Raw genomic sequence first — 125,261 nt, forward strand, 5'->3', positions numbered from 1 at the left:
AGGATTAACCATTAAGGCCAAAAAGTGTCAAATAGGCCTAAACAGGGTAACGTACCTTGGACACCAGGTGGGTCAAGGTACTATCAACCCCCTACAGACTAGGGTAAATGCTATCCAAAATTGACCTGTCCTTAAAGAAGCAGGCCCAGTCCTTCTTGGGCTTGGTCGGGTATTACAAACGATTTGTACTAAACTACAGCCAAATTGCCACCCCACTGACATACATGACCAGGGAAAAACAACCAAATGCAGTTCAGTGGACTGAGAAGTATCAGAAAGCCTTTAACCAGCTTAAGGTGGCCCTTACGTCTGATCCTGTACTGCAGGCCCTGGACTTCAACCAACCATTCGTCATCACCACAGATGCATCCGAGCGTGGTGCACGAGCAGTTTTAATACAGGAAGGACCAAATCAACAATTCCATCCTGTTGTGTTTCTCGGAGGGAAAGCCACTGGTCAGTCTCAGAAAAAGAATGTTACGCTATTGTGTATGCTCTGGAGAAGCTACGCCCATGTATTTGGGGACGGCAGTTCCACCTGCAGACTGACCATGCTGCACTGAAGTGGCTGCACATAGTCAAACAGACTAACAAAAAACATTTTCAGTGAAGTTTAGCTCTCCAAGACTTGATTTTAAAATACAACACATTTCAGAAGCCTCTAACAAAGTGGCTGATGCACTCTGCCAGAAAAGTTTCCCACAATCAGCTGGGTAAAAATGTCCCTGCATTCTAAGTCATTGTAGTCCTTAAAATATGGAAAATACTGTTCAGTTCTTCATGTAATTATTAGTAAAATTAGAGGTGCATGTATCTTATTAACTCTGTTTCTTAACCCTCCAGGAAAAAATCCCAGCCGCTGTGGACCAGACCTGAACCAGGCTGGCCAGCACCATCTGTGATTTGGGGGATGTGTGATACATGAAGGTCGGGGGAGTAGCTCCCTTTGATGGACACCAGCCAGCCAGTTAGCTGTAAAATCCCTCTTGGTCTGTTCTCTGCTTGCTTTACCTGTAAAGGGTTAACAAGCTCACAGGTCAAAGAAAAGGAGTGGGCACCTGACCAAAAGAGCCAATGAAAAGGTAGAACTTTTTAAAATTGGGAAAGAAACTTTTCCTTTGTCTGTTGTTCTCTGGGCTGCAGGGACAGAGCAGCAATGTTGTGTAAGGCTTGAACCAGGAATGAAAATTCATCTTCCATACCTAGAAGAAATTATTTGGATAGGGAATATTTAGTTAGACACAATCAGGTTTATTTTTTATTTTGGCTTGTGGATCGCCTCTGTACTAACCCCAGATGCTTTTGTTTGCTTGTAACCTTTAAGCTGAACCCCCAAGAAAGCTATTTTGGGGGAAGGGGGTGACTTTTAGCATGGTGGGTCTCACACTCACCTAGCAGGGGGCAGTTTCAAGTTCAAGTCCCTGTGCGAGTGACTAATTATTTATAAAAAGTGAAACAGCTTTACCAGGGGAGATTGAGATAAACCCAGTGCAATCTCCACCATGACCGAGACACCCACTGGCAATGAGGGAGAGCTGTGTTCAAAACTCTTCCCCTTGTCACACCAAGGGGAGAACTGAACTTGGGTCTCCTGCATCCCAGCTGAGGTCCCTCAATGACTCAAAGACAGATTAACACCGACACAAACATGGCACATACCTAGGGCCCACATTCACAGGGAGGCCCCAAAGGTGTTGTCAAGGTTCCTTTCCCACTCTGAACTCTAGGGTACAGATGTGGGGACCTGCATGAAAACCTCCTAAGCTTACTTTTACCAGCTTAGGTTAAAACTTCCCCAAGGTACAAACTAATTTTACCCTTTGCCCTTGGACTTCCACTGCCACCACCAGACTTTATCTGGGTTCCTGAAAAAACATAGTTTGGACATGTCTTTCCCCCCAAAATTCTCCCAACCCTTGCACCCCACTTCCTGGGGAAGGTTTGGTAAAAATCCTCACCAATTTGCATAGGTGACCACAGACCCAAACCCTTGGATCTTAGAACAATGAAAAAGCATTCAGTTTCCTAACAAGAAAGCTTTTAATAGAAGTAAAAAAGAATCATCTCTGTAAAATCAGGATGGTAAATGCCTTACAGGGTAATTAGATTCAAAACATAGAGAATCCCTCTAGGCAAAACCTTAAGTTACAAAAAAAGACACACAGACAGGAATATTCATTCTATTCAGCACAGCTATTTTCTCAGCCATTTAAAGAAATCATAATCTAACACATACCTAGCTAGATTACTTACTAAAAGTTCTAAGACTCCATTCCTGTTCTGTCCCCGGCAAAAGTATCACACAGACAGACACAGACCCTTTGTTTTTCTCCCTCCTCCCAGCTTTTGAAAGTATCTTGTCTCCTCATTGGTCATTTTGGTCAGGTGCCGGCGAGGTTACCTTTAGCTTCTTAACCCTTTACAGGTGAGAGGATTTTTCCTCTGGCCAGGAGGGATTTTAAAGGGGTTTACCCTTCCCTTTATATTTAGGACAGGTGGCCTAGGTTTTTTGGGGTTTTTTAACACATACAGGTCTGCATGCAACATGAAAGACCCTCACTCACTGACATTTCAGTCACAGGCTGTGCTCCCAGGCGGGCCACCCAGGCTATGCTCCAGCCACTTTTAAGCACCAGGTCACAGAACTGCTCAGGTTTGGCCCAGTTGCCCCTCCATCATGACGGGGTGGCAACCGGGCCAAACGTGAGTGAGTGGCATGGTGACCTGTTGTGCGGGGTTGCAGTACCGCTCAGGTTTGTTGTTATTCACAGGAGAAGGCAGGGGCCCAGCAGTGAATGCTTGCCTGGGGTCCCGAGATGGGGTAATTCGGCTCTGCCCTAACCACCGGGCTAACAGTTATAAGGGAGGCTGGCGCTTCCAGCTTGAGATTTAGGCTGCCATTGCTTTTGTCAAAATGCCAGAAATCTAAATCTAAATTTTTTCAGCTTCTCAATTTGCTGAAAATTAAAAAAGAACACACAGCATTTTCAGTTCAACCTGGCACCAGAAGTAATTTCTTCAATTTTTGGAATTGCCAGTGAACTGAAAATTCCATTATTTGTCCAGTTCTAGAGTACAGAGGCTACAGGATTGACCCAAGCTTTATCCATGGATGCTTTACTGCAAAACTACACCTCATGTTTGTGAAGGATTCTCTCCCAGTCTTGCAGTGATCCTGGTGCATCTGTAAGTGGCTTGGGACAAAATTTTCAAAGCCACCTCCATGATTTAGGAGCCTGAGTTCCATTGACTTTCAATAGCACTTAGGTGCCTAAGTCACTCATCTGATTTACTCATCATCATCTAAACAACCCCAAGAGAACAGAATTAGATGTGAGCTGTGCTGATTCATACCAGCTGAGGGCCTGGCCCATAAAGAACAGAACCAGTGGATCCAGGCAGTGCCAGAGTGAAGGGTCTGCAGATCCTTTACTTTGAATTAATTTGTCAAGAACCAATTCAATAAACCTTATCAAGGGTCAGTCTTTGAAACAAAGTGCTGAGAACTGCACCAAGAATATCAGTAGCTTAATGCTGTCCTGCTCCAAAGCCAAGGTGGCAGTTTAAGAGTTAATACTGCTGGTCTTGCATCATCACATCAGGCTAGGTATAGGAGGGGAGTTTTAACAGGGAGGGTAACTGACCATTGGAACAACTCACCTAGAGATGTGGTGGATCCTCCATTACTTGAAGTCTTTATGTCAAGACTGGGTGTCTCTAAGTGACATACTTGATCTCAAATGGTGTGTCATGGGCAGGCTGTAGGGATCCCTGAATGAGATTCCTTGGCTTGTGTGATGCAGGAGTTAAACTAAATCAATGGTCCTCAAACTATGGGGTGGGCCTCCCACAGGAGGTGCAGGAATGTGTCAAGAGAGGCATGAGCTGTGTGGTATTTTTAAGAGCTCTGGCTGTCAGCTCCCGGTGGCTGGGGCTCCTGCAGAAGGGCCATGCACACCCAGGAGGCGGGGGAAAAAGAGATGGCTGGAGCTCCGCCATTTGGGCTCGGGCTCTCCTCCCCCCATGAATCCCTCACCAGGAGGCAGCCTGGGATTGGGCTTTCCTCTCCCTGAACCAAATCCCTCACCTGGTGGCAGAGGGGCTCTGGCTGTCAACCCCTGAGGCAGCAGCAGCAATGCAGAAGTAAGGGTGGCAGTGGAGCATTAAGGGTATGTCTACACTATGAAATTAGGTCGAATTTATAGAAGTCGGTTTTTTATAAATCGTTTTTATATAGTCGATTGTGTGTGTCCCCACACAAAATGCTCTAAGTGCATTAACTGGGCGGAGTGCTTCCACTGTACCGAGGCTAGCATTGACTTCCGGAGCGTTGCACTGTGGGTAGCTATCCGACAATTCCCGCAGTCTCCGCCGCCCATTGGAATTGCAGGTTGAGATCCCAATGCCTGATGGGGCAAAAACATTGTCGCGGGTGGTTCTGGGTACATGTCGTCAGGCCCCCGTTCCCTCCCTCCCTCCATGAAAGCAAGGGCAGACAATCGTTTCATGCCTTTTTTCCTGATTTACCTGTGCAGATGCCATACCACGGCATGCATGGAGCCCGCTCAGCTCACTGTCACCGTATGTCTCCTGGGTGCTGGCAGATGCAGTACTGCATTGCTACACAGCAGCAGCTTATTGCCTTGTGGCAGCAGACAGTGCAATAGGCCTGATAATCATCGTCATCATGTCTGAGGTGCTCCTGGCTGCCTTGGTAAAGTCAGTCAGGAGCGCCTGGGCAGACATGGGCGCAGGGACTAAAATAGGAGTGACTCAACCAGGTCATGCTCTTTAGTCCTGCCAGCAGTCCTATTGTACCATCTTATGGTGAGCAGGCAGGCGATGAGGATGGCCAGCAGTCCTGCTGCACCGTCTGCTGCTAGCCAAAGATGTAAAAGATAGATGGAGTGGATCAAAACAAGAAATAGACCAGATTTGTTTTGTGTTCATTTGCTCCTCCCGCCCTGAAATCAACGGCCGACAATCATTTTGGTGAGGTCTGTTAGGGGCACCTTGAAAAATTTAATGGAGATTCAGTCCTGCCTGAAATAGCCAGGGGAGGGATAGCTTAGTGGGTTGAGCATTGGCCTGCTAAACCCAGGGTTTTGAGTTCAATCCTTGAGGGGGCCATTCTGTATGACAGTTGTTTTTGTTTCTTCTTGATGTAAAGCCACCCCCTTTGTTGATTTTAATTCCCTGTAAGCCAACCCTGTAAGCCATGTCGTCAGTCGCCCCTCCCTCCATCTGAGCAACGGCAGACAATCGTTCCACGCCTTTTTTCTGTGCAGACGCCATACCACGGCAAGCATGGAGCCCACTCAGATCACTTTGGCAATTAGGAATACATTAAACGTCATGCGCATTAACCAGTAGTATATGCAGCACCAGAAGCTGGCAAAGTGAAACCGGGGGAGTAGGCGACATCAGCACGGTGACGAGAGTGATGAGGACATGGACACAGACTTCTCTCAAAGCACGGGCCCTGGCAATGTGGGCATCATGGTGCTAATGGAGCAGGTTCATACAGTGGAACGCCGATTCTGGGCCCGGGAAACAAGCACAGACTGGTGGTACCGCATAGTGTTGCAGGTCTGGGACGATTCCCAGTGGCTGCGAAACTTTAGCATGTGTAAGGGCACTTTCATGGAACTTTGTGACTTGCTTTCCCCTGCCCTGAGGCACAAGAATACCAAGATGAGAGCAGCCCTCACAGTTGAGAAGCGAGTGGCAATAGCCCTGTGGAAGCTTGCAACGCCAGACAGCTACCAGTCAGTCAGGAATCAATTTGGAATGGGCAAATCTACTGTGGGATGCAAGTAGCCAACACAATCAAAGATCTGCTGATATCAAGGGTAGTGACCTGGGAAATGTGCAGGTCACAGTGGATGGCTTTGCTGCAATGGGATTCCCTAACTGTGGTGCGGCCATAGACAGAACCCATATCCCTATCTTGGCACCAGAGCATGAAGCCAGCGAGTACATAAACCACAAGTTTTCAATAGTGCTGCAAGCACTGGTGGATCACAAGGGACGTTTCACCAACATCAACGTGGGATGGCCGGGAAAGGTACATGATGCTCGCATCTTCAGGTCTGTTTCAAAAGCTGCAGGAAGGGACTTTATTCCCAGACCAGAAAATAACTGTTGGGGATGTTGAAATGCCTATAGTTATCCTTGGGGACCCAGCCTACCCCTTAATGCCCTGGCTCATGAAGCCAGACACAGGCAGCCTGCACAGTAGTCAGGAGCTGTTCAACTACAGGCTGAGCAAGTGCAGAATGGTGGTAGAATGTGCATTTGGACGTTTAAAAGCGCGCTGGTGCAATTTACTGACTCGGTTAGACCTCAGCGAAACCAATATTCCCACTGTTATTACTGCTTGCTGTGCGCTCCACAATATCTGTGAGAGTAAGGGGGAGACATTTAAGGTGCGGTGGGAGGTTGAGGCAAATCGCCTGGCCACTGGTTATGTGCATCCAGACACCAGGATGGTTAGAAGAGCACAGGAGGGTGCGGTGCACATCAGAATCATAGAATCATAGAATATCAGGGTTGGAAGGGACCCCAAAAGGTCATCTAGTCCAACCCCCTGCTCGAAGCAGGACCAATTCCCAGTTAAATCATCCCAGCCAGGGCTTTGTCAAGCCTGACCTTAAAACCCTCTAAGGAAGGAGATTCTACCACCTCCCTAGGTAACGCATTTCAGTGTTTCACCACCCTCTTAGTGAAAAAGTTTTTCCTAATATCCAATCTAAACCTCCCCCACTGCAACAGAGAAGCTTTAAAAACCAGTTTCATGACTGGCCAGGCTACGGTGTGAAAGTTCTGTTTGTTTTTCCTTGATGAAACCACCCCCTCCCCCTTTGTTCACTCTACTTCCCTGTAAGCTAACCACCCTCCCCTCCTCCCTTCGATCACTGCTTGCAGAGGCAATAAAGTCATTGTTGCTTCATATTCATGCATTCTTTATTAATTCATCACACAAATAGGGGGATAACTGCCAAGGTAGCCTGGGAAGGACAAGGCCACACAGCACTTTAAAACTTTAAAACTTTAAAACTTATTGAATGCCAGGCTTCTGTTGCTTGGGCAATCCTCTGGAGTGGAGTGGCTGGGTGGCCAGAGGCCCCCACTCCACGTTCTTGGGCATCTGGGTGAGGAGGCTATGGAACTTGGGGAGGAGGGCAGTTGGTTACACAGGGGCTGTAGTGGCGGTCTGTGCTCCTTCTGCCTTTCCTGCAGCTCAACCATACACTGGAGCATATTAGTTTGATCCTCCAGCAGCCTCAGCATTGAATCCTGCCTCCTCTCATCAAGCTGCTGCCACCTTTCAGCTTCAGACCTCTCTTCAGCCTGCCACTTACTCTTTTCATCCCGTCACCTCTCCTCCCGGTCATTTTGAGCTTGCCTGCGCTCTGACATTGTCTGCCTCCACGCATTCATCAGTGCTCTGTCAGTGTGGGAGGATAGCATGAGCTCAGAGAACATTTCATCGCGAGTGCATATTTTTTACCTTCTAATCTTTGCTAGCCTCTGAGAAGGAGAAGATCCTGTGATCCTTGAAACACATGGAGCTGGTGGAGGAAAAAAAAGGGACAGCGGTATTTAAAAAGACACATTTTATAGAACAATGGGTACACTCTTTCACGGTAAACCTTGCTGTTAACATTACATACATAGCACTCTGCTTTCGTTACAAGGTCACATTCTGCCTCCCCTCACCATGTGGCTAACCCCTCCCCCCTCCCCGTGGCTAACAGCGGGGAACATTTCTGTTCAGCCACAGGCAAAGAGCCCAGCAGGAATGGCCGCCTCTGAATGCCCCCTTAAGAAAAGCACCCTATTTCAACCAGGTGACCATGAATGATATCACTTTCCTGAGGATAACACAGAGAGATAAAGAATGTATGTTGTTTGAACGCCAGCAAACATACACTGCAATGCTTTGTTCTGCAATGATTCCTGACTATGTGCTACTGGCCTGGCGTGGTAAAGTGTCCTACCATGGTGGACGGAATAAGGCTGCCCTCCCCAGAAACCTTTTGCAAGTACATCCAGGAGAGCTTTATGAAGATGTCCCTGGAGGATTTCCGCTCCATCCCCAGACACGTTAACAGACTTTTCCAGGAGCTGTACTGGCTGCGAATGCCAGGGCAAATTAATCATTAAACACGCTTGCTTTTAAACTATGTATACTATTTAAAAAGGTACACTCACCAGAGGTCCCTTCTCCGCCTGGCAGGTCCAGGAGGCAGCCTTGGGTGGGTACGGGGGGGTACTGGCTCCAGGTCCAGCATGAGAAACAGTTCCTGGCTGTCGGGAAAACTGGTTTCTCCGCTTCCTTGCTGTGAGCTATCTACAACCTCATCATCATCATCTTCCTCATCCCCAAAACCTGCTTCCGTGTTGCCTCCATCTCCATTGAAGGAGTCAAACAACACGGTTGGGGTAGTGGTGGCTGAACCCCCTAAAATGGCATGCAGCTCATCATAGAAGCGGCATGTTTTGGGCTCTGACCTGGAGCAGCCGTTTGCCTCTCTGGTTTTCTGGTAGGCTTGCCTCAGCTCCTTAAGTTTCATGCGGCACTGCTTCGGGTCCCTGTTATGGCCTCTGTCCTTCATGCCCTGGGAAATTTTGACAAATGTTTTGGCATTTCAAAAACTGGAACGGAGTTCTGGTAGCATGGATTCCTCTCCCCATACAGTGATCAGATCCCATACCTCCCATTTGGTCCATGCTGGAGCTTTTTTGCAATTCTGGGACTCCATCATGGTCACCTCTGCTGATGAGCTCCGCACTCACCTGCAGCTCGCCACAGGAAATTGAAATTCAAAAGTTCGCGGGCCTTTTCCTGTCTACCTGGCCAATGCATCTGAGTTGAGAGTGCTGTCCAGAGCGGTCACAATGGAGCACTCTGGGATAGCTCCCGGAGGCCAATACCGTCTAATTGCATCTACAGTACCCCAGATTTGACCGGGCAAGGCTGATTTCAGTGCTAATCCCCTTGTTGGGGGTGGAGTAAGGAAATTGATTTTAAGAGCCCTTTAAGTTGAAAAAAAGGGCTTCGTCGTGTGGAGGGGTGCAGGGTTAAATCAATTTAACGCTGCTAAATTTGACCTCAACTCCTAGTGAAGACCAGGGCTAAGTCTGCTTTGATTCCCTGGCTGTGAAAAATGATATTGAGAAATGTCAGTTTTCACCTTGCCACCCTTACTTCTGTGCTGCTGCTGGTGCAGCGCTGCCTTCAGAGCTGGGCACCCAGCCAGCAGCCGCTGCTCTCCATTCTGCCTTCAGAGCTGGGGGCGGTGTATGTACTTGGGAGGGGCGCAAAAACAACTACAGACACAAAGAAGGGGGGCACAATCAAATAAGTTTGAGAATCACTGGACTAAATAAATATGATGGCCCTTTCTGACTTTCAAATCTATGAACCCCAAGGCAGCAGTCATTATCTGTGGTGCTGGGTTACTGCTAATAAAGCTCTGTTCTATGTCGGTGCTAGAGTGGGTCAAAACATGGGAACAATTGTTCAGGAATATTTTTGCCAAAAAAGCTGCCATTTTTTTACCATCAAAATCTGAACTTTCAATAAAAATTGTTATCCACATTTCAGAATTCAGGGACAGGGCAGAATTCAGGGACCTGATTTAACATATCAGAGGCAGCACTGGGGAAGGAGTAAACAACTCTGTTCCCCTTTCAAAATATGCCTTGAAACCTGGCCTCTCTCTGCTTCACCGGACAAGGGGGCTGCAGGCTGTAGGTGGATGGAGTGGTCTCAGATTGTCTTCTCGCTCCAGGGGAAGCTACAGGATGGTAAACACCCTCTTGCTAAGCAGAAGGTCATTTTACAGTTGCCTGCCATGGTCAAAGCGGAGCAGTGGGTGTTTCCTCATTCCCAGTTTACACTTGTGCTTTAGTCTTCAAGACATGAATCCATAAGGCCACCTTTGAAATTCCCTGGCTTTTGCAGGATCCCTGGGATCTGGTCTCCTAGCCCCCAGAGCAGGTGGCTGTATATACTGGTGTCCTTGGAGCAGAGCACTCTGAAGCAGCATTAGTATTATCACTTATAAAATAATGACAGGTTACAGAGTAGCAGCCATGTTAGTGTGTATTCGCAAAAAGAAAAGAGGACTTGTGGCACCTTAGAGACCAACCGATTTATTTGAGCGTAAGCTTTCGTGAGCTACAGCTCACTTCATCGGATGCATCCGATGATGTGAGGTGTAGCTCACGAAAACTTATGCTCAAATAAATTGGTTAGTCTCTAAGGTGCCACAAGTACTCCTTTTCTTTTTAATAAAATAATGGAAAAGATGGTGGGGCAGGGGGCTGCAAACACCAAGAGGTTAATGGAAGTAGCACTGAGGGCTTGTAAAGAAGATGTCACATCAGGAGAACTTGCTCAGCTTTTTTAATTGAATAATATACAACAGATGGCTGAAGGGAAGGCAGTCAAAATAAATTATTTGGGGCCCAGTGATAGTGGCAGATATGCACGAAGTAATAGTGTGAAGGGGCTGGAAGGAGGTTCTATGTGGGCCCATTGACTGATCTTTTCTCATTGGTCATCAGAGCCTGAACCTGTTGACCTTCGATTCACATGTTACAGATCCCAGCCTCCCAGAGGGAGTGCGGAAGTGGTTAGTTGGGTGGGTCTGGACCGTACAGCCGTGAAGAGATTTGGAAGTGTTTGATAAGGGGGGATATTGCTGCTAATTGTTTTCATTTATTTCTAACCATGTGTGCAGAAAGCACAGGATGGGCAGGGTGTCATAAAACAAACACCATAGATCTTTAGCTTGATGATATCAAACAAGATCTTACCGACCACGTGCATTCATTGACCAGCTGGGACTTCTGCTCTCATGCCAAAGCCTGTTCATTTCATTGTTAACTCATCATCATGATTACATTGTTAACTCACCATTCAAGAGGGAAATTGATAAATTGGAAGGGGTTCAGAGAAGAGCCACGAGAATGATTAAAGGATTAGAAAGCCTGCCTTATAGTAACAGACTCAAGGGGGACATCTACACAGCAATTAAACACCCACAGCTGGCCTGGGTGCGCTGACTTGGACTCACAGGGCTCAGGCTATGGGGCTGTTTAATTGTGGTGTAGATGTTTGGGCTTGGACCAGAGCCTGAACTTTGAGACCCAGCAAGGGAGGAGGGACCCAGTGCCAGGGCTACAGCCCGAGCCTGCATTCTTACACTGCAATTTTTAGCCCCACAACCCGAGCCAACTGACTCGGGCCAGCCGCAGACCATGCCACAGGTCTTTTATTTACCCAAGAGAACTCAATCTATTTAGCTTAACAAAGAGCAGGCTACCGGATGACTTGATTACAGTTTGTAAATATCTACATGGGGAACAAATATTTAATAAGGGACTCTTCAATGTAGCAGAGGAAGGTCTAACACAATCCAATGGCTGGAAGTTGAAGCTAGAAAGATTCAGACTGGAAATAAGGTGTAAATGTTTAAGAGGGAGGGTAATTAACCATTGGAACAATTTCCCAAAGGTTGTGGTGGATTTGCCATCACTGCCAATTTTAAAGTCAAGACTAGATGTTTTTCTGAAAGACCTGCTCTGGGAATTATTCTGGCAAAGTTCTGAGGCCTGTGTCAGACAAGGAGGTCAGATAAGATGATCACAGTGCTCCTTTCCGGCCTTGGGATCTATGAATCTGTGTGTTTCCACCCATGTGCCTGCAAGATCCAGCCTGAAGCAGGGTCTGTCTTTGTTAAGTGTCTGTGGTGCGCCCGGTATCATGGGGTGCTGATCCTTGATTGGGGTCCAGTTCCCTAATATAAACAACAACAAATTGGATCTGAATTGTGCCTCAAGGACTGAAAGCTAAGTCCAAGGGTCATGGCAGCTGGCAGTGTATCGAGTGAGGGGAGGGGACGAGGCAGGGACAGATGTTGGGTGTGGTTTATTTAACATATCGATCTCAGTTTTAAGGATTTATTTATAAATGTCCCAGCTGATGCCAGGGAGCAGATCACCTCCTAGAGCACTGTGAGGAAATGCACGTGTGATGGTTGCCGGCTAGGCCGACAGACCAGGGATCAAACTGGGGGTCTCCAGAACTAAAAGCGTGAGGTGCTACAGGTGGATCAAAAAAGCCACGCTCACTAATCGGAGCGGTGGCAGACTCAGAGCGGGACACAGAACATACACTAGCCACTGACGCGGACACAAGAGTGCACGGTACATCCTGTTACTGACCATAGCTCTATGATAGTGCCGAACTAGCAGCTGTATTCTGCTGTCAGTTACGCCGTCTTGTGGGATTCGAATTAGGGTCACTCGCTCACCTCGAGGAAACAAGAACGTCACATTGTGGATCACATCCCAGATGGAGGAAACTCAGCTGCATGTGAAATTGATGTGGCATGAAACAGACCTGTTCCTTTCTGTCGTTTCAGGTTTTCCCCTTCCCAACAGCCCAGGCAGAGGGTTTCTGAAAGCAGGATGAGAAGATGGCAATCCCGCCACATGTACCCGGTCCTGATAATCTCCGCCCGTTCACGCGCGAGTCCCTCGCGGCCATAGAGCAGCGGATTGCTGAAGCGGAACAGCTCAAGATCAAACGGCAGCATGTGGAAGTGCTTGAGGAGGAAGAGCTGAAGGCCAGCAGCGATTTGGAAGCTGGGAAACCCCTCCCGCGCATTTATGGGGATCTGCCTCCTGAACTTATCGGGGTGCCCTTGGAAGACCTAGACCCCTTCTACAACGATAAAAAGGTAGGGAAGTAGGAGCCAGGCCCTGCTGAGAAAGGGCTGAGGGACAGCCACCACCTTCTCAGAGAGATGGGTCCTACCCAGACTGCTCAGGCCAGGGGCTGCCAAACCCCAGTAACTGTTTATCTGTAAAAAATGGAACAGCTTTAACAGGAGAGAGACCCAGATTCAAATCCTGTCTTGGCATTGGGACAATTGAACCGGGGTTTTGCCCATCCCAGCTAAGTGCTCTGCCCATGGAGCTGCCACCCCTCCACCTCCCATTTCGGGGATTTTGCCTGCCTTTTGGTCAAATACTCAAAATCAAAGCATAAAATGTCAAGCTGGGTTTAAATGAAACATTTAGTTTTAACCCCACTTGCACCTTGGTCTGACTTTTCAATCAGCCCAAAATTTTTAAAAATTTGTTTTTGGTTTGGCCTGAAATGAAACTTCTTAAAAAATTACTTTTCTGAATTGCCAAAAACCCAAAAAATTCATTATTTGCCCAGCTCTCTCCCAAACCCAGAATGGAGCCAAATCCTGCCAATGGGTCTTTGCTGTGGATTAACCCAAAATCCCAGCTCCCAAAACCGCTGAGCTTTGGGACATCCAGAATCCAAACCCGGGTCCAAATCCAAAGTTTGCACCGTGGCCCCATCTCTAAATGGCAGAATCTGATTTGTGCCTTTTCTGCCACATTTCCACCTTCTGGAGCAGGCAAAGTTGATAGGGATTTGCTCTGGGTCACTCCACATAATCTTCAGGGGCTCTCACTAAATCAGTGCCTGGTTTTGGAAATCCAGCTCCTGGGAGCTCCCCACCACATGTTCTGAGCCTGCTACAAGCATCTCACCACTGAGCTCATCCACATTGGTTTTGAAGCTGCCCATTGGGTTGGGGATGCCTCAAAAACGTGAGCGGGGGCACGAGCTGATGCCATGTAGGGGGTAAGAGTCTGAGTAATGACAAGGCTTTGGAAAGAGCTGGTCACAAACCAGAATTTCCTTCTGTGGGAAATCAAGACATTTACCAAAAATGTTGTTCTGGATCAGAACAAAAAGCCAAAACTTCAAAGTTTTCCATGAACCAAAAATTGCAAAAACAATTTCATTTGGGACCACCAAAACATTCCATTTCAATGGTGCTGAAACTTTTCATTTCATTTTGATTTATTTAAATATAGACAAAACATTAGATATATATAAATATAATATTACAATTATTATTTTACTATTGTATAAATCATCCAAATGAAATAAATAAATAGGACATCTTTGAAACAAAATATTGACTTTTTCACATCAAATTTTTTTGTTAAAACCAGCACATTTCCGCAACACATTAGAATTTTGACAAAACTGCATTTTTCAGTGGAAAACTGTTACATCAACATTTTTTCAACTTGCTCTAGGTTTGGATGAGCCCTTGTAGGTCTGGCTGCCTCTCCAAGGCTTCACCTCTCCCTCACGCAACCATTCATCCGTGTAACGCCATTAACAGTGATGGGGTCACTGAACGAGATAATTTAACTATAAATATCCATCTGTGCCAGCACATAATGCTTTTCATTGACTCTAGATTATCATATGGCACCTCTAGAATGGAACTTCTGCCCCCCCCCCAATGTCCCATCCCACCATGGAGAAGGTGCAGGCTGCGTAGCTCCTCGTTTCTCCAGTATTATTAGGTGAAGACTTTCAATGATCATGAGTCAGGACCATTCTGCTTTTCCTGCTGCCCCTGCTCTGCCCATGCTTTCTTGAAAAGAACCACCACCCTAACAGTACTTTCAACTCCTTCCCCATGTCCCGGCACTCACAGAAACATGGCACCCCCCTGACTGACACAGCCTTGTCAGCTGTGCATGATCAGGGTGTTTTTTCATTATTACACATCTCACACCTCCAATCATTCCACTGGACTCCTCCTCTCCCATTTCTGCTGGTTCCAGACCCTTTATGCTGACCTCCGGCTCCTTTCCTTTGCAATACAAGTGTAACCCTTCTGCCCATCAGAGTTGGCAGCAACAAGGGCCGGGGATCTATCAATATCTAGGGGATCCATTCCAATAACACAATGCAAACTGGCTCAAGACCCCACCCAGTGACCTGGGACAAATATATACCACCCCCGCTGGGCGCCTCCCAGAGGCAATACTTTCCCTCTCGCAAGCACCTACTCTGAGTGTAGCAAAAAGCCTTTTAATAACAGAGAGAAACAATGTGGCATTATGTTGGGGAAACACCACCAAAAGGATTCATAACACAACCCATGAGCAAAAAACTCACCCCAGGCAAATTGGGGCATGCCCTTTCCCTTTTGTTCTTGAGTCCAGCAACCCCAAATCACCCAAAGTCCCAAAAGTCCAATGACCCAAAAGTCTCTGTCCCTGGTCAGGGCAGCCCCAGAGTTCAAAAGTTTATCTACAGAGCTTTACCTCCCAACCTGGGTGGAGATGGGGGCGGAGGTAAGAAGCACCTGACATGATCTGAAGCTGACCGCCCCACAGCTCCATAGGCCTTCGCTCCGCTCCGCCAGCCGCCCCATGAACTCCTTCACTCAGCTCCGCGGCCCACCAGCAGCTCCCGCCGTCCCACAACTGCTCCACCAGCCTGTCCACAAGGCACTCCAGCCGTCCCGCAAACGGCTCCACAATATATCTTCAGGCTCCCCCACTGCTTAACACAACGCTCAGTGATTTCAGCTTTTAGTGAGTTTGCTGAATTCAGCTTGTAGCAGGGGAGCCTCAGTGCTGGTCCACCATTAGCCCAAAGTGAGCTCAGCAGCCTGTAACTAGACTCCTAATGAAATCAAAATTAGCTCTGATATTCCACAGTGGAGAGAGGAGGAAGTGCAATTAGCATGTAAGGCCCTCACCAAGGGGCCCATACCACCAAGTATTAATACTTGTCCCCAACCTCTCTCCATTCACACAGTTTTGGAATCCATGTCCCTTGCCTAGCGAGTGCTACTTAGTTGATGGTGAGTCCCTCCATCATGACAAAAGGCCAAGTACAGTTCCAAGCACAGTTCCCGTAATCAGGGTAATAACAATTTATTCTTCCTGCCCCAATAACAGAGACACTGGGGATCCCACAGCAGCCAAAGTGACCATTTGGGCAGCTATGGTCTCATTCTAGGCGGGGTGGGTGTGCCTATGCAAATGAGATCGGCCCCTGAAGTTCTTTTCCACAACTTGCCACACCTCACCACCAGCTGTCAGGGTGGAGCTCATCCTGACACTGCTTACACAAGCATTCTCCAGATTGCCTATTCTCAAAGAGTCTCTGCTCTGCTGTCAGCTTGAACTCTTCAACGACTGCCCCATCTCTGTAATTCTCTTCAACTCTCAACTCAATAAACATGCCAACTAACTTGAGCGTCTCTCCCCGAAAATGGTTCCCACACACTTCATGCTACCGAAACACTCTAGCTAATGCTTCTCATGACCTTGTCTTGGCCATATCTTAACATTGTCCTCCTTCCCTTGATTGTGTCTGTTTGTCTTTAGATGGCGAACTCTGGGGCAGGGATCTACCTTCTTTTCAAATTAGAAAGCACTTAGCACATTGTGGGCACAGCTAGAAATAAACAGTGTTATCAATTTTCTCCTTTGTTTGGCTGCAGAGTATTCTGGGATACAGGGCAGAGCTGTTGCTATTTATATTATCAAGACTCTTTTGCAGAACACTGCAGAATGCAACAAAACCCAAAAACAGTTCCCCTGACTCCCTCCCAAGTCCCACTCCTGGCATGGGGTGTGTGCTGTGTGCTGCACTCCCAATTTTTCTCAGGCATTTTAGCCAGAACTTGAGATAGAGATGTTCTGAGGCTCTAACTTATGCCAAAGTCCAAGCAGGCCCCTAGACAGCCTGAAAATATTTGAAGTCCTAAGTTGCTAGACTTTCAAAAAATGTGAGTCAGGGCTGAAAAAATCACGAGATTTTAAAAAATATAATAAATCTGGGGTCTTTTTCTTTGCCTTCTGTTTTTTGCGGATTTTGGGGTGCACTTGTGTCACATTTTCAAGCTTTTCTCTGCAGCCATGAGGGCTAGATTCTCCCATGACTGTCTGCAGGAGCTGGGGCTTGAAGTAAAACATAAAATATTGTGAGAGTCACGATAAAGTCATGGTGAATATCATCAGATTTTTCCCACCTAAAGAAAACTGCCCATTTGTCCATCACTTGCTCAATACTACATCTTGCATAAAGGCCTGTTCCACATGCAATCGAATTCATAGGGCAGGTGTAGTTTCTGAGTTTCTCATAGAGCTGTAGGATAGTTCTGCTGTTTGCTCGTGGGTGTTCTTAGTGACGCTTAGTGAACTGGATTTTCTGGACATGGTCCCTTGCATTCAGAATATCTTCTGAAGAGTCCAAAGAGTTTTTAATTATTTCTAGAGAGAGGAGAATTCCCTTAGTTTGGCATGGCATGGTACATTCTATATGTTCTGTGGCATGTTCTCCAGTACCTCCAGGCCATGTTCTCTGAGCCATTTCTTAAGCCATGGCATCTTGTTATAGTATGTTCCCTCAGCTGATTTGTGTGGCATGTGGTGTGGCTTGTTTCTTTGCATTTCTTGGTTTTACGACCAGAAGGGAAGAAACAGCAGGAGTGAGGCTGATTTGTTATGTGTCTGACCCAGGATAAAATCAGGAAACCCTGGAAAGGTTTATGGGAGACCTCCTGAAATGTCCCACTGGATCTCCACAGCAAAGGAATTTAGATCTGCTTTGAAGAAGCAGCCACAATTTTAGCTGCATCTCCAAATGGATCCTCTAAACTGTCACAGGAAATAGCAGCTAACAGTGAATTGTGCAATATTTACACTATCTCCTGAAAATAAGGCAAAATTGTTCTTATATGTAATTTTTGTCAGCAACTGACTCCATCTTTCTGAGCAACTGCAGTGTATCATGGGAGTCCAATGGGTGCAGTGCATCATGGGAGATGAAGTCCGACTAGGGAGCCTGGCTTATAGGGCAGAATGGGGGTCTGAAGCAGCTGACTACAACTCCCATGAAGCATTGTGGTGACATTTCGGACATTAACTTTTAGGTTTCTGTATGTTTGGTTTTTTAGAAAAAAGTCAAAATTTTCCACTGAAGTGGACACTTTTTATGAAAAAAAATCATTTTGTTGAAGATCCAATTTTTCATCGAGAAGTGGTTTGGATGGAAAATGTCTGACCAGCCCTAGTTTTAATTTAGTGCTCTCCATGTGCTAGGCACTTTACAGAATCTATAGTATTGCAGGGCCCCTGTTCCCAGGGAGCTCACAAGTATAACAATATCGCACCACACAGACAAAAGATATGGGTGGTAAGACAACTGACCACACGGTATTTTTGCCCTTTCCATTTTTTATGATTTTCTCCCAACCTTCTTAATGGCCCACTCAGCCCCTCCATGCTATGACCCTGTCATGCTGTTGGGAGTGGCTCACGACTGTGAGTGCCAACCTGTCAAGAAGCAGGGCAGACACCCCAAACCAGTTGTGTGTTCTACAATTAGATTTCACCAACCCAGTAACAAGTGTGACCTCCTAAAGTACTATTACAGTCTTACCTGCCCCCTTGGGCGATCCAGTCTATCTTGCCACTAAGGCAAGTTGGACTTAGTGATAGTTGGGTGCATAAGTGCCAACTTTTCCTGGTGCCTCCGGCCTCGCCCCTGCCTCGCCCCCACCCTGACTCCATCCCTGCCCCGCCCCCCATTCCAACCCCTTCTCCAAAGGCCCTGCCCCAACTCTGCCCCCTCCCTTCCCCATTGGACTCCTTCCACAAATCCCCGCCCCGGCACCCCCTCTTCCTGGAACGCGCTGCGTTCCCCCTCCTCCCCCCTCCCTCCCAGCATTTGCTGCAGTGCGGCAAGCACTGGGAGCTCGGGGGAGAAGCAGGGACGTGGCACACTCAGGGGAGGAGGCCGAGGCAGAGCGGTGGTGAGCTGGGGCAGGGGGGCGGGGTGGGGAGCTGCCAGCGGGTGCAGAGTACCCACCAATTTTTCCCTGTGGGTGCTCCAGCCCCGGAGCACCCAAGGAGTTGGCACCTATGGTTGTCTGGTATACATCAAAGCTCACAAAATATTCAGTCACTTACCCCAGGTCAATTTATACCTCCCATCTCATACCAATGACAATGCTTTTAGCCAATCCTATCGTAATCTGTCTAAGGACTTACTAACGAAGAAAAGAAAGGAGAGAGTTATAACATGGTTAAAGCAAGCAAACGTATGTACGCTGATAAGTTACAGTCTGTGGTCCCAAAAGGTGAGGCCTCATCTGGAGTACTGTGTCCAGTTTTGGGCCCCACACTACAAGAAGGATGTGGAAAAATTGGAAAGAGTCCAGCGGAGGGCAACAAAAATTATTAGGGGACTGGAACACATGAATTATGAGGAGAGGCTGAGGGAACTGGGGATGTTTAGTCTTCAGAAGAGAAGAATGAGGGGGGATTTGATAGCTGCTTTCAACTACCCGAAAGGGGGTTTCAAAGAGGATGGCTCTAGACTGTTCTCAGTGGTAGCAGATGACAGAACAAGGAGTAATGGTCTCAAGTTGCAGTGGGGGAGATTTAGATTGGATATTAGGAAAAACTTTTTCACTAGGAGGATGGTGAAACACTGGAATGCGTTACCTAGGGAGGTGCTGGAATCTCCTTCCCTAGAAGTTTTTAAGGTCAGGCTTGACAAAGCCCTGGCTGGGATGATTTAATTGGCGATCGGTCCTGCTTTGAGCAGGAAGTTGGACTAGATGACCTCCTGAGGTCCCTTCCAACCCTGATATTCTATGATTCTATGACAGAGCTGCAGTAATCTGTCAGCACTGAATGTCTTTTAGGGCTAACCCAGTTTGAGCCTGGAGATCTCTGCTTCTGGTTTGTAGCTCCAGCCCTGTGAGACTCCAAGAAGCAAAAGAGATTAAAAATTTTCTTGGTCAGCTATTTTTATTTCCCTTCTTCCAGAATTCAAGCTGATGGGTTGAGCCCTTTTTTACATAGCCTCTTCTTGGATGTAAGGGGGCAATTAAGAAAGTCTTTGTATTGTGATGTCCCATAATGGCCCATTTAGTTTTGATCAGCCTTCTTGATGGGCAGAAGGTGATCCCTCGTGCAGGGTTCACAGTTTCAGAGCAAACATTTTTTACAGTGGCAAAGCAAAAACTTAAATATTACTGTATCGCATGTGATAAAGAAAGTATAGGAGACTACCACATGCAGCAGCTTACAAGCATTTCAGAAAGTCTAAACACTAAACACATGGCTATAAATCCAACAGTACCCATTTCCACCACACTAAGGGCTAGTCTACACTGGCAATGTTAAAGCACTACCGCGGCTTGTGTAGTCGCAGCAGAGTGACCACCTCCATGGGGGGGCGTAGCTACCAGTGCTGGGAGTGCGGCTCTCAGCGCTGGGGAACTGTCTACACTGGTACTTTACAGCGCTGAAACTTGCTGCGCTCAGGGGGTGTCTTTCCACACCCCTGAGTGAGAAACTTGCAGCGCTGTAAAGTGCCCGTGCAGACAAGCCCTGACCCACAGGGGAAACAGACTGGTCTCCAGCAATGACTTTGTCAGTGCTCAGCTGAGGCCTAAAGCTTTGGCAAGAGCTGGCACCTGGCCTGCCAGCATCACAGGCCCTCCCATCCAGTGGTGGATTATCCAATGGGTCCATGGGGCCCGTGCCCAGGGGCCCCGTGAAAATGGGCGCACCATTGGAAATCTGCCATGGGGCGGTGGAAGCCCGGAGCCCTGGTAGAAGCCACGAGGTGGGCAGGGGAATCCCCAGCACCCAGACCCTGGCTGCGGCCCCAGGCCCTGGCGGGGGGACAGAGCTTCTCCAGTCTTGGGACCGCAGTGCAGGGGGCAGAAAGTTGTCAATGGAGGGCGGGGCTGCGAGGGGAGCAGAATGAGGAGCAACTCTGGGCGAAATGGGGGTGGGGCCACGAGGGAAGGGAGTAGAGTGGGGGCAGGGCTACGGGGGAAGGGGCAGAATGGGATGGGGCCATGGGTGGAACAGGGCCAGGGCCATGGGGGAAGGGGCAGAAAGGAGTGGGGCTGTGGGTGGGGTCACCGGTGGAAGGGGAGGAATGGGGGTGGGACCACAGGCGGAAGCGGTGGGGCAGGGCGACGGTTCCGGTGCCAGGGCGTGCCCACTTGCTCTGGCCCAGGGCCCCAGGAGACCTTAATCCACCTCTGCTCCTAAAGCCCAGCAGGATCTTAACAGCTCTCCCAGTAACCGGCTCCTGCCCTTCACCTCCACACAATGCCCTGCTCCACCAAAAATTAATAGTGAAGATCTGAGACCTGGAGCAGGCTCCTGAGGCTATGACTGTACCCCTTAGTCAGCTGCCGCCGCTCCAGATTCTACCACGGCTAGTGTCATCTTCCATAAACTTCCCTGTTTACATGCCAGACTTCCATGAATAGCTCAGACAGAAGTTATTGGCTTGCTGAAATAATTACTGGGCGGGGTTCTCTGGCCTGTGTCCAGCAGGAGGTCAGACTAGAGGGTCATAATGGTCCCGTCTGGCCTTAAAAATCTATGACTAGTTTTCTTCCGATATTTGACCAGCTCTGTGAATGATTTGCATGGGCTTTCCTTGCCTGGCACACACTGAGTAGCCTCCAGCACAGTAAGGCGCTATGCATCTGCATCTGAGGTTGTAGGAAAACTGACGTGCTATTATATTGTCCTTCATGGGAAATAGATGCCCAGGAGGCTAACAAGGTGTACAGATGTCACTGACAATGGAATCTGATGCGCACAAGAAAGATGGAAAGAACCCCAGAGATCACTCAAGACAAAGTGCCACCCTAGGCAAAACTTCAGTGTGCCGCCCCCCCTCTTCATAGGCAATGGAGATAGGGGGTACCTAAGGCCACTGCCCCCCCCACCATTTTTGAGAACCTGAAGAAGGCGGGGGGGACAGGTGCTGCCCTTGGCCCCTAAACCTTCCCTGCTGCCATTACAGAGGGGCATCTGGGCCAAATCTGAGACAGTGTTGTGATCGGGAGCACGCTGCTCAAATGCCGCTCACAATGCCGCTCAAAAAATCATTTCTTCCAGAAATCTGCCACCCTGGGCAACTGCTTAGTTTGTCTAAAGCCAGAGTGGCCCATGAAGTTTCCCAGCTTGACTCTCAGATCCCAGGTTGAGTTTGCAAGGCTGGCAGCTAGAAAAAACAACAACTTTTAATGTGTTAAACAGCACATTTGAACTGGTGTCATTGAGACATAATAGATGTAGAAACCCCCTCAATACTTTTTATATAAAGACATTTTTCACGGTAGAAGCAGTTTGACATTTGAACTACTCAATATCAGCTAAATTATTCTAATATAGCCCTGATTAAGCAACAGTCATTACCATTGATTATCATTAGCACGAGCCAATATTCTCATTTGAAAAGAGACCAAGTATGGAAAATTTCATCTCCAGAGATCTCAAAAATTATGAACATCTGAAAACATGAAGCTATTGTGGAAACTTGATTTTTACATGACCTATATATGACACCATTAGCAGCCATGCTAATAATCAGTTGAAGCTAAAGTTATACACTGATCATTCAGATATCCACCAACATCTAGCACTCTAGCTTAAGGTTTTATCCTTCTGCCCATCACCTAGGATCTGAGCACCATCCAGTGAAATGTATTAGCAATAGCATAGTCCATAGTGAGATTCATGGAGCTGCTGACTTGATTTTGGACATAAAAGCTCTGCTTGGGGTAGCCTTATGTTTTTGTTTGTTTGGCTTGTGTGTGTGTTGTAAGGAGGGAATAATGAATCTTCCTTCTCTCTTTGTTTTTCAGACATTCATCGTCCTAAACAAAGGAAAAGCAATCTTCCGGTTCAGCGCAACCCCGGCCCTATACATGCTGGGACCCTTCAATCCCCTCAGGAGAGGTGCCATCAAAGTGCTTATACATTCATATCCTTTCATAAATTAAACAGTAGTAAGTCATCAGGCCCAGATGGGATTCACCCAAGAGTTCTGAAGGAACTCGGATATGAAATTGCAGAACTACTAACTGTGGTATGTAACCTATCGCTTAAATCAGCTCCGGTACCAGATGACTGTAGAGTAGCTAATGTTACACCATTTTTTTAAAAAGGTTCCATCCAGGATCGCCTCGATCCTGGCAATTACAGGCCAGTGAGCCTAGACTTCAGTACCAGGCAAACTGGTTGAACCTATAGTAAAGAACAAAATTGTCAGACACATAGATTAACATAATTTGTTGGGGAAAAGTCAACATGGTTTTTGTAAAGGGAAATCATGCCTCACCAATCTACTAGAATTCTTTGAGAGGGTCAACAATCATGTGGGAAAGGAGGATCCAGTTGATATAGTGTACTTAGATTTTCAGAAAGGTCCCTCACCAAAGGCTCTTAAGCAAAGTAAGCTGTCATGGGATAAGTGGGAAGGTCCTCTCTTGGATTGGTAACTGGTTAAAAGATAGGAAACAAATACATGGTCAGTTTTCAGAATGGAGAGTGGTAAATAGTGGTGTCCCGCAGGTTCTGTACTGGGACTAGTCCTATTCAGTGTATTCATAAATGATCTGAAAAAAGGGTAAACAGTGAGGTGGCAAAATTTGCTGATGATACAAAACTACTCAACTATAGAACAGCTTCCATATGAAAAGAGATTAAAAGGGCTGGGACTTTTCAGCTAGGAAAAGAGACGACTAAGGGGGGGGATATGATAGAGGTCTATAAAATCATGACTGGTAGGGAGAAAGTAAATAAGGAAGTGTTATTTACTCCTCATAACACAAGAACTAGGGGTCACCAAATGAAATTAATAGGCAGCAGGTTTAACACAAACAAAAGGAAGTATTTCTTCACACAACACACAGTCAGCCTGTGGAACTCCTTGCCAGAGGATGTTATGAAGGCCAAGACTATAACAGGGTTCCAAAAAGAACTAGATAAGTTCCTGGACAATAGGTCCATCAATGGCTATAAGCCAGGATGGGCAGGGATGGTGTCCTTAACCTGTTTGCCAGAAGCTGGGAATGGGCGACAGGGGACGGATCACTTGATGATTAAAGGGGGCTGGAGCACATGACTTATGAGGAGAGGCTGAGGGAACTGGGGTTATTTAGTTTGCAGAAGAGAAGAGTAAGGGGGGATTTGATAGCAGCCTTCAGCTACCTGAAGGGGGGGTTCCAAAAAGGATGGAATTAGGCTGTTCTCAGTGGTGGCAGATGACAGAACAAGTTGCAGTGGGGGAGGTCTAGGTTGGATATTAAGAAACACTATTTCACTCGGAGGGTGGTGAAGCACTGGAATGGGTTACCTAGGGAGGTGGTGGAATCTCCATCCTTAGAGGTTTTTAAGGCCCGGCTTGACAAAGGCCTGGGTGGGATGATTTAGTTGGTGCTGGTCCTGCTTTGAGCAGGGGGTTGGACTAGATGACCTCCTCAGGTCTCTTCCAACCCTAATCATCGCAGAGTGTGGGGGAGTCAGGGCCCTCCACCCCCCACTTCCTGCGATTCACTGTGACTCTCAGCCAGCCAGTAAAACAAGAAGGTTTATTAGATGACAGGAACACAGTCCAAAACAGAGCTTGTAGGTACGGAAAACAGGACCCTCAGTCACGTCCATCTTGGCGGGTAGGGAACCCAGACCCCAGTTCTGGGCCTTCCTCCGTTTCCCCAGCCAGCTCTAAACTGAAACCCTCTCCAGCCCCTCCTCTGGCCTTTGTCTCTTTCCCAGGCCAGGAGGCCACCTGATCTCTTTGTTCTCCAACACCTTCGGTTGGCACCTTTGCAGGGGAGGGGCCCAGGCCATCCATTGCCAGGAGACAGCGTGTCAGCCATTCTCTGTGCATACAGCATCACACTGGCCCTCTAGGGTTCTGCAACAAGCACACACCATTATCCCATCATCTAGATACTTAAGAAATGTATAGGGGAAACTGAGGTACCCACACAGTATTCAGAGAAAACATTAAGAACATCTCCACTTCGTCACATCTCTCCCCCCTTCGAGACTGAACTGAGTGGGGTCACTTTAGCCGGTGACCTGGGGAAGTTTGAACCCACCAACATTCCCATGGATGCCCCAGCATCTTTCCCATTCCTTGGTGGGAGTGAGACCAGGCCCTTCCAGTTTCACGCCCTCCCTTAGGTTAGGTGTGCTTGATGGCCCTCGCAGGCCACATGTGGAAAGGTTTATGTTGCCCGGGCCCTTTTGTCACCCCAAAACCCCTGGGGTTCAAACTGAGATCGGGTGTTCTCCCAGCGCTCCAGTCTGGAGGGCTGCGATTCGGGCTCTCTTGGTTAAGAGCCCCCTTCCTGACCTTGGCCATCCTCTGACCAGGTGTCTCTGTCACCAGCAGCTCGGCATCAGCCCCTTTCATTGGATGCAGCCACATCGGGGGAGAGGGGTCAGTGTACACAGCAAAGCGCCACACAATAGATACGGCTGCAGCTTTTCAAGGGCCTGCCCCATGGCCAGGCATTTCTTCTCGATGGCCACATAGTTCTGCTCCCAGGACTGCAGCTTCTTGCTCAGGTACCTGATGGGGTGTCTCCCCACTTACAAACAGCTTGCATCAGCACTGCGCTCAGCCCTGCATCTGAGGCATCGGTGAATGCTGCAAAGGACTTGGCAAAGTCTGGCTTTACCAAATTTACTGGGCCCTGGATTGGAGCCTCCTTCAGTGCCCAGAGAGGCCTCTCGCACTGCTCAGTCCAGACCACCTCATCTGATTTACCCTTCTTACATAGCTCAGTGCTGGGGGCAGCTAGCAAGCCAAAGTGGGGTACAAACCTCCGGTAGTACCCCGCCATCCCAACAAAGGCCTGGACCTGTTTCTTGGTCTGGGGAACAGGCCAACCTCTGATTGTCTCCACCTTGGCCAGCTCCAGGCTTGGGCAGCCACTCCAAACCTTGTGGCCCAGGTACGACACCTCTGCCCTCCCCACCTTGCACTTTCCAGCTTTTACCGTCAGTCCTGCCTCCTTGAGGCAGCCCAGCACCCTCTTCACCTGGGACACGTGTTCCTCCCAGGTCTGGCTAGAGACACAAATATCATCAGTGTATACTAGGGCCAAGTTCTCCATCCCCCTCAGTAACTGATCCACCCAGCGCTGGTAGGTGGCCAAAGCTCCCTTGAGGTCAAAAGACAGGACCAGGAACTCAAAGAGCCCCAAAGGGGTGGTGAAGGCAGATTTCAACCTGGATCTGGGTCCAAAGGCACCTGCCAGTCGCCTTTGGGGTGATCCATAGTAGAAAGGTAATGAGCCCCACCCCCACCCCCACAGCTTGTCTAGAATCTCACCAAGCCTAGGCATGGGGTAGGCATTGGACATGGTGATGGCATTAAGTTTCCGATAGTCCCCACAGAATCGGATCGACCCATCTTTCTTGGGGACCAGCCCCACGAGTGAGCCCATGGGCTGTTGAACGGCTGGATCCCCTCTAAAGCCAGCATGTCCTTGACCTCTCTCTCCAAGTTCTGGGCTGTTTTCCCAGTGACTCTGAACAGGGGACACCTGATGGGAGGATTGGCTCCTATCTCAGGGAAAAGGTCCACCAGGGGATCTTCCCACTTCTCCTCCCAATCATCCCTTACCAGGTCCAGGGGGTCCCCTCACTCTCCTCCCATACAACAGCTCGAAAGGGAGGAAGACTATGGATTCCTGGGGCACTTCCCTGTACCGCAGGTGGGACAGGTACTTGTCCCAGTCCTGCGCAGGTCAAGGAAGGAAAGAGTGACTGAGAGCATCAAAGGCCACAGAGATACTGAGGGATGGGGAACAGCCAGGAAGAGGAGGCCCAGCCAGGAAGAGGAGCAGAGATGTTGTGGGGGGGTTGGGGGAAGACAAAAGCCAGACTGAAGGGGATCTAGGAGCAAGGCCGGATTTCTCATTGGGCACATGCCTAGGGACGCCGGCATTCTAGGGGTGCCTAAAAATGCAATTTTTGCCGCTCCCAGGTCCTGGCAGGGGTTGGGGCCAGCTGAGGGGGAGACAGCCCCACACAGCCCTGCTGGAGCACTCCTAACTTAACCCAGTGGACACAGTCACCTCCCAGCGGGGCCAGTGAGTGTGGCCAGAGGGCAAGACACGGGAGAGTGGGTCTCTGAAGGGGCTTGTGGGGGGGATCTGGGCAGTGAGGGGGTGGGGGATGCTGGGTAGTGGGGAGTTTGTGCGGGACGCTGGGCAGTGGGGAGTAGAGGAGGTTTGTGTGTTTCGGGGTGCTGGGCAGTGGAGGGTCTGTAGACAGAGGGGCGCTGGGCAGTGGGGTGCCTAAAAGTTAAAAGTGGCGGTTAGGAGGTCCGAGCCGCTGCGAGCACTGGGGGCCACCCCACAGCTCCCGGCCGCCACAAGAGTCCACTCCACAGTTCCTGGTCACTGCGGTCGGCGGTGGGGGCCTGGAACTGTGAGCCGCAGGCGGCAGGGGACACTGGAGAGCTGAGCCCCTGCAAGCAGTGCCGGGCAGCTGGAAGCCGGGGCCCCCGCAGCTGCCCAGCCAACGGGAGTGGTGTGGGGACCCTGCCTAGGGGCACGCAAGGTATAAATCTGGCCCTGCCTAGGAGGGAGTTCTCCAGCTGCCAGCAGGTGCAGCGTGTACTAGGAGCTGAGGGGTCACAGGCAGGAGGAGATAGGGCAGAGGCGGTCAGGTCAGTGAGGGCAGCAAGGTGTGCAAGGAGAATATGAACAGAGAAGTGTTCACCTGCTCTGGTCAGGAGAGTCAGAGATTTTTAAGGCCAGAAGGGACCACTGTGATCACACAGCCTGACCTCACAGGCTTGCCTGAACTCATTCCTGCTTCGAGTCAAATAGCTCTAGCTGAACCTGAGCATCTCTTTAAGGGGCCCATTAGTGCCTGTGGTGAGGGCTCATCTCAGCTGCCTGAAGGGCCCAGTAGGTGGGGGCAGGTTGCTAGGGAGAGAGGCGGGGGGCCAAAAGGAAGATCCTGTTTGCAAAGTGGCTAGAGGTTGGGGGTTGGGAAGGGGAGAGGAGGGCCAAGGGATGCCAGGAAGGGCTGGGGCTTGGGGCAGGCTGTGGATGTGGCTGGAGGTGGAGAAGCGACCATAGTGAAGAGGGACACTGGTGAAATAGTTTAAGCTTTCTTCATCTCTGCGTTGTTCTGAAACGCCAGGCATCTCGTCTGGGAGCCGCACTCCAGGGCTGGGATGGAGGGGAACGCTGCATGTGCTCTTACCGCTGCACCCGGCCTTGGAGAGGACTCGGGGGAAGAGGGGAGCCTGTGACATGCCCAGAAAGATTTTCCTTGACCTGGTTATAAATTATTCAGCATGTTTATCATGATCACCATTTTGACCAACTGTGTGTTCATGGCAATGAGTGACCCGCCACCGTGGGCCAAGAACGTGGAGTAAGTTCCTTTCCTCCCATCGCAGCTTGGCCTCCTGATGGCACTGGAGAGGGCGGCCCCTTTCGCTGCATGGCTGCTCTCTACAGAAATCTGTCCCGCTTATCGGAGAGGGGCCTGAGGGAAAGGGGTGAAGGGGCCTTTGGAAATAGGCATGTGTAGTTTGGAGACCCCTGGACTGAGCTATCGCCATGTTTGTGATCTCAGAACCCAAGTTTGTGTCCAGCTCTAGACTTTGCAACCATGGGCACATTTCTGAACAGCCTCCCACCACTACTCACTGCAGCTCAGCTGCAGGACAGACAGGGCTCCGAGCAGGCAGCAGGTTTTTGAGGACTCAGCACCCAAAATTTGGGGCCAGATTACCAGGGCTCAGTGCCCACTATCAGTGCCAGATTTTCCAAAGAGCCTCCCATTTAGGCGCCTAAACAGGGGCTGAAGTTTTCAAAACATCCAGCAGCCCCGGTGGTGACACTAATGGCCCAGACCTTGCGTGCCTTCACCATGCTGAGCTCATTTGGAAATCCGGCCCCTGGTGCTGAAAGTAGTGCTGGTAGTGAGTGGCCCATCTGTATTAACGTTCCCAATTTTGCTAATGCTAGCAGAGCTCAGCTGCTGTCAGCAGCCATGGGAAATGACTGATAAGACATATTTTCCAACCCTTTTCCCATGAAGGTCCCAGGACCCATTTTTCCCACATACACATAACATTTTTGCAAGTGTCTTGGATAGTTTTCCCTTTGAGCTGCTTGTCTTGTCTACTTACCATAAGTCACTGTTTCTGCTTTCAGATACACCTTCACTGGGATATACACCTTCGAGTCCATGATAAAGATAGTAGCCAGAGGATTTTGCATTGACCAATTTACATTCCTACGCGACCCATGGAACTGGCTGGATTTCAGTGTTATCGTTATGGCGTAAGTATACTCAGTAAGGGACGTGGCACAGGCAGGAAGCCCAGCTAACCAAGTTGTAACATCTGTGGTATAGGATGAATTGGAAACAAATGTCTGGAAAGCCACAGATGTTAGCCACAGATGTTAGAGCTGGTATAGTCTACAGTGGGGGTATGCCCCAATTCCTGCACTGGATGGCCAATCACTAAAGTAGCCACACCCTAAATGTAGACAAGGAGAGCTGTGATTGCATTGGTGGAGCTAACCCCAGTGCCAAGCAGGGTTAAACGTCACTGGGGCATATTGTGACTTTCCTTGTCTACACTTGGGGTTTTGCTCTGGTTGGTGGCCCCCTATGGTCACCTAGCCTGTCCCTCTCAGTCAGGCCTGGCTTGTTACCTCACTTTGCCCAGGAAGAATCAAATTGTGCTACTTCCTACCCATATTTCTAGTCTCTCTGCAGTGAATCTCTTCCTATTATTTCTCTGTCCTCACTAGTGTTCACACCACGCCCCTTCAATATTCGCAGGGACTGGTTAATGTGCCGGCTGCTCCCTCTTCCAGGTGGGCAGTGAAGATGTTAAATCCGACCAGTCCTAACCCTGTTGATTGCCTCACGCCACTGCTTGGCTCCCCATGCTTTGACCTTTCAGGTTCAGCCTTGCTCCTCATTCACAGTCCCTCAGATGGTGTTTCCATCCAAGCAGAGTCAAATTAGTTTAGCTAATAAGGTTTAGCAAGTCACTGTAGCAAGTATTGTCCATCTCCTTCATGCAGCCTTCTCACTCCTGCAGCACTGCTCCCTCATCCGAGGGTCTGAAAATGCTTTGCAGGTTCGGCAGCCGCTGCGTGGAGTAGGGTCCATCAGGGTCCCAGCAGAGGCTGGGAGTAGCTGAGGAGTTCCCGGTCCATTCTGGGCCAGGGTCGATACCAAGGGATAGAATCCAAGTAACTTTTTAGGGTCTGAGTCAGGCGCAAAGTCCAGAACAAGCCGAGGTCAAGCCAAGAGTTTCAAGAGCACAGAACAGGAACCATCATGGACATCTGCTGGAATGCCCCTTGGGTTTGTATAGAGCCGGGAGCCAAACAGGAGCCATGAGGCTGCTGCCTATCAAACCCCTAAGTTGATCTCAGCCAGTCATGGGACATGGCACACGAGCTGGGAAGAGCTGCTGCTGGGGGACAGCCTGGAGGTGCTGGCTGCCTGGTAGCTCAGCAGCCCTGGATTCTATACCTGCAGGGTCCTCTGGCGAAGGCTCCTTCTCCCCATTTTACAGATGGGAAAAAAGAGAGACTCTCTTTTTAAAAAAGGGAAGAAGGAGGATCCTGAGAACTATAAGCCACTCAGCCTCACCTCAGTCCCTGGAAAAATCATGGAGCAGGTCCTCAAGGAATCAATTCTGAAGCACTTAGAGGAGAGAAAAGTGATCAGAAACAGTCAGTATGGATTCACCAAGGACAAGTCATGCCTGACTAATCTAATTGCCTTCTATAATGAAATAACTGGCTCTGTGGATGAGGGGAAAGCGGTGGACGTGTTGTTTCTTGACTTTAGCAAAGCTTTTGACACAGTCTCCCACAGTATTCTTGCCAGCAAGTTAAAGAAGTATGGGCTGGATGAATGGACTATAAGGTGGATAGAAAGTTGGCTAGATTGTCGGGCTCAACGGGTAGTGATCAATGGCTCCATGTCTAGTTGGCAGCCGGTATCAAGTGGAGTGCCCCAAGGGTCAGTCCTAGGGCCGGTTTTGTTCAATATCTTCATAAATGATCTGGAGGATGGTGTGGATTGCACCCCCAGCAAGTTTGCAGATGACACTAAACTGGGAGGAGAGGTAGGTACGCTGGAGGGTAGGCATAGGATACAGAGGGCCCTAGACAAATTAGAGGATTGGGCCAAAAGAAATCTGGTGAGGTTCAACAAGGACAAGTGCAGAATCCTGCACTTAAGACGGAAGAATCCCATGCACCGCTACAGACTAGGGACCGAATGGCTCAGCAGCAGTTCTGCAGAAAAGGACCTAGGGGTTATAGTGGACGAGAAGCTGGATATGAGTCAAGAGTGTGCCCTTGTTGCCAAGAAGGCAAATGGCATTTTGGGATGCATAAGTAGGGGCATTGCCAGCAGATCGAGGGACGTGATCATTCCCCTCTATTCGACATTGGTGAGGCCTCATCTGGAGTACTGTGTCCAGTTTTAGGCCCCACACTACAAGAAGGATGTGGAAAAATTGGAGAGAGTCCAGGGAAGGGCAACAAAAATGACTAGGGAAATGGAACACATGACTTGTGAGGAGAGGCTGAGGGAACTGGGGTTGTTTAGTCTGCGGAAGAGAAGAATGAGGGGGTATTTGATAGCTGCTTTCAATGACCTGAAAGGGGGTTCCAAAGAGATGGATCTAGACTGTTCTCAGTGGTAGCAGATGACAGAACAAGGAGTAATGGTCTCAAGTTGCAGTGGGGGAGGCCTAGGGTTGGATATTAGGAAAAACTTTTTCACTAGGAGGATGGTGAAGCACTGGAATGGGTTACCTAGGGAGGTGGTGGAATCTCCTTCCTTAGAGGTTTTTAAGGTCAGACTTGACAAAGGCCTAGGTGGGATGATTTAACTGGGAATTGGTCCTGCTTTGAGCAGGGGGTTGGACTAGATGACCTCCTGAGGTCCCTTCCAAATCTCATATTCTATGATTCTATGATTCTCTCCTGTAGGACAACCTGCAGGGAAGGGCAGGGGAAAGATGCTTGCGCTCCTCTGGCCTCCTCTTCACTTGGAAAGGGAATCACAATGAAAGACTATTTTGATCCACTGAGTTTGGTGACATGATGCTGGCCACCAACGACCGGCTCCGTGCAGACCAGGATGGGTGGTACCAGCTCCTGTGGGCTAAGCTCTGGTCCCAGGAGGCGTGATGCTGACTCCACTGTTAAACACCAGGCCTTGCTTGCCATGCAGGACCCAGCGGGTTCTCTGCTCCATGGGGATGGAATGGTGGCAGCCCAGAGGGGCTGCTGTAGAGTCCGACCTCCCCTGCTCCCACCAGTGGCTCTGGAACACTTTTAATAGTGGCGGTGCTGAAAGCCAGCCCTCTTACCGCGTCTATGTCTGTCCCTGCCCCCTGCAGAGCTGGGGCTGGGAGCAGGGCCATGTCTCCGAGAGCGGGGACCCAGACAGGGGTAAGGGGACCAAGGCTGGGGCTACAGCTGGGGTCGGGGGCAGCAGCCGGGACACCAGGCATGAGGCCAGCAACGGAGCCCCGGTTGAGGGGCAGCAGCCAGGACCCCACATAAAATCTGGGGTCCTTCAGAACCCCCCGCACCCCTAGTTACCATGCCTATGGCTCCCAGCCTTCCCAGATTAGTGTTGCCAACTCTCTAATCGCACAAAACCTAACACCTTAGCTTGCCCCTACCCCAAGGCCCTGCTCCCCGATCACTACATTCCCCCTCCCTTGGTGACTCACTCTACCCCACCCTCACTCACTTTCACTGGGCTGGGGCAGGGGGTTGGGTTGTCTAAGTGTCCATACACCACCTAGTGCAGTGGGGCCATGGTCCAAGACTGGAACTCAAGGGTGCTATCATCATCATCGTCAGGAATCAATCGGTATAGCTCACCTGGTGTAAAACTTCCCAGTATAGACAATACCACAGGCACCTTGCTCCTGGGAGCTTTCCCCAGCCCTCTCAAGGCAACACAGCTCCAGACCTTCCCCCATGAGTCTTTGCAAGTAGCTGTGAAGTGCTAACAAGTCCTCTTCAGGCACTCAGAGCAGCACACAGCTATAGGCTCTCTCGGAGGCAATGCTGCAGGTTGGCAGCTCTACTGCTTTTGTCTCTGAAAGTGACCATGCCCTAGAGTGCAGCAAAACACCCCTCACGTCCAGCTGCCACAGCAGAGCAAAGTCTGAATCCGTCTTTCCCCCTCTCCACAGTTACACCACAGAGTTTGTGGATTTGGGAAATGTCTCAGCTCTACGAACGTTCCGTGTCCTCCGCGCACTGAAAACAATCACCGTGATTCCAGGTGGGTCAAGGAGCATTTGCCTTCCAAACCATCTCTGTTCCTTTCCACAGTTTAAGCTTTAACTTGAAAAACCAGCCGGCTTGCAGATCTTTGCCCTGCACCTTGGATTGTCCCGTGCACCAGTGCAAAATGAGTGTGGAACACTCCTGTTCTTGTGTGACAGTGCTTTATACCCCCTTTGCACTCACTGTCACTGGTGTAACTGTAACTATACAGGCTGGAGGAGAGTGGAGACAATGGCCCCTTGCCTGTTGGGAGGCGAAGGCATTTTTCTTTGAGCTGGGGGCATTCTGGCTTTGGTAGTGCTAAAAGCTCCAGCAGCATTGCCAGCCCGGTTATAACACCCTGCTTCCGCTGGTGCATAACTTTGCCAAAAAAAATGTCTTTTTGAGCTGACATTCTCCATGGCCCAAAGTGATTTTTTTTGGAAAACTTTGAGGAAAATGCATTTAAGTGTTTCATATTATTTTCCGTCTTTTACAAAAAGGCATACGTTTCAGGCTTTGACTGTCTACACTTGGAGCTTGGCGTGTGTTCCCAGCTCGTGTAGACATATTTGCATTCACCCTCATTGGGCTAAGGTGTAGCTGCGGTAGCCCGGGCAGTGGCGAGCGGTGGCCTAGGCTAGCTGCCCAGCACTCAAACCTGCCTGGACCCCCTAGGCGTGTGTTGGCGGTGGCTAAGCTAGGCCACCGCTTGCCGCTGCCTGGGCTACCGCGGCTACACTACTGTTTTTAGCACACTAGCTTGATAAGAGCTAGCACAAGAGTGTCGGCATGAGCTGGGGTCACACCCCTAGCTCCAAGCGTAGATGTAGCCTTTAGGGTCAAATCCTGCTGGTTTTTACACATGTGAGTGGGTCCCATTCATTCAGTGGGGCTATTCATGAGGAGAGATTATTAAGACTGGGACTGTTCAGCTTGGAAAAAAGCCGACTAAGGGGGGAGATGATAGAGGTCTATAAAATCATGACTGGTGTGGAGACAGTGAATAGGGACATGTTATTTATCTTCTCACATAGCACAAGGACCAGGGGTCACCCAATGAAATTAACAGGCAGCAGGTTTTAAAAAAACAAAAGGAAGTACTACGTCACACAACACATTCTCCACTAAAAATGTTATGCTTATAAGAAGCACAACAGGATCTTTTTCAGGGGAAAAGGCAATGTGCCACATTTATTGAAGATACAACAATTAGCATATGCATTCAATCACACCACAAACACACACAGTGTCCCGCCAGTCGATGTTATAGTTACCAGTCCAGAGTTGGGATCAATCTGGTGGCCAACTAGGTTGATCACAGATAGGGAGGAGCCAGGTTCCATTGGTCATGACACAATGCTCCGGGAAAGTCTTGATAGCATGAACCCAAAATTTCATGGCCAGGCCCCCTGTTTATATAGTGATTTTCCTTCACTGGGACCAGTGAGTTTTGCACCATCATGCTGTAATCAATTGTTTGACGAGTGCTTGTTTTCATAGAATCATAGAATATCAGGGTTGGAAGGGACCTCAGGAGGTCATCTAGTCCAACCCCCTGCTCAAAAGCAGGACCCATACCCAATTAAATCATCCCAGCCAGGGCTTTGTCAAGACTGACCTTAAAAACTTCTAAGGAAGGAGATTCCACCACCTCCCTAGGCAACGCTTTCCAGTGTTTCACCGCCCTCCTAGTGAAAAAGATTTTCCTAATATCCAACCTAAACCTCCCCCACTGCAACTTGAGACCATTACTCCTTGTCCTGTCCTCTTCCACCACTGAGAATAGTCTAGAACCATCCTCTCTGGAACCACCTCTCAGGTAGTTGAAAGCAGCTATCAAATCCCCCCTCATTCTTCTCTTCTGCAGACTAAACAATCCCAGTTCCCTCAGCCTCTCCTCATAACTCATGTGTTCCACACCCCTAATCATTTTTGTTGCCCTTCGCTGGACTCTCTCCAATTTATCCACATCCTTCTTGTAGTGTGGGGCCCAAAACTGGACACAGTACTCCAGATGAGGCCTCACCAATGTCGAATAGAGGGGGACGATCATGTCCCTCGATCTGCTCGCTATGCCCCTACTTATACATCCCAAAATGCCATTGGCCTTCTTGGCAACAAGGGCACACTGCTGGCTCATATCCAGCTTCTCGTTCACTGTCACCCCTAGGTCCTTTTCCGCAGAACTGCTGCCTAGCCATTCGGTCCCTAGTCTGTAGCGGTGCATTGGGTTCTTCCGTCCTAAGTGCAGGACCCTGCACTTATCCTTATTGAACCTCATCAGATTTCTTTTGGCCCAATCATCCAATTTGTCTAGGTCCCTCTGTATCCTATCAATGCCCTCCAGCATATCTACCACTCCTCCCAGTTTAGTATCATCCGCAAATTTGCTGAGAGTGCAATCCACACCATCCTCCAGATCATTTATGAAGATATTGAACAAAACCGGCCCCAGGACTGACCCCTGGGGCACTCCACTTGACACCGGCTGCCAACTAGACATGGAGCCATTGATCACTACCTGTTGAGCCCAACAATCTAGCCAACTTTTTACCCACCTTATAGTGCATTCATCCAGCCCGTACTTCCTTAACTTGCTGACAAGAATACTGTGGGAGACCGTGTCAAAAGCTGTACTGCTCTCCCAGCAGATATCAGGAAAATTAAAGTCACCCATGAGAACCAGGGCATGCGATCTAGTAGCTTCCGCGAGCTGCCGGAAGAAAGCCTCATCCACCTCATCCCCCTGGTCCAGTGGTCTATAGTAGACTCCCACCGCTACATCACTCCTGTTGCTCACACTTCTAAACTTAATCCAGAGACACTCAGGTTTTTCTGCAGTATCGTACCGGAGCTCTGAGCAGTCATACTGCTCCCTTACATACAGTGCTACTCCCCCACCTTTTCTGCCCTGCCTGTCCTTCATGAACAGTTTATAACCATCCACGACAGTACTCCAGTCATGTGAGTTATCCCACCAAGTCTCTGTTATTCCAATCAAGTCATAATTCCTTGACATCACCAGGACCTCCAGTTCTCCCTGCTTGTTTCCAAGGCTTTGTTTATATTCGTATATAAGCACTTGAGATAACCTGCTGATCACCCCTCATTCTCAGTATGAGGCAGGAGCCCTCCCCTCACAGACAATTTCTTAAATTGTCATTCTCATCCTTTATCTTGTTCTTTTATTAAGTCTCTCAGGGAGTTACCCCAGGCTGGCTTTAATCACACCTATCCTGTCCCCATTGATAGGTGCCTGTCTCATCTTTAGAATCTTTGTACTCTGAAACCTATCTTTAGAGTCGTCAATCTGCCCTCCTCTGACATTTCAATAGGGGCATGTTGCAGCCTCCTGGCGCCCTTGCATCTGTCTCCGGTTTCTCCCTGGAACATCTGGTTTAGTGATGGCCTTCACACTTATCTCTTAATACACATTCCTCATTGACATACAAAACAGAATTAATTTACACAGAACATTTTGAACAGGAATATCAAATTGCAATTCAAAAGAAAAACAATCACAGCATTCTTTTACTTATTTTAAAATGCTAAACCTACAACAAAGCGGTGACCCTCAAAGGTCTATTGCTGCCTTGAAATCAGTCCAAACGTAAAGAAATTCTGGCTGATGCATCTCTACCAATGGCACATTAGACCATTCCTTTCTGCTACTCAAAAAGGGTGGCTGGCAGGATATGGTCAAATCATACATCAATACATTTGATACATGCTACATTATTATCTTATTCTTTATCCTTCATTCTAGATTATAGAAACTACAAACATAAAATCCTACTAATACAAAGCCAACCTGCGTAACTCATTGCCAGGAGATGTTGTGAAGGCCCAAAGCATAATTGAGTTTAAAAAATGTCAGTTCATGGAGGATATGTCCCTCAATGGCTATTAGCCAAAATGGTCAGGGACACAAGCCCATGCTCTGGTTGTCCCTAAACCTCTGACTGCCAGAAGCTGGGAGTGGGTGACAGGGGATGGATCACTTGATAAATTGCCCTGTTCTGTTCATTCCCTCTGAAGCATCTGGCATTGGCCTCTGTCAGAGACAGGATGGCCTAGCTGAGCCATTGGTCTGACCCAGTATGGCCATTCTTATGTGATGATGTTCTTCTGTTCTTATCCAACTAAGTATGATTGACTCATGTGAACAAGAGAAGCAGGATTTAGCATTTTTACTGCACTCAGATAAGTCCAAAATGACTAAACTATAAGGACTTAATTATGGAAAGGACCTCAACCTAATCTCCATGTTTGAGGGGAGGGGGGTGGGTTTGTGACATGCATAATCATGACCCTAATTGAACGCAGACTTGTGCTTAGCCGTCTTGGCCTTGATTTTAGCTAGGTCTCAACCTGGCCTCCAAAACTGGGTGCAGGCAGAAAGCTAGGAAACTTAAAGTGTGCAGCTGCGAGCACAAAGAGGTGAGCACGTAATTCTAGGCCCACCATTTGGCTGGCAGTGTTGGGTATGTCTACAGTGCAATTAGACGCCCACGGCTGGCCTGTGCCAGCTGATGGGCTCACAGGGCTCAGGGGCTGTTTAATTGCAGTGTAGACATTCGGGCTCAGGCTGCAGCCCAAGCTCTGGGACCCTGCTATCTCGCAGTGTCTTAGAGCCCAGGCTCCAGCCTGAGCCCAAACATCAGCATCACAATTAAACAGCCTCCTAGTCTGAGCCCTGCGAGCCTGCATCAGCCCGCCGTGGGTGTCTAACTGCAGTGTAGACATACCCTTAGAGGCCACATTTGCAAATATATCTGGTCTGGGACTCCTGATGGTCACCTTATCCCAGCCTCTAGATGGCACCAAGTTATATGTAAATTCAAACTACCTGGCTATTTGCCCCAATATGAGCCGGATGTTGGGCCCACACCCTGAGCACACATAACCCTATGTTTTGATAAGGTAGAAGCACGCCAAGAGCTCAGGTTCAATGGGGGAGGCTGCCTCGCTGGCACAGCGCAGAACCCTTTGGGCAAGGGCGGCTGCAACCTTGTCCAATGGATCCTAACATTCCCTGGGCAAAGACCCAGGAGAGTCTCCTGGCGTCATAGGAGTAACCAGATCGAAGATGCTATGAGGATATTTCATCAGGACAAGAAGACTCTTGTGCCCTGGCTTCTTTCACCACCTGCCAAGGCAGAGGGGACCTAATGCCAGCTAAAACCTATTTGTTTTACTCACATGAGTAGTCCTTCCTCAGCCAAAATACAACAACGGGAGGGAGCCCTCTGTGAACTCCCTACCAGACAAAGGGTTAAAAGCAAAACCAAACAGCAACTCCCCTAAGCCCCGGCACAGGAATAGGATTACTGGGGTTTGCATCTTCCCTCAGTTCCACAATGTGGGAGTCAAATGGGCATGTGCCCACTCCCCAAATGGCTAACAGCTTTGAATGGATGCCAAGGCCTATGACAGGGCCAGCAGGCTTGCTGGTGGGGGATCTGCGGAGGCAATGAAAGTCACTTTTATTCCAGGATAATCAATGCACTTCCCAAGCAGAGTAATTAATCTGGAATGTGATCTCTTTATCTGGTCTAGAGTCTCCACCACGCCAACCGTTATTCTGGAGTGGTTTATTCTCCTCTTGCTGTTCCAGTCAGTTTCACCATGTAGATAGGTCCTTAAAGGATCGGCGTTTTACCTCAACAGATGGAAACATTGGCATGGCGACTGGGACAAACTGATCCCCAATGTATATTTGGACATGAAATGGGTCCAAAGCAAATGCCAGATCTAAGCACTCCTGTACTTTGGGACAGTTTTGGGCTCCAGAGATGAATTCTGAGGCTTGATCCCATAACTAGTTTGGCTGTCACACGAGGGGAATAAATATTTTCACATCTCAAGGGCCTCTCCATTTTTTTGTTGAGGAACTGTCTGTTATTGAGTGTCCGGGGAGGTTGACGTGTTCTCCGACTGGTTTTTGAATGTTATAATTCTTGACAGCTGATTTGTGTCCATTTATTCTTTTGCATAGAGACTGTCTAGTTTGGACACTCAATAACAGGCTTAAAAGTGGCAATTCTTCAACAAAAAAACTTCAAAAACAGACTTCAATGAGAAACTGCAGAACTGGAATTAATTTGCAAACTGGACACCATCAAATTAGGCCTGAATAAAGACTGGGAGTGGCTGGGTCACTACAAAAACTAAAAACTAATTTCCCCATGCTAATTTCCCCCTACTGTTACTCACACCTTCTTGTCAACTGTTTGATATGGGCCACCCTGATTACCACTACAAAAGTGATTTTTCCTCCTGTTGATAATAGCCCACTTTAATTGAATTGTCTCGTTAGAACTGACCCCCCACTTAGTAAGGCAACTCCCATCTTTTCATGTACTGTGTATATCTATCTTCCTACTGTATTTTCCACTCCATGAATCTGATGAAGTGGGTTTCAGCCCATGAAAGCTTATGCCCAAATAAATTTGTGTCTCTAAGGTACCACAAGTACTCCTCGTTGTTTTTGCTGATACAGACCAACACGGCTACCACTCTGAAACCTGTTCTTTTGTGTGATCTAGCACATCAAAAGGACCATTTGTGGGCACAGAGTGATTCAAAACCTCAGGGCAACAGACCTCATTACATGGCGTGGGGCTATTGTGTCAGGGTGTGTGCTGGTGTCTGGCGGGGTCAGGAAAGAACTGACAGGCTTTGTGAATAAGGGATTTTCCAGTTCACTGGCAATTCTGAAAACTCAGGAAAAAAACGTTTTAGGACTAATCGAAAATGACATTTTTTGAAATTTTTGGTGAACTGAATAGTCAAAAAAAATCATTTCTGATTTTTTGTTTTAACAAAATCTAAATGGTTTGATTTTGACCATTTTAAAATGTTTTAAATTGTTATATAAACCTAAGGAAATTTGTAAACAAAAAGTTTTGAACTGAAAAATTGAAGCATTTCATTTTAAAAATGTTGAAACAAAATGTTTTCATTTTTTTTATTTTTTGTTTCATTTTTTATCTGAAACCATTTGCAAAACACTTTGGTGTTGCCAAATCTGCATTTTGTGCCAGAAAAAAAAGTGTTGACAGAAACATTTCACCCTGCTTTATTTCCAGCCCTTTGGATAATAGCATTGCACCGCGGATGGGTGAATTTTTATGGGAAGGGGTCTTGCCTTACACTGAAATCCAGGTTTTCTTATGGGACGCATGAACTCCATAGCAACATTAGAACATTATCGATGATTAACAAATTAATAACTACACCAATAATAATGTCTCCCTCCTCAGGGTTGAAGACAATTGTTGGAGCTTTGGTACAGTCCGTGAAGAAGCTCTCTGACGTCATGATTCTCACCGTCTTCTGTCTGAGTGTTTTTGCACTGGTTGGCCTTCAGTTGTTCATGGGGAACCTTCGGCAAAAATGCATCAGGTGGCCACCCCCTATAAACGACACTTTGCAAGAGGACATCTTCGGAATGGACAATGACATGTTCGCTAACTCAACTCTCTCCAGCAACACAACTGGGTTGAGTAATGGGACTTTTGACTGGGATTCGTACATCAGCGATGAAGGTAAATACTTATGTGCCTTCTCTCTGCTCTTAAAATGTACCCAAGTAAACAACCTGATTGACTCCTTGCTACCATTCAGAGCCCCTCTCTTTAGCCAATCAACATCCAGGACTGTCCACCATCCTTGGAAAATTTCATACCATGTGACTAAGCCAATGACAAATCAAAATTGGCCACAAACATCAAAAGCTGGAGGTGGAATCCAAAAACAATAAATGAATATTTTTGTCCAAAACAAGAAAATGAGAAAATCAAAATGTTTTGGCAAAAAAGAAAATGTTTAAAACAAAAGGGCAGAACCCTTTATTGAATAAGGAGCCACACACCAAGGGTGGAGAAAGAATTCTGAAACTGCTTCCGTATCCAGGGTCCTTCTACAGTGCAGGCACAGTTATACAAGAGGCAGAACCAGCTGCTAGTTAGCCTGTTGCTGCCAAGTAATGCTGCAGCGGGATGGGTATTGTCTGGAGTGTTTCACATCTTGTTTAGAGCCCTCAGCAGAACTCAGTGGCAAGTCATGTTACATGCTGACTGAGGTGCTTTATTCCAACGGCATAAGTGGCTGTGAGGTTAACCACAGGAAGGCTCCTTAGCAGGGGAGTTAACGTCAATATCCTCGAATGACTGAGATCTATACAAACAGCAGTGACACATTCTGGCCATGCATTCAGGTTAACAGCTGCTCACACCAGAACAACACATCCTGGCCTGAAATGCCATATAGGGGGTGGCTTTTCAACACTCCACTGGTTAGTTAAATAAAAGCATGGGGTCTGGGAAGGAATAACCGATTGAGATGCACAGAACAGGCTCCAGATAGGTCCCTCCAGGCCATTCAGAGGGCAAAGTCCGAATCAGGTAACACCCAAGGTGGGGTACTCATTGCTTCTCTATGCAGGTGTCTCAGGCTGCTGATCCTCACCCGCCAGAAGGGCCTGACCCCAGGGCAGGTTCCCCATGTCAGTAAATGAAATGAAATTCCCTCTTTGCTGCGTCTCAGCAGCTGCTGTGGTTCTCATGTGAGTGGGTCACTGGCAACATCAAAGAGGAATGAGTTTGATGCATTCCTGGTCTCGGCACCCTTTGGGGTTGGCTGTCTTAGGAAGGTGTGGGCTGACTGGGATGGGAGCATCTGGGAAAAGGAACTTGTAGTGGGCTCAGTTTGGTGCTGGCCTGAGAGTGCTTGTTATTTTCCACAGTTTCCCAGCAGGGCATGTGCAAAAATTCACTCAGCTGAAAACCCGCAGAGCCATGACACTGGCCTTTCTCCAGTCTTTTCAGTCCCTTTCTATGAACGTTCACACCAGTGAGCTTTGGTTTGCATGAAAGGGAATGTTAACACATGTTCACACAAGCATTCACGCTGGCCACTGTCACTGGCTGTCTCTAGAGCTGTCACTGGGTTGGGAGTCAGCCAGTCGGGCAAGTGAAACAAAACTGTGTGACTAAGGTCACCTGTGCAAATTAGCACATTATGAATAGCAAATATAGGAAGCAATAGCTGTGGTGAATGCTTTGTGCTGGGACACAATCCAATTAGCCATTTGTTGAAAAATTGCAAAGATAAACAAACGTGTGCAAAGCAATGTCTGCAATTCTCACTTCTTGCTTTTTTCCTGAATTGCAAAGGGAATTTCTACTTTCTGGAGGGCTCACTGGATGCTCTGCTCTGCGGGAACAGCAGCGATGCTGGGTGAGTGGGGTCTGTTCTGACTGGCACAAACAGACCTGGGCGGCCCCTGGGGAGGGAAAGAGGCCAGCCGTGGCTTAGTCTGAGGATAGCACTCAGCCGGACCAGCCAACGAGAAGTGACTGGTGTGAGTTTTGCGAAGAGGGTTGTGGGCACAAATGCCCATTGTACGTCTGGGCGCAAATCTTTTGGGAATTGTGAAGGGAACCCTCTGCTCCCATCTTCTTTGCTCTCACGCAGACCGTTCAGAGACCTTCCTTTTGTAGACACCACCATGTAGTTTACTGACAGTGCTTCACCTTGCCCAGCCATCCTATGTACAGAGTCATTCAGCTTGACTAGCCCTTCTCCAGAGGGATGGGGGATGAGAAAAAGTCTCTCCACACAGAGATCTCCCTGCATCAGGCCCCAGCTACCCTTGTATCTCTCCCTCTTCTGCTTTCCCACCCCCTTGCACTTCCTTCCTGGGCTCTTTTACCCAGGCTCCTTGTTAATGGGCTAATTAGCTCATTATCTACCCGGCCCCAATCTGATCTGGTCGTCAGGAGCTCCTCTTCTTAATGACAGGTTTCAGAGTAGCAGCCGTGTTAGTCTGTATCCGCAAAAAGAAAAGGAGTACTTGTGGCACCTTAGAGACTAACCAATTTATTTGAGCATAAGCTTTCCCGAGAGCTGTAGCTCAGGAAAGCTTATGCTCAAATAAATTGGTTAGTCTCTAAGGTGCCACAAGTCCTCCTCTCCTTAACGAGGCCCTCTCCGGGGCCTCATTGGCTAAACAGTGACCAGAGTGCTGGCTTGGTTGCTGACTCCTCACGGGGATGGAGCCAGCTGCGCCCCCACTGCCAGGGGGATGCCCTCTTTACTGGGAGGGAAAAGGAGTCTGACGTATTTGTACCTCTCCCTGAGAAATGACCCTGTGGGAGGTTCTGCTGGGAGTGCCTGGGGGCTAATTCCTGAGGGGTCCTCTGGGATGACTCTGCTTCTGTATCTGAAGAACTATAGGCCAAACTGCAGGTCTCTGCTCATCCTGTTCACCCTCCCTGCAGGTGCACCTGGTTGGTGAATGCAGATCCCCCAGGGCAGCGCAGGAAATGATACACAGACTGGGGGGTGGGAAATATGATGGGGAGAAAGGGGAACCCCAGATGCAAGCTAGATAGGCAGTTGCAGCCTCCTTCTGCCTCCTGCCATTGGTGCTGGAGAACACCTCCGCCCTGTCGCTCCCCAGAGGTTCTTCTAGACAGCTTAGCCTCAGGCCTGTTCCAAGCACAGGCTTTTCGCTTTATAATATACTGAGATTGACAAACTGTTTTTGTGGGGAGGGGCAATGGGTGTGAATTCTAGCCTTAGAAGAGCTGGATGTTTGCTCTACCCACGCAGCCCCGGCTGTGTCAAGTCTCCTATCTTTCCCCGACTGGCTGTTGTGAAATGACTCAAATGGACTAGTAGCCACCTCCTAAGAGCTGGAGCTGAGGTTTTCAGCCCTAGGTGCCTAAAGTGAGGGTCTGTGCCCAGAGCCCCACAAGGCCTGATTGTCAGGAAGTGTTGAGCACCTGCCCTGTGAAAACCAAGCCCCTTGGGGGCGCCTTACATTGAGCACCCCTAAGATGATGCACCCCAAATCACTAGTCACTTGCGAAAATCTTGGTCATAAATCTTGACTAGATACCTAAGTAAGTGGCCACATTTTCAAACGTCCTGTCTACCCAGCAGCTCCCAGGAAGTCAGTAGAAAGAGCTGAGTTCTCAACACTTGACAATCCGGCCACTCTGCGTATGACTACACTGCAATAAACCACCCACAGCTGGCCAGGCCAGCTGAGTCTGGCTCGGGATGCGGGGCTAGGACATTGCAGGGTAGATATTTGGGTCCGAGCTGAAGCCCGGGCTCTGGGAGGTACTGCCCCCAGCACGGAGCCGCTGGCAGTGCAGGATGACCTGGTCAGCTGGCATGGCGACTTGCTGGCCCCAGAGTCCAACATGGGAACTGAGGGGAGCCAGCAGCGTTGCCGAAGAAGGCCAACAGAGTGACTCTGCTGACAAAACCGGCCCCAGAGGAGGCTCTGCCGCAGGAGCAGCTGCAGCACATCCTGGGGCTGAGCAGAGAGGAGCTTTTTGAGGCTCCCCTCCACCCTGGAGAAATGGCCGCTGCAGAACTGGCCTCAGAAAGTGAAGAGGCAGAAGCCGCTGGTAAGTTTCTGGCTCCATTTTTGTGTTTATTAAAATAGGAATTAGAAATGGGAGGGATTTCCAGACCATGAACCAATGCAAGCCCTGGGTAACACCCTGTATCCGCTAATGGCCGATACCATGCCAGCACATTGGCATCCCCCACCTCCCTCCCACCATATGGAATTCAACATGGAACTCAGGTAATACAAACAGGAAAGCAAGCAATGAAAAGTGAAGTTTTACTAGAAAAGTGCATGTTTTCTGAGGACATTCTGGTTTGTTAAAAATAACAACCTTAAACTGCCTTCCATGTATGCACACTGCTTGACCCCACCCCACCGGCGTGACCAGCCACCCAAAGAGTGAACTGGGGCTCGGGGGCAGTTGAAATGTAATCCATTTTCAAATCTCACCCATTTCTGTTAAATGCAACCCATGCCATCCATGGATGACAAAATCATTTCTCCCAGATACGACTGGAGGTTTGAATTCAGTCCAGAAATGTGCCGGGGGGGTGATGTAAGGGGGATGGCAGTGCAGGTCTGGGTGTTTGCATGCAGTCATAACAGGCTATGTTGGAAGCCTTGGGGAAGCACTGAGCCATGTGTATGCTAACACAGCATCCTGTTCATTCCCTCGTTACTTTTGACCCAATCCTGGGTGCTGATAGCTGCTAACTTTTCCCATAGCAGGAACTCCAGATAGGCAGTCCCATTTCGGGAAAGGCATATATTCCAGGGCCTCCGTGGTAGCTGAGCTGCCCATTCCACTCACATGTGTGCTGTTCAGTCGCTATACGTTTGAATACTTTGGTAGCTTCCGTGGTGCTTTCCCACCGGCAGCTTGGAACAACACTCTTGGCCAGCTGGGCGCCACGGGTACTATTGTGTTCTCCAAAATGTGGCATGCTTGAAATGAAGCCAAGGCTTCTGTAGTATGATGTGGCCACTGACCTCCCCCAGAGCCCCAGGTGGATTGCAGTTTTTAGAAAAAAAACCAGCTGTGTTTTAACTCCCCATTCTCCGTGCACATCTCTTGCTGCGATTAACCCGGCTGTGTCCAGGGCAGCTCCAGCTACCCGAAGCATCCGTCTCCCCATGAGCTGAAGTTCAGTAACATTTTATGTCTTTGACATTCCAAGAGGATTTTTTCTGTGCTCCTGCACTGAGCTGTGGACCTCCAGAGCTCACCCTCACTACAGCAGAGGCCCAGTTCACCATACCTTCACAGGCCGCTCCATGGTGAACATATAGTTCAAGTTCTGGACAGGACCAACATGTAGGTCCAGGACTAAAGACAGAGGGACCTGCGGCTAGAGGAAGGCAGGCCATGAGGCAAAAGGAAAAGTTCAGGCTGGCTGCACAGCTTAAGGACAGGGTTGCAGCACGGTAGCACTTGCTCCGTGGTTCCTGGAAGAGGCCCGGTGGCTGAGGGAGAAGGACTGAGCTCAGCAGAAAGAGCTGTTTGAGCAGCAGCTATCATTAATGGACACAAGAGTCCCAGCTTCCACTGCATTGCCCAACCCACTATCTGCACCCCACCTCGGTACCCCATGCTGCAATCCAGAAACATCTGGGACAGCTCCATGGCTGGGTGGCCCATGCAATCGGACCCTATCAGCCACTGGACAGGGCAAGTGTGCCCCATGCAGCCCTCCAGGCTGAACTCCTCCCTGTGGATGCTGCCCTGGCACCAAGTGTGCAGCAAAAGAGGAAGGAAGGGAAAGGAGAGCGGGGACCCAGGGGACATGCAACAGTTGGGGCTTTCTGTCTGGAGGATGGTTTCACTGTTTGCACTTTGTTCCTGGTTTTTTCAAAGGTTTTGGTGCTACTCGTGTTTTGGGGTCCTCATGGCAGCTGCTCTTTTCTAATAAATGTTTAATAATAAAGGGTTTTATTTTGTTAAGAAATGTTCTGACCATCCTGCATCCCATCCCATAATGTGTATTTCAAATAATGAAGGTAACCACATGATCAGGGGACAGTTGGGCAGTTGTATGCAAACGCTATTTCCCAACACAGTTATCTACATCAATCTGTACATCGATCAGCTATGTACATCAATCCATACTGGGAATCCACACCCCCCACTTCCTCTGTCACAAGCGATCACGTCATTCATAAGTACAATGCATGGCAATGACCCCCTAAGGCAATCCACCCCAACTTCACCACGTTCATACAGGTGCTGTTCTCCCTCTTCCCTTGGTCCAGGCAAGCCCATCACGCAGGCGCACGCAGCATCCCTGACTTCTGGTGCCCAGGTACATCCAGCACCAGCACTTTCTGGTTGGTCTGTAAACACCTCCAATGGGAGTTCAATCTGCCAAAAGTGCATTCAACGCCGGATGAGCGAGTCATTCAACCTCCTCTTGCCAGGGCCTCCAAGGTCAGGGGACAGTCTGATTAGACAAGGCAAAAGGGCGCACATGGGGTCCTCAAGAAAACAGGGGAGACAGTAGCTCCACTTATGACAATGTCATTTGGTGGGAATAGTGTCCCAGCCTGTCCTTGAATGTAGCCCCCCCATAGGCGGAAAACCCTGGTATCACAACCTGCCTAGTGCAGCCCACGCTGGCAGCCATACATTGGAATCTGTGGTCCACTTGGGCCTGCATACCAATGGAGAAGTACCCTTTGCCGTTCAAGTCCTCGTGCTTCTTGAGGACAAACTGTGGGCCCATGAGTCTCGTCAACGGCCCTGGTGCAGTCTGGAAACCCCATTCTCTCAAAGTCAGCAATAACTTCACGTTGGGAGTAAGCCACACGCCTGACTGCCTCAGAAACCTCTCCCACCACGTTACCCCCAGTCGACGTGCCAACACCAAGCAGGTTAGTAATGGCCCTATAGCAGTCTGGTGAAGCCAGCTTCCAGACAGGTATAATAACCCGCTTCTGGGCTGGCGTGGCCTGCCTCATGCATGTCTTTATGCTGGAGGGTCGGGGCAGGCTGCTTACAAACTGCATGGTGATGTGATCCCATCAGTCCGTGTTTGTGGCCCTGTTCCAGCAGCAGCTACGCCAAGAGTTGTGAGCAGCATCAGCCACGTCTGTGTCCTCCTCCTGCTCCATCGTTAGCTCTTTGGTGGGCCAGAAAATGCTGCCGGGACATCCACTGGAGTCTCATGGAAGTTCTGACCTTTTCCTGATACAGGAGTGACAGTGCAAGCAAGACAAGTTCTGCAAATGCATCTCCTCTGTGTTGCTGGCTTCAGTTGCTGGGACCTTGCAGATTGAAATGTCAAGTCAGCAGGATCTGTTGGTGGCTGTTCAAACTTCCTGTAATGGCCGGGGTGGACAGTCAAGTTTTTCCACACAGAGTTAGAGCCGCCACATTTTGGGAGGGAACTAGGGAGTCTGAGGCAGTGGTGGATTAGCCACTGGGCCAACAGGGCCTGTGCTCAGGGGCCCCGGCCATTGGGCTGGCCCAGAAAAATGGGCTCCCCCGCGTCTGATCCACCTGCCCAACACCCCTGCTGATCCACACCGTGCCCCAAACCCAGGCATGTCAGGTGGGGGGGTGGGGCAAGCCCCTGCCCCCTGACTCCATTTCCCCGGCACCCAGTTTTGAAAGTCTTGGCTTAATTGTCTGCAAATGTGTATTGCTCTGTGTGTGTGTGTGAGAGAGAGAGAGAGACAGACAGACAGACAGACAGACAGACAGAACCAAGTACTTTTAAGATACAGAACTCTTGCCTCTTACTTTTAAACTCCAGCAAACCAGCTGCCTCCAGTATACCACCAGCATCAGGCCTGTACATCGTACATGGTGGGGTAAACACAGGGGGTCTCCTTAGCATTCACACGCATTAGCTCTTCTGTATCACGTGATAGTCCAGGGTTGCCTATTCAATAAGGATCTGACTCTGAACTGAATGCTTCTCCATCTGGCCTTGAGTCACCCCTGTGCCAGCCCACTTGCTTCATTGGGGTTGCGCAGGTAAAACTGGGCCGTTCGCACCTTGCACCCTCCTCAAGTTTCTGAACATAAAACTCAATTCACTTTTGCCCTGGCTTACCTTCCCTGTGCCAGGCTGGGGCTGAATTTAGCACTAACACACCCTCTTCTCTCTGCTCCCACTGGCAGGAAGTGCCCTGAAGGATACATGTGTATGAAAGCAGGAAGGAATCCGAACTATGGCTACACCAGCTATGATACATTTAGCTGGGCTTTCCTTTCTCTCTTCCGCCTCATGACTCAGGACTATTGGGAGAATCTCTTCCAGCTGGTGAGCCCTTTCTTCCCTTTTATCTGGGTTTTCCCACTGGCAAAGGCAATAGCTTGCATTCGATTGCACGTCCCCCTACACGTGGCAGGGGTCCTTTGAATTAAAGGTCATTGTGGTTTTTTTTTGATTTCCTCTTGTTTTTTGTGTGGTGATGGAGGGTCCAGCCCATCTGTGGGCTGGGAAATCTAAAACGTGCCTCTGGTCACTTGGTCACTCAGTGTAAAGCACGTGGGAGCTTGTTGCTTATTGATATTCATCCGAAAGCATCTGGGCTGGAAGGGAGCACCCGGCTGAGTGCAATGGGGCATATTTTCCATGGAGCTGGGCCTGATGTAACCAGTCCACACGATACAGTTGACAACAGACATAATCACAATCCCCTAAATAAGTCCCTCCCAGGCACATTGGGAGCTAGAACTGCAACCTTTGCCCTTAGTTGCAAGGACAGGGGCTGGCGCTGAAGGAGGACTCACAGCTGGTGGGAATAGCAGGTCCTCTATCTTCTCTGTTGGGGCATCACTAGAGGGCAAGATCACACAGGTATACTCACGTTCTAAGGCCTGCCAGTTTGTATCCGTACTGAGAGTCTGAGACCTCTCAGGGCCAGGGGCATTTGGATGAGCCTGTTGTGATGATCAGAGTCTGCTGTCCAGATCCAGGTTCGGCTTCTCAGCCCCTCAGGAGCGTGAGGATCTGTGGTTTTCATTCCCGGCAATCCCTCAGGCTCCTCTGCTGGGTGGAAGCACCATGCATGCCATCCCAGTGCGCACGCCGGAGGAGAGCCCTGTTGTGCTGACGCCTCTGGGGACTGTAGTATAACTCACAACCCACTGACACTCACCACAGCACGAGCAATGAGGGGAAGGCTAGATGGGAGTAAGGCCCTCTCAGTTATGTGAGGAGAAGGTGACTCAAAGCCACACCCATCACTGGGAAGAGGCACTAAGGTAGCCTAGCAATTAGAGAGTAAATAGACTAGTGGTCTGACCATCTGTGATGGAATGTGCCTCTTCTTTCCACAGACCCTTCGCGCCGCTGGGAAAACATACATGATCTTCTTTGTGGTGGTTATATTCCTTGGTTCCTTCTACCTCATCAACCTGATCCTGGCTGTTGTAGCAATGGCCTACGCCGAGCAAAACGATGCTACCATGCTGGAGGAGCAGCAGAGAGAGGCAGAGTTTCAGCAGCTCCTGGAACAGCTGAAGAAGCATCAGGAGGAACAAGAGAAACTGGTCAGTCCTATGGCAGCCTGGCTGCCATGGGGATTGGGAGCACTAAGAATGTAGGGCCGGAGTCTAGGTCTGTACTGAAGCTGGGTGCGAGCCGCTCGGACCAGGTCGACAGGGCAGGGCTGAAACTAGTGCCAGAGTGGACACTGCATCTCGGGTTGCCAAGTGTAGGGGGTTGGGTGGGAAGGATCAAAGTAAGGGGGCACCGAGGGGAGAAGCCCACTGGGCAGAAGAGCGAGGTCAGCCAGTGGCAGTGGTAGGGAGGGGTGGGATTACAGGGAACTAACAGCCAATGTCAGCCCAGAAAGTGAGACAAGAGATCCAGGCTGCGGGGTCCTCCACTGAAGCTAAGGAGCCCCCCGCATGACAGAGGACGCGGTGCAAATGTGGATCAGAAGAAGCCTGGCAGTTCTGTGTGGCCATTCCCTGCCGGAGCTGGGAGGAGCTTGCAGGGCTGGGCTGAAGTCCCCAAGCCCTCATGCCTCCTTTCTCAAAGCAGCCAGTGCCAGCCAGACCTGAAGGAGGTAAATTAGAGATGTCCAGTCCCACCTCCTCCCACCTCCCCATTGGACCCACCCCTGGGCACCAGGCCCAGCAGCCTCAGGTTCCTGCCCACATCGTGAGTAGCAGCTGGGAAGGGCCTTCACAGCCTTCTGGCACCATCCTTCACTCCGCTCTGTAATGCAGCCTCTCGGGCTCCAATCCTGGGCTGGGGGTTGCCAATTTTGGTTGGATATGTTCCTGGAGGTTTCATCACATGACATAATCTTTCATTAAAGATTCATCTTTAATTTCTGGAGACTCCAGGACAATCCCAGAGGGTTGGCAACCTTACTGGCTGCACTGTGGCTGCTCTGCCCTGAGCAGCTTCTAAGCCCCCGCTCCCTGCAGCTGGCCATGGATGTGTGGCCAGAGCAATAGGGGTGTGGCCGAGGCATCCCCACATCCTGGTGCTGTCGGGCATTGCAGCAGGTGCAAGTTAAGTGACCCTCAGGCAGGTCTATCTTACACTGAAGAAATGGTCCAGGACCTGGGGGCGGGGAGGTGGCTTAAGGCCACGTTTGCAACCCCTGTCCTCTGTTGTGTCAAGGGCTCCTTAGCTGCAGCTGAGGATCCTGCAGCCTGGATCTCTTGTCTCATTTGCTATGTTGCTGTTGGCTGTTACTTCCCACCTCCCCCTACCACTGCCACTTGCTCAGTTCACTCTTCTGCCCGGTGGGCCTCTCTCCCTCCCACCTTCCTCATCTTCCCTTCCCCTCGGTGACCCCATCCCTTCATCCACTCCCTCTCTTACTCCTCCAGGCATTAACTATTAGCTGTGTTGCAGAAGCGCCAAGGGCACCAATGTGCTGCCCCGTGCAACAGTCTGGGAGCTGACCTTGTTCGTGAAGACAGAGGCAAAAAAAGCATTGAGTACATTAGCTTTTCCCACATCCTCTGTCACTAGGTTGACTCCCTCATTCAGTAAGGGGCCCGCACTTTTCTTGACTTTCTTCTTGTTGCTAACATACCTGAAGAAACCCTTCTTGTTACTCTTAACATCTCTTGCTAGCTGCAACTCCAGGTGTGATTTGGCCTTTCTGATTTCACTCCTGCATGCCCGAGCAATATTTTTATACTCCTCCCTGGTCATTTGACCAATCTTCCACTTCTTGTAAGCTTCTTTTTTGTGTTTAAGATCAGCAAGGATTTCACTGTTAAGCCAAGCTGGTCACCTGCCATATTTACTATTCTTTCTACACATTGGGATGGTTTGTTCCTGTAACCTCAATAAGGATTCTTTAAAATACAGCCAGCTCTCCTGGACTCCTTTCCCCCTCATTTTATTGTCCCAGGGGATCCTGCCCACCAGTTTCCGGAGGGAGTCAAAGTCTGCTTTTGTGAAGTCCAGAGTCCGTATTCTGCTGCTCTCCTTTCTTCCTTGTGTCAGGATCCTGAACTCGACCATCTCATGGTCACTGCCTCCCAGGTTCCCATCCGCTTTTGTTTCCCCTACTAATTCTTCCCTGTTTGTGAGCAGCAGGTCAAGAAGAGTTCTGCCCCTAGTTGGTTCCTCCAGCACTTGCACCAGGAAATTGTCCCCTACACTTTCCAAAAACTTCTTGGATTGTCTGTGCACCACTGTATTGCTCTCCCAGCAGATATCAGGGTGATTGAAGTCTCCCATGAGAACCAGAGCCTGCGATCTAGTAACTTCCGTTAATTGCCAGAAGAAAGCCTCGTCTATGTCATCCTCCTGGTCTGCTGGTCTCTAGCAGACTCCCACCACGACATCACCCTTGTTGCTCACACTTCTAAACTTAATCCAGAGACTCTCAGGTTTTTCTGCAGTTTTATACCAGAGCTCTGAGCAGTCATACTGCTCTCTTACATACAAGGCAACTCCCCCCCCCCTTTTCTGCCCTGCCTGTCCTTCCTGAACAATTTATATCCATCCATGACAGTACTCCAGTCATGTGAGTTATCCCACCAAGTCTTTTTTTTCCTATCACATCATAATTCCTTGACTGTGCCAGGATTTCCAGTTCTCCCTGCTTGTTTCCCAGGCTTCTTGTATTTGTGTATAGGCACTTAAGATAACTCGCTGATCATCCCAATTTCTCAGTATGAGGCAGGAGCTCTCCCCTCTTGAGCTCTCCTGCTCATGCTTTCTCCCAGTATCCCACTTCCCCACTTACCTCAGGGCTTTGGTCTCCTTCCACCTCCCTAGGTAACCCATTCCAGTGCTTCATCACCTTCCTAGTGAAATAGTGTTTCCTAATATCCAACCTAGGCCTCCCCCACTGCAACTTGAGACCATTGCTTCTTGTTCTGTCATCTGCCACCACTGAGAACAGCCGAGCTCCATCCTTTTTGGAACCCCCCTTCAGGTAGTTGAAGGCTGCTATCAAATCCCCCCTCACTCTTCTCTTCTACAGACTAAATACCCCAGTTCCCTTAACTTCTCCTCGTAAGTCATGTGTCCCAGCCCCCTAATCGTTTTCGTTGTCCTCTGCTGGACTCTCTCCAGTTTGTCCACATCCCTTCTGTAGTGGGGGGACAAAAACTGGACACAATACTCCTGGTGTGGCCTCGCCAGTGCCGAATAGAGGGGAATAATCACTTCCCTTGATCTGCTGGCAATGCTCCTACTAATTCAGCCAAATATGCCATTGGCCTTCTTGGCAACAAGGGCACACTGTTGACTCATATCCAGCTTCTCATCCACTGTAATCCTCAGGTCCTTTTCTGCAGAACTGCTGCTTAGCCAGCCAGTCCCCAGCCCATAGCAGTGCATGGGATTCTACCGTCCTAAGTGCAGGACTCTGCACTTGAACTTGTTGAACCTCATCAGATTTCTTTTGGCCCAATCCTCCAATTTGTCTAGGTCACTCTGCTTTGAGTTTGGTTTGCTTTGAGCTGAGAATGTGCTGAGAGGGGAGAACTGTTTGCCCACAGTGGTAGCTCTGAGGCCCCGAGGAGAAAAGACATGTCAGCAGTGGGAGAGGCTGCACCATTTCCCTTCCCCAAGGAGATAACTCTGGTAGCTGTTACCCATGTCCCTTCCCGTGTGGAGTTGACAGGCAGGCAACATGGGCTGTGTCACTTCCAAGGTGCATCCTGACCCATTTTCATGAGGAATGACTAAGCATTAAGCAAAGAGAAATGGGTCATCAAACCATTGCCTCAATATCAGCAGAAAGATTCCCTCCCCTCCCCCACAACACACACACTGCGTCCCACTGAGGAAGCTCCCACCACACAAGTCTCTGGTTTCTTTGCAGTTACAAGACCGTAAATCAAGTGGCATCTCCCAGAGCACCAGTGCAGTGGACAAGAAGACGGGGGACTCTGCCCCAGCTGCAGCTGACAACCAAGGCAAATCCAAAGACTGCAACGGGCGAGTCATTGCCAGGGTCGTGCTGGAGCGCTCAGCGACAGTTGAGGAAGTATATACTCGTTATGTTTCGTCTCTCTGGTGCTGTCTGTGCATGGCACGCTGTATTCATCTCTGCACTGCTGCAGAGCCCAGCAGAGGGACCAAGTGGGGAGAGTTTGGACTTGTCTGTCCTGGGGCTGCTGGGAGCCACAGTCCGAGGCCTTCTCCAACTTGTTCTGCTTGCTGCAATGGCTGTGATGGACTGTTACAGCCCAGCAGAACATCTGGGGCTAACACTCCAGCCATGCCCTGTCCTGTCCCCAGGCCCCTGCAATCTTGGCCAGGTCCCTCGGGCCAGAGGGGATTCCCTGAGTGGGGGAAGGGCCTGGGCCTCAAGCTGCTTCTCATCCCTTTTTCCCCAGTGGAGCTGGAGAGGTTAGGGATGGTCTAGATAATCCTTAGTCCTGCCCTGAGTGCAGGGGACTGAGTGCAGGGGATGACCTCTCAAGGTCCCTTCCAGTCTGAGTCTCTGATTCTTTGAGAGTCTGCCTGATGCCTGTGAATTTGCCCCAGTGACTCTCCTACACCCACGGGCTGAACTCTGCTCTTGGGCTCATGAGAATGATTCCCATCGAGCTGATTTCAGCAGGAGCCCCGTCCACTTGTCACAGGTGAAATGAGAGTGTAACAGTTCACAGGGAGGGAGGGGGAAAGAGGACCACACCTGACTCCCTTCCACTCACAGAGAATCCCACTCTGATGCACATGGCGGAGAGGGGCGAGCCTCAGTGTAACTGATGTCCCAGCCCCAGGGAGCCCGCCGGCCCCAGGTGTAATTCACAGGGCGGTGGGAACTACTTTAACCAACATTTTCTTACCCTCCCGTGTCGGCTGCTTTTCCTGCTGCACCCTGTTTGCGGGCCCCTGAGTGTGTGAGTTCCATCTGCGTTGCAGCTGGAGGCCTAGGTCCCAGCTCACGTTCACAAATATGTGCCAGCTCTGATCAAACTAGTGTGCTAAAAATAGCAGAGTAGCTGCGGTGCTACAAGCCGTAGGTGGGCCTTGCCGCCCAAGTATGTGCCAAAGAATGCGGCGACTGCACGGCCGTGTTTAGTGCCCTAGCGCGATCAAAGCGAGGGCCTGTCTGTCTGCCCACCCTGGGAATTACACTTCCAACTTCAGTGAAGACATACAACTCCCTTAGAGTCTTCTGTGCCCCTTTGGGACGAGGAACCTGTTGGAAACAACCTTCCCTCCACAGTCTGCTTTGCAGATCTCAGCTCATGGGCCAGCTCCAATCACTTCCCTTTTATACGGCTTTCAGCCTAGGACATCCCTCAGGGGACTAATGACCTGCCTTTACTGCAGCCATAGAGTCATCTGATGGTTTAAGGAGCTTCCCACAGTAGCCCCAGACCCATCTGGTTATTATCTGCCTAGTTCTTCCTTTTAGTACAGCCCAGGCTGTGCCATGAGGACCCATGTGATTATTATGCTGCCCTCACTCTAAATGCGTTTAATGGACTCCTGTGACCCATGTTCTCATATTATGACCTGCTCTCCTTTTTGTAGCCAAGTCCTGTGGATAAGCAAGACAAGTCTGATCCTGATCACCTACTAGCGGGCAGCCAAAACGGGCCTGGTCTCCAGCAGAGAGCAGAGAGCGCTGTCAGCATGGTCTCTAACACCATGGAAGGTAGATTCCCGCCCTGATAAAGAAGGGGCTGTGCTGGGTACTGTTCAACACGAAAATGCCAAGCCGAGGACACGCTCCCACGTGCAGCAGAGAGCTCTGTATGGATTGACTGTAACGCTGACAATCAGTGTCAAATCCATAAAGGCTCTGAGAAGCAAAAAGGATTTTCAGGACAAATGTCGCTTAATATAAACCAGAGAATAGGAACATAGGATTGGAAGGGACCTGTCGGGTCACTAAGTGCATGCCCTCACTATTGCACGCAACCTGTCATATCGTTCTGCTCATAAACTTAGCAAACTCCATCTTAAAACTAGTGAGGTTGGCTCCCCCCACTGTGCCCACTGCGGGGCTGTGCCAGAACCTTCCTCCTTGGATGGTTAGAAACCTTCTTCTAATTTCTAGCCTAAATTTATTCCCAGCCAGTTTTCTCCCCTTTAGTTCTTGTGCCAACGTTTCCCCCCTCTCCCCCCCACAAGGTTCGCTATCAACACAATTCAGTGCTACCCCAGCTCCAATCTAGCTATGCTGTGCTGTTCCCCTCTTCCCCATCCTTTGTCTGCTGCTTGTCTTAGATTGTAGGACTGTTTAGTATAGGTCCAGTCCCCTCTAGTGCCTGGTCCCCGAAGTAGCTGCTCAAGGAGTAGCTCCTAGGTGACAGTGTTGCATGCTCTCCACATGAAAAGCGTGCTTTCAATTCCTGCTGATAACCTGTGAACAGTGCTTGTTGCCCAAGGCCTTTGAGGCAGAAGTTGTGTATTTTGGTGGCTGTGGCCAGGGCTCCTCAGGTTGTGGGCACACTGCAGGATTCCAAAGAGATGATAAAATGAGAAAAGTGAGATTGCAAACAGTCATGATATCACTTCAAACCCCAGATTCATCTCTTAGCTCCTGGTCGCCTGGTTCCATGGCTGGGCCCACATGGGACATTTTTCTTAACTCAAGTAGGATGTCCCCTAGACTCCTTGGCAACAATTTGCGTTATCGACCCAGCCAGAGATGCTATTCAGTCTTTGTGTCAAGTGGGGCCAGGAGTGATTCTGTGACTTCCTAAATAAAAGCACACTCTATTCATTCACTGATTTGTCCTCCTGGCTATAACATGTCTCTTTGGCGCCAGCCTTTATCCAATCCCATCTGTGAACACAAATATGAAAGCTGCAAGCTGATCCAGCATAGGGACTGTCAGCTTGGGCATTCCAGCTGACCCCAGCTGCACTGGGGGCAGGCCCTCATTAAGATAGCCAAGATCTGAAGAGCAGGAAAGGTTTGATAGACCAGGAATAGTTTATTCATTGACTCCTTGACCTTTCTAGTCCTCTTTGATTTAGTGGATCAGCTGCATCTCCCCTGGATCTGTTCCATCAGAGATGCAGCTGTTCAACAATAATTGGGGCTGGGATCTACAAAGAGACCCAAGGGAGTTAGGCACTCAATTGCAGTGGATGTCTCAGATTGTAAGCACATTAGGGCAGGGACCATCTGTTTGTTCAGCACATAGCACAATAGGCTTCAGGGCCAGAAGTGGAGCTCCTAGTTGCTACGGTAATACAACTAAATATATAAATAACCATTTCAGTGGGATTCAGGTACCAAACTCTCGGCTAATTTGAAAGCCCCAGCTTAGATCAGCTGCATTTTTGAATATCAGCCCAGCCAAGCCGGTTTCCCACACTTTCCTCCACCAAGTTGCTTTGCTGTGCTGCAGTGAGAAACGTCATGTCCCGGACAGGAGCAGACCGGCATCTGCCCGTGGGTTTGCATACAGCCTAATGAACACATTCTTGAGGACGAAGGCAATGCCTGTGTCCTGCAGACGCCTGTGTTCCTGTTACACCTTTGTGACACCTACCGCATCCGTGTGTCCCAAACGGTCCTTTACACAACCATAATAAAGAGTTTGGCACCCTTTTGCACCCACTCTATGCTTAGTGGCCCAATGCACTAGTCTTGTTGCCAGCGCTAGGCTGGATCAAGCCTCCTCAGCCAAGCTCCTGTCTGTTGACTTAGCATGTGACTTTTCTCCGGAGGCACATGGGCAATGACATGGGGTCTTTGTCTCTTGTTTTCAGAGCTAGAGGAAGCTCGCCAGAAGTGTCCACCCTGGTGGTATAAATTCGCCCAGATATTCCTGGTCTGGGACTGCTGCCCCCTCTGGCTGAAGCTGAAGGCGTTTGTACGGCTGATTGTGATGGACCCGTTTGTCGACCTGGGGATCACAATCTGCATTGTGCTCAACACGCTGTTCATGGCCATGGAGCACTACCCAATGACCGAAGAGTTTGAGAACGTGCTGAGTGTGGGGAACCTGGTAGGAAATTGCCTGGATTTGATTTTTCCATTGATCACCCTTTACAGCTCTGCTCCAGAGCTCAGTGAGGGACCTATGAGCAGTGACCACAGGCGTGTGAACAACCCCCTGCCGTACTGCAGGGACGGTGCTGAGCAGGGTTGGATCGCAGCATAACTGCACCAACTCAAGGAAAGCTACCACAAGGGGCAGAAGGGAGCCAGAGGACCAGGAGCCGCCCCCGTTTCTCCTGCTGGAGCTTCCCTGGAGAAGCTCACGTGGCCTGACACCTCCTTGTCAACCCTGAGGCATGTGCAACCTGGAGGGATCACAGCCCCACAGATGGGTCCCAGCCCACTGTAGGGATCCTGGTCAGAAAGAGCACTGTCAGGGTGGGCAATTCCAAGTGAAGACCCCAGACAGCCAGGCTGTCAATCAAGGCACAGCCCCGAGGACTGGTCCTGCCAGCCTGTTCTCTGCCCTGGCAAATCCTGGGATGTCAGACCCCGGCCTCACTTGTTAACCAGCTCATGTGGCTGTGCAGGTGGGATTTTCCAAAGAGTCAAAAGGAGATAGGCACCCAAATCCCACTGGAATCTGTGAAGTAAGCATCTAACTCCTGTTGGCTCCCTGGAAAACCCTAGCCTAAGGAGACTCCGTATTTGTCTCCTAGCTTTGATCTCCTCCCCAGCAAAGCCAGAGTCTCGGCAGAAGCAGCTTCTGTTTCCATGTTGCGAGGTGTCCCCATGGCCCAGGGTGGCAAAATGATGATTTCATTCCCTTGTGTCTTCTGAATTGCATATTTTCTCCTCACTGGGCTGCACAGGGCCATTTGAACTCTTGCATCTGGACACGGGACCCTCTTAGCTGTCAGCAGAAGCAGGAGACTCCAAGGGCACCTTGCTGGGTATGGGGGGGGCCCTGCTGAGGGGCAAATGGTAACATTCCTGTAGCTCTTTAGAGACCATGGGAACGTGCCACACAATTACCATCCCACTTGTGATTTCCACTGGGGCATGGCCCCAGCCCCCCCCAAATTGCTAACTCCTCTTGGCTCCCCTGAACACCCCAGGTTAAAATGTTTCCATATAGCAGAGGATGCATGTGTCACCCACCCATGTTCTCACATACTCCTTAAAAGGCCAGTGAAGGCCCATCATCTAAAAGGGGGCTACTGATCCTGGTGGCCCTGCAGCCCACTCATGAGGGTGTGGTACCGGTGTCCCTTTGCGCCTGATCTGCAGAGCAGGTCAGTCTGTTACAGCCCTTTGTTTGTCTTGGCAAACCCAGACAAAGTGGGGACCTCAAGAGCTGTCCCAGCTGACGCTAAAGAGCTGGGATGTAGCAGGCTCGTTTCCTCTGTGGATCGGGCACAGATGGGGAACTGTCAGGCATATGCACCAACATTTCTGGAAGCCCACCTTGAACTCAGAGTGATGCTCAAGTGTGATGCTCGGAGGCGCTGAGTGCCCGCAGCCCCACGAATGCCCTGGGGTCCGCATGTGCAGCACTCTTTGGAGAATCAGGTTCTAGGCAGCCAGATTGGAGGACACTTTTGGAAAAGCCTCAATGAACAGCCTGGAAGCTGGACCCCTGGCTGTCTGGGCAGGGCGCAGCACACCACAGCTCCCAGCTCATGCAGGGCTCAAGAGACCAGCCCCGGAAATCGATTCAAAACTGAGGGGCAGGGTGGCGAGAACAGCGTCCAAATGTGACTGTAAGGGCAGACTCCCTGGGAACTTCCAGCTCCAGGCAAAAGGAGGGGAAGGGAGCACCAGGCAGGAGGAGGAAGAGGGAGTGGAGAGATAGGAGGCTGGTGTTGGAGAGAGGGAAGCAGGAGCAGGTGGGGCAGAGATGGAAGAAGACCGAGCTGTGCTGGCTGAGAAGGTTGTGAGGTTGATGCCGAAGGCGAGAGAGGGCCAGGTGCCTGAGAGAATGGGGCACAGCTGAGTGGCACAGCCAGGGGGCTGAAGGAAACATCATCTGGGGTCGAGAGTGAGGAAGAGACCCTCCCAAAACAGCAAAGAAACGAGAAGCCAGCGCGATGTGAGTGTGACACTGGGTCTGGCTACACGGCATTTGGGGCAGGAGGGCAGGACAGGCCTGAGCTAGATCAGGTGAAGCTGCAGCAGCTCTGGCTGTATGAGCCCAGCCCAGACCCTGGGCAGCTGGCCCACGCGAAGGCCTGCATTGCCGTGGCTTCACAGCTGTTGGGCTACGCATGCTGCAGTCACACACACACCCCGTTGCAAGGTAGCCACATCCTGTAGGTGTGTCACTGCAAAGCCTGCATTAGCCCCCCTCCCTGCCCAGAGGCTTTCAGCGTGAGCAGAACAGGGCTGCGTTAGGTGCTACATGGCAGAGGCAAGCACCCAGCAATTCTTATTGTCACCGTGCCGTAAGATGGGGGGAAGCCGAAGGGAACTGGGGTGAATATCTACCTGTTTCCCTTTGTGTGCACAATCCTTGCCATCTCTCCCCCCAGAGCAGACTGTGCCTGTCCAGGCACTCTCTCTCTCTGGCTCTCCCTTCATGCAGGGGACCCAGTATTTCACGACTTCACTCCAATTCCCTTTGCATTTGAACGTAAAGCATGCCCCTTCCCTCCCATGGCTAGGCTAGTCTCCCTCTCAGAGCCTCTGCGCATAGCTACTGAACAGACATGGAGCGGGGGCCAGCGGCCCTAGGCAGAATGACGCTAGTCACATACCGGCTTTGTATCTGATTTCATTCAGGAAATACAAGGGGATTAATAGACTATTGGGTTTAGCACAGTCTATCCACAAAACCAGCTCTGGCTTTTCCTTTAGTCTATTTACAATCCTCCTGTAGAGTTTAAATCCAGGAGGACAGTGGGGGTCGGGTAGGTGGCAGAGAGCCCTGCCAGGCAGGGCTGAGCATGCAGAGAGAGTGAGCATGCTCCCCAATGGCCTAAGCATCCATATTGCTTCTGCCAAGCACCCACCCGGCCTTGCCCCTGCCTTCCACCTCAGGCAGGTCAGTCGTGCCGTGGGAGCCCAGCGATTCAGACCATTCTCCCAAGGATAAGGCCTCAGCACATTTGCAAACCGCTTGCCCGCAGCAGCAGAGAAGGTTGCGACCCTGCTGCAGACCAAAGCAGGGTCAGACAAGAAGCCTGCCAGGGACCCTAGCTGTCCCCCACTCTCTCCCCTCCCATCCTGCTCTCCCCAGCCCAGACCTTATGGAACTCCAGTGAAGGCTGGTCCATGGATTCCGAGGGGGGGGAGCATGGCATGAAGCCAGCTCTCCCACCTGCTGGTGGATTGCCCATGGGAGTTACATACGGCATGTGCCTAGACTCTAGCCACAGACGTGACTTTGTGGGTCATGACTGTAAGTTGGAGAGTTGGAATAAAACTTCTTCCTGCTGTAGACACTTGGGATGAGGAGGAGCAGCTCCCGACATGGGGGGGAAACCAGGTACTGAGCATGAGCAGAAAGGCTAGCTATCCCACTAGCCCTTCAGAGACGGGTTCGCCAATTTAAACGTATCAGAGATAGCTTCTCCCTGAGACCCAGCCTCATGCAGCTGGATTCTCAGAGCTCAGTTACCAAAATCAGTGGCCAGATTTGCCAGAGCTCAGCACACTGGGGCACGGAACTCTTTTGAAAGAGGCTTGGCCCATGGTGACGGTAACGTTTGCCACTATTTGAGTGCCAAACTCAGTCAGAACTGTAAGGGAAAGTGTTTGTCTCCTGCTCAGAAAGCAGCTGAATGGATTCCACAAGACCCATTCTCCCACCCCTTCCCAGCAAACTCCCTTTTGGACTGAGCTCAGGCAGAATCTCTGAAGAAAACCTTGTGGGGGAGAGAGGAAAGGGAGTTAGAATGAAGAGACCTTCTCATTGGGCTTGCATGATCATCTTGTCTGACCTCCTGCCTAGCACAGACCAGAAGATTTCACCCAAGGATTCCTGCACCTGCCCCAGTCCCCTGTGGCTGGACGAGACAATATGATTAGAATCAGTCTGGCCGGTGAGGAGATGAAGCCCAGCAGGAGTCAAGTACAAATGGAAACTAAAGTCAGCAAAACGAGCATTGCTGAGCTGAACACGTGTCATGTTTGCAACCTACCATCAGCCCAGCTCTGCACACCCAGAACTCGGGGCCATGAAATGCAAACACTTGGAGTAGGTGGCTAATTGTCACATAACTGCTACTGTGCTGCGGTAATGCGATAATGCAGAGCATCGTTATTGTCCCAATAAGACAGTAATGTGTAAAAGCCAGATCGCCTTACCCAGCAGCCAACCTCAGGGGGAGTGACAGAGGCAGAGCGCTGGAAGGGACCCCTGGGTTTCCTCCTAAGTTGAAAGTAACTTGAGGGTGCTACTTGGTCAACTGGATTTTATTTTGTTGTGACAGCATCCCCCCATGCCAAGTATTTCTGAAGGCGATTGGTGGCAAAAGCGTTCACATGGGGCTCACAAACAATAGTCCTCTTTCCCCCGTTCCCAGTCAGCCTAGAGCTGCCGCATAGCAACCTTCGTTCAGGGTCTCCTGGAGCCTGTTGCACTCCCACACGACTTCCAGCAAAAGAACTCCAGGGCACTCAGTCTCTCTGGGCTTCCAGGAAGAGAATTCCAAGACTCTGCGTCTCCTGAGGCTCCTGGACTATCTGCTTTAGTTTCATGTTTCCTGTGCCGTTTTGTCGTCTGGTGCTGTCATGCCTGGCGTGTGACACTTCATGATCTGCCGTTTCGGGCATGTCTACCCTGCACTGGGGTGTGGTGCACGGCGTGTAGACATATCTGTGCTAGCTTTGTCTGGGTGACACGAACAGTGCAGCTGCAGCAGCATGAACAGTGGCTCTAGCCAGGGTGCTGGGTGAGCAGGGGTAGCCCATGCACCCTCCATGCTGCCACAGCTTCACTGCTATTCTCACCTGCGGTAGCTTTCGTCTAGTTAGAGAACATACAAATGGCCACACTGGCTCAGACCAATGGTCCATCTAGCCCAGTATCCTGTCTGCCGCCAGGAGGCAGAGGCAGATGCTTCAGAGGGAGTGAACAGAACAGGGCAATTACAAGTGACCCATCTGCTGTCATACACGCCCAGCGTCTGGCAGTCAGAGGTTAGGGACTCCAGAGCATGGGGTTGCATCCCTGCCCATCCTGGCTAATAGCCATTGATGGGCCCATCCTCCATGAGCTTACCTAGTTCTTTTTTGAACTCAGTTACACTTTGAGCCTTCACAACAGCCCCTGGCAAAGCTAGATCAAAGCTGGCTTGGGTATGTCCATGCATGCTGCAGTTGCACCTCCCAACGGCAGTGCAGACAGACTCTCACCAAACTTGCAGCTCTTTAAGCCCCTTTTCGCCCTCCCAGCTCTGGGCTGCTCTGGAAGTGACCAGCCCTCAGTGTAACTAGCCCCTGGAGGTCTGCTTTAAGTTACCTCTGCCCTGCCTGGGCTGCCTCTGAGGAGCTCTGCCATTGCTCAGAATCCCCACAGCGCTGTGTGCTCTGGCCCTGCCACTGGCCTGCCCCCACTGCCAGGGACCGATGGCAGTCTTAGCCAGTGTCCGCGTGGGGGGAACTGTTCCCAGGCTGGCCAAGGGCTGAGGGGCTGTCGCAGGACGGAGCCTCCCCTGCACTGTTTCTATGCCCTCAGACTTGCCAAAACGTAACCCTGCCTTCTTGCCCATGTGTGAGGGCGAGCCTATGGCGAGCCCTGTGATCTTGATCGTAACTGGGGACAGGGTGGGCGAGGGCTGGCCTTGTCCAGCACACCCCAGAACCAGCCCGGAGGCCATGCAGGAGATGGCCATGAGCCCGCAGAGTCACACAGAGTCGGGGGAGCTGCAGCAGTACCTGTAGTGTTGATCGTATACCCTGAAAGGAAAGGCACTGAATGTCCATGTGATGGGTGGCCAGCGCTGGGGGCCAGGGCGCATGGCATTATGGTCCCAAGCCAGTAACTTTGGATCAGGCCCTCTGGTGCTGTGGCATGAACTCAGTCGGCTGCCCACTGCTGCTTTCTATGCCCGGGGGGGCTCTGGTGCTAGATCCCCCTTAGGCCCATCCCCTCCCTCGCGGGACTGTGACGCGCTGATTGTGTGATGAGCACTAACGGGGTCTGTTTTCAAAGGTCTTCACTGGGATCTTCACCGCGGAGATGGTGCTAAAGCTCATAGCCCTGGATCCCTACGATTACTTCCAGCAGGGGTGGAACATATTTGACAGCATCATTGTCACCCTGAGCTTGGTGGAGCTGGGCCTGGCCAATGTGCAGGGGCTCTCTGTGCTCCGATCCTTCCGCCTGGTAGGTTGCCCTGTGGCTCTGCTGTGCTGAGGGGCTTCATGGCAAGTACAATACCCAGAGAAGGGTCATTTCTAACTCCCAGGTGGTGACGGTCACTGAATCACGTTGGGTTCAAAGATCAGGCTGATGCAGCCCGGGTTGAATGTTCCGCTTGCCCGGGGGAGCTGTTAGCACGGCAGATGCAAGGAAGGCATGTCTGTACTGTCCATTTTAGATGAAATGGCAACAGCAGCTCCCCTAGTCTTACTGGGGCAGTAGCTAAACTCACAGGGACATCCGCATTCCCTCTGAACCAATATAGGAACAGCTAGGCTGGATCAGAGCCAAGGTCAGTCCAGCCCAATGTCCTGTCTCTGTCAGAGGCCAGCACCCGAAGCTATAGAGAAAGATGCAGGAAGCCGTGCAGAAGGTAGTTAGCTATCTGCCCCATGACAGTTTCCTCCTAACCCGCAATGGTTTGAGGTTGGGTTAGGCGTGGAAGCTGGAAGTTTCATACCCCTTCCAAAACACTTATGTTCCTAGTATTTACTACTCTCACTCTGGATACTATCTGAATGCTGTCACTCAGAATCCTGCATCCTCTTAATGTCAGTGATATCTTGTGGCAATGAGTTCCACAGGCCAATCGAGGTTTCTGTTTCCACCTCCTTGCAGCTGAGAGTTTTCAAGCTTGCCAAGTCCTGGCCGACCCTCAACATGCTGATAAAGATCATTGGCAACTCTGTGGGCGCTCTGGGAAACCTCACCCTGGTACTGGCCATCATCGTCTTCATCTTTGCTGTGGTGGGCATGCAGCTGTTTGGGAAGAGCTATAAGGAGTACGTGTGCAAGATCTCTCAGGACTGCACGCTGCCCCGCTGGCACATGTACGACTTCTTCCACGCCTTCCTCATCATCTTCCGCATCCTGTGTGGGGAGTGGATCGAGACCATGTGGGACTGCATGGAGGTGGCTGGCCAGCCCATGTGCCTCATTGTCTTCTTGATGGTCATGGTCATCGGGAACCTCGTGGTGAGTCGCTGGGTCGTGGTAGCATCAGTTGATAAAATGGGACCAAAGGGGGAGCAATGGATACTGGGTTAGATGGACCTTTGGTCTGACCTACTATGGCTGTTCTTATGTTCCTATGTTCTTATCTGAAATCCATGTAGGGAAGACACCTGAGCCATCACACACTCACTCTCGGCTCCTCACCCGCTAGCTGCCCAGCCATCAGTTAGTATTGCTATTAGGATAAACATATCCAAGGCGCCATCCCTACAGGATCTGTGCCCCACTACAGAAGTACATCAGTCCTGCATTACTTATCTTACAGTAGCCCATACGGGCACCAGCTGAGGTTTAGGCCCTATTGTGCTAGCTGCTGTACAAACACAGAGCAAGAGACAGTCCCTGCTTTGAAGAATTTACAAACCAAACAAAGAGAGGGAAAGCTAAGGCACAGGGAGACATGACTTGCCAACGTCCCACAGAAAGAACCAGGAATAGAACTTAGGCCTCCATCTCATGCCCACCCCACTGGACCACATCACCCAACTCCTGCCCTGTGCTCCAGGCTGTTTATATCTAGCAGCACTTGATTGGAGCCATGTTGCAGTGTTGGCTTGTGGGTGAAGGGGCGTGGCAGTCTCAAGACTGGATGCTTTTCTAGAAGATCTGCTCTAGGAATGTATTCTGGGGCAGTCCCCTGGCCTAGGCTATACAGGGTGATCACAGCAGTCCCTTCTGGCCTTGGAATCTAAGGCAGGAGTTTGGGGCATCATCCCCTGGGAGCAGGACTCTGGCTCAGCTGTTCAGGACCAGCAGCGGATTCCACAGTCCAAGGAATGCCCTGCATCCAACCTCCTCCGGTTTGCCCCGGGCTCTGTTGATCTCCATGTCCACGCTGAACAGAGCTTCAGGGGCGGCACACGGGGAGAGGCTGTGTCTCAGAGCACCTGGATTCAGTCCACATACGGATAGGAAAAAGCGCTGGAAGGGGCCTGAGAGCTTGCTGGCACCCCCCCATCCAACAGCTGGGTGTGTGCACAACAGCTAGGACTGGGGAGTTGTCTAGTCTGTTTTCGTTGCGGGTGGATGGTGGACTTTGGGGCAAGGGTGGCTGGACGTGGACTCTGAGGCAGAAAAGAACATCCCATGAGCAGCTCTTCCCTCCCCGCTTCACCTTCCAGGTGAATTTCCAGGCCTTCCTGCCCCTTTTTGTGACCCCTTGTGATGAGGCAGATGAGTGTGCATCCCCGTGTCTATTTCCACCGAGCCCTTTGCCCTGGGTGGTCTCTTTCTGCCCATCTTCACCAAGCTGGGCCTTCCCAGACCATCCCTCTTCTGGTAGGGCACTGAGGTTCCTGGTTCCATCCAGCCTGGATGTTTCATTTTGGCCGTTTCCCAGCCTCTCCTCTAGCAAAAGCAATGGAGGCTCCATCTGCTCTAAACGCTCTCTCAAGCTGCTGGGCACGTCATATGGCAGGCGGGTGCTGTGCCTGAAAGCTAGGCCTGGATTGTATCCTCTTGGTGTAGCTCACTTCATCAGTTTCCTGCCACTGCAGCGGCCTTCAGCATTGGCCCACCTCCATCCCTTCTATTCTCTGATTAGGGCACACGCTAGCTTAGTCTCCAGTGGACTGTGATACTTTGGTTTAATTTCGGTTGCTGGGTTCAGCATGCAGATGCTGGGCGGTGTCACTGGCCTGTGATGTATAGGAGGTTAGACTGGATAATCTGGTGGTCCCTTGTGGCCGTAAACTCTGTGATATCCCTGTGACCCAAGGTGCTTAGGGTAGCCCACACTGGAAAGGCCAAGGCCAAGGCAGGCTGCAAAAAAAGGAGAGCTCATTCCCCCAAAACTAGTGGTTAACACTGTAGTTAAATTCACCAACCAGTCACAGGCAGTGCCCCTGATCCCCCACACTGGGTATCAAAAAATCACACAGCCCCCTTTATTACATTCAAGTCTCTGGCTCGCAATCAGCAAATTGGTTTGGATCTTACCCAAACTACCACGCTGCCCGCCAAGCCTTTAGTATCTAAAACTAAAGGTTTTATTATAAAAGAAAAGAATGAGAAGAGAGTTGTTAAATAGTCAAGCAATCAGATACATACATATGACTTCAGAGTCCACATATCAGGTTCTTAGCAGCATTGGTGAGTTTGCTGGCTTGTAAAGGCCCTCTGGAACATATCCACAGCTTGGATAGGTCTGTCAGTCCTTCATTCAAAGCTTCAGTTTGCAGAGAAGTTACTCCAGAGCTAAGAAGCAGGATTGAAGATGAAATGGAGGTGATGCAACTGCCTTTTTATATCCTTTGCCAATTGTCATGTGGCTTGTGCATCCTTTGTCCCAAACACAAGCTCAGCACATGGCATGGAAGAGCACATGCAGTCATGGGCATGTCCTGCTGACTCATAGGCATAGCCCCTGGCTTCTCTCAATGGGTTCATTGTACAGCTGATTTCCCCTGATGGGCTATCAAACAGGCTGGATACTGCTGATGCCAATCTGTCTGTGGGTGCCACCCAGCTGCTCAGCACAAGTTTGAGATATCAATATACCACACATATTTATAACTCGCGGTACAGAGATGATACGTGCATATAGGGTCATAGAATCGTAGAACATTAGGGTTGGAAGAGGCCTCAGGAGGTCATCTAGTCCAACCCCCTGCTCAAAGCAGGACCAACCCCAACTAAATCATCCCAGCCAGGGCTTTATCAAGCTGGGCCTTAAAAACCTCTAAGGATGGAGATTCCACCACCTTTCTATGGAACCCATTCCAGTGCTTCAGCACCCTCACAGGGAAAGAGTTTTTCCTAATATCCAACCTAAACCTCCCCAACTTCAACTTGAGACCATTGTTTCTTGTTCTGTTGTTTGCCACCACTGAGAATAGCCGAGCTCCATTCTCTTTGGAACCCCCCTTCAGGTAGTTGAAGGCTGCTATCAAATCCCCCCTCACTCTTCTCTTCTGCAGACTAAATAAGCCCAATTCCCTTAGCCTCATCTTGTAAGTCATGTGCCCCAGTCCCATAATAATTTTTGTTGCCCTCCACTGGACTCTCTCCAGTTCGTCCACATCTTTTCTGTAGTGGGGGGCCCAAAACTGGACGCAATACTCCAGATGTGGTCTCACAGTGCCAAACAGAGGAGAATAATCACTTCCCTCGATCTGCTAGCAATGCTCCTATTAATGCAGGTTATGCCGTTAGCCTTCTTGGCAACAAGGGCACACTGTTGACTCATATCCAGCTTCTCATCCACTGTAATCCCCAGGACCTTTTCTGCAGGACTGACACTTAGCCAGTCAGTCCCTAGTCTGAAGCAGTGCATGGGACTGATTCTTCCATCCTAAGTGCAGGACTCTGCACTTGTCCTTGTTGAACCTCATCAGATTTCTTTTGGCCCAATCCTCCAATTTGTCTAGGTCACTCTAAACCCTATCCCTACTTTCAGCATATCTACTTCTCCCCCCCAGTTTAGTGTCATCTGGGAACTTGCTGAGGGTGCAATTCATCCTATCATCCAGATCATTAATGAAGATCTTGAACAAAACCACCCCCAGGACTAACTCCTGGGGAACTCCACTTGATACTGGCTGCCAACTAGACATCGAGCCATTGATCACTAACGATTGAGCTTGACGATATAGCCAGCTTTCTATCTATCTTATAGTCCATTCATCCAATCCATACTTTTTTAACTTGCTGGCAAGAATACTGTGGGAGATCGTATCAAAAGCTTTTCTAAAGTCAAGATATATCATGTCCACAATTTTCCCCATATCCACAGAGACAGTTATCTCATCATAGAAGGCAATCAGGTTAGTCAGGCATGACTTGCCCTTAGTTAATCCATGTTGACTGTTCCTGATCACCTTCCTCTCCTCCAAGTGCTTCAAAATGGATTCCTTGAGGACCTGCTCCATGATTTTTCCAGGGACTGAGGTGAGGCTGACCGGTCTGTAGTTCCCTGGATTATCCTTCTTCTCTTTTTTAATGATGGGCACTATATTTGCTTTTTTTCAATCGTCCAGGACGTCCCCCGATAGCCACAAGTTTTCAACGCTAGTGGCCAATGACTCTGCAATCACATCCGCCAACTCCTTTAGCACTCTCGGATGCAGCACATTCGGCCCCATGGACTTGTGCTCATCCAGCTTTTCTAAATAGTCCCGAACCACTTCTTTCTCCACAGAGGGCTGGTCACCTCCTCCCCATGGTGTGCTGCCCAGTGCAGCAGTCTGGGAGCTGGCCTTGTCTGTGAAGACCGAGGCAAAAAAAGCATTGAGTACTTCAGCTTTTTCCACATCATCTGTCACTAGGTTGCCTCCCCCATTCAGTAAGGGTCCCACACTTTCCCTGACCACCTTCTTGTTGCTAACATACCTGTAGAAACCCTTCTTGTTACCCTTCACATCCCTTGCTAGCTGCAACTCCGGTTGTGCTTTGGCCTTCCTGATTACACCCCTGCATGCTTGAGCAATATTTTTATACTCCTCCCTAGTCATCTGTCCAAGTTTCCTCGTCTTGTAAGCTTCCTTTTTCTGTTTAAGCTCACAGAAGATTTCACTATTAAGCCAAGATGGTTGCCTGTCATATTTGCTATTCTTTCTGCACATCAGGATGGTTTGTTCCTGTGCCCACAATAAGGCTTCTTTAAAATACAGCCAGCTCTCCTGGACTCCTTGCCCCGTCATTTTATTTTCCCAGGGGATCCTGCCCATCAGTTCCCTGAGGGAGTCAAAGTCTGCTTTTGTGAAGTCCAGGGTCTATATTCTGCAGTTCTCCTTTCTTCCTTTTGTCAGGATCCTGAACTCGACCATCTCATGATCGCTGCTGCCCAGGTTGCCACCCACTTCTACTTCCCCTACCAATTCTTCCCTGTTTGTGAGCAGCAGGTCAAGAGGAGCATGGCCCCTAGTTGTTTCCTCTAGCACTCGCACCGGGAAGTCATCCCCAACACTCTCCAAAAGCTTCCTGGATTGTCTGTGCATTGCTGTATTGCTCTCCCAGCAGATGTCAGGGTGATTGAAGTCCCGCATGAGAACCAGGGCCTGCGGTCTGGAAACTTCTGTTAGTTGTCCGAAGAAAGTCCTGTCTATGTCATCCTCCTGGTCTGGTGGTCTATAGCAGATGCCCACCACGACATTGCCCTTGTTGCTCTTGCCTCTAAACTTAACCCAAAGACTCTCAACAGGCTTTTCTTCCGTTTCATACTGGAGCTCTGAGCAATCATAGCGCTGTCTTACATATAAACAAGGTTATCATGTTTAGGAAATCATATCTTTTCCACGGATACCTTACGTGGCATATCTGGTATAAGAGTCATTGCAATTTGGTATTGATAGTATTATAAATGGTCGCCCATATTCTATACAGCTTCACCATCCCCCCTGAGGCACTAGATACCTTTGCCTTCCCTGCCAGTTCTGCAATGAAACCTCCGCTTTCAAGCTGGGCGAGTTCTGCCTTTTCTCGCTCACTAGGGGAACGGAAATGGATTTTTTTAAAAGGCATTCTGGATCAAACCAAAATGACACATTTTTGGTTTTTTGGGCCTAAACGAAAACCCAAAATGATTTACTGTAGGGTTGAATGAACCATTTCATTTAATTTTCAAAGGGTTTGAAATGTTTGCAATGTTTTTAAATGAAATGTAGGTCAACACTGAAACGAAACGGCTTTCCGAAGTGACATGTTGAAATGTTTCGTTTGGACATTTACAGGTTTTTCCATTTTGTTTTGGCTGAAACTAGTCACCGAATTCGACCTGAAGTTTCATTTTTGGTAAAAAACCAATTAGCACAGAAATGTCATCTACTCTCCTCCCCGCCCTCATCCACATGACAAATCCTGACACTTCCCTGATACACCCTGTATTTCCCCTCATTCTCCTCCTCTCCACAGTGCCCCCTTCTGTTGGATTTCCACACGGGAGCCGTGCAGCCTTCGCCCCCCTGCATCGCCCCTCTGCATTGCCCCCCTGCATCGCCTCCACCCCCGTTTACCTCCCTCAATGACCGAGCTACTCGCTGCCCTGATACCAGGGCCCAAATTGCAGATGTAACCCCTAAGTTCCAGGGAAGTGTGAAATCCTTTCTATCCTTGGTCCCCTTCTACTCACTGGCTTTGAAAGTTATTTTCCTGGCTGCGTGGGTCCTGTTCTCTCCTCCAAAGGAGCAAGGCAGCAGCAGGCATCCTGGTGGCTTGTCTAATTGCTTCTATTACTTGTCAGAGTTGTGTAAGCCTGTTGGAATTCACGTTGAAAACTATCTAGGGGAGAGCTGACTGCATCTCCTTCTGCGTCATGGCACCCTGTGGGCGTCGCTAAAGATGTTCCTGCCACCCCGGGGCCTCCACAGCTCCCCGGGGGCCAAATTCAGCCCTGGTATAAGAGGGCAGAAGGCCACAGAGGCCAGTGAAGTTGGCAGCTCCAGGCTCTGTCAGTGTGGCTGAGCTCACCTCCAGGATGGAAAGTCACAGCTCAGGTTCCAGGCCAGGCGCAGCCCCAGTGCGAGACAGGGTGTGAGATGCGTAACGAGCTCCATCAGGCCTGGGTGCTGACGCTGCAGAGGGCAGTGCTGGAGGCAGGGGAGGGGCTGCAGTGTCATGGCTTTTAGGAAGACACATCTGCCCTAACCCTAATGTTTTCCTGTTCGGCTGCCCTGCCCCTCCCCCCCCGGCCAGGGCCAGATTAATCTTTTGTGGCCATGCCCCCCACGCTGCCCTGCGGCCTCGCCCCCGTTAGGCCTCTTCCCCTCTGAGGCCCGGCTGCTGCTCACACACCAGGGAGGGGTGGAGAGGAGCGAGCGATGGGCAGGACTTTGGGGGGAAGAGGCCAAGCAAGGGCAGGGCCTCGGGGCAGAGCGCAGGTGGAGTGTGGGGGGTCCAGGTGCTGGGGCCCCTTCTGCATGTGGGCCCAGCGCCATTGTAACCCCAGTAGTGCCCCCAGCTGCAGGACTAATGCATTCACACTCCCACATTGCCCGCTGGTAGAGCCTTCCTCCCCAGCAGCATTTACTGAGCACGTCTTTCTGGTGCATCCGTTTATCAGAACACAGCCCAGACTGAGACTAATTCAGAGCCCTCGTGAGGCGCCTCCAGGAACATCTGCTGTAGAGACGTGTGTTTAGAGCGCTGGAGCCCTAACCCAGCGTTGCCAGACCACCCCAGCATGGCCCCTGGCAGGAGTGACGCCAATTTTAGAGCCACATTTTCAAGGGGGCTCCACCTGTACTTCCTGCTGGAACACGTCCCTATTGACGGGGTGCCGTAGGTAGGGGTGTGTGTGATGGCTGCTTGCCCACCGACTCTGGGGTTTTGGACATCACACAATTTGATCAGGCAAAACTGTAGCTGCAAACGGAGGGGCTGCCTTTGAAAATGTGGCCCTGTCAATGTATGTGTGTGGTTCGCCCCGTACCCTGGTTCCTGCTCTTCTTCTGTCGTCAGTTTCTGGTCACTGATCATCACCTGAGCTCACTCCTTACACCCCCCCAGATCTCCCATACACGGGGTGTAGGATGACTGAAGGCCATGCGCTATAATTCCCCCTCCCCCTAAGGGGCAGGATAACATTCTGAATTTTGATTCACTGGGTTTGTGACTTATCACTGCATGGAGAGGGGGCAGGGGGCCTCTTCCCCAGGATTGCAGAGTGCTCACACTGGAGCCCCACTAGCAACCAACCTGATTTCCCGTGGGACACCAAGTCTCAGAGGGTGACTGCTCCGCCCTTAAGACCCACAACAGCCCACAGAGCTCTAGCAGACACTTCTGCAGAGTCCCAGGTAAAGGGGAGTAGCCTGGGTCCACTTCCATGTCCCCCCACTGGGTCCAGCTGCTTTGCCTCCTCTCTGCATAGGGAAATCAGACCAGTACTGGGTTTCAGTTTCCTGGAGCATAAACCAGGTGATGGCCTAAGCGTTCTGGCTACAATGATGTATATTTATGGAGCCCTCCCCCTAGATAATGCCATGGCCAGTCGTCCTTTACTAGTAATGACACTTTGGGCATTTCCTTTGGCATTATTAAAGGGGGAAGGGAGGAAGTCACTCAGGTGACAAGATAATCAACTCCTGCCAAAACACTCCGGAGACAACGGCAACAGAAATGATTAGCTGTAATTGGTACTTAACGTGAGTATTAAACTGGTATGGTCCCAGGGATTTATTTAAAGACTCTGTTTAAGTCATATGGCATGAGCCATGTGAAAACAGCAGTGACCTTGAATAGCAGCTAATTCCCTTCTCAAATGTGCTTCTGGCACCGGGAGGCACAAACATCAACAGCTGTGGGGGCTGGACTGGAGGGGTCAGTTTTTCACAGCAAATGCATTTCACGTCCTGGGCAATGCTGCTGTACCCTGTAAAGCACCAGCCGCTCCCATTGTGCGGCGAGGCCGGCCTTTCTCTGGGGCGGGGCCGAGTCGCTGGATTTAGCCCCAAGCACACTACTGATGCAAAATCTGTTGTTGGACCAATTAGCTTTTTGTGCAATGGGGCATCCTCTGGAGCGAAGACAATGGTGGGAATGCAGCCAGTGCAATAGGGGACTGAGGCAGGGCATCCCATGAGAGGGTCCATGTGCAGGACCCCATGCCCTTCACCACTGTGCAGTGCGGAGGGGAGCAATCTCCATTAGATTAGGGCCTGGGACACGGCTCATCTGCCCCCAAAACTCCACCCAAGGGTGCTGAGTCAAGACAGGGATGGTGGGAAGTCAGGGAGCATGCTCCCATTAGCTTACCTCGGGATTTTTGAATGCTAGGGGTTGACAATAGTGCAGATCCATAAAGAAATAGATGAATGCAGGAATTGGATGATTCTGTGCCCAGTGCAAGGAAAAACCTCTTTGCACCAAAAGGTTCATGCAACAGTTGCCTGTTTTGAAAACTCTCACACTTTCAGTCTCCCATGGATGACCACGGATGGTCCTTGAGCACTGCAGCATCACCAACTCTCCCACGTTGAGTTATCATGAGTCTCATGCTATTGGTTTGGTTTTGTAGGCTCCAGCTTCTGGAGTCATGTGAGTCCACAAGAATCTCAGCTTGTATTACAAACAATTAAAAGAGATTCAAGGTGCATATTGTAATATCTTTTATTGGACCAACTTCTGTTGGTGAAAGAGACAGCAAAGAAGAGCTCTGTGCATCTCAAAAGCTTCTCTCTTTCACCAACAGAAGTTGGTCCAATAAAAGCTATTACCTCACCCACCTTGACTCTCTCGTATCCTGGGACCGACACAGCTACAACAACATTGCAAACAACAAATGAAAAGTAAGTTGTTCGTACTCACTGAGGGCGTGAAAATGCTCAGTGGAGGCACCCGGGCTACATTTTGAAGCTTTTCTCTGTAGCTATGAGGGCTAGAAGCTCATTTTCACTGAAATAAAAGCCAAGGTTCCCATGTAACCACGTGATCCAGAAGCTGGAGAGTTATAAAAATACCCCACCAAATATCGTGAGAATCACGATAAAATCATGAGAGCTGGTGACCCTGCTACAACTCTGTGAATAGTCCTAGTGAAATAGTGAACCACTCACATACTGAATGTCAGACACATGCTTAGGTGCCTGGTTGACTCAGGGCCTATGTTACTTCTGCTGGCTAAGGAGGGAGCCAAAGCGTGGTGCCAGTGTAACCCACACACCTCCCGGCTGTGGCGTTATGTCCCCTCTAGTGGGGCCAAGATCACTTAGAGAGATTAATGAGAAAAGAAAAGGAGTACTTGTGGCACCTTAGAGAAGTTGCCACAAGTACTCCTTTTTGCGAATACAGACTAACATGGCTGCTACTCTGAAACCAGAGATTAATGAGTTTGTTTTCCAGCCTTGTTCTCATGCTGTAGAGGCTCACGCACTAAGCTCCAGAGGTCCCAGGTTCAATCCCACCCGCCGACGACCGGGGTCTGTCAGTGTTAGACATGCAGCCAGTGGTCTGTGGAGAGCTGTCTGGTCACATGGTGCTGGTTCTTCTCCCTTCATCTCCTGCTGCTTCTACAGCTCTCCAGGCTCTTCACTGCAGAGAAGAGCCTGTGGGGTGGAAAGGCAGATGGAACCAAGCAGGAGAAAGAGAAATTGGGGCCACCAGCAGGGGAGGAAGGAATGAGGCAGCTGGGCAGCATGTCCAGGGGAACATGGGAAGAAGGGCACCAGGCCTAGTGGGCCAGCTCTGGGAACAGACCAGGCAGGGGAGAGCAGGGGCAGAAAAGGTGGGAATGGAGATGAAATAGCAGCACAGAACACCAGGATGCGACGGGGTGACAGACCTTTTTACAGAAGCAATAACACACTGTGTTGCATTAAAGATACTGAAGCTGTATCCGCGCAGCGCAGTTAACCTGGGCTCTGCTTTAACTCAGGCTCAAACCCACACGCTTTGCAGTCAGGACACAGGGGAAAATCCCCCCCGGACAGACAAAAGTTCTCCCGCAATGGGCAGACCTGTGTGGGAAAGACTCCAGGGTGCCTCTGCCAAGGAAGGGCACGTCACTTTGCAGCAGGGATGCTCACTCCTGGGCGAGGCTCACCGGGTGCTCAGACCTGGGTGCTGATCACCTGGGTCAACCAAGCAGTGAGAGCTTCCCTTACTAATGGATCAACACTTTCCTACTGCGACTCCTCCAGAGGGGAGCAACAGCTGTCAGGACCACAAGGATGTTATGTGGATGGGAGGGTCAGGTCCACACAGTCACAAATGGGAGGGGTGGTGTCCATATGAGATTCTGTCTTAGTAAGGTGTCGTCCACACCAAGGAAAATATGGAGATCCCCCACCTGATCTAGACCCTAGGACTGTGCTCATGTCTGACACTAGACCTGATGTTTGCTTTTGTCCCCTCCAGGTCCTGAACCTTTTCTTAGCTTTGCTGCTGAGCTCCTTCAGCGCCGATAGCCTTGCGGCTTCTGATGATGATGGCGAGTTGAACAATTTGCAGATTGCTATTGGCAGGATCACCAGGGCAATTGACTTTGTAAAGAGAACTGTCCTCACACTACTTCACCTGCAGTGGAAGGAGAAGAGAGAGCCGGCCGAGGAACAAGAGGATAATAAGAAAGACAACTATGTGCTAAACCACATGGATTCGGGCCAGGATTCCAAGTCAGAGTATATGGATGGAGTAGCTGGGAAAGAGCAGTTTGTGGATGAGCTGGACCACATGAATTTCATTAACAACCCCAACCTGACTGTCCAAGTGCCAATTGCCTCTGAGGAGTCGGACCTCTACGATGAAGAAACAAGCACTCAGTCAGACACAGAAGACACCAAGGTAGGCAACCAGTCTTTGCTTTAGCCAGCCAGCCTCACGGATGCTAATGGGCCATGTTCTGTTGTCCAGCACTCCCATTCAAGGGAAAGGGGACCGGAGTGGGATTTGCATTCCATGTCGCAGGATTGTTTTCTGGGGCTGCCGCGACAAGCCTGATGGGAATTGCATGCACGTTTAGTTGCCCAAGCCGGGATGTCAATTGAATCGATTGGTCTGTGCTGCAGACAAAGGAGCAGATGCACTAGGTTTGCTAAATCATTGCAGTTGCCCCAGGCAACTCTTTACTCTTCCTGCATTTTGAGCATTAAGTGGCAGCCATGGGGTGGTGTGAGAGGGAGGAATCATGCTGCAGACTGCAAACCAAACCTCCCCCCTCTCGCCAGCCCCCAGCTGGGCCCCCTCCTCCACTCAGATAAGCACACAGAAGAGGAGCATTTGGCCAGGACCTTTGTCCCACTGGTATACTCAACAATGGCTAGTCACCATTTGGCTGAAATTCTCTCTGTAAAAGTCACTGTGTAGTGTAGATCTGGCCTAAGCTATCGAAGTATAAGCACCATTATCCCAGGATAACTACATCTACAAGCGGGCTTTTACCAGCATAATGATATCAGCAAAAAAATATCGCCCCTAACTGACAGAGCTACGCAGCCCTGAGTATGAGCCATTTCTGGCCAAAGGTACATTCTGTGTGATGGCAACACCTGGCTGTCTCTGGCTCTGCTGTCTGGGGTGGGGATGGGAGCAGGGAGTACATGTCTCTGCAGTGGTTAATGTCCTAGACTAAAACCACATGGAAACATCTGCTCCCTTGTTGTCTCCTTCTTCTTTCATTTGTTTCATCTCCCTGTGGGAAAATGAGCTGTGCTTTATGCTGTGAAAGCCACGGCTCTAGTGTTGCATGATCCCAGATCCCGCAGGGATGAGTGCATCATAGGAACATAGCAATACACTTGCACAGTATTCTGCATGTCTGATTAGGTGATCTATTTATGCCAGTGCGTCTGCAACTGGGAGTCCACTGGTACTTGGGTCAAACCCACGTCAGTAGAAGTCGGAAGGATGAAAGACAGTGGTGAGTGGAAGGAAGGTTTATCCCGACATCCTGTTTTGGGATGGGGGCAGTTTAAGAACATAATATAAGAATGGACATACTGGGTCAGACCAAAGGTCCTTCAAGCCCAGTATCCTGTCCTCTAACAATGGCCAATGGCAGGTGCCCCAAAGGGAATGAACAGACAGGTTATCATAAAGTGATCCACGCCCAGCTTCTGGCAAACAGAGGCTAGGGACACCATTCCTTCCCATCCTGGCTAATAGCCATTGATGGACCTATCTTCCATGAATCTATCTAGCTCCCTTTTGAACCCCGTTATAGTATTGGCCTTCACAACACCCTCTGGCAAGGAGTTCCAGAGGTTGACAGTGCGTTGCGTGAAAAAATACTTTCTTGTGTTTGTTTTAAACCTGCTACCTATTAATCTCATTTGGTGGCCCCTTGTTCTTGTATTATGAGAAGGAGTAAATAACACTTCCTTATTTACTTTCTCTACACCACTCATGATTTTATAGACCTCTATTATATCCCCCCTTAGTCGCCTCTTTTCCAAGCTGAAAAGTCCCAGTCTTATTAATCTCTCCTCATACGGAAGCCGTTCCATCCCCCTAATCAGGTATTTGGCAGGTCGTTCCCCTTTTTAGGTACAATAAGGTGGAAAAAATTGTCCAGTAGAGGTTGCACCCTCTACAGCAGCAGAGGAGAACTGCTGGAATATAGCAGCTCTCAGCTAATGTCCTCTCTACGGGCACACTCCACCATACCCGTCTATCTCCAGCCTCTTAACTCCATTCACGACAAAGGCAAAGCTGCCTCCAGATGGCCTTATTTTTTCTCCCAATTGTTGTTCATAGGGAAAAATTCCTCTTTTCTCAGCCCTAAAACACCAACGAAGAAGTTCTCCATGTGATAGGCAATGACCTGGGATTTGGCCACAGGACTCTCATTATAGGAGCAGTTGGTCGAAGTTGCCTGACGCGTGCTGTAAGAAGACCCTGTTTTCAGATACTTCTAACTGTTCCAAAATGTGACCTTTCTGACTCAAGTTTTCCATGCTGGGCCTCAAGTTTTCCATGCATACGCCTCAGGAGGAGTTATTCTGGAACAGTTCAGCAAAAAAAAAATCTTCAGCCATTTCCAAGAATAAGATTAGGGACTAATACATTGGTTTGTCTATGTTAAAAAATCCTTACAACTGTTTCATTGAGGAGGTCCAGGGCCCCCGTGCTTTGGAGCAAGGACTTGAAATTTGGTAAAGGGAGATGCCTTTTGCCATCCCGATGAAAATCAGCCTACATTTCGCCAAGTGATAAGCCCCTGACAAATACAGTAAGCACACGTTCACTAATGGTTTCTTAGAGTTTGGCAGCTACATTTTCCAAACATTCCTTCCACACTGAGCATGCTCCAGCCCCTCACGCCTCCTTGATATGAGTGGACTGCACATGTGCCATCCCCACCAAGTGACTGAGCATGCTCCGTTCCAGGGCTGCAGGGGCTTAGCAGGACTTAATGCGCAGTTGGTCCTCCAGGCTGCTGGAAGTTGTTGATCCACTGAAACTGAGCGAAGGAAGGCTCTCCAAGTTACTGCTCCAGCTGGTGCCCTGGCAGCATGGAGGTGAAGGAAGAAGCAGCTTTCTCTTTAAGGCAGAGGGATAAGGAGCAGGAATAGGAGCAGATGAGGAGGAAAGGGCAGGGAGCATGGGCAGAAAGGTCTAACACCACTAGAGCATACTCCTCTTCAGAACCTGGAATCAAACCCAGTATCCCTGAGTCCCAGCAGTCCTCTGGTGTCAGCCAGTAGTTGTGAAACCCTCTGACAAAACATGTGTCTCATCCTCCTGCAGTGGCTGGTCCACAGAGGATAACAGCCTTCTACTGCTACCGGTCATTCCATTAGTTTGAATGCTGGAGGTCTCCACTGTGGGTCTAAAAGTTCTAGCCCTGATGACTACTTACACTGGTAACAGCGTAGTTCTGCAGAATGAAATTTCTGTTTATTCCGTTTACTTTTTTAAAAACTTAGGAAATGACATTAAAACACAAATGCCCTATGTTAAAAATGCAATGTCGAGCACTCAGAAATTAGTAAATGACAGAATTAAGGCTGCTTGTGCTACTTTCATTCGTCCCTCTTGTGCGGAGACACCACGAGACACTCGTTAATTGCATGATCACAGACTGTTTTTTCCGCTAGACCTTGCCTCATTCCATGCTCATCCAGCCTCCAACAATTTCTTCCCCTGCCCTCCTCAGCCCTTTGTGCTGCTCACCCCTCTGTGATGTGGGGCTGCATGGAGCCCCTGGCAGCATGGCTCCTGCGGGAGCTGTGAGAGCCAAGGGCACAGTCAGTTCCCCCTGGCTTGGTGCCGGCTTCTTTTTAACGTTGCAGCACAGGGGGCTTCCACCCCTTGGGGATGATCAACATGTTCCCTTCTTTCCTTTCCCCATCACTTCTCATCCTAACTCCCTCCTGGGCCCTTCCACACGCTGGGTAATTCCTCCTGGACTCCTTGACAAACCTTTTTCCTGTGTGAGCTCCTGGCTCATATAAGCCCAGGAACCCCCATGCTCCAAGTCAGACTCTTGATCTCTTATAAACTGCAGTCTCGTGGGACTTCCTAAGGAAATGGGTTTCAAATGGAAATTCATAGAAGGGGCCACGGTGATCACACAGTCTGGCCTCCTGTACAACACAGCCAGAGAACTTCCCTGAAATAACTGCTGTTTGAACTAGAGCAGGTTTTTTAGAAAAACATCCCATCTTGATTTAAATATTGTCAGTGATGGAGAATCCACCCTGACCCTTGGTAAATAGCTACAGTGGCCAATGACCCTCCCTGGTAAAAACATATACCTTATCTCCAGTCTGAATCTGTCTAGCTTCAACTTTCAGCCATGGGGTCATGTTAGACCTTCCTCTGCTAGACTGAAGAGCCCATTGTTAAATATTTGTTCCTCGTGTAAATACTTATAGACTGTGATTATGGCATGCTGTAGACAGTGTGGTTTAACTAATACACAGAGAACCCCTGCTGCTGGGGAGTACAGGGATATAAACCCGAGAGCTACCTGGTTGAAAGGATATCAGGTCGTTGTTGATATCAGCAGATACCAGTGGGCGGCTGCAGAGTCAGTGCCAGGGCTGTAGCTTTCCAATTCGATTATAAATGACTTGGGGGAACATGGTGAAATTTGCTGACGCCACTAAAATTGGATCCACTGTTAATACCTTAGAAAGGATCAGCTGCAGCCAGGCTCTCATGGCATTGGGTGGGGGGGCCTGGGACAAAGCGAAGGGAGTTTAACATGGGTAAACATTAAACGATGCATCTTAGAGTTAAAACTCACAAGGTTTCTGATGTCTGTGCTGCTGGCTAATGCCCTAGAAGGCACTGTCAGCGAGTGCGACACAGGGAATCACGTGGGCTGCAGTAACATTACAACTGAGAGACACGCAAGGAAAAAACCCTGTAAGATTTGAGCCTGCATGAAAATGAGTCTAATAAACAAGCCCAGGGGAAATTGTTAGGGCTGTCGATTAATCACAGTTAATGCATGCAATTAACTCAAAAAATCAATCGCGATTAAAAAAATTAATCACAATTAATCACAGTTTTAATCGCACTGTTAAACAATAGAATACCAATTGAAATTTATTAAATATTTTGGATGTTCTTCTACATTTTCAAAAATATTTATTTCAGTTACAACACAGAATACCAAGAGTACAGTGCTCACTTTATATTATTATTTCTGATTACAAATATTTGCACTGTAAAAATGATAAACAAAAGAAATAGTATTTTTCAATTCACCTCATACAAGTACTGTAGTGCAATCTCTTTATCGTGAAAGTGCAATTTACAAATTTAGATTTTTTTTGGTTACATAACTGCACTCAAAAAACAAAACAATGTAAAACTTTAGAGCCTAATTTCCACTCAGTCCTACTTCTTGTTCAGCCAATCACTAAGACAAAAAAGTTTGTTTACATTTTCGGGAGATAATGCTGCCTGCTTCTTATTCACAATGTCACCTGAAAGTGAGCACAGGCTTTCGCATGGCACTTTTGTAGCCAGCATTGAAAGGTATTTACGTACCAAATATGCTAAACATTTTTATGCCTCTAAGCTTTAACTGCCATTCCAGAGGACATGCTTCCATGCTGATGATGCTCATTAAAAAGTAATACATTAATTAAATTTGTGACTCAACTCCTTGGGGGAGAATTGTATGTCTCCTGCTGTTTTACCTGCATTCTGCCACGTAATTCACGCTATAGCAGTCTTGGATGATGACCCAGGACATGTTGTTCGTTTTAAGAACACTTCCACGGCAGATTTGACAAAATGCAAGGAAGATACCAATGTGAGATTTCTAAAGATAGCTACAGCACTTTTAACCAAGGTTTAAAAATATGAAGTGCCTTCCAAAATCTGAGAGGGATGAGATAGAATCATAGAAACATAGAATATTAGGGTTGGAAGAGACCTCAGGAGGTCATCTAGTCCAATCCCCTGCTCAAAGCAGGACCAATCCCAAATAAATCATCCCAGCCAGGGCTTCGTCAAGCTGGGCCTTAAAAACCACTAAGGATGGAGATTCCACCACCTCCCTAGGTAATGCATTCCAGTGCTTCAACACCCTTCTAATGAAATAGTGTTTCCTAATATCCAACCTAGACCTCCCCCACTGCAACTTGAGACCATTGCTTCTTGTTCTGTCATCTGCCACCACTGAGAACAGCTGAGCTCCATCCTCTTTGGAACCCCCTGTCGCAGGGCGACAACTCACTGCTGCGGCACCTACCGCTAGTTGTCCAGGGAATTTGCTCTTTTCAGCCAGGAGCGCCCTCTGCCAGTCAGCGTCTCGCCTGCCGCTGGCCTTGTGCGCCTCCCGGACCCCGGTGCCCTTCTAGCTTAGGGTTCTGCCCCCTGGCAGTACTCCCTCCATCTGGGTCTCCCCTCCCCAGGGGAACCCCCAACCCCCTATCCCTCCCTTGCCTCAGTGGCTACTGTCAGTCATCGTCTAGCCCCCGCTTCCTGGGGCAGACTGCAGTCTGTACCACTCATCATCAGCAAGGGGGTTCGGACCAGCTGCCTCCATGTAGGTCTGGGCTGTTTCTCTGCAGCCTTAGTACCCTTTCATGGGCCTTTACCTCGGCCTGCAGCCTGGGGCTCTGCTAGGCTGGAGCTCCCCAGCTCCCAGGTACCCTCCTCAGCTTCCCAGGCAGCCAGGTCCTGCTCTCTCCATGTACCTAGAGAGAGTGTCTGTCTCCTTCTGGCCCACTGCCCTCTTATAAGGGCCAGCTGGGCCCTAATTACACAGGATACAGCTGTGGCTGTTTTCCCAAACAGCCCAGCTTTTTCCCTCTCAGCCCTCTCCCAGGGTTGTTTTAAGCCCTTCAAGGCATGGCGGGGGGACTACCCCGCCACACCCCCATCACTCTTCTCTTCTGCAGACTAAATAAGCCCAGGTCCCTTAGCCTCTCCTCATAAATCATGTGCCCCAGCCCCCTAATTATTTTTGTTGCCCTCCGCTGGACTCTCTCCAATTTGTCCACATCCCTTCTGTAGTGGGGGCACCAAAACTGGATGCAATACTCCAGGTGTGGCCTCACCAATGCCAAATAGAGGGGAATAATCACTTCCCTCGATCTGCTGGCAATACTCCTACTAATGCAGCCCAATATGCCGTTGGCCTCCTTGGCAACAAGGGCACACTGCTGACTCATATCCAGCTTCTCATCCACTGTCACCCCTAGGTCCTTTTCTGCAGAACAGCTACTTAGCCTGTCAGTCCTCAGCCTGTAGCAGTGCGTGGGATTCTTCCGTCCTAAGTGCAGGACTCTGCACTTGTCCTTGTGGAACCTCATCAGATTTCTTTTGGCCCAGTCCTCCAATTTGTCTAGGTCCCTCTGGTCCCTATCCCTACCCTCCATAGTATCTACCTCTCCCCCAGCTTAGTGTCATCTGCGAATTTGCTGAGGGTGCAATTAATCCCATCATCCAGATCATTAATAAAGATGTTGAACAAAACCGGCCCCAGGACCGACCCCTGGGGCACTCCACTTGGTACCAGCTGCCAACTAGACATGGAGCCATTGATCACTACTCATTGAGCCTGACAATCTGAAAGATGTGGAACATGCTTTCAGAAGTCTTAAACGAGCAACACTCTGATGCGGAAACTACAGAACCTGAATCATCAAATAAGAAAATCAACCTTCTGCTGGTGGCATCTGACTCAGATGATGAAAATGAACATGCATCGGTCCGCTCTACTTTGAATTGTTATCAACCAGAACCCGTCATCAGCATGGATGCACGTCCTCTGGAATGGTGGTTGAAATATGAAGGCACATATGAATCTTTAGCGTATCTGGCACATGAATATCTTGCAACGTCGTCTACAAAAGTGCCGTGTGAACACCTGTTCTCACTTTCAGATGACAAAGCAAACAAGAAGTGGGAAGCATTATCGCCTGCAAATGTAAACAAACTTGTTTGTCTCAGCGATTGGCTGAACAAGAAATAGGACTGAGTGGACTTGGAGGCTGTAAAGTTTTACATTGTTTTATTTTTGAACACAGTTTTTGTGCATAATTCTACATGTATAAGTTCAACTTTCATGATAAAGAGATTGCACTACAGTACTTGTATTAGATGAATTGAAGAACACTATTTCTTTTGTTTTTTACAGTGCAAATATTTCTAATAAAAAATAAATATAAAGTGAGCACTGTACACTTTGTATTCTGTGTTGTAACTGAAATCAATATATTTGAAAATGTAGAAAACATCCAAAAATATTGAAATAAATGGTATTCTATTATTGTTTAACAGCGTGATTAATCACGATTAATTTTTTTAATAGCTTGACAGCTCTAGAAATAATACCAGTCTGCCAGATCATAACGAGGACTGCTTTCCTGGAGCACTGCATTTGGGCCACCATATCTGTGCAGGGAGAAAAGCTACTGGACTGATCAGTGCTGCGGAGGCGTTTGCCTATGTCAAGAGAGTGAACAGCTACAACGTGTGCAGCTTGGAGAGTCAGGGGACAGCTGCAGCGCTGCCATGCCACAGTGCAGCTGCGTCCTACGTTGACACGAGGGGTTGGTAATCCACCTCTCCGAGAATTCTGCTGCCCATCTAACTGCATCTACAGCGGGGGTTATATCAACCTAACCACATTTCATACCCCTGATGGATACAGCTAGGTCGATTAAATGTTCACACCTGTGTAGCAGGCCTCCGAGGGGCTTACAGCGGCTTTGCCAGAGCAGTGAGATGTGCAGGTGGGTGAATCACGGATTTTCCAGGTCACTGGCAATTCTGAAATGTCTGAAAAAAATTGCTTCAGGTTAAGCAAAATGTTTCATTTGACTTCAGCTCACACCCCAGATCACTGCCCAGTTCCTTCGCTGTGTTCATTTGCAGTTGTTGCTTCTCTGCAGTGTTAGCCACGTCCCTCAGGAAGGTACAGTGCAGCAAGCCAGGGTGTGACTCGACAGCACTCCAGCTTGCTGCTCAGTAATGTCCCCTGGCCACTGCTGTAGCCACTCCGGCTTCTGGGACGTTCACTGCCCTGTAGCAATGTCCAAGTGGGACATCACTGCATGGCAAACTGGTGTGCTATAGATTCACACCCTGGGCTGTAACCTGTTGTGTAGACAAGCCCTGAGATCAGTCTTGGCGCTTGCTGGTCTGGTGCACAATTTACAGGTGAGTGTAACCAAGAGGATAGGAGTAAACCTCAGAGATTCATAGATTCTAAGGCCAGAAGGCGCCATTGTGAATACCTAATCTGACCTCCCCCATAATACAGGACATCCCCAAAATACTCACTAGAGCAGATCTGTTAGAAAACATCCCATCTCAATTTAAAATTATCAGTGATGAAGAATCCACCGTGACCCTCGGAAAATTGTTCCAATGGTTAATTACTCCCAGTGTTAAAAATGTATGCTCAATTTCCAGTCTGAATTTGTCCAGCTTCAACTTCCAGCCATTGGATTGTGTCAGACATTTCTCTGCTAGACTGAAGAGCCCGGTATTAAATATTTGTTCCCATGTAGATACTTACAAACTGTGATCATGGCACCCCTTAACCTTCTCATTGTTAAACTACATAGATTGAGCTCCATGAATCTATCACTGAAGGGAGGGCACATTTTCTAAGCCTTTAATTAGTCTCGTGGCTTCAGACAGAGAAGTAGGATGGAAAGTTCATTTCGCAGAGGATTTCAAAATTTGGGTTCATTCCGGATGGGAATGAAAACCAGACATTTCAAAATGTTCTGCAAAGAAAAACTCTGGAAAAAAGAAATTTGTTCCAGTCGATTGAAACATTTCCTTTTGCTTTTGACTTTTTTGTAAATTTTATATTACGTGTAAACTTACAATATAATACCAAATAAGAAAGCGGAAATGCAGATCTGTTTCAAAATGAAAAATGACAAAATGGGACGTTTCAACCTTGTTGAACTCCCGCCACACTGCCCGTTTTGCCCCAAAACAAGATTCCCATGGAAGCAACCTGATTTCGTGATGCGTTTCCATTTCAATGGACCCACACACTCCCATGGACTGTAGTTCCAGTGAAGTTTCTCCAGCCAGCAGTACACTAGGTGCTGATCCTGTAGGTGCAGCCAGGAGCTGGGTGCAAAGAGCTCCCCAGGCCCAGATATCAGAGACACTTCCTCTGAGTCTCTCACTTGCAGCCTGCTCTTTGACTGCTCACTGCTGCAGAGCTGGGAGCCGAATCTCTGGGCAAGAACATGCTTCAGGTGTGCAGCTACTGCCGAGTGTCCCTGGCACTTGTGAGACCCATGAAACAGGGATGCTCCATGGGTAATTCTGTCATTGGCAGCCACATGCCATACCCAGCAGGGAGGTTCCCACATTCCTGCTAGGCTTTCTGAGAAGCTTGGGCCATGCCGAGAGTCACACAGACACTGGCCCAGAGATAAAGGTTCCAGATGAAGTCCCCCTTGAAGTCACTGGTAGCTTTGCCATTGACTTCAATGGAGCCAGGATTTCACCTGGAGAATTGGAATCTCTTGTAACTGGCTGGATGCTGGGGCTTGTTTTCTTCCAGCATCTGATGCCAAGCTAATGAACCTGGGGGGGATGGAGGCAAGACGGGCCCCACAGAGCTGCTCCCCCCGTTAAACAAACATGTCAAGCTGGGGTAGGAATAGGATAAAGGATTGGACTAAGGTCTGCCCACATGAGCTGGGCGGTGGCAGATAGTGACCATTTCTGTAAGGAATCCTTTTCAGGGTTGTGCTCCATCAATATCCCCCTTGCTCTGGCTCCATGGTAGATCCCGGCTCCCCAGTGCTTAACGTGGCCTGGACAAAGCGGGAGGGGGGGCCTGTGATAACCCGGCCGATTTAAATTTTCACACACCTGACACAGACAATTCACAAGTTCTTTGATAAACACATCACATCAGCAACAGGTTTCAGAGTAGCAGCCGTGTTAGTCTGTATCCGCAAAAAGAACAGGAGTACTTGTGGCACCTTAGAGACTAACCAATTTATTTGAGCATAAGCTTTCATGGGCTACAGCGCACTTCATCGGATGCATGCAGTGGAAAATACAGTAGGACGATTTTATATACACAGAGAACATGAACCAATGGGTGTTACCATACACACTGTAATGAGAGTGATCAGTTAAGATGAGCTATTACCAGCAGGAGAGAAAAAAACCTTTTGTAGTGATAATCAAGGTGGGCCATTTTCATCAGTTGACAAGAATGTGTGAGGAACAGTAGGGGAGAAAAATAAACATGAGGAAATAGTTTTACTTTGTGTAATGACCCATCCACTCCCAGTCTTTATTCAAGCCTAATTTAATGGTGTCCAGTTTGCAAATTAATTCCAATTCAGCAGTCTCTCATTGGAGTCTGTTTTTGAAGTTTTTTTGTTGTAATATTGTGACTTTTAGGTCTGTAATCGAGTGACCAAAGAGATTGAAGTGTTCTCCAACTGGTGTTTGAACGTTATAATTCTTGACGCCTGATTTGTGTCCATTTATTCTTTTACGTAGAGACTGTCCAGTTTGACCAATGTACATGGCAGAGGGGCATTGCTGGCACATGATGGCATATATCACATTGGTGGATGTGCAGGTGAACGAGCCTCTGATAGTGTGGCTGATGTTATTAGGCCCTGTGATGGTGTCCCCTGAATAGATATGTGGACACCGTTGGCAATGGGCTTTGTTGCAAGGATAGGTTCCTGGGTTAGTGTTTTTGTTATGTGGTGTGTGGTTGCTGGTGAGTATTTGCTTCAGGTTGGGGGGCTGTCTGTAAGCAAGGACTGGCCTATCTCCCAAGATCTGTGCGAGTGATGGGTCGTCCTTCAGGATAGGTTGTAGATCCTTGATGATGCGTTGGAGAGGTTTTAGTTGGGGGCTGAAGGTGACGGCTAGTGGCGTTCTGTTACTTTCTTTGTTGGGCCTGTCCTGTAGTAGGTGACTTCTGAGTACCCTTTTGGCTCTGTCAATCTGTTTCTTCACTTCAGGAGGTGGGTATTGTACTTGTAAGAATGCTTGACAGAGATCTTGTAGGTGTTTGTCTCTGTCTGAGGGGTTGGAGCAAATGCGGTTGTATCGCAGAGCTTGGCTGTAGACAATGGATCGTGTGGTGTGATCTGGATGAAAGCTGGAAGCATGTAAGTAAGTATAGTGGTCAATAGGTTTCTGGTATAGGGTGGTGTTTATGTGACCATCACTTATTAGCACGATAGTGTCCGGGAAGTGGATCTCTTGTGTGCAATGGTCCAGGCTGAGGTTGATGGTGGGATGGAAATTGTTGAAATCATGGTGGAATTCCTCAAGGGCTTCTTTTCCATGGGTCCAGATGATGAAGATGTCATCAATGTAGCGCAAGTAGAGTAGGGGCGTTAGGGGACGAGAGCTGAGGAAGCGTTGTTCTAAGTCAGCATTGTTCTAAGCGTTGTTCTAACAGTATGCCAGTTTTGTTCAATATCTTCATAAATGATCTGGAGGATGGTGTGGATTGCACTCTCAGCAAATTTGCAGATGATACTAAACTAGGAGGAGTGGTAGATATGCTGGAGGGTAGGGATAGGATATAGAGGGACCTAGACAAATTGGAGGATTGGGCCAAAAGAAATCTGATGAGGTTCAACAAGGACAAGTGCAGAGTCCTGCACTTAGGACGGTAGAATCCAATGCACCACTACAGACTAGGGACTGAATGGCTAGGCAGCAGTTCTGCAGAAAAGGACCTAGGGGTGACAGTGGACGAGTTGAATATGAGTATGTTGCCAAGAAGGCCAATGGCATTTTGGGATGTATAGGTAGGGGCATAGCGAGCAGATTGAGGGACGTGATCGTTCCCCTCTATTCGACATAGGTGAGGCCTCATCTGGAGAACTGTGTCCAGTTTTGAGCCCCACACTACAAGAAGGATGTGGAAAAATTGGAAAGAGTCCAGCGGAGGGCAACAAAAATGATTAGGGGACTGGAATACATGAGTTATGAGGAGAGGCTGAGGGAATTGGGGATGTTTAGTCTTCAGAAGAGAAGAATGAGGGGGGATTTGACAGCTGCTTTCGACTACCTGAAAGGGGGTTCCAAAGAGGATGGCTCTAGACTGTTCTCAGTGGTAGCAGATGACAGAACAAGGAGTAATGGTCTCAAGTTACAGTAGGGGAGATTTAGGTTGGATATTAGGAAAAGCTTTTTCACTAGGAGGGTGGTGAAACACTGGAATGTGTTACCTAGGGAGGTGGTGGAATCTCCTTCCCTAGAAGTTTTTAAGGTCAGGCTTGACAAAGCCCTGTCTGGGATGATTTAGTCGGGGATCGGTCCTGCTTTGAGCAGGGGGTTGGACTAGATGACCTCCTGAGGTCCCTTCCAACCTTGATATTCTAGATTCTATGATTCTATGATTCTCTGGGGTTTAAGGTCTCTGTGATTTGGGGGTCTCTCTGGGGATCGGGGGCTGGAGGTGCTGTGGGAGTCAGTAGATTTGGGAGTGTCTCTGGGGCTGATGGTACAGTGACAGTGGGGATGGGGAAGTCTGAGTCCCCGGAGCCCATGCCTGGGGAGCTGCCTCTGCCCCCCCTCCCCACTGCTTCCCATACTGTCCACCCCCACCCTCCCGTCCCTTCCCACTGGCCTGGCTCTGTCAGAACCCCTCTGAGCCTGTCCCTACAAGGAACGCTGCAACCAGTGCTGGAGGATCCATGCCCCCTATGACTTCTCCTAGCCCCTCCCCAGCTTCTAGACTTCCCCAGACACACCACCCCAGAGTTTTTCCATCTGCTGCTCCCTCGGCCCCCACTGATCGCAGCCCAGGCTCTGCTTGCTGACTGACACAGGCCCTCCCATGTGCATGATGGAGGGTGAATGCGTGGGTGGTGCTGGTCTGTGGGGGAGCAGAGTCTGGGGCACTGCATGAGGCAGCAGCTCTGATAGAAGCTCTGTGCCCCTCACCCACACTTCATGGTCCCTTCCCTGCTTGGGGTGCGGGTAGAAAGTGACTGCCCTCGGCCCCCCAAACACACACAGAGAAGAGCTATAGGCCAGCATTGGGCACACCTCTATTCCTCTTTGGGCCAGCCGAGATCTCCCACCATTCCCGGTGTCCCCTGATCTCAGGTGGACTGGGGCTGTCCCAGAGGAGGGAGGACTCAGCCCCCACCCACCCAAGCAGATGAGGCCCTGCTGACACCACCCCAGCAGAGCCATTGTGGGGTGGCAGTGGATCCCTTCCCCAAACACACGCACACTGAGTGCTAACACTCCATGGAGATGCATAGGGCCATTCCCCCCTCTCAGAGCTACTGCTTCAGGCTGTCTGCAGACTCAGGCAGACATCCCCAGAGCAGTTCCACCTGGGGCTTCGATTCAGGTTTTCCTTTGAAATGAAAACTGAGATTCTGACCTGCTCCTGGGACATCAGGCCCACGTCCCCTGCCTAGCGCACGTGGGCTTTAATCCACTTCCCACACTGCAGGTGTGACTGGTTGGCGGACTGGCTGGGAAAGGGAGGAAATGTCATGCACAGAAATAAATTCCCACCTGCACCCAATCCGCCTCCACCACAAAAATGAACATCCCCCTCCAGAATGCTCTCCCCAGGCCCTGGGCCCAGTACTTCTACAGCCCCATCATTGCCAAGGGGGACTTAGCACCCCACAGCCTTCTAATGTCTTTACCCTCCCCACCAGCTGCCAGGCGGGGCAGGCCATTATTGTCTCAGTGATCTGCCCCGTGCTCTGTTGTGGAGCAGGGATTTAACCCCAGGCCGACACCTTAACCACTGGCTCCTCCTTCCTCTCTTGTCAGAGCAGAGGTCACTCCCGGGCCATGTGCCTGGGGCACCTAGCAGGTGCCTTGAGCTGCTTCTCTTCTCCCGCCTCCTCACCCCACCCCCAGTGCCAGGTTCCTGCCCCCAGCCAGCTATTCATGACCTATTTCAAATAGTACTTGTGATGGCGGGAGAAATTGATTGGAGACAGTTCACAACACATGTGGAGCCCACAACCCCCATCCCTTGGCACACCCACTTCTCCTGCAGGAGTTCGCAGGGGCATACACATAATGGATTTCATCTCTGCCACTAAAGTCTGCCGAGCACGTCTGTGGGAGCAGGGTCTGGAGAGGAGAAGATGGCAGGAGCAAGGGAACATCCTCCCCACCTTGTGTGGTTTGTGCAGGGGCTGGGGAGAACTGCAGACCCTCCACTGGGGCTGCTTCAGGCGGACACTAAGCCCCAGAGGTGGGACAGGACAGCAGAGCTGAGCAGCCAAGCGGGAGAGGGGTATACGGCGCCTCTACAAGGGACGTAGCAGTGTGCACATGGGAATGCATTCTGCCTCCAGCACTCAGTGTTGCCAACTGTCACAATTTTTATCAAGACTCCCATAATATTTTATGTCTTAAAGTGCCAGCTCCTGGAGTCAGGTGATTAGGTGAGACTCTCTGCTTTCACGTTTTTAAAGAAGTATGTTTCTAGCCCTTGTGGTTGCACAGAAAAGCTGGACTTCACATGACCCTCATGTGACCTAAAGGCTCAGTAGCATAGAAGGGGTTTTTCTGTCACTGTTTTTCCATCCACTTCCCCCAGTGATGGTATCTAGGGAGCCGGAAGTATTCAGATGAAGTGAGCTGTAGCTTACGAAAGTTTATGCTCAAATAAATTGGTTAGTCTCTAAGGTGCCACAAGTACTCCTTTTCTTTTTGCGAATACAGACTAACACGACTGCTACTCTGAAATCTTCCATAGCTGCGTCTCCACCAGGGTTCGGTCAGCGTAGCTACTGCACTCAGGGGTGTGGATTTTCTCAACCCTGAACACCCTAGTTACACTGACCTAACTTCGAATTGTGCACCAGGCCTGCATGCTCTCTGGGCTGCTTACCGTGCCCCCAGCCTTGAGTAGCTGCAGTTCCCTGTGCAGGAATTACAAGTAATTGGTGTGATCAGCTACTAAGCTTTTCTCCCTGTTACTCCACACAAGGGACAGATTCTTCTACTGCTTCTAAGAAACTCTGTCACTCAGTTTGAGTCATTATTTCTCTGGCTGTGCCCCGGATGGCTACTTCCCTCCCAAAGCAGGGGGTTATTCACCCTTGAAATCATGGCTGGCACTATTCTCACTGCCATAGCCTGGCGGTAGGATTGAAGGAGGTGGCCTTCAATGATCACTAACATGATCAGTGCCCATGTTTCTCTCCCTCCATGCTACTTGCTGCATCTCCAGCTCTCTGGATGGATTCTGGTAGTGGCACCAACAATAAACTAAAGAACCCTCATGCTTCATGGCTTCAGCTAGCCATCTGCAGGGGTCAGGAAGAGATTTTGCTCCCTCCCCCCAGTGGATGATACAAAGCTGGGAGGTATTGCCAATTCAGAGAAGGACTGGGATATCATACAGGAGGATCTGGATGACCTTGTAAACTGGAGTAATAGTAATAGGATGAAATTTAATAGTGAGAAGTGTAAGGTTATGCATTTAGGGATTAATAACAAGAATTTTAGTTATAACCTGGGGACCCATCAATTAGAAGTAACGGAGGAGGAGAAGTACCTTGGAGTATTGGTTGATCATAGGATGACTACGAGCCGCCAATGTGATATGGCTGTGAAAAAAGCTAATGAGGTCTTGGGATGCATCAGGAGAGGTATTTCCAGTAGGGATAAGGAGGTTTTAGTACCGTTATACAAGGCACTGGTGAGACCTCACCTGGAATACTGTGTGCAGTTCTGGTCTCCCATGTTTAAGAAGGATGAATTCAAACTGGAACAGGTACAGAGAAGGGCTACTAGGATGATTCGAGGAATGGAAAACTTGTCTTATGAAAGGAGACTCAAGGAGCTTGGCTTGTTTAGCCTAACTACAAGAAGGCTGAGGGGAGATATGATTGCTCTCTATAAATATATCAGAGGGATAAATACCGGAGAGGGAGAGGAATTATTTAAGCTCAGTACCAATGTGGACACAAGAACAAATGAATATAAACTGGCCACCAGGAAGTTTCGACTTGAAATTAGACGAAGGTTTCTAACCATCAGAGGAGTGAAGTTTTGGAATAGCCTTCCGAGGGGAGTAGTGGGGGCAAAAGATTTATCTGGCTTTAAGATTAAACTCGATAAGTTTATGCAGTATGATGGGATAACATGATTTTGGTAATTAAATATTCATGGTAAATAGGCCTAATGGCCTGTGATGGGATGTTAGATGTGGTGGGATCTGAGTTACTCAGGAAAGAATTTTCTGTAGTATCTGGCTGGTGAATCTTGCCCATGTGCTCAGGGTTTAGCTGATCGCCATATTTGGGGTCAGGAAGGAATTTTCCCCCAGGGCAGATTGGAAGAGGCCCTGGAGGTTTTTCGCCTTCCTCTGTATCATGGGGCACAGGTCACTTGCTGGAGGATTCTCTGCTCCTTGAAGTCTTTAAACCACAATTTGAGGACTTCAATAGCTCAGACATAGGTGAGAGGTTTTTTGCAGGAGTGGGTGGGTGAAATTCTGTGGCCTGCGTTGTGCAGGAGGTCAAACTAGATGATCGTAATGGTCCCTTCTGACCTTAGTATCCATGAATCTATGAATCTCCTAAAGCATCAGAGAGGGGTACGGCTGGAGATAGGACATTAGAGGAGGAGGGCAGAGCCAGATTAACCTTTTGTGGGCCCTGGCGCCCAGTCCGTGTCCCCACTCCCCCTGCTCTGCCCGTGCTCCACCCCAAGGCCCCGTCCCTGCTTGGACTTTTCCCCCTGAGGCCTCACTCACCATTCTCATGCAGGGAGAGGAGTGAGCAGGGGCCAAGGGAAACAGGGGGCGGAGAGGAGCGAGCGTCGGGCAGGGCCTTGGGGGGAAGAGGCCAAGCAGGGGTGGAGCCATGGGGCAGAGTGGGCGGGGTGGGTCCATGGTCTGTGGGCCAGGTGTGGGCCTGGTGCCATTGGCGACATTGCGAACCCGGTACTGGGGGAGGTGCAAGGCCATGCTCTCAGGTGCTTGGCTGGTGGGTCTAGCTCACAAGCTGAGGGTCTAACCAAGTGCCGTATGTGAGGTGGGCAGGAATTTCCCCTCAAGTCAGGTTGGCAGTGAGCTTGGGGCATGGGGTGTTGCCTTCGCCGGCAGCATGGGGAGCAGGCCACTGGCCAGGATTATCTGGGTGTATCTCCCGTCGTCATTTCCCTGCCCTCGGGCACTGGTGCACCTCGGTGCCTGTGGCACGTCGTAGTCCAGCCTCCTGAGGGCTGTGATGCTTTGGGGTCAGTGTGCAGGTGCTGGGCGGTGTCGGTGCCCTGTGCTATGCAGGGACTAGGTGATCTGGGGGTCCCGGCTGGCCTTTTTAATCCCTGTGACTCTCAAAGGCTGTGCCTGAAACACTGCAGTGGCATGGCTGCATCACAGCTGTGTAGACAGTCCCTAACGCGATGGGCGGGGCTCTCCCATCACTGTCGTTCAGCCACCTCCCGAGAGGCAATCGTCAGGTCGACAGAAGAACTGGGGGTGAGGTCAGCATAGCTGCATCCCTGGGCGGTGCGGATTTCACACGCCAGAGCCGTAGCTATGCGTTTCCAGTGTAGACGCGCCCTAATTCAAAGTCCAGGGCTCTCCCACTGTGTTAGGATGACACCTAGTGGCAGATGTGTGAGCACCGCATTTGGGAATTCTATTGCTAGCACACCAGGGGCCTTGGTTTAAAGGTAAGTCATCGAATCAGGGAAGAGAAACAAGGAATGACTCAAGAAATGCCTCGCTCAGCTCTTCTATACATAGCATTGCATGCAGGTGTCCAGTTGAAAGAGCTTGGCACTGGGGGATGGACTGTGCTCTCTTTTCTCACATGGAACAACATCTGTGGCCACTTGTGCCCCATTGATTTCAATAGCTCTCCTCCAGCAAGGTCTGAGCTATTGGAAATCAGGATATCACAGTCTGGCCCTTGTACTGTGAATATCAAGCGCTAAAAGCAAAGCCATCAGGATAAACCTGTGAGCAACGAACCGCCTGAGGACGATCACAGAAAAATATCTGGCAAATCATCTCAAACCGTGAACAGATCTATTGGAATCCCATGCACAGAATCATAGACTATCAGGGTTGGAAGAGATCTCAGGAGGTCATCTAGTCCAACCCCCTGCTCAAAGCAGGATCAATTCCCAGTTTTTGCCCCAGATCCCTAAATGGCCCCTTCAAGGATTGAACTGACAACCCTAGGTTTAGCAGGCCAATGCTCAAACCACTGAGCTGTCCCTGAAAGCTGACCAGAAGGTTCTAAAGAAAGGGTCATTCTAAACTGCAGTGTGCTGGGGCAGCTCTCCCATGGGGTCTTTGTAGCATTTTCACTGGCAGTCTGGAAGAGGAAATAAACAGCAAGGTAACAAAATATGCAGGTGACTCATGGGCGCTATAGCTCAGATACCTCATTCTCCTCTATGGGGAAGGCTCCCTGGCTAGACTACATCACCCATGATGCACTACAGCCTTCCATTTGTTTGACTGGTTGCAGTGCCTCTTGGGAGTCACATGACTGTAGTGCATCAAGGGAGATAAAGTCTAGCCAGGGATCCTGGCTCACGTAAGTGAATGGGGGCAAGAAGCATTCTGTTCTGTGATAGTTTACGGAGGTACTACAACTCCCATGAGGCACTGGGGCAGTTCAGAGGACATGGGTTAATGTTGATCATAGCCAAAATGAAATTTTTCAACATTTCAAGCCCCTGGGGCAAGGCAGCCAATGGGGTTAGGGAAGGGAAGAACAGAACAATACCGAGCATCTCTGAAGCCATGTATGTGATTCCAACCACAGCTCTCCATGTGGGGTTCTGCCTGCTGGAAGCAAAGTGCGGAGAGCAGGAAGCACTGGGGGCTGCTGGAAGGGAATTTCTTCTACTTGTGTTTGGAGCAGCTGGGGTATTCTAGTGACCCACATTCAGAAGCTGCTCCAAGCACTGACTGGCGCAATGGCTGTGATGGAGGCATCTGCTGTCAGTCTCACCAGCCTGGCTCATGCCTTGCCCCAGGGGCTCGAAATGTTGAAAAATTTCATTTTGGCTATGATCGACATTAACCCATGGCCTCTGAACTGCCCCAGTGCCTCATGGGAGTTGTAGTACCTCCGTAGACTAGCACAGAACAGAATGCTTCTTGCCCCCATTCACTTACGTGAGCCAGGATCCCTTCTCTCTGCCTTTCCAGATCCCTTCCATTTGTTTGAATGGTTGCAGAGCCTCTCGGGAGTCACATGACTGTAGTGCATCAAGGGAGATAAAGTCTAGCCAGGGATCTGCCTTTCCAGATCCCTTCACAGGTGTTTGGGACAGTTTGTATACCTCACTGTGTACCTTGGCTGGACTAGCTCCTGAGGCAAATTGCTCATGTGTGGCCCTCATATGTGGAAGCATGGGTGAGCTTAGCTCTGTCCCAGCTCTTGTGATCCCCCTCTGCTTCCTTCCTTTCCCATCCTTTCTGAATTCCAGTTTAGCCCCAGTGGGAGACTAGGGCATGTTAGTTCCACAGTGCAACATGGCCAAATCGGCTGGCTACTGGCTGCCTTGCTAGCTGCAGTGTCCAGTGAATCAACACAGAGCAGCTAGTATATTTCACCCCCTGGTGGATACAATACCCAGTATGAGTGATGGCTGAAACTTTTGGGACCATAAGTTGCCACCTGCACCCCTTGGCTCCAGAATCTCTGTCTCATCTGTGACTGATTGAATGCACTGACACTCGCTAGTGACCTTGGGGGAGATTAGCCCTACAGTGCACATGCCAATTGCACACAAGATATCCCTTCATAGCGGGTCCTTGTCCTGGGTTCTCTTGTTGCTGTGTAGAATGTACAGGTCTGTAGATGTGTCTCTACCTACCACATGGCCACTCAGCACATTGGATAAAGCTGGCTATTCAAGCTGGAAAGACAGATAAAAATAGAGAGGATCCCTGGAGATTTGCTAAGATTTTTCTCTTCTTATCTAACCCATTGGGGGTTGCAGAGTGCTTTCTGGGAGCCCAGCCAAGTCAAGATTCAGAGTCAGTTCTACTGGGTGAAAACTATTTGGAATCCAGATTTTGCACTGGAGTGAACTTTGTCCTAAAAGCTCTTCAGAGTAAGTGGAGCCAGAAATATTTGAGATAAACAGAATTCCGGGAGTCCAGGTTTCTGCTGATCTAATTATAACAAAGGGTATTTGTCAGGGATTTCAGTGGGGTTGGTAGCTCAGGGATAGGACTGGGGCAATGAGAAGCATTCGGAGATTTTGGATAGAGCTGGGTGGGAAATGGCTTTTCCGTCCTGCAAGAGCTTGTGAGCTTTTGGAAGTGTTTCTGTTCTGAGCTGGAACAAAAAGCAGAATCTCGACAAATTTTGCACACGGATCATCCCAAAAAGAATCCAGACGAGGTAAATGAAATGGGTTATTTCGCTCATTTCGAATGTTCCCATTTTTTTACCCGTTTTCACCTTTTTTTTAGTATCAGTGAACTAAAATTGCAAGCAGACAATTCCCTTGTTTTGAACTGGGAAACCGAGGGTTTAACTCGAAATTCTCAACCCGGAACATTTTGACACTTCCAAAGCTTTGTTTGTTTTAAAAAAAAAAAAAATTCGAAGTGGGAGATTCAGCCAAACCGGCCCTTTCTCACCAACACTTTTGCTTTTGTCAAATCAGCATTTTCCCAATGAAAAGAAGAAAATTCCCAGGCGTTTTGAGACTTGGGAAACGCTCGAGAAACACAGCTCATCAAACGTGGCAACTCCTTTGTCTCCATATGATCAGCGCATCCCCGGGGTGTGACATGGCTCTCCCCCTGCACCACCATTGCTGGGGACAAGTTCTCTGATGCAAGCCACACCAGGAATTGTGCAGCTTCCTTCCTTTGATTCTGCAGCTTCTGGCCTTTTGCTTATTACTTGTAAAATCTCACCTGAAGCAGATGTGGCCACTTTGATTTGAACTGAAAAAGTCCGATCTTGTAGCTGCCGGGAGGGGGTCTTTGACTGAGCAGGTCAATACACAGAAAAAGAACATGGCAAACAGCATGGGCATTTCATGGCAGTTTTCGTTTTGCAGTGTTCCCAGCAGTTAGTGGGTTTCCACATTTTTTGCGACAAATTTTTATTGCCATTTTTATCCAAAAAATAAAAATAAAAACCAATTCATTCGTAGACATCAATATCCACTTCCATCATGTTGTCGATTAAAAACAAAAGTGAATAAAAATATCCTGAGAAAATTCACCAAGAACTTTTTATTTAAGATGACAATTTTTGGTGAAAATATGCATTTAAAAAATTGTCAGTTTTGGACTAACAAACTCCTGTTTCAAAAAGTTTCAACCACCCCCACAGTGGCAGCAGCCCAGTGGTTCTCAACCAGGGTTACGTGTACCCCTGGGGGTACAAAGAGGTCTTCCAGAGTGTACATCAACTCATCTAAATTTTTGCCTAGTTTTACAACAGGCTACATGAAAAGCACTAGCGAAGTCAGTACAAACTAAAATTTCATACAGACAATGACTTGTTTATACTGCTCTACATACTATCCACTGACATGTAAGTGCAATATTTATATTCCAATCAATTTTACAATTGCAAGCTAAAAATGAGAAAGTCAGCAATATTTCAGTAATAGGCCGTGTTAGTCTGTATCAGCAAAAAACAACGAGGAGTCCTTGTGGCACCTTAGAGACTAACACATTTATTTGGGCATAAGCTTTTGTGGGCCTAAACCCACTTCATCAGGTGCATGGCATGGAAAATACAGTAGCAGGTATATATACAGTACATAAAAAGATGGGAGTTGCCTTACCAAGTGGGGGTCAGTCTAACGAGACAATTCAATTAACAGTAAAATACCAAGGGAGGAAAAATCACTTTTATAGTGGTAATGAGGGTGGCCCATTTCAAACAGTTGACAAGAAGGTGTGAGTAATAGTATGGGGAAATTAGTTTTTGCAATGACCCATCCACTCCCAGTCTTTATTCAGGCCTAATTTGATGGTGTCCAGTGTGCAAATTAATTTAAAAAATGAATTAACTTTTGTATTTTTATGTCTCATTTTGTAAGCAAGTAGTTTTGAAGTGAGGTGAAACTTGGGGGTACACCATACAGATCAGACTCCTGAAAGGGGTAGAGTAGTATGGAAAGGTGGAGAACCACTGGTGCAGCCCACTCACCCAGAACCACTCCCCGAGCCCTGCCTTGGGGAGACAAGGCCCCACGGCACACCCCACCAGGGCTCCTTGCCGCCCACCTGCCGTGCCCAGGCACAGAATTGGGGTATGTCTAGATTACAAGTGCTACAGCCGCTACTATAGCGTAGCCACCTGCTACTGAAACAGAAGGGGTTTGGCATCGCTGTAGTTAGTCCACCCCCTTAAGAGACAGTAGCAAGGTCAAGGGAGGAGTTCTTCCATTGACCCCAAGTGTCTACCTCAGGGCTTAGGTTGGCTTTAACTACGTCTCTCAGAATTGCACTAATCCAGCCCTGCCCAGCCTGTGCCGTAACCATCCCTGTCCCTGCCCGAGATGAGGCCTCTATTGCTCCCTGGAAACATTTGAGCTCCAACGTGTGAAGCCTTTTGTTGCTGGTGCATTAGCCACTCCCAGCATTCGGGGTGTCTCCTGTTTGTGAATCTGTCCCCGGTGCTTGCTGAAGCCCTGGGCTGAGTCTGTCTCCATCCCTGCTCTCCGCAGAAGCCGCTGTCCAGAGGCAGCACGTCATCCCTATGCAGTACCGTGGATTACAAGGCACCAGAGGTAGAGGCAGAGGAGGCTGCAGATGAGGCTGCCGAGGGCCAGGGGCCCGAGGAGTGCTTCACCGAGGGTAAGGGAGCCGCGCAGTGACCCTGCACCGGGGGAGCAGGTGGGTGGAGGGTTGCCCCGTCCTGGTACTGTCCCAGAGCACCAGCTGTCCCTGCAAAACACAGCACAACTGCCCCAAAACTAACAGAGAATGGGCCAAGGGTAGAGAACGGGCCCTGCAGTGATAGACTCCAGGAACTCAATCTAGTTAGATTAACAAAGGGACAGTTAAGGGGTGACTTGATCACTGTTTATAAGCACCTGGGGAACAAATATTTAATCATGGGCTCTTCAGTGTAGTAGAGAAAGGTCTAACATGGTTAGATCTCACCACAAACTCACAGAGCCCCCATGGGATCTCAATGCCCTGCGATCCCAACACCCATGGGATCCCACCCACAAACTCACAGCCCCCATAGATCCCATCCCCCTGGGATCCCACCCCAAACTCACACAGCCCCCATGTGATCCCATCCCCCCCTGGAATCCCACCCCAAACTCACACAGCCCCCATGGAATCCCAACAGCCCTGGATCCCAACACCCATGGGATTCCACCCACAAACTCACAGCCCCCATAGATCCCAACCCCCATGGGATCCCATCCCAAACTCACACAGCCCCCCCCCCCCCCGCGGGGATCCCATTCCCCCCTGGAATCCCACCCCAAACTCACACAGTCCCCATGGAATCCCAACCCCTCTGATTCCCAACACCCATGGGATCCCTTCCCAAATTCACACAGCACCCCCAGGGATCCCAACTCCCCTGGGATTCCCCCCACAAGGAATCCCACCCCAAACTCATGCAGCTCCACACCAGATCCCACCCCAAAACTCACATGGCAACTCAGAAGAACAATGCTTCTTTTCCCAGGCTATGACAGGCCCCTGGTCCAAAGGGTGCCAGCCCCCTCCATTGATAGTTTTCCCAGGGGTGGAGGGTGCAGCATGGCCAGTGCTAGCCAGGGCTGGTGGTGGGAGGCAGGGGCCCTGCAGCAGGTCAGGAATTGTACATGGACCAGGACAACGGAAAAGGTGAAGGAAAAGCCTGGAGGGGGAAAGGCAAAGGGGAAGTGGGGGGAGGCGCTGTTGTGGGGAGAGAGAAAGAAAGAGGGAAGAAAAAGGAGGGGCTGGTGTTAAGGAGCGGAAAGAAGAGGCATGAGAGGAAGTGGAGTGAGGAGAGAACAGATGTTAGGGAGGGGCAGGGGGCACGTAGAGGCGGGGTCAGAGGGGCCGGTGTAAGGGAGGGGTGGAGGGCGGGGGCTGGTGCAGGGGAGGGGTCAAAGGAGCAGCCAGGGGGGCGGTATAAGGGAGCAGCAGGGGGCTGGTGGGGTGTATGGTTTTGGGCCATGTGCCCCAGAGGAGGCGCTTCCCCAGGTGAGGGCAGGTGGCAATGCCACGGCATCCTGACACAGGTGAGCAGCTTTACTCCCTAGCCTGGTCCGTCCCAGAGGGCAGGCTCCTGGCAGATGAGTCGAATTTGCCTGTCTCCAGGCCGGATCGCCTCTGCCCATCCAGGCCCAGCTTGCTCTGGTCTGGCAGAGCAGCACCTGGCTGGCTTGCTACACCGGGAGACGACTCTGCCACCTGCAGCTCCCCAGAGGGGCCGCTGGCCCTGTGTCTGCCATGCCATGGCTCAAGAACTAACCGTGCCTCTCTGCATCCCTTCCCAGCCTGCGTGCGGCGCTTTCCTTTCCTCTACGTCGACATCACAACCGACAAGGGGAAGATCTGGTGGAACCTTCGGAAAACCTGTTTCAAGATCGTCGAGCACAACTGGTTTGAGACCTTTATCATCTTCATGATCCTCCTCAGCAGTGGAGCGCTGGTGAGTCACAGGTTTCGGTCCCTCACCGAAGCCCCCATGTACCCTGCACCGAGCCCCCTGGATTGTGGGACCCCGGAATGGCAGGCTGCATGCAGGCTTGTGGCAGTGCCAGATACTCCCTAAAAGGAGGTGAATTGGATTTGAAGCGAAAGGATCAGCATTCTGCGCTTTGGGCACCTGTCCAGGTAGGGGAGGATGTGGGGGGCTGTGGGCTAAGCACCACAAGTGGGGATGTTTTGCTCTGATCAGCGGCAAAATAGTTAATGTTGAACAGTAAAATGCCATCAGTAGATTTCAGGCTACTAAGCCTGACTTCAGTACCAGGCAAACTGGTTGAAACTATAGTGAAGGACAAAATGATCAGACACATAGATGAAGAGGATCTGTTGGGGAAGAGTCAACATGTTTTTTTTAAAGGGAAGTCATGCCTCACCAATCTGCCAGAATTCTTTCAGGGGGTCAACAAGCATGTGGACAAGGGGGATCTAGTGGATATGGTGTACTTAGATTTTCAGAAAGTCTTTGACAAGGTCCCTCACCAAAGGCTCTTAAGCAAAGTAAGCTGTCATGTGATAAGAGGGAAGGTCCTCTCATGGATTGGTAACTGGTTAAAAGGTAGGGAACAAAGGATAGGAATAAATTGTCAGTTTTCAGAATGGAGAGAGGTAAATAGTGGTGTCCCCCAGGGGTCTGTACTGGGCCCAGTCCTATACAATATATTCATAAACGATCTGGAAAAAGGGATAAACAGGGAGGTGGCAAAATTTGCAGATGATACAAAATTATTCAAGATAGTTAAGTCCTAAGCAGACTGTGAAGAGCTGCAAAAGGATCTCTCAAAACTGGGTGACTGGGCAACAAAATAGCAGATGAAATTCAATGTTGATAAATGCAAAGTAATGTGCATTGGAAAACATAATCCCAACTATACATATAAAATGATGGGGTCTAAATTAATTGTTACCACTCAAGAGAGAGATCTTAAGAGTCATTGTGGAGAGTTCTCTGAAAACATCCACTCAATGCACAGCAGCAGTCAAAAAAGCAAACAGAACGTTAGGAATAATTAAGAAAGGAATAGATAATAAGACAGAAAATATCATATTGCTTCTATATAAATTCATGGTACACCCACATCTTGGATACTGTGTGCAGACGTGATCGCCCCATCTCCAAAAATTGGAATTGGAAAAGGTTCAGAAAAGGGCAACAAAAATGATTAGGGGTATGGAACGGCTGTCATATGAGAAGAGATTAATAAGCCTGGGACTTTTCAGCTTGGAAAAGAGATGACTAAGGGGGGATATGATTGAGGTCTATAAAATCATGATGGTGTGGAGAAAGTAAATAAGGAAGTGTTAATTACTCCTTCTCATAACACAAGAACTAGGAGTCACCAAATGAAATTAATAGGTAGCAGGTTTAAAACAAACAAAAGGAACTATTTTTTCACACAATACACAGTTAACTTGTGGAACTCCTTGACAGAGGATGTTGTGAAGGCCAAGACTATAACAGGGTTGAAAAAAGAACTAGATAAGTTCATAGAGGACAGGTCCATCAATGGCTATTAGCCAGGATGGGCAGGGATGGTATCCCTATCCTCTGTTTGCCAGAAGCTGGGAATGAGTGACAGAGAATGGATCACTTGATGATTACCTGTTCTGTTCATTCCCTCTGAGGCATCTGGCATTGGCTACTGGGCTATATCTTTTGGTCTGATACTGGGCTAGTATCTTTTGGTCTGACCCAGTATGGCTGTTCTTATGTTCAGTGTTAATGATCCATTTAGATGAATAAATGAGATTGTTCACAACTCCCGCACACTCCGGCAAACTTCATTTCATTTGTTCCCATTTGGAAGGGATTTTTGTAACCCGCAAAGGTTTGCAACCTAGATTATAAAAGCCTCGAATGGCCCCAAAATTGGCTGTTCCTAGGGACTCCCAAAGCTCCAGGAGACACCCTTCCTCTCCACTGCCCCAGGGCCCTGCTCTTTGAAAGTTGGTGTCAGAACCAAACACAGCTTTTGCAGATCCATCCCCCTAGAATGTCCTAAATGACTGTGGGTCTGCTCGGGTGGCTGAGCTGCAGGGCGTATAGTCCATTCCCCCTTTGGCAAATACCACCCACTCTTCAGCATTGCCGGAGAACTTTTTTGTAATGGTGGCTTGATTTTAAGGAGATGGTTTTATCACTTTTCATCAGCTCTGTGGCCCTGGCTGTCAGGGGACACTCATTAGACAAGATTATTGTATTGATTGGTTTAGCGTTAGCAGCTGGTTATTGCTTTGCTATCCTAGTGCCTGAGTGATGATCTGAAGTTGGTCAGACAGTAAGTAATGGTTCAGCTTGTTTTTGGTTCCCCTTTAAGTATTTGGACTGAATACATCTGGGCTGCAAAAGTAAGTCCTTGTTTGCATTCCTGAGACCTTCCTCTCTGCAACTCTGGGGGTAACATTTTCATATGTGTCTAAGTGACTTAGGGGCCTGAGTCCAATTTTCAGAAGTGATTTAGGCACTTAGGAGTGGCACTGTCAATGGACATAGGCTCCAAGGGGTCAGAATTTCAGAGGTATTTAGGTGCCTAAAGATGCAAATAGGCACTCGGTGGGATTTTCAAATGCCCTCTGCGCCTATCTCCCATTGATTTCATTGGCACCTTTGGGTGCCCAACTACCTTTCAAAATCTGGCCCAAAACCACCAGAACCCTTTAAATGCAGCAAAAGGAGAAAGGCCTTAGTCCGGCTGCTGCTCTCCTGTCCCACTGTAGCCGTGAATCCCTCTGCTGGGAGCTCGTCTCACGGAAGCCCGACTCATCTAGCTCTGCGCCTCTCCTAGGCTTTTGAAGACATCTACATTGAGCAGCGGAAGGTGATCCGCATCATCCTGGAGTACGCTGACAAGATCTTCTCCTACGTGTTTGTCCTCGAGATGGTACTCAAGTGGGTGGCCTATGGTTTCAAGGTGTACTTCACCAACGCCTGGTGCTGGCTCGATTTTCTCATTGTGGATGTAAGTTGCTGCTCGAGCAATGGAGCAGGAAAGAGCATCTCTGTGATTTGGAGCGGGGGGCAGGACCTGGGGGAAGAGGCAGAGAGGGGGCAGGGCCTGGGGGAAGAGGCGGAGTGGGGGCAGGGCCTGGGGGAAGAGGCAGAGAGGGGGCAGGGCCTGGGGGAAGAGGCGGTGTGGGGGGCAGGGCCTGGGGGAAGAGGCAGCGTGGGGGGCAGGGCCCGGGGGGAAGATGCTGAGAGGGGGCACGGCCTGGGGGAAGAGGCGGTGTGGGGGGCAGGGCCTGGGGGCAGAAGTGGAGAGGGGGCAGGGCCTGGGGGGAAGAGGCGGAGTGGGGGCAGGGCCTGGGGGAAGAGGCAGAGAGGGGGCAGGGCCTGGGGGCAGAGGCGGAGAGGGGGCAGGGCCTGGGGGAAGAGGCAGAGAGGGGGCAGGGCCTGGGGGAAGAGGCAGAGAGGGGGCAGGGCCTGGGGGAAGAGGCAGAGAGGGGGCAGAGCCTGGGGGAAGAGGCGGAGTGGGGGCAGGGCCTGGGGGGAAGACGCAGAGAGGGAGCAGGGCCTGGGGGGAAGAGGCGGAGTGGGGGCAGGGCCTGGGGGAAGAGGCGGAGAGGGGGCAGGGCCTGGGGGGAAGACGCAGAGAGGGGGCAGGGCCTGGGGGAAGAGACGGAGTGGGGGCAGGGCCTGGGGGCAGAAGCGGAGAGGGGGCAGGGCCTGGGGGGAAGACGCAGAGAGGGAGCAGGGCCTGGGGGGAAGAGGCGGAGTGGGGGCAGGGCCTGGGGGAAGAGGCAGAGAGGGGGCAGAGCCTGGGGGCAGAGGCGGAGTGGGGGCAGGGCCTGGGGGCAGAGGCGGAGTGGGGGCAGGGCCTGGGGGGAAGACGCAGAGAGGGGGCAGGGCCTGGGGGCAGAAGCGGAGAGGGGGCAGGGCCTGGGGGAAGAGGCGGAGAGGGGGCAGGGCCTGGGGGAAGAGGCAGAGAGGGGGCAGGGCCTGGGGGCAGAGGCGGAGAGGGGGCAGGGCCTGGGGGAAGAGGCGGAGTGGGGGCAGGGCCTGGGGGGAAGACGCAGAGAGGGGGCAGGGCCTGGGGGAAGAGGCGGAGAGGGGGCAGGGCCTGGGGGAAGAGGCAGAGAGGGGGCAGGGCCTGGGGGCAGAGGCGGAGAGGGGGCAGGGCCTGGGGGAAGAGGCGGAGTGGGGGCAGGGCCTGGGGGCAGAGGCAGAGAGGGGGCAGGGCCTGGGGGAAGAGGCGGAGTGGGGGCAGGGCTGGGGGGAAGAGGCAGAGAGGGGGCAGGGCCTGGGGGCAGAGGCGGCGTGGGGGCAGGGCCTCAGGGGAAAAGGTGGAGTGGGGGGGCCCCAGGGCGGAGCAGGAGGCAGGGCCTGGGGGCAGAGGCGGCGTGGGGGCAGGGCCTCAGGGGAAAAGGTGGAGTAGGGGGGCCCCAGGGCGGAGCGGGAGGCAGGGCCACTGTCCAGGCGCCAGTGGCCTTCCCCACTTCTAGGGAGCTTCCAGCGCTTGCACCTAACACAAGTGTCACGCACCGCCTATGGTGCCCAGGCTGTGTAGGTCGCCCCCAAGAGACTGGCCCACGGTCACTCATGGCATGTGCGGAGAAGCAGGGTCCCCTGAACCCCAGGCTCACCCCGTAACCAGCGGGCTGAGCCTCTGAGCGCCAACCCTCCGGGTGGGAAATGTCCATCGAGGATGGGGAATGAGGTGCGGGCCCTGCAGGGGAAGGCAACACGTTGCCATAGGTGCCGACTCCATGGGTGCTCCGGGGCTGGAACACCCATGGAAAAATGTAGTGGGTGCTCAGCACCCTCTGGCAGCCCCATGGATCAGTGCCTTTCCCCCCGCCAGCACCTCCCGCCTGCCCCTGCTCCTTCCCTGCCCATCGGCTCCTCCCCATCCTTGCCAGCACCTGCACCCCCCACAACCAGCGTGCAGGAGGTGCTGAGGGGGCAGGGAAGAAGCAGGGGCAGGAAGAGGCAGGGGAGGGGGCAGGAAGACGTGGGGTGGGAGATTGGGGGGAGGGGTGGAGTGGGGGCAGGGCCTGGGGCAGAGCAGGGGTGAGAAGAGGCAGGGTAGAGGTTTGGGGGGAGGGGTGGAGCGGGGGCAGGGCCTGGGGCAGTGCAGGGGTCGAGCATCCCCCTGGGAACAGAGGACGTCAGCGCCAATGCAAGTTGCCATCTCCTCTGGAGCTGCCTCAGGTCCATCAGCGCCCCTGCTAATGGCTCTGGGTTTCTCCCAAGGTTTCCATTATCAGCTTGACAGCAAACTGGCTGGGCTATTCTGAACTGGGCGCCATCAAATCGCTGAGGACTCTGAGGGCTTTGCGACCACTGCGGGCTCTGTCAAGATTCGAAGGCATGAGGGTAGGTCCTTTGCCAGGCCTCCTGACTGGGTGTGACCCCGGGTTGTTGGCACCTGGTAGACCCAGAGCCGCTAGGTATTTCTTGGTGTGAGGGCCTAGAGAACCAATGTGTTGGCCACAGAGCCAGCTATGCCCTGGCGCTTCTCGAAAGGGCTTTTCAGAGGAAATGGCTGCCTGCATTGCCAAAACCCAGCCTTTGGATATTGGAGATAGACCTACAATCATGAGATTCTAAAACTAGTAACTTTGGCAAGTTCCTTTGCTGTTCTTTTGGGGTCACATGTTGAAGCTTTTCTCTGCAATCGCAAGGGCTAGACATGTTGCTTCTTTACTGAAAGCTGAGAACTCTCATGAAATCACCAGCTTCCAAGAGCTGGAACTTTAACAAGATCCTCAACTACCCTGAGACTCGCCATGAGTGGGCAACACTGGATCGCTCCCCTACAGACCCAGCGATGGGGAGCGTGGAGTGCTCACAGAGGGCAGGGGACAGGACTTCCTGCCAGGCTGGTGGCTCCCTGCACAGAGCTGAGGGAAGGGCAGGGTGGGCACGGAGGGGCCAGGCCCCCAAATTGTATTCAGAAGACTCGGATTCGCTCTCCAGCTGGCGTTGGTGGTGCATGGGGTAACGCAGCCCGTCTGGGAAGATGTTCTCCTCTGGGCCTCACTCTTTGAAGCCCAGTTGCTCCAACTTTAATGCCCTCCAAGTGCAGCCCTGGATTGCACCACACCTGGCATGTGCCTGGCCCCCTGCCTGCTCCTCTCTCCTCCACGGTGCCAGCCTAGAGCTTCGAAATGGAAGAGGAGGGCGCAGGCCCAGGAGGCCATGCTGCTAACCTGTGCAACCGCCCATGCTGCCATGGCTTTCCTGCTCTTGGCACTCAGTTATCTAGCTACATCAGAGCCAGTGCGGGTATGTCTGCACATGCTGCAATCACATCGCTGACCGCAGTGTAGACAGTTCCGTTCCAGCTAGACAAGGTCCCATCTCTCCCGGGTGGCGCATCCCGTGTTCTCTTCGGCTTTGTGGAGTGGGGAGGCTCAGATCTGGCCGTGGTGGGCTGTGCCTCACACAGGAACTCCAGGTAACTGCACCTGCAGCATAGTAACTGTCCAGGTGGCTTTGAGGAGTCGCAGCTGCTCCCAGGTGAGGGGTACCTGTAATTCCGTCCGAGCGGCAGAGCTAACACCCAGCCACAGAACTGTCCCGCGCGAAGTCCCGAGCCGCTTCCCCTAGGCCAGCCCTGCCCTCTCTCCTCCCGTTGCAGGTGGTGGTGAACGCCCTGCTGGGTGCCATCCCTTCCATTATGAACGTCCTGCTGGTCTGCTTGATCTTCTGGCTGATATTCAGCATCATGGGGGTGAACCTGTTTGCGGGGAAGTACTACCGGTGCATCAACACCACCACGGACGAGCTCTTTGACATCAGCGAGGTGAACAACAAAAGCGACTGCCTGGCGCTGCTCCACACCAACCAGGTGCGCTGGGTCAACGTCAAGGTCAACTTCGACAACGTGGGCTTGGGCTACCTGTCCCTGCTGCAGGTGGTAAGTACTCCGCCGTGCAGCAGCTCTTGGCCTGAGGTAACCCCAGGCTGGCACAGCTCCCCAGCCGGAGCAGCTGTCAGATGCCGAGCGAGAGGCTCCCCTGCAGCTCCTAACCACCAGGCTGCCGGGCTTTATTTTATCATTATGTACCTGACAGTAGCACCTAGAGTCTTGACCAAGATCAGGGCCCCGCTGTGCTAGTGCAGAGTGAGTGACTGTCCCTGCCCCAAAGAGCTTACAGGAAAAATAGATAGGACCAAATGATAGGACCCATTTTACAGAAGGGGTGGGGGGAAACTGAGGCACAGAAAGGGGAAGGGACTTGCCCAAGGTCACCTCCTACAGGTCAGATTGGCACCCAGTGCTCAGCTCATCAAAGGCATGTAGGTGCCTAATTCCCTTTGGAATCAGTGGCAATTAAGTGCCTAAATACCTTCGAGGATCAAGGCCTAGGTCTCCTGCCTGCCAAGCCAGCTGCCAATCCACTGGATCATGACGCCTTTTAATTCCAAAATCTAGATTTCACACACACAAAAGCTTGGAACAGGTGAGACGTCATGGGGCCATGAGCAGAAATTAGCTTTCACTGGAGGGGAGGTAAAGGAATGCTTGGAAAATGTGAACCTATTCCAGTCAACCTGTGCAGGCGATACTGTGCCCTAAGGAGTTACGCTCACTAATTAGCTAGGCCATTGACAATCCTTTCTAGAATGGCGTGTAGAACTGGGGGAGCTACCAGAGAATGTGGGGCATGGTGGGCAGGACAGGGATTTAACACACCATTCTTTATTAAAGGAAGTAGGATGATTGCGGCCATTACTATTAAGGGAGCAAAAGACCAATCCCTAGTCAAGTGATGGAACAAACGCTCAGAGCAAAAGGTACGAGACAGCTGTCCTAGAGTCCTAGGCGTCCGAGATGGACAAGAGCTGGTAGATCTTGCAGTTCATCTCCAGTCTGTTCTTCCCTTGAGAACACTTCTAATGCTTTGTCCAATCTAGTTCCTCTTGGGCCTTACGGAGACGATTCTGCAGCCTAACTGATCTCCCTGCCACGGAGATTCCTGCCTGCTCCCCCTCTCAACGCTGCAGTTTCCTCTGCCTTGTTTTTAAATAAAGTCTGATTGCTCGGTGACTGGGCCTAGGGAACTCCCCCTGCATCCAGGGGAACTGAGTGGGCACAATCACATCACAGTGCCGCCCTAGCTGATCACCCATCTGGTGCTCAGCTTCCCCTGCTGTAGTGTCATGCCATCTAATGCAGGAAACGAGACATGCACCCTCTTTTGTTCAGTCACAAACACCACGCCCCTCCAGCTCCTGGTGAAGTGAATGGTCCAACCCTCCCCCCCCCCACCCCCGAATTTCCAGAGACTCAGGAGCAGGTGCTACAGGTTAACACCTAGGCAGTGATCAGTCAGCCGTGTGCTGTACAAATGCAGCCTGGAAGCTAACTGGGAAGCCGAGGGGTCAGCTAAACTTCTGTTTAGCAAAGCTGGAGTTTGAGACAGCTCCTGGCCCAGCTCAGTGGCTGACACCAGCCTGTCCCATTGGGTGACACTGCAATTTTCCTGGCTCCCCAGACAGACGTAAAGTGCCATCTCCAGAGATCAGTGTAGCTTCTCCCCGAATGGAGCATGGGTGGGGCTTTTGGTTGTTCCATGCCAGGCTGCTTGGGAATTTTTCGACGTGAGGGTTTCTTTGTCCGAATGCCGATTCGTCAAAGGGGGAACTTCCCCTGGAAATGTCTCGGTTTTAGCGACCCATTCATTGGGAAGGCTCCTCGTATCTCGGCTGGAATCTCTGGTCCAAGCGGGAGAGGCTGTGCTAGACCCTGTGAGAGCCCTGTGGTTAGCACACTTCTGAGGGATGCAGAAGCCCCAGGCTTACATCCTTGATCTGCCTGAGTTAGGACAGGAATTTAAGCCTGGTTATTCCACAGCCCAGGGGCCAGATGTTCAGCAGCCAATGTGCTGAGCTCCCCTGGGGACTGACTCCACTGCTCTGTGCTGTCCCGGCAGGCCACCTTCAAAGGCTGGATGGACATCATGTATGCGGCCGTGGACTCCCGCGAGGTGAGGTGACACAGAGAGAGGAGCGTGTTCTGCTGCTCTCTCGTCGACATGCCTGGCTTCGCAGGGCATGCTGGGACAAGGAGCCCTGCCTTACATGGTTCAGCATGGCCCTGGGGCCTGCTTAGGGCTTTGAGGGGCACTCTCTCTGTGCTCTGCCCCCTGGCACAGGCAGGCTGATCCAGGCCCCAGCTGGTTAGGATCCAGCTGGGGGGCTCGGGCAGGTGGGGGGCAGAGGAGCCGGGAAGGGAGGGGTGGAGCTCTCACCCTGTCCCATAGCTGAGCAGCGAACTATGGGAACAGGACACAGTCTGATGTTTCATTGATCACACATTCTGCAGGCGCCACCCTTCCCCTTTGCCTTGCCAGCACCCCCAGCCTGGTCCCCAGAAACCAGCTCCCCAAAAAGTGCTCCAACCTGACCCCAAACTGTCAGATCTCCCCTTCTTTTCTGGGACAGAAGCTTTGTCCCCCCCACCCTGTGTCCCCACTTCTTTCCTGTAGCCAAGCCCTCCAGTCCCCCCATCCCGGGAGCTGCTCTTGACCTTCCCTCTTGACATCTGCAGCCGGGGCAGATTGACGTTCTGCGGCATGGAGCTTTTCGGAGCGTCTCAGGGCAGGTGGAGGGTCTGGGGCTCCCCAGAGCGGACCAGGCTCCCTGGGCAGCTCTTACCACAGGTTGGCTCCAGCTTCCAGCCTGGCCGGGGGCGGGGCCTTGGGGGAAGAGGAGGAGCAGTGGGCATTCTTTGTTCATTGTGCCCGGGACCCCAATAAATCTTAGTCCGCCTCTGAGCAGGCTCTGGGCATGGAGGCACCTCAGGTTCCCATGTCGGGGGAGGCTGGGTTCTCAGCATTCCCAGCCCCCTGCAGTGCAGCAGTGACCCCATGCCTGGGACGTGGGGGGAGTGGGCTGTGCCCTGCACTCATGCATCCCCTTCTCCCCACTCAGATCGAAGAACAGCCGCTGTATGAGACCAACCTCTACATGTACATCTACTTCGTCATCTTCATCATCTTTGGCGCCTTCTTCACCCTCAACCTCTTCATCGGTGTCATTATCGACAACTTCAACCAACAAAAGAAAAAGATAAGTATCTCCTGGCCCGCCTGGGCTCCTGGCATTCCCGTGGCCCCGGAGATCTGGACAGGTCCATTGGGATCAGCTAGTCCGGCCTCCTGCTAACCCAGAGCACTGCCCTGCAGTCATTCCTTGCGCAGAGCTTCAGGAGGCAGGCCAGGAAGGAGCGCCCTGCGGCGGGCAGCGAATTGCAGCTCCTGGGCGAGGGTGCAGACCCGGGGGCATGGGGTCACAGTGGGAGGTCAGACACAGGAGCAGACCCAGCCTAGGGGCAGAGGAGCTGCTTCGCATGAGCTGAGTCCCCTGGGCAGTTCCCTGCCATGCTGGTGCCCACTCTTCCCGATCACTGGGGTTGCTAAATGAGCTCCTCACAGGAACCTGAGAAGTCACATCCCAGGGGTTTTCTCATTTACGGTGTGTAAAGGGGGCCTGGAAAGTACTCAGAAAAACCAAAGAAGGTGCAGAGAGGGAGTCTCTTTTCTATTTGATTTTGAGCCCAGAAGCATCAGCATTGCCAGGCCTGGCCCTCGGTGCTCTGCTGGGGTCGCTGGGGGGGCAGGGGCCTGGGACTGGGCACTCAGGGCTGTTGTGGAGGCACTGAGCCCCTAGGCGGATGGTGCCCTAGCACCCATGGATCCCCTACACTCCAGCTGGTCTCAGAGTGAACCCCAGATTCCAGGGGTGGGACCCATGGGCAACCCCTGCCCCCCTTGGGGAAACTCAGAGCGGGGAAGGAGGGGCCGGGTGATGGGTGATGACACTGAGCTGCTTCCATTCGGAAAATCCCTAGAAGATTATGGGGAACTCCAGACAGGCTAGGAAGCCCCAGGGCAGCTGGGATTCAGGAGCCAGCAGGGTTTGCTGAGCTGGTGGGATCCTCCAAGGAAAGAGACATGAGCCACTGCGAGTAGCTCTGGCTAAAACATGGCTGCAGTTAAAGCAAGCTCCATTCCTGGGTGGAGTAAAGAAAAGCAGGGCAGAAAAGACTCTAGAAGACAGAGGACCGGGAGTCTGAACTTGAGGAGAAGCTGCTCCCAGCAGAGCAAGGCCTGGTCTACACTACAGAGCTGGGTGGGCGTAAGGCAGCTAACGTCAACCTCACTGTGTCAGTGTTTACACTGCAGCGGTGCCCCTGGCGGTGTAAGTCACCCACTACCCTGACCTAATAACTCCACCCCCACGAGGGGTGTAGCACTTAAATCAATGTAGTCAGGGCGATGCAGCGCCCGTGCAGACACTGCGTTACTTACATCGCCTGTTGGCTGTCAGCACCAGGGCTGGGGCAGCGAGACTCCAGCTGTCAGCGCCCCACAATGCAGTCAGTAGAAGCGCTCCTGGGGAAGACATGCACCGCTGACAGAAGGAGCATAGTGTGGACATGAACCACTGCTTTAATTACTGCAGTAGCTGTACGTCGACTTAATTTTGTAGTGTACCCAAGCCCCAAGACTTGCCAGGAGCAGCAAATTCCTCCCAGTGTTACTGGAAGCTGGTGCTGATGCTTGTTAAAAACCAAAATGTATCCAAGTCTAATAATGGCGATTCCTTTTATACTTTGGAGGGAAGGACATCTTCATGACGGAGGAGCAGAAGAAATACTACAACGCCATGAAAAAGCTTGGATCAAAGAAGCCCCAGAAGCCAATCCCCAGGCCCCATGTATGGCACGTTAAAAGTGTTTGAGAGCTAGTGGGAGGGGGTGTTTAGAAACAGAAATGGTGCCGACAGGCGTGAGCCGGGGCCAGGTGTCCAGCAGGGGGATCGGGTTTTGTGATGCACCTCAGATCACTGTCACCACTCCACAAAGAGCTTTTACATCCGGCAACGAGCAGCCAGGACTGGAGTTTCAGAGAGGCAGCACGTTGGGCGAGCGCCCTGGGAACCCAAGCCCTTCAGCCATACAGTACGAGTGGAGTATTTAATGCATCATAGACCACTTTCTTTTTGTTATGGTCTCCTTCTCTGACTGAGGGCTTACCCCCCAGGGGCCAGGACCTGACCCAGGTACACTGAGTACTTGTTTGAGTACTTGCCAAGCACCTGACCCTGAGAAGTGTCAAGGACTGACTTCCTCGCTGGGAGCTGACCGTGCTCAGTGCATTGGGGTGGGGGACACTCAGCATCTCCCAGAAACAGCCCTGTGGAGAGGAAACCTCCCAGGAAATGCTGAGTCCATTAGGTGGGAGGTTTCCCCATGGCTCCCCATGGTGCTAGAGCTCTCCTGCTGAGACGTGCCCGCAGCATCCTGCCCACCCATCGTCCGGTAGCCCTTTTCACAAGCACAGAGTGTTCGCCCCATGCCCTGGTTAGCATCCAGCCCAGGTGATTCCATTCCCCTGCCCATGGTTCCTAGGCGAGAGGGAGGAAGAAAGGTGTGGGGAGGATGCAGGGCAGTGATAATGGAGGGCAATGGTTAGTGGTGGAGAGGCAGCTCCCCCAGCCCAGGAGACAGGGGAAGGAATGTGGTGACCCCTCTGAGCAGCCAAGGGGATCAGGGAGCACTTGTGGGAGAGCAGGCAGCTTCTCCCCAGAAGGCTCAAAACCCACAAATCAGATAAAACCAGTTTGGCCCGTGCTGTTCTAGAGGCCAAGCCAGGACGTGTGGGCATCTGGCAGGACGCATTGGAGTGCGCACGCTGAGCGTGTTAGGTGTCCCCAGCCATTTCAAATGCTGCTAGGACAGAAGGGCTCTGCTGGGACTGCGAGCACAGCCCCTTGGTTTGTTGGAATGGTGAGAGTGGCAGCGGTTTTAAAAATGCCACTTTCTTTGAATTTTGAATCTGTCTGAGTCCATCAGGTCTGTAAGGGGAAGAGGCAGTGTGGCCTGGTGGCTAGAGCAGTCACCAGGGCTCAGGAGACCCAGTTCTCATCCCAATTCTGACCCTGGCCTGCTGGGCAATCTTGGACAAGTCACTTCACCGGCTTGTGCATCAGTTTCCCCACTGGTAAAATAGGGATAATGATACTGATGTGCTTTGTAAAGCACTCTGAGATCTCTTGATGAAAAGGGCGATGTGAAAGATTGTTATTCCTGTGACACTATCTCCCAAATCTCCTTTTCCTGTTACCAGTTTCATAAATCACTTGCTCGTTTGGATTTCTTTAAGTTTTCCTTTCCTTAAAACTTCCAAACGGCTTGCCGCTGTTCTCTTTCTAGCAAACACGATTCTGTCACTGCTCCATCTTTGAACTGTAATTTCTCGTAGTGCATGTGTTTTCTTTTCTGCATGAGCCTCATGTGACGCTCCCAGATATGTGTCAGAGTTACAGCTTGATGTGCATCATGGCCAATGAGTTTTGTGGCAAAATCCATGATCCTCAGGATTTGCTCAGGCTTGGGCATGGGGTGAAATCCTGGCGACATTGAAGCCAAAGGCAAAACTCCCATTGATTTCCCTGGGAGCAGGATTTCACCTCTGGCCTTTTACCTCCCCGGGAATTGCTGCACATTTGGCTCTGCCAAGCATTCAGGTTCAGATTTTCAAAGGTGCCGAGGATGGTTAAGTGCTTCTAATGGTGGGGTGTAACTCAGGGGGTCTCATCCTTTTTCTTTTTGAGACCCCCCCAACACGCTATAAAAACTCCACGGCCCACCTGTGCTACAGCAGCTGTTTTTTCTGCATATAAAAGCCAGGGCTGGGATTAAGGGGGAGCAAGCAGGGCAACTCCCGGGGCCCCACGCCATAGTAGGCCCTGCAGAGCTAAGCTGCTCAGGCTTCGGCTTCAGCTCCAGGCAGTGGGGCTTCGGCTTTCTGCCCTGGGCCCCAGCAAGTCTAATGCTAGCCCTGCTTAGTGGACCTCCTGAAACCTGCTCGCAGCCTCCCAGGGGGCCTTGGGCCCCTGGTTGAGAACCACTGGTCTAAATTAGCTGTTACCACTCAAGAAAGAGATCTTGGAGTCACTGGAGAGTTCTCTGAAAACATCTGCTCAGTGCGCAGCAGCGGTTAAAAAAGCGACCAGAATGTTAGGAACCATTAGGAAAGGGATAGAAACCAAGACAAAAATATCACAATGCCACTCTCTAAATCCAGCCCTTGAATACTGCATGCAGTTCTGGTCGCCCCATTTCTAAAAGGATTTAGTGGAACTGGAAAAGGTTCAGAGAAGGGCAACAAAGGTAATCAAGGATCTGGCCTGGCTACCATACAAGGAGAGATTTAAAAGATTTGGGCTATTCAGCTTAGAAAAGAGACGATTAAGGAGGGATAAGACAGAGGTCTATAAAATCATGACTGGTGTAGCAAAAAGGAAGAGAGAAGTGTTAATTATCTTTTCCCACAATACAAAAACCAGGGGTCACCCGATAAAATTAATAAGCAGCAGGTTTAATACAAACAAGAGGAAGTACTTTTTCACCACATTGTACAACTAATCTGTGAAACTCATTGCCAGGTGATGTTGTGAAGGCCAGAAATATAACTGGGTTCAAACAAGAATTAATCAGTTCATGGAGGATAGGTCCATCAATGGCTATTAGCCAAGGTGGCCAGGGATGCAACCCCATGCCCTGAGTCTCCCTAAACCTCTGACTGTCAGAAGCCAGGAGTGGAAGACATGGGGTGGGTCGCTCCAAAATTGGCCTGTGCTATGCACTCCCCATGAAGCTCTTCAAGTGGTCGCTCTTGGAGACAGGATACTGGGATAGATGGACCGTTGGTCTGACCCAGTGTGGCAGCTCTTATGAAAATCCCCAGCTTTGCACTATTCCTGGCAGCTGTTAACAGTCCCAGAATGGAAAATGGGGGTAATTAATAATTAGACAATTGTGACTGACTTTTTTGAAAAGGTACAACTCAAATGCTGTTTGCAGTGTTGTTGTAGCCATGTCAGTCCCAGGATACTAGAGAGACAAGGTTGGGGAGAGATTGTCTTTTAGTGGACCAACTAGTGTTGGTGAAAGAGCCAAGCTTTCGGAGCCACATGGAGCTCCTCTTCAGGTCTGGGAAAGATCCTGAGACTGTCACAGCTCTGTGTAGCTTGAAAGCTTGTCTCTTTCACCCCACAACTTTGTCCACTAAAAGACAGTCCCTCCCCGTAACTCAAAAGATGACCTTTCCCGTTTTTGCCATGATGAACAACTGGCGTTAATTAGGGTTCAATAATGATCCATCGTGGGGAGGCCCAGTCATTGAGCCTGGTGCTTGGGAGACATGTCAATATTACATCATAGCATATGAGACATCGGCATGTGCAAGCTAGGCTCCATCTTGCAACATTTACTGACCTCAGTAGCAGGTGAGGTGCCTACAGCATCTCCAGGCAGCACAGCCCAGATCCTCAAAGATATTTAGGTACCTAACTCCCATGGGAGGCTCTGGGCCCACATCCTTGTTGCATGATCACACTGCACAAGGGATAAGACAGATGGGTCTCTGTCCTCTTCTAAACACTGTTTCTCTCTCTCTCTCTCTCTCTTTCTGTTTTTGTCTTCATTCTCCGCTGTGTCCTGTGTGACCATTCCACCTCCTGGCTTGCCCTTCTGCCTCCATGTTCACCCACATTCCACGTATTAAAGAACAAATGTCAGGGGCTGGTGTTTGACTTTGTGACAAAGCAAGCTTTTGACATCATCATCATGGTCCTGATTTGTCTTAACATGGTGACCATGATGGTTGAAACAGACGACCAAAGCCCAACTAAAATCAACATCCTCTACAACATCAACATGATTTTCATCGTCATCTTCACGGGCGAGTGCTTGCTCAAAATGTTTGCCTTGCGCTATTACTACTTCACCATTGGCTGGAACATCTTCGACTTTGTGGTGGTCATCCTCTCCATCGGAGGTAAGCGCCAGCCGCCAGCTGCATTTCCATTGACTCAGGCAAGCCACCAAGTGGGTTCTGTAGCAACCAAGATAGAGAAGAAAAGGAGTACTTGTGGCACCTTAGAGACGAACCAATTTATCTGAGCATAAGCTTTCGTGAGCTACAGCTCACTTCATTGGATGCATCCGATGAAGTGAGCTGTAGCTCACGAAAGCTTCTGCTCAAATAAATTGGTTCGTCTCTAAGGTGCCACAAGTCCTCCTTTTCTTTTTGCGAATACAGACTAACACGGCTGTTACTCTGAAAGATAGAGAAGAAATGGCTAGATGGGAAATATGGGTTTGGTGGCACCCCCCTACCTGGGAGACCCATGGCCCTGACCTTGAGCCCTAGCTCTGCCACTGTTCCTCTGCCTGCTGGAGTGGTGGTAGGAGTGGACACCCTCTATGAGCCCCTTGGAGAAACCCACCACCATTCCTCTTTGGACAGACTGGGCCTCCCCTGAGCGCTGTTCAGGTGGGCAGAAGTCCACCCCATAGGAGGGAGGACACATTTCCACCCTGACCCCTTCCCCAAATAGAGGACTCGGTGTGGGGGCACCCTACAAACATCAGTCATCCCAGAAGAGGTGAGAGGGTGGCAGGGCCCCCAAAGCGGTAGGTTTCAGAGTTAATAGCCCATAGGGATTCATGGGACATTTCACCCCTTTTAGAGCAATTGTCTCAGGCTGTCTGCAGACTCAGACAGCTGTCGCTGCATTGTTCGTGCTCAGCACATGTTTTCAAGACTTTCTTCACAACCAGGAGAGCTAGAAACATGATTATTTATATATATTAAAGCTGAGATTCACATGACTCCAGACTATAAGCAGGGGTCCATTGTGCTTATACCTTAACCTGGTCCTGCGCCCCAGATGCTCACCCTAAAAAACTCCTTCCTGTGTGCTCATTAAAACCTTTCCTGAGTGCGCACCCTAAAGGGCTTCCTGCAAATCCTACCCCAGGTGCTTGCCCAAAGCAACTCCCCAGCTTCCACACATAAAGGGATTCTACATGGACAGACCTCCCCTTCTCCAAGGGGCTCAGGTCTGTCTGCAACCCCAGGCACCTCACAGAGGGCTCCCTTGCTCCCCTCTTCAGGAGGCACTGTATGGCACACCCCTATAGCATGGACTGGGGTGCAGCAAGGACTCGGGAGGGCTCATTGTTTCTGGGAGGGCATGTCTCATTAGCAACGAGTTGGCTATATTTTAATCTTTGCATGTGCACTACGAGGCTGTTTTAGATAATCTCATACATTCAAAATAATAAGGACCACCTGTTCCCATGGACGGTATCCTCAGAACACCTCTGGGGCGCAGGGCAGTTCCCCCCGTTACAGACAGGCAGATGAGGCTCAAGATCACACAGGATGTCTATGGCCCAGAATGCCTCAAATCCACTGCTACTGCCCTAACTGCCGCACCGTCCTTGCTCACCAGCCTCTCCCACTTCTCCCTGTGTGGAAGAATTGGGGCTAAAGCATGATTGTCGCCCGTAGCAAAAGAGAAGTACCAGGGGGCAGCAGCAAAGAGCAAGGGTTAGACGAAGCAGTAAGCAAAACCTTTTAACCATGAAACACGTCAGGCAATGGGGCAAGCAGCAATGGGACGTGGTAGATTCTTAGATGGCGGCTGGATGGCAAATCACAGGGAAGGTAGGATTGTGCAGCAGCACTGGCTAGGGAACTTTCCTGAGGCCTTTTCCAGCCCATGTGAGTTTATGGTCCTCTGCTAAGCACCCTTGCCTTCACAAGCATTCAGCTCTCCAGCACAGAGGGTGCATCTAGATCCAGAGCAGGTTACCCATTGCTTCCCTACTTCAGCTCATGCAGCAAGCCACGCTTACCTTCTTATCACCCTTTTCAGGTATCGTCCTTTCCGACATCATAGAGAAGTACTTTGTGTCCCCCACCCTCTTCCGGGTGATCAGGTTGGCAAGAATTGGGCGTGTTCTGCGGCTGATCCGAGGAGCAAAAGGAATCCGGACTCTCTTGTTTGCTTTAATGATGTCTCTCCCTGCTTTGTTCAACATCGGCCTCCTGCTGTTCTTGGTGATGTTCATCTACTCCATCTTCGGGATGTCCAACTTTGCCTACGTCAAGAAGGAGTCTGGGATCGACGACATCTTCAATTTTGAGACGTTCGGGAACAGCATCATCTGCTTGTTTCAGATCACGACGTCTGCCGGGTGGGATGGTCTCCTCAACCCTATCCTGAACAGTGGCCCACCAGACTGCGACCCGGACTTGGAGAATCCTGGAAGTTCGGTAAAAGGAGACTGCGGCAACCCATCCATTGGCATCTGCTTTTTCTGCACCTACATCATCATCTCCTTTCTGATTGTTGTGAACATGTACATCGCCATCATCCTGGAAAACTTCAACGTGGCTACAGAGGAGAGCAGTGAACCACTCTGCGAAGATGACTTTGAAATGTTCTATGAAACGTGGGAGAAGTTTGATCCAGATGCCACCCAGTTTATCGCGTACAACGTGCTGTCGGATTTTGTAGACACCTTGCAAGAGCCACTCAAGATTGCCAAACCAAACAAGATTAAATTAATCACCATGGATTTACCAATGGTCGTCGGAGATAAAATCCACTGTCTGGATATTCTGTTTGCACTGACTAAAGAAGTGCTGGGTGACTCTGGGGAAATGGATGGCTTGAAAGCCACAATGGAGGAGAAATTCATGGCTGCCAACCCATCCAAGGTTTCCTATGAACCCATCACTACGACTTTGAAAAGGAAGCACGAGGAAGTCTGTGCCATAAAAATCCAAAGAGCCTTCCGAAGGTATTTACTAAAGCGGTCAATGAAACAGGCTTCTTATCTGTACAAGCATAGTCAAGAGGAGGGCGCCTTTGCAGAGGGAGCGCTGGAAAAAGTAGGACTGATCGCAGACAAAATGCATGAGATTTATGGGAACAGTGATACACACCTGGAAATGGCCCCAGGCCTGGCTCTTGTGCCAGGTGCAAGCCCAGAGACTCAAGCTGCTCCTAGTGAGGCGAAAAAAAGGGATGGGGAGCGAGAGGTGAAAGAGTCGTTAGTATAACGGAAAGCACTTTTCATCTTCCTATCCTACAAAGACTCCATTTGTATCTCTTCTGCAAGAACGCACCCGTATCCCTCTCGCTAGACATTTGAGCTAATGCCATATTACCATATTTCAGACCCATCTTAACTTTTTCAGGAGAACCTCGTATTCATTACAGGTTTTATAATTCACCGCGCCTTGCGGCGTTGAGTATTTTTCTTCTGAGGTAAATGTGAAATCTCTCTATTGCTGGTGAAAGAGAAACACTAAGTTTTAAAACGATAGAACCATGGTAGCGCTGTGTTTCAGAAGTTAACGACTGGGTATGGCTCTCCTTTTATTTTCAAAATTATTTCTTAATATTATTTCACACTTGAGGTGTTTGCCCCATTATTGTTCCTGAAGTGCAATGAATGAGAAGAGAGAGATGAGCCAAGTGAAATAATATTAAAAATAATTGCAGAAATGACTAGGTTTTGTGAACAAAAATCTCCAATGTCTTAAAGGTAGCACCTTTCTTTTGAATATTTGAATAGGCGTTATGGATTTTTGTTATATACAGTAAAAGTGCAATTATGTCTTAAAGATTTGTTTGCATAGTTTAAAAAAAATCTGCAGCTATATTCTCAGGGTTAAATGCCAGCTTTTAAAGTTTTTCAGAACACTCATCTAAACCAGAAAGCATTCAATTCTCAACAGTAGGAATACAAACTATTTATTTCCATGCTGCATTTCTGGGTTCCCATTTAGTCTAGGAACTAGATTATGTGGAAGGAAAATAGCCACCAAAATATGGTGTATGGGAACTAGTTCCCAAATATTCCCACTTCTCTCTACAGAAATACCCCTAGTCCAGCTTCACAAATCTTAACTAATGCACATCTCCTGGAGCAGGAAATCTTTGATCCCATCAGGTCACGAGCTGCCATGTGGAGCCAGATCAGGTAATAGAACAGTTTGGTTGCACTGGAATATTTACAATGAATAGCTTGATCGGGTGCCTTTACAGAATTGATATCTACTGCGGAAAACCCTGTGCTTTCTTGGTGATTAATACTTTCCTCCCACCTTATGAATTAACAATCCTCCAGGAGGATAGTACATATCAGGGCAAAACATATGTGCAAAGCCTAAAATAGTAAAGCAAAAAGTCACCTTAGAAATACTGTTTCCCTTTTCTAAATCTTATTGCCAACTCCTCCTCCCATATACGGTGACCTCTGACTGGGGCGGGGAGACTTTTCTATCACATCTCTTTGGTGTGGACTTGGACTTTCTGCTGTGGAAACAGATGGGGTAGGGTTTCAAAACAGGCCTTCCTAACTGATTAGCTTTGACTCCGAATCCTTTGTCTTGGTCGCTCTGTGGATTTGCTCAGAGCCACACCATCTGGTGTCGAGCTGTGTACTAGATACGCTGGAGCCTGCTCACCTTTGGCTAATGGAGTCGCCCTCTTCCGTTCACTCTGTTCAGTTTCTTTTTCAGATGAAGTGTCAGAGGTGCCAAAGGGACACGGAGCATCACCAGTGGCCATCATGAAGGCCCTGGGTCTAGCCAGCCCTGGGCAGCTGGGCCCTCTCTAGATTCATGACAGAGATTTGTTTTCCAGACTCCTGTGGAGGTGGGGGCCTGATCTTGCAGGCCCAGCTCAAGCCAAGCTCCTAGCGACTCCCCGGCAGGCAGTGAGCATGGGGGCAGCATGGCAGCTGTTTCTGCGCGTGCACACTCAGCACAGGTCTCGGTGCATTCCCCGGCTCCCACAAATCACTCCCCAGCCCGTGCTTAGCTTTAAGCCTGGGAGTTGCTCAGTGGGTTCCAATGGGACCGCTCGCGGGCTCAAGGTTGCCCACGCGTTGGGCGGGAGCTGTATGGCTTGAACTTGCCCTTACTGAAGCCAATGGCAAAAGCTTCATTGGACCAGGCTCAAGCTGTGACTCCTGCCCTCCCCTCCCCGCTGGCGTGGGCATGCACACCTGGGAGCAAAGGGAACGGTGCTGCTGCAGGGGGCAGAAGGTGGTGGAGAGCCAGCTCCTCCAGAGCACCAGGGTGAGTGGATTGGAGGAGGTCGGGGGAGGCAGGGACGTGGCCTGAGGATTCACTGAACACAAGGGCCCTGCACGCAGGTCCCCTGCACAGGGCTGTGTGGCTGCTGGTGCGTCTATTCCAGTGGCTTCCTGTAGCAGCTGTAGAGTGACTCTGCCGGGGCACCATGGCATGGAACGAGGCAGGACTGTGTCCTGCAGCACCCCCAGGCAGCAGCTGGGAGCCCCTCTGGAGGCAGGCAGGGATTTGGTCCTGCATGATTTCTGTGCTGATAGAACTCTTCTTCCTTCCCATCGGGTCTCGTTCCTGCTGGATGTTGCAACTGCAATTCAGGAACCAAGCAGGGGGAAATCCCGGCCGGTTGGAGCCAATGGGTGTTTTGCCACTGACTTAACCAGGGCTGCGATTCCACCCACAGTATGTAGCAACGAGGCTGGGAGCCAGCTTCCCACAGCAGAGACCTGCTGTTAATGAATAGTTATTGTCCTTCCTGACGGGCCTTGTCCGGGTTATTGTCCCCAATAACTTTCCCAGGCGCTCTACCCCATCTGATGAGGTTCAATAAGGATAAGTGCAGGGTCCTGCACTTGGGACGGAAGAACCCAATGCACAGCTACAGACTAGGGACCGAATGGCTAGGCAGCAGTTCTGCGGAAAAGGACCTAGGGGTGACAGTGGACGAGAAGCTGGATATGAGTCAGCAGTGTGCCCTTGTTGCCAGGAAGGCCAATGGCATTTTGGGATGTATAAGTAGGGGCATAGCGAGCAGATCGAGGGACGTGATCGTTCCCCTCTATTCGACATTGGTGAGGCCTCATCTGGAGTACTGTGCCCAGTTTTGGGCCCCACACTTCAAGAAGGATGTGGATAAATTGGAGAGAGTCCAGCTAAGGGCAACAAAAATGATTAGGGGACTGGAACACATGAGTTATGAGGAGAGGCTGAGGGAGCTGGGATTGTTTAGCCTGCAGAAGAGAAGAATGAGGGGGGATTTGATAGCTGCTTTCAACTACCTGAAAGGGGGTTCCAAAGAGGATGGCTCTACACTTTTCTCAGTGGTGGAAGAGGACAGGACAAGGAGTAATGGTCTCAAGTTGCAGTGGGGGAGGTTTAGGTTGGATATTAGGAAAAACTTTTTCACTAAGAGGGTGGTGAAACACTGGAATGCGTTACCTAGGGAGGTGGTAGAATCTCCTTCCTTAGAGGTTTTTAAGGTCAGGCTTGACAAAGCCCTTGCTGGGATGATTTAACTGGGAATTGGTCCTGCTTCGAGCAGGGGGTTGGACTAGATGACCTTCTGGGGTCCCTTCCAACCCTGATATTCTATGATTCTATGATTCTTCCAGGAGAAAAAGGGCAATTTCTCCTAACCCAGGGTCCTGCGGGCTCGTCCGCTGAGCATACTTGCCTCAAACCAGCAGCAGACGGCTAGGGTTCAAATCCTCCTGGGAGTTGGGGTGGCAGGGTGAGCATCTTTGCTGCAGACAACAGAGTTCTCCGCTCATCAGTGTGATTTCAGCGTGCTCAGGGCGATGGGGCAGGTGCCTGAGCTATTCAGTGCTTGAGACGATGGTTTCAAGTGTGTTTACCTGTGAACATCCGTGGAGAAAGGGGGTGCAGTACTGGCAACCAAACATATTTTACAGCCGCTGTCGCCCGCACATACTTGTTGGGCAGGAGTGGAAGAATGCCAAGGAGTTTCCATCAATGCGCTAGTGCAATTTCTCTTTGTACATTTCTTAAAATAAAAACTGGAAATGATCAAGCCTGTTCAGAAATGTGTCCGATTTTGCTACATCAGCTGCCAACATTCCCATTAACCCCTTGGGGTCCAATCCACCATACATCACTTGCTGGCCTGCGAACCCGAGGCTCCCCCATTCCCCTGAGCTACTTAACTTGGGTATGTAACCCTTCTGCCCGTCAGAGTTGGCAGCAACAAGGGCCGGGTTCAATATCTAGGGGATCCATTCCGATAACACAATGCAAACCGGCTCGAGCCCCCACCCAGTGACCTGGGACACATATATACCATCCCCGCTGGGCGCCTCCAAGAGGCAATACTTCCCTCTCGCAAGCACATAGTCTGAGTGTAGCAAAAGTCTTTTAATAACAGAGAGAAACAATGTGGCATTATGTTGGGGAAACACCACCAACCGGATTCATAACACAACCCATGAGCAAAAACAACCCCACCCCAGGCAAATTGGGGCATGCCCTTTTCCCTTTGGTTCTTGAGTCCAGCAACCCCAAATCACCCAAAGTCCCAAAAGTCCAATGCCCCCAAAGTCTCTGTCCCTGGTCAGGGCAGCCCCAGAGTTCGAAAGTTTATCGGCGGAGCTTTACCTCCCAACCTGGGTGGAAATGGGACGGGGGGGTAAGAGGCACCTTACGTGATCTGAAGCTGACCGCCCCATAGCTCCATAGCGGCGCTCCGCTCCGCTCCGCCAGCCGCCCCACAAAACTCCTTCGCGCAGCTGCAGTCCGCTCCCCCAGCCGCCCCACGAACTCCTTCGCTCAGCTGCGCTCTGCTCCGCCAGCCGCCCCACGAACTCCTTCGCTCAGCTGCGCTCTGCTCCGCCAGCCGCCCCACGAACTCCTTCACTCAGCTCCACGGCCCACAAGCAGCTCCTGCCATCCACACACTGCTCCGCGTCGAACTGCTTCACCAGCCGTCCCGCAACCTGCTCCACAATATATCTTCAGGCTCCCCCACTACTTAACACAACACTCAGCGATTTCAGCTCTTAGGTGAATTCAGCTTATAGTAGGGGAGCCCCAGTGCTGGTGCACTGTCAGCCCAAAGTGAGCTCAGCAGCCTATAACTAGACT

The 125,261-nt window shown here is 50.3% G+C and overlaps 1 protein-coding gene across 1 annotated transcript; it reads left to right on the top strand.

Annotated features, from left to right (window-relative positions):
• Nucleotides 1-12,494: 12,494 nt before the first annotated feature.
• Nucleotides 12,495-120,404, top strand: SCN4A (sodium voltage-gated channel alpha subunit 4). The gene is made up of 25 exons (XM_073326359.1): nt 12,495-12,758; nt 22,557-22,675; nt 28,012-28,101; nt 28,890-29,018; nt 32,930-33,021; nt 40,274-40,558; nt 42,188-42,251; nt 48,506-48,647; nt 49,670-49,882; nt 53,644-53,808; nt 55,311-55,434; nt 57,507-57,745; nt 63,836-64,009; nt 64,664-65,020; nt 75,851-76,276; nt 99,536-99,665; nt 101,318-101,472; nt 104,315-104,488; nt 106,720-106,842; nt 108,110-108,388; nt 110,409-110,462; nt 111,409-111,546; nt 113,092-113,196; nt 117,053-117,323; nt 119,212-120,404. Exons 1-25 carry the CDS (start codon nt 12,495-12,497, stop codon nt 120,402-120,404), a joined length of 5,505 nt encoding a protein of 1,834 aa, XP_073182460.1.
• The last annotated feature ends 4,857 nt before the right edge of the window (nt 120,405-125,261 follow it).

Source organism: Lepidochelys kempii, chromosome 27 (assembly GCF_965140285.1).
Source record: "Lepidochelys kempii isolate rLepKem1 chromosome 27, rLepKem1.hap1, whole genome shotgun sequence".
Classification (NCBI taxonomy): Eukaryota; Metazoa; Chordata; order Testudines; family Cheloniidae; genus Lepidochelys; species Lepidochelys kempii.

Excerpts from the sequence above, each read along its gene's own strand:
- SCN4A (XM_073326359.1), top strand. The coding sequence starts at position 12,495 with ATGGCAATCCCGCCACATGTACCCGGTCCTGATAATCTCCGCCCGTTC. Across the intron at positions 12,759-22,556 it reads CCTTCTACAACGATAAAAAG|ACATTCATCGTCCTAAACAA; the intron begins GTAGGGAAGTAG and ends TTTGTTTTTCAG. Across the intron at positions 55,435-57,506 it reads GGTCTCTAACACCATGGAAG|AGCTAGAGGAAGCTCGCCAG; the intron begins GTAGATTCCCGC and ends TCTTGTTTTCAG.